This window comes from Talpa europaea, assembly GCF_964194135.1.
Source record: "Talpa europaea genome assembly, chromosome: 5".
Lineage (NCBI taxonomy): Eukaryota > Metazoa > Chordata > Mammalia > Eulipotyphla > Talpidae > Talpa > Talpa europaea.
In genome coordinates this window covers 46,555,100-46,696,111 of record NC_140071.1, presented here as the reverse complement: position 1 = coordinate 46,696,111, position 141,012 = coordinate 46,555,100, and the positions used below count along the sequence as shown (strand labels likewise).

The 141,012-nt window shown below is 36.7% G+C and overlaps 2 protein-coding genes and 2 pseudogenes across 5 annotated transcripts in view; 1 reads left to right on the top strand and 3 right to left on the bottom strand.

Moving 5' to 3' along the window:
- AP3B1 (adaptor related protein complex 3 subunit beta 1) overlaps positions 1-284 on the bottom strand; it is a gene marked incomplete at its 5' end in the record, with an annotated part of 182,438 nt that extends 182,154 nt beyond the window's left edge. Inside the window, one exon of the mRNA XM_084232934.1 lies at positions 99-284. Within this exon, the coding sequence (XP_084089060.1) occupies positions 99-284 (186 nt within the window). The remainder of the gene's footprint in view (positions 1-98) is intronic.
- Positions 285-45,458: 45,174 nt separating this feature from the next.
- On the top strand, positions 45,459-138,674 carry SCAMP1 (secretory carrier membrane protein 1; the record flags this gene model as incomplete). Of its 2 annotated transcripts, XM_084234263.1 has the most annotated exons (9): positions 45,459-45,670; positions 72,520-72,597; positions 101,490-101,588; positions 102,468-102,576; positions 106,589-106,717; positions 111,087-111,246; positions 124,860-124,961; positions 128,534-128,651; positions 138,510-138,674. In XM_084234263.1, 9 exons carry the CDS (start codon positions 45,614-45,616, stop codon positions 138,672-138,674), a joined length of 1,017 nt encoding a protein of 338 aa, XP_084090389.1. The 2 variants fall into 2 exon arrangements, with proteins under 2 accessions (XP_084090389.1, XP_084090390.1); XM_084234264.1 differs by lacking the exon at positions 72,520-72,597 and having other exon boundaries at positions 45,614-45,670.
- Positions 57,857-59,242, bottom strand: LOC311171197 (shootin-1-like; annotated as a pseudogene). The gene has a single exon. The product of its transcript is annotated as a shootin-1-like (transcript).
- On the bottom strand, positions 59,939-60,282 carry LOC311171196 (non-histone chromosomal protein HMG-17-like; annotated as a pseudogene). Its single transcript has one exon. The product of its transcript is annotated as a non-histone chromosomal protein HMG-17-like (transcript).
- Positions 138,675-141,012: the final 2,338 nt, after the last annotated feature.

Below are 141,012 nucleotides of genomic sequence, written 5' to 3'. Positions count from 1 at the left end.
GGGTTCCTGTCCGCAGGACGCGGAACAAAACTAGTTCTCGCGCGGAGGGGCGCGCGCAGGCGCTTCCGGACTCGTCACGCTCCCTAAGCCGACCTGGCGGTCCACCCCCTGCGCATGCCCAGTGTGCACTTTCGCGGGGGCCCACCGCCGGCCCTCCCGGGCCGCCTGGATTTTTCTTCTCCGGGTTTTCCAGGTAGCCGTGAGCCTCGGACCCTGGCTGTGAGACCTGGTTGTGCAAAATCTGGATTCTGATTTCTGAAAGTTTTTTTATCTGTTGAATCCATTTTGATCCCTTAAGGAGCTTCCTGGAGCTCGGACACTTATCTGCTTTGCTCCTGCTGTAAGCCAGTAGCTTTCAGATTTCTCCTAAACCGCCATTAAACACCACCGGAGCAGTTTTGCTCAGCCACCAAAACCGGTTATCTTTTTTTAGGCTGGTTTTTGCTCCTTTTCCTTCAACCAAAGTTGCATTACTTTCATATTGGCCCCCAAACATTCTTTTTTCTTGACCTCTCCACTTCAAGAAAACTTTTTGTTTCTTAGGCGCCTTTAAGGATTCCTCCCAGAAGTGACCATTACGTGGCAAGCTTTCAAAAATCTAGGAAAGCAGTTCCCAGGAACTGAAGCAGAGAGCTTCCTACTGACCTCTGACTACAAACAAATGAAATAAAATAGAGCCACTTCATGTGCCAAGAGTAGCTTATCATCTGAGCATCACCTCTCCTATTTTCCCTGTGACCATTTACTGAAGTCTACTAGGGAGCCAAGGAGGAACATTGTCTGGCGAGGGAGTAGCACCCAAGAAAGTCTATTCCCCTACTAATTTTGTTACAGGGCAAGGTGAGAGGCATCCCAGAAGTCCCAAACCTACCAGTTCTAAATAGGTTCTGTCATCCGTCCCATCAAGACAAAATACACCCCGGTGCCTAAGATTGACAGGAATTTTAATAAAATTAGTATACAGTGCAGAAAAGGGGAAGAATAAAGTTTCCAAATCAAGCACCTGAAGTTGCACATCCCTTGTGGGTAAATGCCCCAACAGGGTGTGCCCAAAGCACTGAGGTCCAGAAGTCTGCCACAAATTTAAGGTACCTTCTGCTGGGGACCCATGGGAAAGGGGCAGAAGAGGCCCAGCACATCTGGGACAAAAAGAACAAGTAACTACCACTGTTAATCTCCCCATGGCTCTCTCACACACATCTGTTTCAACCAGTCCAGGACCAAAAAGCAAGTGCAGTTTCTTAACATATCTCTCTACTCCATGTGCCTCCTCCAGGTCTCCTGAATCTCCATCCTTCCTTCCTTCTACAATCTCCTCTCTAGCTTCTCCCATCCCTGCTCAGCTCCACCCTCTCTTGGGTGGGGCCAGGAACCTGAAACCTCTCCTTTCCCTGGGGACCACCTTGTTGGCAATCTCCGCTTTTAATTTTTATTCCACCAAAGCTATGGTAGTGCAGAGCTCAGGAGATCTCTTTTCCAGGGTTCCAGTGTGTAGAAGAGAAACAACAGCACGTCATCAGGCATTGCCCAGTGTGGCAAAAGTCCTCCATTTCTGGAAAATAGTCAACCAATCCAAGCCAAAAGAAAAAACATCTGGAGGCATTAGCCAAAGCATCAAAATTATAGGGAACAGCTCAACTTATCTAAATTTTTCTGGGGACCACCCTCTTACACTTTCTCCTCTAGGCAAGTGTTGAAACCTAGAGCCCAGAAGCCAGAGAGTATAAAGGGACTAGAGAAACACAACCTGGGAGTCCATGGCCTGTTTAACTCCACTAAAGGCCACTATGAAAACAACAATAAGATACCACCACACATCTGTTAAAATAGCCAATATCCAGAACACTAATAGCACCAAATATTGGTGAGGTTGTCAATCTACAGGACCTTTCTCATTCATTGTTGGTGGCATTGCAAAATGGGACAGCCACTTTGGAATGTAGTTTGGTTTCTTACAAAATTAAGTATATCTTACCATCTGATCTGGAAAGAGTGCTCCTAGGTGTTTACAAAAAAGAGACAAAAACTTAAGTTCCCACAAAAGCTTGTACATTAATGTTTATAGCAGCCTTATTCATAATTGCCGAAACTTGAAAGCTATCTAGATGTCCTTTAGTAAGTAGATGAATAAACTATGATACAGCCACCTATACAATGGAATATTATTCATCTTTTAAAAAAAAAAGCTATGAAATCATGAAAACACATGGAAGAGTCAAAAGCATAGTATGAAATAAGAGAAAATAATCTAAAAAGACTATTTTGATTTCACCTTTATGACATTCTGGAAAAGGCAAAACTATGGAGTTGGTTAAAAAAAAAAAAAAAAAAACAATGGTTGCCAGGGAAGGGGTAGAAGGAATGAATAGGCAGAGAACAGAGGAGGATCTTTATTCTTTTTTTAATAACAGAGGATAGGCAGAGAACAGAGGAGGATCTTTATTCTTTTTTTAATAACAGAGGAGGATTTTTAAAGCAATGAAATATTCTGTATGATGACACAGTAATGATGGATATGTGTCATTATACGTTTCTCCAAACCCATAGAATACATAACACCAAAAGTGAGCATAATGTAAACTGTGGACTTCAGGTGATGATGTATCACTCTAGGTTCATCAGGCATAGCAAATGTACCACTTGGGTAGGGGATGTAGATAACGGGAGAGGCTACACATGTGGGGTGAGCATATATGGGAAATGTCTCCTCCTTATTCTCAATTTTTCTGTGAACTTGAAACTGCTCCAAATAAATTTTTTTTAAAGATTTACTTATTTATGCGTATAGGAACTGGGGTACAGGCGGGGGGGTGAGAGGATTCACCAGAAACAGAGTGGGGAACAGAACAGGCTGATCAACCGAAATACACTGCTGAGGGGAGCAGCAGACAAAACAGGAGAGGTCTGCTGTGCCATGTGGGTAGCTCCCTGGCTGGTCGGGGTCGAACTCCTGCTGCAGAGGCTGCGGATAGCTTCTTAATGCTGTGCTTAACCCCTTGCGCCACCAGGGAGGCCCCAAATAAATTTTTTTAATAAAAACTTTATTAAAAAAAGAACTGTTCCTATGGAAGCAAACATGACTGAGGCTCCAGGAGGGAGAAAAAGAACATTTGTCTTCTGGTCAAAGTTTGTTGGGTTTTATTCAAACATTAGAATACTCCTCTAGAGATGTAATGATGGCATACCTAAAATGTTCCCTTTACCAATATTGAAGATACTGATTGATTTATACAACTTCACCTATACGTGATTATTCTTGATGATGATAATGATGATAATACTTAGTAGATGACTTAACATATACCAGACACATACATGATTTACACATACTAATTCATTTAATAATAAAATTAGACTTTGTATTCCTTTATCTGTAAAATGAGGACTTTGATATATACATATGCTAGAGAATCTCTGAAATGTGTACCTGGGTATAGAATTTCTTAGTTGTATAGCATGTGCACCCTCACTGGACATACTAAGTTGTTACCCAGTAGAATAGCAGTACACCTCCAAAATAGCGTATAAGAGATCTTTCCTCACATTCTCACCAACACTTTATTTTCTAAAATTTTTTTATTGTCATCATTATGGTAGATGTGAATACTATTTTATTGTAATTATCATTGTCATGGTAATAATGAATTTGAGCATCTTTTTATGATTATTGTTCCAACTGAATTCAGAAAATGGGCAAGTATTCCTATTTATACCACTATCATTTAACACTGTTACATAAATCCTAGCTAATACAATAGGATAAGAAAAACAAATAGTGGGAAATAAAAGATTATTATATTTATAGATAACATGATTGTCTTGCTGGAAAATCTGAGAGACAATCATTAGACCTTTAAACTGATTTGGCAGAATGGTCAGATTCAAAATTCAATAACATTCCTGCATAACAATAATTAGAAAATGTAATTCTTAAAAAATGCTTTTCCACAGTAACAATAAATGAAGAAATAGTCTTAAGAATTATGTGGGCCTCAAGGGGCAGCAGCGTTGGAAGCAGCACAGGATGAGGGAAGGATTATTCAAAGTCTGTGTGGATCAATGAAAAGCCGAGAGGGCTACACTGGAAGTAAAGTACAGTGCCTACCCAAAGGAAGTCTCCTATTTATTACATTGAGTACAAAGGTGGGCCAAGTACACAGGAGTGTACATGCATGGGTGATGGGATTAGGGATGTAAACTAGGGTCAAGTGACCAGGGGCTCTTCCTGGGGGGGCTCCATTATTCCTGCCAGTGTAAGCAGGTAATTTCTATTCTAATAGCTGCCTGCTGTTCTCAGCAGAAACACAAAACTGACTTCCCAGTATGTTCCTCATACCAGGACTTTTGCTCTTGGTGAGAGTCTCCCTGCATGATTCTACACCTTGATGACAAGCAGGAACTCTGGGCACCAAGACAATATCCCCTAGAACAAGGGGGGCTGGGGATTCCACAATTATGCAAGAGCTAAGTGAAGAAAAACTATAAAATTTTATAGTTTAAATTATAAAATAAAATTTTATAGTTTAAATTTTATAGTTTGAATATGAATATAGTTTAAACAGTTTAATGCAGTGACAATCAAAATTCACTTTTTTAAAAATAGGTAAATTGAGTTTCAAGTTTACCTGGAAGAGTAAGTATAGCTTAAAGAAAGAAATTTTTAATTTTTTAAGGTACAGCATGATGAATTACTTGCCCAACAATTCATTTCAATGTACTATAAAGGTTATTGTAATTTGAGAGTTTGGTTTTGTGTCAAGTAAAAAGATTGAATTGGTAGACTAGAATAGAAACAGATTCAGCTATATGTGATTATTGACAGTGTATTATTGAATAAACAATTAATTAATTAGTTAACTGTCAAAAAATAGAGTGAGACCTCTGTATTAGTTTCTGATGTGTGCTGTAACATATTGCCACAAATGTATTGGCTTAAAACAACCCACAAATTTATTCTCTTACAGTTATGGAGTCCAAAAGTTCGAAATCAATGTGTACAATCTAAGGCAGTGAAAGGCTACACCTTCCAGAGCTTTGAAAAACTACTTTCTTGTTATTTCTAGCTTCTAGAACTGCAATCCTTGGCTCATAGCCCTTTTCTCCATCTTCAAAGCCAGCAGCATAAGATCTTCAAATCTCTATTCACTCCATTTTCACATAGCCTTCTCCCAACCTGTGTCAAATCTCTCTTTGACTCCTTTCCATAGGATTCTTGTAATCTTTGCATCTCAAATTCCTTAACTTAATCACATCTACCAAGTAACTTTTGCCATGAAAGGTAACATTCACAGTTTCAGGGATTAGGATTCAGATATATTTGGAACCATCAATAAGTCTACAACAATCTAACACAATACCTAAAGATAAATTCCCTATTGATTAAAAATAAGCAACAATAATTAAATGAATTTTAGGAATATATTTTAAAACTGAGATATCTCATGGTTGAGGACTGGGGTGAAAAGTCTCTTAGCATAAACCTAACCTAGAAACAATTAACAACTATTTGTAAAACAGTACATTCTATATCAATAATTTTAGCAATCTCTACATTAGAAAATGACTCTTCTTGGAGACAAGATGGTTTGCAGTGAGTAGGTGTCAAGGCATGAAAATACATTCCTGATTCACCATTGTACTAGCAGCAGTAAAATGAGTGATATCAAAACAGATCTTAAAACATATATTTCCAGGGCCTCCCCAGTGGCGCAGCGGTTGAGCGCTGGGCTGCAAAGCTGCCCACAGCCTCTGCAACGCCGGTTCGATCCCTGGCCACGGACGAGGGTCCCACATGGCATGCAGACCTCTCCTGCCGCCGGCTGCTCCCCTCAGCAGTGTATTTCCTCGGTCTGCCTGTTCTGCTCTCCGCTCTGGCTCTGGTGAATTCTCTCACCCTCCCCCGCTTCTGACTGTACCCCAGTGCTTGTATAAATAAATAAAATAAAATCTTTAAAAAAAAACATTTATTTCCAATTTGGAATGGAACTTTGTTATAAATCTGCATATTCTACACTTCCAGATGACCTTTATTGTAAAGTATTGTAAAGTAATGACATGCTTTGACATCTCACAGTAGCACTAGTATGTTACCACTATAGTGCATCCCTTCTGCAGACATTCCAAATGAGCGCACCAAACTTAACACTTGATCAGGTCCTGTGCATGATAAAGAAGAAACATAAGTTCAAGTGCTAAAAATCAGATTAGAAGAAAAAGGTGAACACTTGGAGCAAGGATTCATGATAGAACAACTTAGCAAAATGTTCTTCACTACTAAGTACTGTTGATATCCTAGTGGACGGTATCATAGACCTTGTAAGAAACTGGACCCTCTAAAAGACAGATAATATCAAAGCTCTCAAGAATCAAAGAACAGAGTTATCCTGTGTCTCATTTGTTATTTGAGTAGATGAAATCTGGTATATTCACCAATGTGTTATCTAGTAAAAAAAAATAATAAAAGTCTTCATATACAAAAAAAGAAAATGAGTTTTCCTATGATTTTTAACAGAAACGAAAATTTACAAGGTTGGCAAAGACACAAGTTTCAAATTCCACAAAAATTTTCTCAGTTTATTTAAATTTATTTTAGGGGAAAAAGCTATTAGTATTTTTTAAATAGTTAAACTTGAGTTATGGAGAAAACAATAATGTGATCTTTAATAACTAAGAGTTTCCACTTATTGAATTTTTAAATTACAAGTTCCAAATAAAGTAATTTGCATGCATTTACCATCGTCCTACTTGTTCTGGCCTTCATTTATATCTCTTGACTTCACTGTGACCCAGTCCTCCTCCTTTACTATACTTCAGACTGTCTGACCTTTATATTCCTTTGTCCACCAAACTTGCTCTGATGAGAGATTTTATTTCCTGAGCTCTTTGCTGGGACATCTTCCAATAGGCTTGCAACAACTGGGTCCTTCATTTTGCTCAGGCATTCAATTCTATTCTATTCAGCTGTTAGTGCAAATATTCAGGGAGTTCTTTCCTGACCACCCAATATAAATAGCTACTCCTCCTGATTTCCATTCCCACAGATTGCAGAATTGATTGGCACAGCTGATGTATTTAGTTAGCTATGTGTTACTTTGATACATAATCCTCTGGAAGCTTTGCATTGCATTGAAGAAGACATTTTTCCTGATAGAGTATGAAGTTTCTCTTACCAAGTTAGCATGAGTTGTCATGCTCTTTTGTTTAAAGAAACCCCATAATTAATTATTTTCAAACATGAGGATCATTCTTTAATTGAATTTATGGAAACCTAATTTATCACACATCTGGGAATTTCTATAATTAAGGTTATCTAAAATGGCACACACCTCCAAACTTATGCAAAAAAAGAAAAATAACATGACTTCATTATTACATTTTACAATGAGATTGCCCTGGAAAAACTGTAATGTGATCAACCAAACATTAGATAATGACTAATGTTTATTTTATTTTATTTTAAGATTTATTTATTCCTTTACACAAGAACCAGGGTACAGTCTAGATGCACGAGAGGTTGAGAGGATTCACCAGAGACAGAGTGGGGAACAGAACAGGCAGACTGACAAAATACTCTGCTGAGGGGAGCAGTGGGTGCGACAGGAGAGGTCTGCAGCGCCATGTAGGACCCTCACCAGTTGGCCGGGATCAAACCGGCGCTGCAGAGGCTGCAGACAGCTTCATAGTGCGGTGCTCCACCACCTGCGCCACCAGGGGAGACCCATAATGTTTATTTTAAATGATGATTTAGTAATGAAAAGAGACTGTCACCAAATATCACCACAGGAGCATCTAAGATAAGTTGTAATTTCTTATTTTAAGAATAGAAAGAGTGTATGAAGACAGGTAAGTTCTTAATATAAGAGTCAAAGTTTCTAAAAATTATTTGTTTTAATCCTCATTTAAAAATAAAACTATTTTTTAATGAAAATGAAGTAACACTTTCAGAACACCGCTTCAGGCAGAAATATACTCCCTAACTTCTATGTTAACAAAATCTCTGAATTTGCCACTAAATGTTGAAATTATAGAACTGGCTCTCTTAAATATCTTTCCAAATCTACTTTCTAAATTTTAAAGTTCTGCAATCAAAATTATATGCAAAAAGAAAGTTGAAAGTTTTATTAATTTGGTCAACAAATAGAGATGGAATTTACCTTGTACATGGCACATGCTGGAAAATTATACAGGGCACACACATGAGCAAAAGCCAGACCTTGTCCTCAAAGTCATTCTAATAACAGAGGAGATAATCCTCTACATTACTATGTATAATACTACAACATAAGACCATAAGGATGAAAATATTTAATGGCACTACACTCAAGAAGATTTAATTTTCATTTTCAATGGCTTACACAATTCAAAAATCACTCATACCCATTTGCTGTAGTTTCATTACTTTATTATGTGTCAGACACTCTTCTAAATATTCTGTGTTGATTAACACATTCCATTCTCAGTAATCATGTGAAGTAGTTTCCATTAGCATTCTTATTTTGGAGGTGAAAAAACTGAGGAACTCGGTTTGAGAAACTCATCCAAGGTAACACAGCTAATAAGTAGCAGAAATGGTGTTTGAAACTAAATCAGACTCCACACAATTCTATTACTCTCCTATATAACTACTTCAAATACATAGTAATATATCTTAGAGATTGTACCTTATCAGTAAATATAATACTTATTTTTAACAGCTGCATACTATTCCATTTCATAACTGTGTCATAACTCACTTAATTTCCCCTTAATAATGAACCTTTGATTTGTTTCTTCATAAATAATTTGATAGTTATGTATTTTGTAGTATATGGCCACCCATGATTCTTTGAAGGGCAAATCCTTTACTACTACTGTAAGACCCTAAATTAGCACCCCCTCCCCATTTTTACATCACCTCTTATGGATCTCATAGATTTACTAGTGCAATGACAGATGAAAACAAAATCGAAATCACATAGAATGGAAAAATACCATTTCAACCAATATAAATTTTAGGTTAATTTATGCAAGTAATTATTAAAGGGTAATTTATGCAAGGTAAATAAAATTATATATAGACTTCAAAGTAATGGAACAACCCAAAGCATTTTTCACACATCTGGATAATAGAGTAAAATATTATATCTTAAGTGAACAGAAAATTCTAAAGGCTTAAAATTAAACAATATTGTTTTTGAGAGTAATAGTTAAAAGAAATCATAAAGCGGGTTGTACAAAAGTCAGAAATAAATCTTCATGATACCATAAAATAATTCCTGAACCACCGACGGAGCATACTAATGCATTCAAATGTGCCCATGCAGCTGGAGCAGATACTGCCACAACAGTTGGTATAATCACAGATGAAATGATTATAATGGAAGTGAAAAGGCAAAAGGGGATAAAGCAAAACCGAATGGCCTTAAATTAGGTGGTAAATCGTTCCATTTTAAATCTTGTAGTTCAGAATTCAAACCAAGAGCCCATGTTTGAGGAAACTAATGGAAAATTTACTAGAAGACATTCAAAAGGCACTGAAAAAGAACACTGTATTTATAATGAAAATATTTCAAATCACTTTAAAGTTTAATGCTAGCAGAAAAGCTGAGGACATCATTGCAATACAACTAGAGGAAATATGAGCCATTAAGTTTTATAAACATGAATATATTTTCTTCATCGGGCTTCTTTTTGTTGTATGTGAAAGAATCCCTTTCAAAGCAACATAACAAAAAATAATTTCAAAAGTGAAAAGGGTGTGGGGGAAGAGACTTACTGACAAGGATTGCCTGGCCTCAGATGTGAATGGATCTTAGGACTCAAATGATAGCACTAGGCATTTTTTTTCCATTTTCCAGCTCTGCTTTCTATGTTGACTTCATTCTCTTAAACTGAAGACATGCTCAGGCTACAGCTATAGGAAACTTCACAGTATCACAGTTTAGCAATCCAAAGAAAGTAGAGCATGTCCTCTAATAAATTCCCAGAAAAAGACTGATTGACCAAACTTGGGTCATGTGCCTATTATGGAAATTAGTCATTGTGGCTCTGGAGATGGACTATTTTGACTAGTCACACCTGAGTCATTTGTGTACATCTTTGTCAGAAGGAAGGACCCTAGAAATAAATAACCAGGGCAAGTAAGACAGACACAATGCCACAGTGGACAAACAGGCGCTCTTACTGAGAGGCGGAGCAGGAATGCCAGATAAACAAAAATAGTGAACTGTATACATCATATAGTAACATGGAAACCTTATTGCAAAATGTTGGCCAAAATCAATATAATTAACACTGTATCTATGCTATGATTACAACTACATAAAATTTTGACTTCATGTTGACCTGAAGTAAAACAAGAACCACTACCAAAACGGGAGGTATTTGGTAGTTCTTATCCCTGGGACATGTGGCAAAGTCAACATTTCTTGGGTTGTCACAAATGGAGGACAACATAATTGGTAGAACCCAGTGACACTGTTAACCATCCTACAAAGTACATTACAGCCCTCCACAACAAAGAACTACCAAAATGTCAAGAGTGCTGTCATTGAGAAACCCTGGCCAAAGTGTAAGAGAAATTAATTTGTTTTTCTTAAAAAATGTCTTCTGTTCAACATGGATGTAGCTGGGAGGGATTACGCTCAGTGAACTAAACCAGAAAGAAAAAGAAAAATATTGGATGGTTTCACCTATAGGAGGAATGTAGGGAACCAAATAAGGGATCAGGGAAAAAAATATAATAAATTAAAAACAAAATTAACAGGCAACTATAAATCAGAGACATTTTGCAGGTATGGGGAGGGAAAGGGATCAATACAAGGGAGGGAAGAGCACAAGGGACTTTGGTGATGGTGCCCTGGGGAACTGGTATTGGGAACTCTATGGGGACTACATCTGAGAGGAGAAAGCCACACTGTACAAAAAGGAAAAATGATGTCATATATATATATATATATATATATATATATATATACACACACACAACATATATAAAGACTTGCTGGCTCAGTAACAGTAAGGAGAAAAAGGAAGGAAAGGGGAATTAATGGAAAAGAAAGGAAATAAAAGGGATGCATAGGAGCACAAAGAAGATGATGAAAAATTAGGGACCCAGGATATTGGAAATCAAGAAAACTTATTTATAACCCCACCTCTACAATTACTTGGCAGTGTGGGCTTGACAAACCACAGACTGTGAGACTCAATTTCCTCACTAGTAATATAAGGAATACAAGAAAATTAACTGCCTCTGAGGTTCTTCCAGCTAAAACTTTTTAAGACATTATCTTGGATAGTTAAGCAGTCTCAGGAAAAAAGGTAATCAAATTTTAACGATCTAGGTTTTCATAGCATTAAATCTTGGCATTCCTTCCTATTATGGAAACACTATAGAATTTCTTCTTCTTGATATTTTTTGTTAAATTTGATTAAAATAATTTTGGTTTACAACACTGTATATGATTTTGAGGTAAGGGTTCACACCTCTAAGAATTTCTCCTTTATATCAACATTTTGGGTATAAAGTGAGTCATGTTGGCAGTCAAAAGAACTTAGACGTAATAATTAGGTTGTTTTTTTTTTTTTTCAGGTACTGGCAACAGAAAAAAATAGAACAAATTGCTCTTTTTCAAAAATTTAATGTTCTGTTATGGAAGAACGCAGACGGGGATTTTGAAAAATTCTGTTTTGAATGTAGAAAGGCAGGGAAACTACTTTAGAATAAAAGAATGAACAGACATAAAAAACAAATGCACTATGGATTTTAAGTAAGCAACAATGTGAGACATATCTTTGAGACAATTAGGGAAATGCGGATGTGGACTGACTTAATGTCATATTTTTATGTGTCATTATGGTACTATGGCTGTGTCAGATAAAGTCCTTATCTTTTATTTTCCTGTTTCATTATTTAAAGTGTTTTTAAAATTAACTTTTTAATATTTATTTTCTTACATTGTTGTTAATTTGGGGGCAGTGTTTGATTTCTCCCCTCAGGTGTAGTCCCCATAGTTCCCCCCTCACCACAACACCCGTGATTAATCACTGCAATCCCTTGTGTTCTTCCCTCCCTGTTTTGACCCCTTTCACATTCCCTCTTCTGCAGAATGCCTCAGATCTATGGTCAGCTTGCAAGTTTTGCCTTTTCCCTGGCTCTTTTTTTGGCTTCTTTATATTCAAGTGAAATAATCCAATGTTTATCTTTTTCCTTCTGAGTGTCCTTATCTTTAGGCAATGCATGCTGAAATATTGTAGGTAAAGATACCATATCTGAAAGTTACTTTCAAGTGGATCAGGAAATAAAAGACCTTTAAAAAGGACATACATATGCATACATATAAAAATATATATATGAGAAAAGATGGTCAAATGTAACTATTTGGTGAATTTAGGTGAAGAGTATACAAGTACTGTTTTCTTTTGATTTTTCTATAGACTTGAAAATTTATTGTGAAAATAAACCAAAAAATCACATGTTTCTAGAACCTAAAGGTTTTAAAGGTTTTTTATAAACTTCTCAAAAATAATTAATTGAGAATAGATGGCTGTGCGAATTGGAAAACCTCAAATGATCTGTTTCACCCAAATAAACTGCTGAGCTATGTGACTGCACTTATGCAGTAAAGGTCATCCACTAATACCATTGATAAAGGAAATGGATTATTAACTTTCAATTAAATGTGATTATAAAGGAAATTTGACAATCATGTAAGGCCTGATTACCAAGCAAACAAAATAAACCAGCAAAATATACTTACAGCATTTTTCCAGGAAATGCACTTACTCAATTATTCCCATTACTTAATTCCATATACCCAAATCAGAAGGGAAAAGTTCTCTCCCCTAACCTTCCCTGAACATGAAAATCAACATGAAACCTCTCATGATATTAAATACCTGTTCATACTAATGTGTGGTGGATATATTGCCTACTGTATTTGAAAATAGGCAATATTGTTCTACATGATGTCTATGTCATGGGAATATCAGGTAAGCTTTCACACATAAGACTGTTTTAGACATACATAAGACCCATGAAACCCATTACAATTTTTGCACTACTTATTGGCCAGGTTAGTTATAAAGGGAGGAAGGTGAAATTTTATGGTTGACTGATGCAAATATGCCATTTTTTTTTAAGATTTGTTTATTTATTTATACAAGCACTGGGTGTAGTCAGAAGCACGGAAGGGTGAGAGAATTCACCAGAGCTAGAGTGGGGAACAGAACAGGCAGACTGACGAAATACACTGCTGAGGGGAGCAGCGGGCACAGCAGGAGAGGTCTGTCGTGCCATGTGGGACCCTCGCCGGCGGCTGGGGATGGATCCGGCACTGCAGAGCCTGTGGGCAGCTTTGCAGCCCAGCACTCAACCGCTGCACCACCAGGGGAGGCCCCAAATATGCCTTCTTATGCAATGATACAGAAGTGTCTCCAAGACATCAAGAGCCTATCTTGTAGCATTGCACCTGGAGCAATAATGTGCTACAATTCATAGTCACATTGACAATTAGTTGAAAGATGGGAATTGAATGACTTTCCCAAGTCACCAAATAAAATGCTCAGAGAATTAGTTTTTATTCTCTAGGGATCAATGAATTTCATTCTCTCTGCAAAAAGGTAATTAATGACATCTGCATTAGCTTTCAAAAACAGATGTGTATCCAATGGAATACTATTCAGCAATCAAAAAAGATAAACTCATGCCATTCACAGTAACATGGATGGAGCTGGAAGGGATTATGCTCAGTGAAATAAGCCAGAAGGAAAAAGAAAAATATTGGATGGTTTCATTTATGGAAGGAATATAGGGGAACCAAATAAAGGACCAGGAAAAGAAATAATTACAATAAATTAAAAAACAAAATAAACAGGCAACTATTAATCAGAGACACTCTGCAGGAGAAGTGGAGGGGGAGGGGTCAAAACGTGAGGGTATGTGTTCTTACACAAGGGACTATGGTGACGGTGCCCGAGTGAATTGGTGGTGGGAATTTTGTGGGGACTACACCTGAGAGGAGAAAGCATGCATTATGTGAAAAGGAAGAATGATGTAAAATACATATTAAATTAAATTAAATTAGATTAAAAACAGATGTGTATCTCTTAACAAAAGTTGTAGAATATATCTTAACATAAATGAGTTCATGTCATTCCCAAATGTGTCCTCACTGAATGATTGTAATACATCATAGAATAAAATAAATTATTTGGGGCCAACTTTAACCAATCTAAATGCTCCATTTAGATGATAAATTTCTCAAGGGCAGGGGCCATAGCTTCCACTTCCTCTAAGGTTCTCTACCTAGCACAGCACCCTACAGATTCAGTAAATACTATTGGTGATCATGTGTGCAGCAACAGTACTGTTGAAAACAACTTTTTTTTCTTGCAATAAAAATGAAGGAAACTGCTAAATCTATCAACTCAGTGCAATTTTGAGCAGATAATAAAGTTCTTTACAATTATTTGGTACTGCTTGAGAAAGAGTCTATTGTTTGATGAGTTTAGCAAAGGTTATAAAATTTAATTAACTCGGAGAGAGTAGAGAATACTTGAGAAGATTTTATTTTCCCTTCATAATTGCAATCGATATGATAAAATTGTCCTCAAGCAGTCATTCTTGTCACATTAGCATATACACTTAGTTTGAAGTCCCAGATGATACAGTCTCGCGTTGTTTCATGTTTCTTGGCTGTGAAGGTTAATAGAAAGGGGCCGCATTCATTAGAATAAAATTGTACTAAAAATATAATCTGACCCAATTAGTAAAAGCAGCTTGTCTTTTAAAAGTGGTAATTCCAGTTGTAGGCAGCAGAGGTAGTTGTTTTCATAGGAAACATGAGATACTAATTGTTCATACTTGAGTTTTTCTCTCAATTATGATTACAAACATTAAAATCTTATAAATTATTGATCTTAAGTACTATAATTCCTTCCCTCTCTCCTTTTGTCCTTTCTTTAGTGAGTATGTTTTGGTATACAGGTCAGCACTATCAATTATTTTTTGTTTATTGAGTTTTTAACTCTCTAATTGGGCCCTCAATTAGTACGACAAGCATAAATGTCCCAGCGTGGAAACTATTATAATTATGCCACTATTATAAAATGGTAATTCTTTATTGCTTCTGTAAGGAGATATTAAATTAAATCTAACAGATATTTATTGAATAATCATGATGTAAAAGTACTGTGGAATGTGGCAGGGGAAAAATAAAGATGAACAAATGTCTACTTCAGCACAAGAGGTTTAAAGCAACAATCTGTGGATAATGACTATAAGACATTCAATTCTAAAAACTATTTAATTCAAATCCTCTCATGTGACTAACTTTAGGCTGTAGAGTCCTGAGATAAGTCTCCAGTGTCAACATTCAAAATGACAGGAACAAATCCTTGTTGACCTATTTGGTCTTTTCCTTCTCCCCACTACTGTTGCTGCTAGAGCAATTAGCTCTGTTTACTGCCTAATCAGTGAGACTCTAGGTGAGTTATTTGACTACTCTCTCCTTTAATGTCTTCAACTGTACAATGAAGATAATCAGGCAAACTTTAGATTGTAGTAGTGACCAAAGGTTATGTGGAATGTGAAAGTATCTCTCTAGTTCCTGGTCTGTTAGTTTTTTTTCTGAGTGTTTCCCAGATGCACATTTACCCAATTGTCATATGTATCATTCTGGATGACAAGGGAATTTGGCAAAAATGAATTTAGTACTAGACTGATGCTAGTGATAATTCTATTACTGTACAGATGCTGACTTCAAATCTTCTAGGAGGGATAACTTTTTTTCTAATTATTTGGGTCCATTCTGCCTGCTCTCCTTATTCCCCAACCCCTACTGCCACTCTGAGAATCCCAGCATCTCAAAGCTCATTTCTCACTGAGTAGCCTACATTCACAAAGCTCAGCTGTTGAAAAGTTGAAGTTACAACACAGCAAAGCACATGAATGTTATAAAGGAATAATCTTGATGGTAACTTGAAAGCAAAGACAGGGAGAATAATACTGGCATTTCAACATATTCCATTTTTCTCATAGGTGGAAAATTGGGCAAGATTTCTCAGCAAGAACAAGAATTTTGTATTACTTTAAATATAGTAAAAATCATTTTAACAAAGTGCCAAAGACTTCAAAGACAGAGATAATGCCCTATTAAACTAGGACATATTTGTTTTTATCATATTCACAATGAACTATAGCAGTTTTACTGCACTGAATTAGACAGGAGCAAGTGTTGTCTTCACATATGAAAGCCCTAGGCAAATCAGTAAGAATAGTCCATTGTTCTCACCCTCTTTAAAGAGAAGGAACAAATAAATAATTCAACTAAAAACTGGTGTCTGTTATGCTGATGATGCATTTGATTAAAAATACATACAGAAAAATCTCTAGAATATAAAATATTGGAACTATATTGAAGAAAACTTTTGCTTTGTCTTGATTAAAAAAGAAATTCTATAAAACTTGAAGCAAGTGCTAACTTGGTAATAGCATTTGGAATACTTTTACCAAAAACATTCTTTCTTGGAGTATTTTTATTAAGTGATTTTTTTGTGTTTATAATATTTTATAGTTAAAATGTATGACCTGATTTTTTTTCTATTGAATACATAAGAATACACTTAAACATCACAATTAGTAGAGTCCAGCAATAAAGCTAAACAGCTGAGGTAGTGTAGAGTCATTATTCATGAAAATGTAATTTTGATGATAATTTAATAATATTTAATAAAGAGCTTAATTTCCTATCTAAAATAATGATTTCTAATTATAAAGTCTTGCTCAAAATAATTTTGTATTTTGTTATGTAGTAGCAAAATTTATTTGAAATGGCTGGAGGCAAAAACTGGAATAACTTTCTGAGCCCAGCAAGTCATAACATTTCAATATAATCTAATGAGTAGAGTGAATCAGTAATGCAGAATCATTGTCGACTATTTTTGCTCTTCTCACTGGCATTACAGGGAAGCATAGAGATTGGAATATTGAGCTTTTCAGGCAAGAGCCAAGGTAATTTAAATGTTTATTGCTACATTTAGTCCTTGGCTTTAAACAAACCAAAAAAGAAGATCCCTCAGAAAAAGTAATTTACTAAATTACGGCACCAATCAAATCATGAACAATCAAAATTGCAGAATTTGGCTTTCCTTGGCTCCTTTTGTGTTGCTCAAACATTAGACAAATCTGACTGATGAGAAATATTTTGCAGGAATGGAGTTCAGAATGCACTCTTGGCAAGACTGATAGTTATAGAGACTGAGGCTATCTCCTTGTTTTGTAACTAAGATGCCTTTGCTGCATTTCCCTCTTGCTTTAATTGCCCTTGGCATAATTAACATTGATTCCAAACTCCCAGTCCACAGGCTAATCAATTTGGTGAGGCTCCAGTAACCTGCTAGGCAGCTTAGGTCAATGACCATCAAAAATTCTATGACTCCTTAGAGGAGACATCTATGAAACAAAATGTTGGTTGTAAGGGTAAAACACACACACTCACACACACATACACACAGAGTGGCTTTTACACATAGCATAATCTCTTTTATTCCAGTTGAACTCTTAAATTTGAATCCTCTTCAATGGGCATCTAAAAGGTCAGAGAAAATAATAAATCTATATTTAGCCAGACTGAGTTCGTTGGCAAGTAGATTCTGAAAAAGGATTTCATGTGCTGAACACTTTGTCAGGGAATGCCTTTGATCAACTCCTATGGAAGGGAGAGGTTGGAGGAATGACTGGGCAGAGGGAGAAGTCATATTACAATACAGAATCGATAACAGACTAGCCAATATCACCACAAGCTTTAGAGCAAAAATGGCCTGAAAATTTTGCCCTGAATTGGGCTGAAATGGCCATGTTTTTATCCCCCCACCAAAGAATGGGTGGAAATAATCATATAAATATAACTTCAAGCATTGGAAGGAGAGCTAGACTATATAATGTTTGAGTCTACTCTGATTTGAGGAATCTAAGATTAATTCTTACCTTAATAAAAATAACCATGATAGTCATCACAATTTCAGAACAGAAAATTAAATCTGGCTTATGATAAGTTAAATCCAATGGAAATACAAAAATTTTGTCATTGCTTTAACATTCACTTTTTATTCTGTCCTCTTTCATTTTCAGAAATGAATTCATATGAAGCAAATCTATAAAGGAGAGCAGTAGAGGTGAAAACATCACAGAAAAGGCAAGTAGTTTGACTAGTAAACTCATTGAGTTGAGACAAGTGTGAAAACTCATTACAACCTAAATTTCTCACACATCTCGGTTTCTCCTTCCTTTTAAACTTCTTAATAGAAAAAGTTGAATTCACATTATCAGCAACTCCACTATTTGCCTCAATTCCATAAATAAATAAATAAATTAGAAATACTTCCTTTTCTGCGTTAAATTTAATCTAGAATGTTGTGATCCCACAGGATTTATTTTATGGCTTCTCAAAAGACCAGATCTTGGAAATTTCATTCTTAATCCCACAGGGACTATGTCTATTTCTACTTTATATGGTCAGGTGAAATGAGAAGGAATTGCGTTTGATTTAGCACCTGTCAAATTCTGTATATTAAAGTTGTTGCTGAAAAGTAAATACTACAATAAAGCTCTATTTTATTTCACATTTGGAAAAGATATTGCTGACAATTATAGTAGTTGTATATTAACATAATTAGAAAAAAAGAAGTTGTAATTTCGTTAGCTTTTATCACTGGGTGTATTTTTCTTTCTGCAGAACAATAGTCTGGCTAACCCCTTAAGGGCAGAAAAAAATCCTTTCTTAAAAAAAAAAATCACTAAATCGGGCCTCCCCGGTGGCGCAGCGGTTGAGCGCTGGACTGTGAGGCTGCCCGCAGCCTCTGCAGTGCCGGTTCAATACCTGGCTGCCAGCGAGGGTCCCACATTGTGCGCAGACCTCTCCTGCCATGCCCGCTGCTCCCCTCAGCAGTGTATTTCAGTCAGTCTACCTGTTCTGTTCCCCACTCTGGCTCTGATGAATTCGCTCACCCTCCTGCGCTTCTGACTATACCCAGTGCTTGTATAAATAAATAAATCTAAAAAAAAAAAAAAAGGAAAAGAAAAGAAAAGAAGTATCTTTACAGGGCCTCCCCGGTGGCGCAGTGGTTGAGCGCTGGGTTGCGAAGCTGCCCGCAGCCTCTGCAGTGCCAGTTCGATCCCGGCTGCTCCCCGGCCACGGGAGGAGGGTCCCACATGGCGCACAGACCTCTTCTGCCGCCCGCTGCTCCCCTCAGCAGTGTACCTCGGTCCTTCTGCCTGCTCTGCTCCCCGCTCTGGCTCTGGTGAATTCTCTCACCCTCCCGTGCTTCTGACTGTACCCAGTGCTTGCATAAATAAATAAATAAAATCTTAAAAAAAAAAAAAAAAAAGCTGGTACTGACCATTTAAAAAATAAATAAATAAATAAAGATTGGAAACTGTTTAAAAAAAAAAAAAAGTACCTTTTTGTCCCAGGAATTTAAACATTCTAGTTTCTGTTTTTAACAAACCACTTTTTATCCACAGATGAGAAATCAGAAGCTTAGGGAGTCTTAGGTATTTCTTTTCCAAGGTCAGATGACTCATAAATTGCAGGACTTAGAAGCAAAGTCTGGCTTCTGTCACCCAGTCCAGGAGACACACCTACTATGCTATGCTCTATATAAAACATGAAGTGACAGGGGCTGTTTTTGCTTACCAAATAAGCACATTGCTCAATTGAGACTTTTCCAGCCACTTTTGGAGCTAAGGATGAGCGTGTAATTAGAAAATATACAGAATGGTAATATGTTAAGGGAGGATTTTATAGAACTTCTCTCTTCCAACCTCACACTTGCTTTGTGAAATGTAGATGTGATATATGGTGATTTAGCAGCTAACTTGAGCCATCAGATGACCTTGAAGATAAACATCCAAGGTGGTGACACAAGAGGATAATCTAATATTCCCTAAGGAAATCATGGAGATGCCATGCCAATTCTGGTATGCCCACGCTTGCATCTCTTTACAGGAGCAAGAAATAAATTTCCATCTTCCTAAAGTCAGATGAATTTACTCCTAGCTGTTAAATATAGTAGAGCATACTCTATCTTTTTATGGACTTAGATTTGATTCCTGCTGCCTGACACTCTCTTGTGCCTCCTCTTTAATCTCATTCCTTTAAAATTTAACTTAAATTCCAACTTGTCTATAAAATCTTCCCCAACCATCATTTTCTCTACGGGGACTTTAAAATACATCATGAGTTATTCATAGCTACGTTCTTTCTTTTTTTAGCTTTTCTTAAAAAAAAAAAAATCCAAATATGTACATAGAATAACATAATGAAGATTGAAGGGGTTTTGTGTTTTTTGTTTTGTTTTGTTTTGCAAAAGGTGTTGCCCTCTTAGTCATAAAGTCTGTTTGACTTCACAGACTGAGCCCCCACCCTCCACCTGCCCCCCACACCCCCGCTTCCATGTGCATCATTCTGCAGTTCTGAGCTCAGATTAGGAGGAGGTCTTTTCCAGATATTTACAAGTATTCAGTTCAAAAATATTTTGGGAGCATTCTATTGTTTTATGCTAAAAATATATGTGTAAATAAATACCAGATAGTTTCTGCTATCTAGTTTAATATAACAAGAAAATTAGATTAGGTAAGACATTATAAAAAATGACCCTAAGAATTTCAATTGGATTTGGACCAATCAGTTTTAAAGTATAAGAGTGATATTTGTAAAATGTTCATGTTGGCAAATAAATCGAGGGAGCATAGTATTATCAAGAGCCTACAGGTGTTGGAGTCAAAGAACTGTTTTCAAGTCTTAATGTGACTGCTTCACTTTCCTGGGCCTTCTTCTCCACACCAATAAGATGAGAGAGGTGTGCTTGGCCATGCTTTATTTAACAATTTTTGCTAGAATTTCTATACTAGGTATTGCCAAACAGAAAGCTTCAGTGATTCCAATTCCACTAATTTAACATTTATAAACTAGTCACTTGATTTTAGTTGTAGAATGGAAGCTGCATTTTAGCTAATTTCTATGTTGCTTTCAAATTTTACATTCTGTGATCCCACCTAAATATGTGCATATTCATATGATTTTATGATTAAAGTCAATCTTTGGCAATCTTCCTTGCCAAAGGACACTATTAGAATCTTAAATAAGTAAGAGATACTTAATACTGCTGTAGATAATTAATGCTTATGAGATGTTTCCTTCCCTTTCTTGCTCTCAGAGTCTAGTGTTCACCATCTTTTGCATTAGTCTAAAACTCAATTAGTTATCAGCACTGGAGTACATCAGTAAAATACTTCTTAGATGCCACTGACAGCAAAGACACTGAGTTTGATGGTTGAGAAATAATACCCAGGCTTGCTTGACCCAACCCTTGTCTTCAAGGAGCTAGGAGTCCTGAATTTTTTCCCGCCTACTTCCTCTCACTGGCAGGCTAACTGCACACATTTTAAAAAGGATGAAAGGCTGGTGGAATTCTTTCATGGAAAAAATTCAGGAGACAATATAACTAATATAAAACATAGTATTCAATATATATAACTACCACTTTTGTGAAATGTCTTTCCGTGTACTTTGTCAGCTAAAGGCTCTCATTTGTGTGTGTTTGTGTGTGTGTGTGTGTGTGTATAAGAATAACCAAGAGATTTTAAAATTCAGAATCTAAGCTCAAGATCTAGAGAGTCTGACCCAGCAGATCTGAAGAGTGCTTGTTTTTAAGAAGTGCTCACAGACACTCTCCTGTGAATGATCCATATTCCAAAACTGTTAAAAACAGCTATTAACCCTTTTTGTGCCACGTTTTTCTTAAGGACTTAACCTTATTATGTAAGCTTATATATGTACGTGTGTGTATATATATACCTTATATATGTATGTGTACATATATTTTATATATATATATATATATATAAAAGATATTTAGCTGCTTCCTTAAAATAGTGTCCTCTCAATGTGGCCTGCTCCCAGATTAGCTATGGCTTGGAGCCACTCCCCCAAATGGCAACTCCTATCACTTGCTCTACCAAAAAAGTTTTAAATTTTATTGTGAATAGATAGCAAATTCACCTGGTGTGAAAAACAAAACACCATTAAAATACATATATTAGAGGACCTCCCTGGTGGCACAGGGCGGTAAACACAGCACTATGAAGCTATCCTCAGCCTCTGCAGCATGAGTTCTATCCCTGGCCAGCCAGGGAGATACCCACATGGCACAGGAGACTTTTCCTGTCTTGCCCGCTGCTCCCCTCAGCAGTGTATTTCAGCAGATCTGCCTGTTCTATTCCCCACTCTGTCTCTGGTGAATCCCCTCACCCCCCGCACCTCTGGCCTGTACCCTAGTTCTTGTATGCATAAATAAATAATTCTTTAATATATATATATATATTAGAAAAAATGTACTTACCTCTTGCCCATTTGTACACAGATTCTCTCAGTTTTTTGTACATCCTTTCAAGGTTCCTTTATGTTTGTCTTACAAAGAACTGAGAGGGTGCAAACTTCTCTGAACCTTAATTTTTCAAGTTAATATATCTTAAAAAGCTTTCCTTATGGGTATATAGAGATTGTTCTCTTGTTTTAAAGGTTGCAAAGCATTCCATTGTGCAGAGGTGACATAGCTTGAGGAATACATTAATTGTTCCAATGTATTTTTGCTATTACAAATAATGTTGCTGCAATAAGCAACCTGTTATTGAAACATAGAGTTCCCCTATGACCTGAAATTCCACTCCTAGGATTATACCCAAGAGAACTGAAAGCATATGTTTATGTGAAAATTTGTACACAAGTATTCACAGCAGCATTATTCATATGGCAAAAAGTAGGAACAACTCAACTGTCTCTCAGCTGATAAGTGGATAAACAAAATGTAGTATATCCATGCAACAAAACATTATTCAGTCAAAGCAATAATTAAGTACTGATATATACTACAACATGCATGAATCTTGAAAACATTTTTAAGTGAAAAGTGAGACATATAATATGATTCCATTTATATGAAATGTCCAGAAGAGGCAAATCCATAGAGACAGAAAGTAGACTAATGGTCGTGGGGAGTGGGAGAGATAGGTAGTGATTGGGCACAGGGTTATTTCACAGGGGAGGACAATGTTCTGGAATTAGATAGTGATGATTTTGTGTAAACATGCAGAAATCAGTTTTCCATTGTAAAGTGGGGGGAATTTATGGCATGTAAATTATATATCAATTAAAAAATAATGTTGGACATATCATTTCATAACATCATAGGTATATTTATAGGATGATACTCAAGAAGTGGTGGCTCAACAGTCACATGTACAATTACAATTTTCACAGATTTTGTTGAATTTTTCTCCTGGTATGTATGCTAGTTTATTTCAACATGCGTGAGACGGCTTTTTTTCCCCATAACCTGGTAAACAGAGTATATTATCAAAATTTCAGAGTCTTATCAATAGGGAAGACTTTAAAAAATGATATCTTGATGTGATTTTATTTGCTGCTCTCCTATATCAGTGAGGATGGGCTGTTGCTGGGTTGTTTTTAGTGGAGTTTTCACTTTTGCCTATTATCTAAAAAACAAATTTAATTCATTGGAAATAGTTGCTTGTACAGCCACACTTTCCTACTTAGAAATCTGTAATTCTTATGGCAGGAAGGCGTTTGCTGTTTCCAACCCTCTCAATCAACCCCAATTTCAGTTCTACCCTACATTTCAGCATATAATTATTCAAATTAGTGATGATTCTCTCTGGCAACAAATTGAACCTCTGCAGAAAATGAACCAACTGTCGCCATAAAAGGAAAATAAAAGCTGAATTTTTAGCCTTTGAATCTGAGGTTTTGAAAACCAAACAAAAGGCTACAGCCTCTCCAAATTACCAATTACACTATAATCTCTGAATCCTGACATCTGATTTTCCCCTAGGGTTAACTCAGTGTTAACCCTTATAGCTCTTTTCTTTTAGCAAGAAAAATAGACCTTATAAACACTGTTCATTTAAGTACATTTATTTGAACTATTTCAATAGTTCCCTCCATCAATAAAGACCTCTCCTCCTTTTGTGTGATAACTGGATAATAAAATGTGACCATTTTCTGGATGGAAAAGGGGTTTTTTATGAGAACTCCCATGTTTAGATCAATGGCAAAGCTGTCTGCCCAAATAACATAGTTACATAAATTTCAGTAGCAATACTTTAGACTGCAAGTTCAAAACAAACATTTTAATATAACTTCTTAAATACCCCAGTTAAATTCATTTCTCATATGTAATTTAAGATTCACTTGCTCTTCACACCAAGTGCTCCTCTAGGCTCCTGCCTAGGTCTAAAGATTTACATCTCTGAATCCAGTCTCAAGGTCTGTGACTCACTTTTTCTTCTGAGTCTTTTAACTCCCTTTTCCCCCATAGCAGCCCAGGTTGATAAGCTGTAGAAACAATGCTCAGAAATGCCCAGGCTGGAGGAAATTAGTAGGAAAAAAAAACCAAAACAATGAGCCAAGAAAATTTCTGGCAGCAGGTTTCTGGGCCTAAAGTCATCAGGTTTTTTAATCTCTTGGTTACTAGTCCATGGCAACAATAAAATTCATGCAAAATTTTTGTCCTTGATTTCTGTCTTGTTCCTGTCTCTGTTCTGGGACTCTTCCTGCTTAAGTTTCATAGTTGTCCCTCAAAATTTCATCTTCCTTCACCACAAAGCTTTCACAATTATAAGAAAGGTAGAAATGTTCTACATTTTCCTCTGCCTTAGCATGCAAATCCTGTACCTGGTTTTTGTTTGTTTGTTTGTTTTGCTTAGTGGCATGCTAAATAAGCTTATGCCATTATGGTGACAACAGCATTTAGAGTCACATAGAGTAACAGAGAGCATAGCAGCCAGTAAAGATCTTTCTGAGGTGGTTTCTGTGAGGCATTAGGGGTTAAAGAATAATCATTTATTTGTTAAAGAGTACATAGAGGTTTCCAGATATAAATCATCGGTGAATTCATCACTAGGACTAATGGAAAATGAATAATGAAACCAACACAAACCCTGTGTCTGGGAGGAAAACTTCAGGACAATAATTACCAACATTATAATGAAAACCCAGTGGTAATTAACTCCATTGGTGAAACTAATTAAGTGAGCAAAAAATACTTTTAGAAAATGAAATTTCAGATGTTTAATATTAAAGCATTTGTACTACAACTTGAATAGCTTTGAGAACATGTAAGTGCAATTTAGAGAATAGTTCTCTACATAATGGAGTGGTGGAAGTAGCAATAAATGATGTAAAAAGCACATTAAAAGCTCTGTAATTCGCAAGTCCATACTTTGTGTTAAGTATGCCAGTGGGTGCTCATAGTTAATGTCATATTTGAATTTTCATTAGATTATTACGCCTTTTGAGTTTCTGTGACTGAACATCAGGAGCTTTTGGTGAGAGTTAGTCCAAAATACTGTTCCTACCCCAATTTTTTTTAAAAAGATTTATTTATTTATGTATACAAGAGCTGGGGTACAGGCCAGAGATGCAGGGGGTGAGAGGATTCACCAGAGACAGAGTGGGGAACAGAACAGGCAGACTGACTGAAATACACTGCTGAGGGGAGCAGCAGGCAAGACAGGAGAGGTCGGCTTCACCATGTGAGTTTCTCTCTGGCCTGCCAGGGCTTGAACTCTTGCTGCAGAAGCTGCGGATTGCTTCATAGTGTGGTGCTTAACCCCTTCCGCCACCAGGGAGCCTCCCTACCCCAATTTTTAAATCTGTAATATTTATCATTACCCAAAATAAAAGAAAAAGGAAGTGTCTTTATACTGGAATTATTTTGTACTTTCACAGCCAGCCTTTTTTGGATGGAGACCCTATATCCATCTATCTATGCTTCCTTCATTTGCTCATTCATCAGACATCTGGATGCCCACTGATTTTTGCTAGCCACTGATAAGGAAGCTAGGGCTACAACAGCAAATAGGATAAAGTCCTGATCTTCAAGTGGTTTACAATCTGATTGGAAGCGAGATTTGTAAACAAATGAGTGCCATTAATTGTTATCGCTTCTGGTTAGTAGTATCATTAGCTTTCGGTGGGGCATGAGGAATGGAGACTAGGGGAGCATATGAGCAGGGGATAAAAAGACTGAGGCGAAAATGCTTGCGCTTTGGCCTTTTGTCTCTTTTTTCATTCTGTTCTCTCTTCCTTGTATGGCTTATATTTTAATATAATTATTTTATTACTGTTGAGTTTAAGTATTGTTTGTGTATTCTAGGTAATTGTACTTTATCAGATGGGGGCTTTTGCAAATATTTTCTCCCAGTCTGTGGCTTGTCTTCCCAGTATTTTGACATTGTTTTTTGCAGAGCAGAAGTTTTAAATTTTAATGAGTCCAGTGCCTCCCCAGTGGCGCAGCGGTTGAGCGCTGGGCTGCGAAGCTGCCCGCAGCCTCTGCAACACCGGTTCGATCCCCGGCCACTGGCGAGGGTCCCACATGGCGCGCAGACCTCTCCTGCCGCCCGCTGCTCCCCTCAGCAGTGTACCTCGGTCCTTCTGCCTGCTCTGCTCCCCGCTCTGGCTCTGGTGAATTCTCTAACCCTCCTGCGCTTCTGACTGTACCCAGTGCTTGTATAAATAAATAAATAAATCTTTAAAAAAAAAATAATCTCCTTTTTAAATTTTAATGAGTCCAGATTATCAATTATTTCATGGATCATGCGTTTGGTATTGTAACTAAAGTGTCATTCCTATACCCAAGTCTTTGGGTTTTCTCCTAACGTCAGCTCAATGAAAATAAGAAAAAGTTTTCATTTTACTTCATTTAGTCCTTGTTCCATGTTCTTCTTTCCTTTTGTAGAACTAAATTTCTGACCTATATTATCTTCATTTTCTCTAAAGAACTTCTACTAATATTTTTTGCAGGCTGGTCTACTGGCAATAAATTCTCTCAATACTTCTTCTCCAAGAATTTTTTCCCTTTATTTTTTGAAAGATAATTTTTAAGGGTATTTTTTTTCCCTCTCAACACTTTAAATGAAGGATTCTGTGTAAAAACATAATGATTTGCTATTACCATCTGCATAAACCTTTCATGGAATAAACAAGTATTAATACCGAAGGAGTGTATAAGAGCAATGTTGGGTATTTCTAACATTTTTGTCCTGTAATCTAATTTTTAGATTTAAAGAACGAGAGCATTACACTCCTCATCCTTCCCTTACCTCCATACATTTAATGTCATTTTATAATTATAATTCTCATGGTTTTCCGCAGGCACAACTAATGTACTGAAGAATACTTTCTATACTGCTCTATTTTTAATGTGTTCCACATGGAAGGACCTGCCTCGGAAAACTCTCTACAGTCAACACCCAACCAAAACCTCCATGTGTCGGCAGCTCTAGATTTCCTTCTGCCCTCCCCCCAACCTCTTACAGCTTGACAACTGGCGTAAGATCTTTGAAACTGTACAAATAGTTGTTCCTAATCAGCTTTCCCTTGCCTTACAGCAACAACTGAGCTTTTAATCTGGGCAAAGTGAAATAAGTGAAAATTCCTAGGCAATGAACAACCCCAGAATGTTACTCAGTTCATGGGGAGAGAGGAAGAAAATATGGACACTCATGCATCCTTCATTTTCATTCTATGACTTTCATTCTATTTTCATTCTGGACTTCTCTGGAATGATAGATATGAATAGTAGAACTCACACGATACAATCCGTTTCTGAGAATTTACTGAGGATGTTGGGAGCAAGAGGTCCAAGGAGAATAGGGTCAAAAGACATGGAGTGATGGGGAGGGCACTTTGCTTCCTGTGCTAGAGAGCCTGTCAGAAGGGTCACAACCCCCATCTCAGAGTAGTTCAACCAGTCTAAACTGGGCTTCATACCAGTTTAAACGGGGGTATAGTTCAGCACTTAGAGTTAAACATCTGGCTTGACAGCAGGGAACATTCAGTTAATGGTAGATCAGAGGGGTTGCTGTGTTTGCAGCTGTTTCTCCTTGATAAAATAATTGTTGTTTCAAATGGGAAATTATTATGTAGAATTGGAATCGAATGAAAGTGTTGTCTTATCGCAGCTTGACTTGGTGGTATATAAATAGGATTCAGGAAGGGAAGGTGTAATATTAAAAGCAAGATCATTAGAGGGCCTCCCCGGTGGCGCAGCGGTTCAGCGCTGGGTTATGAAGCTGCCTGCAGCCTCTGCAGCGCCGGTTCAATCCCTGGCTGCTCCCCGGAGGAGGGTCCCACATGGCACGCAGACCTCTCCTGCTGCCCGCTGCTCCCCTCAGCAGTGTACTTCAGTCCCTCTGCCTGCTCTGCTCCCCGCTCTGGCTCTGGTGAATTCTCTCACCCTCCCGCGCTTCTGACTGTACCCAGTGCTTGTATCAACCAGTCAATCAAGCAATCTTGTATAAATAAATAAATAAATCTTTAAAAAAAAAAAAAGCAAGATCATTAGAAATGGTGGGTAAGCACTTTCCAAAGAGCAAAAGGGAACCATGCCAAGGAAATGTGACATGTGACTGAAGAGCCAGAGGTCACATGTCAAATCAATGACTACACATTTTCTAACCCAATTTCACGGAACTTATAAACACTTAAAACATGTATTTGGCAATCTGCTTTGCCCAGATTAAAACCTCAGTTGTTGCTGGAAGGCAAGGGAAAGCTGGTTAAGAACAATAATTTGTACAATTTCAAAGATCTTGTGTCAGTTGTCAAGCTGTAATTTGTCTACAATAACTGTTAGTTGAAGAAGTAAATTAATAAATGAGTGACATAGCTATTTATTTATTTATTTATTTATTTATTTATTACTAGTAACTACAAAGAATAATCAAGAGATGTAGACTTCATAACCCTAGAGTGAGAAGGGAGCCTGAGAGAACTGAAAAGAACAATTAATTGAATAAAAGAAACCTTTGAGCCTGAGATAGAGATTTCTGAATTTGAAACATATCCTGATTTTTTTTTCTTCTTTTAATAAATACCTGGCCATGGTAAAAAAAACCCTCAAATGGCCATATATTTGTGCTGTAGGAACAAAATAGGATGGATTCGGTAAGTATGGGTTTGCAAAAATTTCAGAATCTCCAGAGCCCAGAAATGGGCACAATTATACTGTAGACTGTTTTCAGGCACTGATATGGCTTTGCTGGCAGGACCAGCCCAATTCTCACTAAGGTTCCTTTATCAGAGCCTTATTGTAACCAGAGAATACCTCACCTTGTGTCTCTGTCTTGGCACATCCGGAAGAGGATCTGAAGGAAGTTACTGGAAGGTCTTGCTCATCCAGTTATGTCTGTTGTTTTAGCTCTTCTCATTTCATTTTGATTTGTGATAAAATTTTTATTATAGTCCGTAAATTTAGTTTTTATCATTATATTCCCAAACCAATCTATTCAGTCTTGGCCTAAAACACCTTTTACATTTCTAGCTAGTCATCAATGTAGACTCAAAATATTATATAACCCTTATTTTGTTTGCTAATAATTCTGTTTTACCCTTTTTTCCCCTTATTGCCTTGGATCTTGAAATTGCCTTTTCCTCCTCAGTGCCAATTAGTGGACTTGGCCTTTAAAAATGGAGGTACATCTCTCTCTCTGACTAAATAGAGAAACAGATAGTATTTTGCATCATAAAGCTGTCCTCTCGCAAAAGTTAGCCATTAAACGAATCATTTTTTGCTTAAAGAAACAGATAGTAAATATTTAAGACTTTGTAGGCTGTGTGATCTCTGTTTAACTACTCAAGTCTGTTGTTGTAACATGAAAGTGGCCAAATAAGTGGGTGTATCTGTGTTACAATAAAACTTTATTTATAAAAACAGAAGGGTGGACTGGGCAGTATTTTGCTCACGCTGATAATTTCCAATTTCTGTTAGACATCCGGATTCCAGAAGTTGTTGCTATGGCCTGAAAAAGCAATCCTTAGTCCTTAAATAATTTAAAACTGATTGTCTTATTTAATAATGTGTTGCCCTAGAAATAAATACTTAAATTGACATCTCTGTTTTCTGAAAAATATAAATATGTATAAATTTTCTTTGTTGAACTAAAGGGGATTATTCGCCTTCTCTCTTCTCCTTTGTACACATAATGATAAAAGAAAATGAATGTCATAGGCTACCTTTCCTAGAGACAAAGACTGAGGCAGAACTTTAGGAACAAGATATTTTGTCAGGATCAACAGTTGTGGTAAGGAGGGAAAGAAGCAGGACCATGCAGAGGGGCATGTGGAATTACTCTTCAGGTTCAAAATTTTTTGTTTGTTTTTAATACTGGTACCTCATTTATTTATTTTTATTTTATTTTATTTTATTTTTTACATCATTGTTCATTTTTAAACAATATTTGCTTCCCCCCACCCCCTCAGGTGTAGTTCCCATAGAATTTCCTTCCCCAATGCACCAGTGCACCTTCACCTTAGTCCCCTGTGCTCCTACGTCCCTCTAATCCCTCTCCCTCCTCCTCCCCTACAGGATGTCTCTGATTTATAATTGTCCGTTTTTGCTTTGTTGTGTTTTGTACTGTTATTATTTTTTTTACACTGATGTCTTATTTGGTTCCCCTATATTCCTGCTGTAAGTGAAACCGTAACAAAGACAGTCAAGGAAAAGATAAGCACCCGGGATTACATCAAACTGAAAAGCTTCTATACAGCAAAAGAGATATTAACCAAAATAGAGAGACACCCCATTGACCGAAAAAAAATATTTGCACTCCAAACAACTGATCAGGTCCAAAAATCTTCATCTGACAGGGAAAGGAACACCAGCAAAATAGTCCCTCAAATGGCCAAGACCTTATAGTCCTACCATCAGCAGTCACAGGATGCAGGATGCCCCAGGATAATGGAAACTTCAGGCAAAGCAGCTCTCTGGGAAAAACTCAAAAGCTGGAGGATATCTCCTAGGGATCAAATCCTTTCTTGAAGAGGGATCTGGCCAGGCAACCTTTATATTTATCATAGAGAGTGAGTTTTTTTTTTTTATTTAAACAAAAAGTCTGAGAGTATGTCTTATATAAGTTAACCCCATGATGAAGTAAAAACAGACATAGGATCATTGGGCATACTAACTGTATCCTTTTTATTGCTTTCACTTTTTATATGGAGAAACATCCATTTTCTTGGAAGGGAGAAAAACCTGGAGGACACAGACATCTTGATAAGGAAATATCTTGGCATCTTTTTTGCTCCTCTGTTTCCTCCCTTGTCATTCTCCTTTCTACCATTCTGCATTTTACCTTCTGGTTTCTCCACCCCTCATTCACTAACTCCTTAAATTCTACACAAGATTGTTGAATATATTCACATATAAAGCTGTATCTAGGGCTTGCAGAGGAGGAAAATTCCACATCATCATTTGCTTATCCTCGATCACTATGTATAATGTGACTTTGAACATCCATGTACAAGTGTTCGTGTGAATGTTTCTAATGATCATGGCTACATACCTATGAGGGGAATTGCTGGAGTATAGAGTAACTCCATGTTTAGTCATTTGGGAAACTACAAAATATTTTCTAAAGAGGCCACCATATTTTATTTTCACCTGCAATATGTGAGTTTTCCGGTTTTCTTTCATCCTTATCACCACTTGTTATTGTCCTTCTCTTTTATTATAGTCATCCTGCTAGGACTAAAGTGATACATCATTGTGGTTTTGATCTATATTTCCCCAGTGACTAGTGATGAAAATTTTTTGCATACCTTTCTCCTTTCACTGTATTTTTTTTTAATTATTTTCTTAGTGGTTGCTCAGCAAATTACAATTAGTAGCTTAACTTACAACAATCAAATTTGGATTATTAGCAACTTAATTTCAGCAATCTATAAAAACATTGCTTTAATTTACCTCCATTCCCATGTTCTTCCTTTGTATAATTATTGTCATAGAGACTACGTATTTATATGTTACAGGTCCATGGACACAATTTTATAATTATTGCTTCATGAAACTGATTTTAAAATCAGATAGAAGAAAAGTTACAAAAATACATTTTAAACAATAATTTATGTTTATGTATGTAGTTACCTTTACCAATGCTCTTTATTTCTTCAGGTGAATGAGTATTTTCTAGTGTCCTTTCATTTCAGCATGGATTCTCTTTAGTATTTCTTGTAGGAAAAGTTTGCTAATGAGAAATTTGATATTTTTATTGGGAATCTATGAATTTCTTCTTACTTTAGCTTTGTTGCATATAGAATTTTTCTTCTTTCAGCTCTGTGAATATGTCATCTCTCTGTCTTCTGGCCTCCATAGTTTCTGATGAGAAGTCACCTGTGAATTTTATTGTGTACCCCATGTACTTGAGAGTCACTTTTCTCTTGCTGATTTCAGGATTCTTTGCCTTTGTTTTTTGACAGTTTGCCTCTGTTATGTATAGGTTTGGATCTTTTTAAATTTATTTTACTTACAATATTTTGTACATCTTGAATATATAGGTTAATTAATAACTCATCAAATTAGGTTAGTCTTGACCATCATTTCTTTCTCTCTGCCTTTTCCTTTACTATCCTGAGACTTTCATTATACATATGATGTCCCAAAAGTCTCTCTCTTCGTTTTTCTCATTCTTTTTTTTCCTATTCCTCAAACTTAATAATCTTGAGTGACTGATTCATTCTTTTCAGTTTACTCGTTCATTCTTAATTCACCTGAATCTTCTGTTTAGTCTACTTAGCCTTCCTGGTGGTGCAAGGAGTTAACAAGCACAGCACTATGAAGCTATCCACAGCCTCTGCAGCACAAGTTCATTCCCAGGCCAGCCAGGGAGCTACCCACATGGTGCAGCAGACCTATCCTTTCTCGTCCTCTGCTCCCCTCAGCAGTGTATTTCAGTCAGTCTGCCTGTTCTGTTCCCTGCTCTGTCTCTGGTGAATGTTCTCACCCTCCCACCTCTGGCCTGTACCCCAGTTCTTGTATGCATAAATAAATAAATAAATCTTTAAAAAGTTTATATAGGTACCATATAAGCAGTGAATTCTCACATTTTCCATATTGCTATGAAATATTTTTTAATGGGTTATATTTTAGGCTTCAAAGGAAATATTGCAAAGGGTATAATTTGTACTGGCTACATCCTCAGATCACGAAATGCAGAAAATTCTAACTCTTTTGAAATGTAAAAAGATACCCTCTTAAATAACTATTAAGTCCGAAATGTAAAATTAAAATGGAAATTACAGATCATTTGGACATTAATTATAATGAGAGTACCACACTTGAAACACATGTAAATGGTTCCTATATTTAGTGGTGAGTTTGTAGATGTAAATGCTTTTATCATTAAAATCATTTTTAAAAATAAACAACTAAAGCATCCATCTCAAAAATGTAGGAAGATAATTTAAAAATAGACTTAAAACATAGAATCAATAAAAATTAAAGCAATTCATGAATTAGAACAAAGAAAAACAATCTATAACTCCCAAAATGTGCTTTTAAAAATGCATATTTTTCTGTATTTGGTTCCAAATTTGTTTCTTTGCAAAGAGTAATAAAATAAGCATGTTTTGATCAAAGACAAACTAGGCAGGCAATCTAGGCAAGGGTCTTATATAGGCTTCATGTAATTGTAGTGTCATTGTTCTCCTAATGTACTAATGCCTAATATTCAATAATGCCTAACATTTAATAGAATTTGTCCTGTGCCAGCCAATAGCTGTGGATGCTAACATCTGTTATTTGAGTAATCTATACAATATTTTCAGCCATCTCTATTACAGAATACATTAAACATTGTCAGGAAAGAAGTACTATTTGAAATAGAAAAGCATAAATGCTTTTTATTTTAACTGGAGTTTCTGAACTTTGAACTCTGTGTAACTAACTGACCTTCTGGACAACTAAGCTACTAGCTAATTAAACTATCCAAGACTTGTGTAATTGGTGCCTGAGGGAAATTATTGAAACTGGAAAACCATTTGCAACAGTTGTGAGCAGTTCCTGCATTTTTGGACTCTGAAACTCGTCCTTGAACTTGGAGCTCCTTTCTCTTTGTTCTTTGTGTGGCTACTTTGGTGACTTTTAAAAATAATTTTGTTGTAAACAGGTACCAGCCACTGTTCTATGGACAACCTGAACCAAATGCACATGTTTCTAAATGAGATATTAAATTTGTTTAGCAATCTGAATTGTATTATGTCTTTCTAGAATGAAACCACCACAAAGTTAGAGGGAAAATCGTTCTAATTATTAAAAAAGAATTGTTTTTGAGAAATAAGTTTTTTTTTTCATTTGGTTAATTCTTCACACAAAATCATTAGACTATGGTCATGCAAAAAAGAGACACGCAGGTCTAATTTCCTCCTTCTGGCATACTGAAAGACAGACTATGACATTAATATGTATTGAATTGTCACAGTCTACCATAGGTACCCTAGTTAATGTCTCACATGTGATGCTATTCATAACTGAGTGAACCAGAGTTTAAGAAACGTACAGTCAACTACTTCTTTTGTTTGTGTAGGTTATGGAGGCCAAATGATTCTTGAGGGTGAGCATGGGGAAATCTCTCCTGAAGAAAATGATAGACCTATTCTCAGTTTCCTAGAGAAATAATAAAAGGTGGCCTTGGATCGGGGGAAAAGAGGACTTCATATTCTATCTTGCTTGGTAGCAATGGAACCTGACTCTGCTTAAGGAAGACATGATAGAAATATATAATTGTGGAAGATAAGATGGCATTGGTTACTGTGACATACTGTGCATAAGGGCTAATGAGCAAAAAGGCTATATGGGAACCTCAGAGCAAGGTAATGGCCAATGAATGCTAGGACCAATATCTAAATTCCCATTTTACTTATTTTATTTTGCGTGTGTGTTCCAATTCTCCATTAATATTCTCAAATCTTCAGTAAAATTGTAAGTGCTGCAGACCAGTATTATCCATGCTGTGGGGAATTAAAATGGGCCTGTTGAAAGAAAAGAGTGAGGGAATGTGAGTTTTCTGCTTCATTGTGCCACGTGCCATTGCACAGGGTAATAAGAGTTAAGGAATTTTCCCTGTTGGCCCAGGTGACCAGGCATAAGTCACTTTTATATTAGCTTTTTGTGAATAAATAAAACTAGTTGATGTAAGAGTCATTTAGATGACAAACTCATATTTTTCCAGCTGCCTCCTCATGAAATAAGGAATGATTGATGAGGTTGGATCAGGGACAAAGACATCCCTGAAGACCCCCTGTGCACTAAACAATACTATATAACTTCACCTCACTATCCCCTCTATGAGACAGTATCTTTGGAAATGCTAGTATCTCTGTCTCCTTTTCTTGTCACAAGGAAATAAATACTTGTCATTTGTGCAGGCCACCTTGGCCGTACCTATTTATTTGACCCAGAAACACTCTAAAAGAATGAACTCATTGAGTACGGTTATACTCTCTCCCCTGATGTCAGGTTGGTGGTAGGTATGAAAAATCAAATGAACATCCTGGCTGAGTAGAACTTGTCCTGTGTAGCCAATATCTATATGCTATTGTCAATGTGAAATAGTTTCTCTACCAGTATTCCAGAGGGATGAAATTGGTTAGAAAATGGAACATATATATATATATGTATATATATATATATATATATATATATATATATGGGGCCATGTAGTCAGTAGATATTTTAGTTATAAAATATTAATCACACAATAAGAGACATACCACCTAGGGTAATTCTGCAATGAAATTATAATAGTTTGTGGTCCTTTATAGCTACCATAGAAAATTCTAATGAAGAAATAAATTATCCATGGTTAATAATTAAATATAAGATAGGGACCTCCCTGGTGGTGCAAGGGGTTAAGCACAACGCTGTGAAGCTATCTGCAGCCTCTGCAGTATGAGTTTGATCCCCGGCCGCCCAAGAAGCTACACACATGGTGTAGCAGACCTCTCCTGACTTGCCCGCTGCTCCCCTCAGCAGTGCATTTCAGTACATCTGCCTGTTCTGTTCCCCACTCTGTCTCTGGTGAATCCTCTTACCCCCTGCACCTCTGATTTGTACCCCAGATCTTGTATGCATAAATAAATAAATCTTTAAAAAAATAAATATAAGATAATGAGATTATTACTTTCTCAAAAATATTTAATATTGAAGAGAACATAAGAACAGAAAATTGAGTTCGTAAACCAAAGAAAATCAGATTTAAAATGAAAATAGCTTTCTTCTCATATGACTTTTTTCTGTAATCCCTTTGACAAGATTGGAGGGGACCTGTTGACCATCAAGACATGTAGACAAAGACATCTTAAAAATAGATGTTGTTTGGTATTTCTTTGTTTAAGGACCAAAGGTACAAATTCATCCTGTTTCCTAGGAAAATTCTAGAGCACTCAAGAGTGTTAATAACCCAGTGTTTTCTGTGATATTTTAGGGGCATGTCAGGATTCCTATTATGTTGCTTAGTAGCCCTAAACACATGCTGAGGAGATGATTTGCTTACTACAATAGCACTGTGGGAAACTTTGATTTACCAAGTATTGTAGTTTTTCAAAGGCACAAACATTTAAAAACTCTAATTGAAGGTGGGCAGCAAAGAGGGAAGTACATACAATAAAAAATATATACTGCTTTTAACAGTATATTTGTCACAAAGATGTTATAGTTCAGTTAGGCCAGTGTATATATAAATTACCTGCAAATTTTGACAATTATAAATTTTATCTTGATTGGTAGACTATGTAACATGATTGGATGCAATTACGCAATTATTTTACATGCCTCACAACAAATTATATGCACACCAATGTTGTGTAGGTATTTTAATGAGGTAGAATAGGGTTGGCAAACCGTGATTTGAGGACAAAGAAAGCCACACCTATTTTTTACACGTTAGTTGCAAGGCTAGATGATAGTAACACAGCAAAATTTAAGGGCAAAATGCCTAAGACTATGCTCACTTCTAATACCAACTCAAATTTGTGAGATTCCCCCAAACACCCATAATTTTGATAATTCATTAGCAGGATTCATAGAATTCACTGGAAGTTATTATATTAATGATTATAATTTATTACAGGGAATGGAACAAATTAAAATCAACTAAACTTATGGCAACATTTGGGAGATTTCCAAATGCAAAACATTTGTTTTTCATGGAGTAATGTACCCACTAACCTCCACTGATGTTTGGCAATTTACATGGAATATTATTAATCGGGGAAGAGCACCTGAGTCTTAGTATTGAGTTTTTATTTGAGCTTCATCCCATAGGCACAATTGATTGATTGTCCATGTGACTGGGCAGTTTCCAGCTTAACTGAATGAATGTGACTCAAGGCCCCTACACTACATAACATGTTTGGCATTTCTGGTGTGGCCAGCTTCCACCCTACTATTGGTTATGATAAAGATCACTCTCCAGAAGTGTTATTGCACCTGGTGATAAAAAATAAATTACAAAATTAAAATATAATTAATGCCATTATCAATGTTCAGTGCTAGTCTTAGTAAACTAAATATTGGTAAGGAAAAGGAAGATATTTAGGTGTCTGCTTGCCACTGGATTTAAATTTCTGAATTTTGGTTTGCATTGAGTGCAATAATTAAGTTTTGAGAAAGAGCACTTAGTGAGGAAATTATTGTACCATCAATCAATTTTTATTGAGGACCTTCTTTCAGAAGGTAACTGCAGGCCCAATACCTCACATATCTGTTCCAGATATAAGGGAGAAGAAATGCACAGAATTGTTTGTTTCTAGACAGTTTATTCAGACTGTGAAGTCAATTTTTTAAATTCTAAGACCTATGAAGATTTTTTTACACATCCTGTAACTCAAAACTAAGCCATGTTTGGGCCTCCCTGGTGGCGCAGCAGTTGAGCGCTGGGTTGCGAAGCTGCCTGCAGCCTCTGCAGTGCTGGTTCAATTCCCGGCTGCTCCCCCAACCCCCTCCTCCCCGCCACCAGAGGAAGGTCCCGCATGGTGCGCAGACCTCTCCTGCCGCCCGCTGCTCCCCTCAGCAGTGTACTTCAGTCCTTCTGCCTGCTCTGCTCCCCGCTCTGGCTCTGGTGGATTCTCTCACCCTCCCGCGCTTCTGACTGTACCCAGTGCTTGTATAAATAAATAAACAAATAAATCTTAAAAAAAAATAAAACAACAAAACAGAGCCACGTTCTTTTTCCTGAGTTTATTTAAAAAAATTTACATGTAGTAGAAAGTAAAGTTGAAGAAAGCAACCCATATTTCGTGTATCTTCTTTTTGAATTTTTGTTTTTTTTAATATGATTGTGCCTTTTAAAAAATTTTTGTATTTTTTTAAAGATATATTTATTTATGCAAACACGGGGGTACAGGCCAGAGGCGTGGGAGGGTGAGAGGATTCACCAGAGACAGAGTGGGGAGCAGAACAGGCAGACAGACTGAAGACACTTCTGAGGGGAGCAGCAGCCTAGACAGGAGAGGTCTGCCACGCCGTGTGGGGATCACCCTGGCTGGCCAGGAATCGAACCTGTGCTGCAGAGGCTGTGGACAGCTTCACAGCACTATGCTCAACCTGCTGCACCACTGAGGAGGCCCTATTTGTTTGTTTTTTTAAAAAGTGGAGTACAGGCCAGACAGGAGAGGTCTGCTGCACCATGTGGGTTGCTCCCCAGCAGGCCAGGGATTGAACTAGCACCGCAAAAGCTGTGGACAGCCTCAGCGCTGCACTCAACGCCCTGTGCCACCATGGAGGCCCCTGACTTTTTGGTTTTAATAATGAGGTTTTACATCTAATCTTTATATATCTTGCCTTTCCTAATCATACTATTACAGGGCAACCCCACTCTAAAATGGTGCCTGACTTTGGGTCCTCACCTGTGCACTTCAAAGGGATTTACACTGCAGGCACACACAAAAGGTTAATAAAAGGTTTATTTACAAGGGAAGGGGAATGAGGAAATGTACAACTCAAGGAGAAAAGAGGGAGATAAAGTCTTAAATGCGTCCTACCCATTCTGCCAACCTGGAATCCCAAATGACCCACTGAGGCCAAACCTGCCTGGCCAAGAGCATGCAGGAGCCAAGTGTCCGAGACTCCACTAACATGGCTGGTTTTTATTTACAAACAGAGAAAATGGTTGCTTACCTCAGCCATTAGTTCCTTGCAACTTCCCTTTGGGAATCATGGGATTTGTAATTTCCAGTGGCTTGATGGAATAGAGGTGGCATCCGCAAAGCCTGTATGGAGTTTGCTCAGGACATCCTTTTCCCCTAACAATTACTAGACTTTTTTTTTTTACTGGTAGTACACATTTAAAAAACTCATTTTAATGGTTCTATAATCCTTACATAGATTTAGCATTGTTGATTTAACCAACTGACTTTATTTTTCTAAATTTTTTCTTAAATAATTTTGGATTTTTGCTTGTTTGGTGGGGAAATGCACCAGAATGTCATACCACAATCTTTTTTTTTTCAAACTGATGCAAGTGATAGGGTAATACAAACTCTTCCTTTCAGCAGATGTTAGTTATTTGGATTATAAAACATATTTACATATAAATGAATTTTAATATTCAAGTCTAATAAGTTTTCTTATTTATAGTTTTTCTTTACTTTGGCAAATACTGAGAAACATCCAACAGTATGTCTCATTTGTATGTTTAACGGCATCAAATTTCCAGAAACTCTGTGCAGGAGGAAGGAACAAAACTCAGTGTTGTTTAGGAAGGATCAGAGCATCCTGTAAATGTGGTTTGAGCTGACATCGACAGTCACATGGTTTGAGCATTAGGAGATGCCCTTTTTGATCCTGTAACCCAGAAGGCATGAAGAATGTTTTCTTTTTTTTAAAGATTTATTTATTTATTCATGCACACGAGAACTGGAGCACAGGCCAGAGGGTTGGGGTGTGTGTGAGAGGATTCACTACAGACAGAGTGGGGAACAGAACTGGCAGATTGACTGAAATACACTGCTGAGGGGAGAAGTGGGCAAGTCAGGAGAGGTCTGCTGCGCCATGTGGGCCACTTCCCTGGCTGGGGATAGAAATCGTCCATCAGTGGCTGCAGATAGCTTTGTAATGCTGCGTCTCGACCCCTTGCGCCAAGAGGGAGGTCCCAAGAATGGTTTTAATCTTAGTTCTGCCTTCTAACTCGTTGTCCAGATGTCTCCACCCTTCTCCACTTGATGTTACCACTTTTCTCTGTGGATTCCATCATAACCACCCTCTTCTTCTATCTACATGTGTGTGATATTTCTCCCCTGCTGCTCAGTGTTCTTTTCACTCTTCCAATATTAGCAAAGTTATTGGTTCTGCAATGAGGTATTTCTTTTCTCGCATGAAGCAGCGCTATCTCTTTTCAGTTCTTTGCTGTGTTACTAGTGATAATAGATCTTTATTTAGCTTCTTCTCTATTACAGCTTTTCTCTCCCTAGGAATTTGGCATGAGTTTCTGAGGGTTGGACCGGAAGGCATTCTTGATGTTTATCATACTGCATCCAGTATTGTCTTCTCTTTCAGACTGCAGCCTCAGTCCACAGAACAAGCCTGGTTTCTCACATCCCCTTCTCTAGGGCAGAACTCTTTCTCTAGCAGGCATGTTGCCTATGAAGGATAAAGGAAGAGTCTTTGTTCTCCAGTGGCTTTAGGGCCTCAGGCCTAGAGGCTGTTTGTGAACATCTCCCAGCCTCTCAGCCAAGATGCTCCTTTGTGCTCTTAAAGTCACACTCCAGTGAGCTGTTTACAGGCTACTTCGACATGTTTAGACCTTCTGAATTCTCAGCATCAGCTAGTGCTCTAAGAACTTCATTTCATTGGTCTATAAATGATTAAAAGTGATTATTTTTGTGTTGACATCATTTAAAAAATCTCACATCACTAAAACTCCATTGAGTTTATTTTTCAAATTCATTTGTATACCAAATGGCAATTTAATCAGGAAACTAGTTTAATACCCTTGCGAAATGTAATTTTTTCAGAACCTTGCCTGATAGAGTAAATATTTTTTCCTCTTATTTTATGATCACTGATCTTCCTGTGCTTTTTATGGTGAAAAATGTTACAATATGGGCAAAGTGAAGATAAAGTTTTAATTTTATTTTTGTACAGATATTTTATTATTTTTAAAAATCTTTTAAGAAACTTCAGCTTTTATTTATGATGAGAAAATATAGCCTATATGTTACAGGATATGGTAAAAACTATTAACAAAGCAAGTAACGAAAGGTTTGCAAAGCTGTTAGGTGAGTGCAAACATGATATGAAAGGAATTTCTTTAACAATGTCCATTCATCTAGCCATCTATCCATCCACTCATTCATCCATGCAGTTTTTCAAGCTTCTGTTGTACTTCATGCCAGAGACTATACTGAGTATTAAGGATGTAAAAATGATGGTGTGTGTGTGAGCCTGAGAGAGATATACAATCTAGAAAAAAACAGGGATATGTCAAGAGATGTGACATATTGTTGGTGTCACATGTTTCATTCCTTTGGCCACCTCTGACTTGAGCTGCAGCTATGGTTGACAGGAAACTCCCCACAGCGGCAGGAAGACACAGGGCAGGATCTCTATGATTTGAGCAGACAGGGTAAAGGAGAGTCCTGGAGCCCTTGGTAGCTTTTTTAGGGTTTTATTGAGTTTACCAGGTACATGGCAGACAGGGGTGCCGGGGTGGTTGGGAGGCTGGCAGGCCTCCCAGTCCCAGCAAATCTTCACTCTTTCTAGGCTTCTCTCATGGCCTTGCTTCTCTCTTCCCACTCTCTTTTACTCTGCTGTTCCGTTCTCTGTTGGAGTCCCTGTGACACCACCCTTATAGGCCTAGTCTTAGCCCAGGTGGATCCCATCTACGCATGCCCACACCCTACTCCAGGTGCCCGCCATCAGGCATGCATTCAGGACCGCAGGGATCCATCATCAGTCCTAATGGCGGGAGGGCGGCAAAGCCTGATACTTTACCTTGCCCTACATTCCCTCACTGAGTACTGTTCATTACTAGCATTCACTGAATTTCAAAGTTTTTTTTTTTTGTCTATTACAGTCACCTGGAGTCCTTTTTGCTGATTTCAGAATTGTTAAAATAGTTCTTGATTTGTAAGGATTAGTTATGGTACACATAAAAATAATATGTAGTGGCATACCGGGATAAGAAACCTTAGATCCTGTCTTTGGCAATGAACATTTCATTGAGAAATTCTGCCATTAGTATTGATACCGGAATTGTCAGGCCTAATCTCCCAGCCAGGAACAGATCGCAGGCTGCAGGGCAGCGCTGAGCCCCAGCCGCTAGACCCCCCACGGGTTGGTGTCTCACGAAGCCGCAGCAGGAACTTCGCAGATGCTCAGGCAAGCAAGCGAGAAGAGGCGGTTTGTTTAGAGAAAGAAAAAGTTTATTGAGGAGAAAAAGAACAGAAATAAAGTGGGACTCCCAGGCCAGGGAACCAGGCCTGGGAGGGGCAAGGAAGCCAAAGTGGAGTCGTGTCTCAGGGAATATATACCTTTTTTCCCTCATTATTCTAAAGCTCCACCAGTCTCTTTGTGATTGGTTAGTTCTCGGCTGTCTCACTTAATTTGCTACTGAGTTGGGGATCTTTACATTCCTTATTTAACAGCTTTTTCTTTCCCCATTTGTTGCATCTTTAAATTTATGGCCCAGTCCTCTGGATGGGCATCCCTGTATTGAAGTTAAACAGCTGCCTTTCTAATGTGTCCATAAATTAAACCACTCTCCATTTCTCCAATCTCCGCCTCCCTTTACCACCTGAAGGAAACCAGGACTAGCATTAACAATGTTGTCCTTGGTCCTGGGATATTTGTTTTTCCTAGTGGAATGGGTTACTTTCCCTTGGTTGTCCTTATCTCTGAAGCCTCCCTAAATTCTTCAGAGGTCTCCTCCTGCACTGTCCTTAAAACTGCATAATTCCTAGCTTGCCCTGTGTCTCATTATCACTGTAGGGTAAGGAAAAATGTCAGGCTTTTCTGCCCTCCCGCCATCAGGATAAATGATGGATCCTTGAGGTCCTGAATGCATGCCTGATGGCGGGCACCTAGAATAGGGTGTGGGCATAGGTAGATGGCATTTGCCTGGGCTAAGACTGGGCTTTTAAGGGCGGTGTCACAGGGATGCTAGCAGAAGCCGAGAAAGAAGCCAGGAGCAGCAGAAGCCAAGAGAAGAAAAGCAGAGAGAACACGAGAGAATGCCAGAGAGCCCAGAGAGAGTGAGGATTTGCTGGGGGCTGGAAGGACTGCCAGCCTCCCAGCCCCCCAGCACCCCTGCCTGCCATATGCCTGGTGAACCCCAATAAAAGACCTGCAAAACCCCTGAGGGCTCCAGAACTCCTCCTTTACCCGGTCTGCATGGGATCCTAGAAAACCTGCTCAGTGGCCATTCCTGGCCTCTTACACCCAGTCTACTGGATCATAGAAAACCTGCACTGTGTCCCTTCCTGTCCTACAATCACTAAGAAAAATAAAACGTGTAATACATTTTTCAAGACAATGCCAAAACTCATGAGTATTATGTATATCTGTATGAATATGTATTGTGTTTGCATATGATTATGTGTTAAATTGAGTGTAGCTATACAATGTTTTAAATTGGAAGAACACAAAAAATTGTTAATGTGGGGAAACAAGAAAAATAATACTTTTTTTAAAAAAGTAAAAGCACCAGTATGTATCCTGTGAATTCATTTATGCACTTATGTAACAGGATGTATATGAAGAATGTATTTTAAAAATGCAGATCCAGGGCCTCTATCTCATTTTGAAGCAAAATTCTAAGGACAGGAGCTTTATGTTGAGAAATATGCCAAGTGATTCTGTAACAATGAAGTCTTTAAAATGTTGCACCAGGTACTATTAATATTAGTTGGAAACAAATGTGGAGACCCAATCCGCTGCAAGATGATAGATTTCAGTTCCTATCCAGCATAGTTGGAAATTTCCACCCTGCAATGCAGAGTCAGCTGATTCTCACTGAGTTGGAACATAGTAGATGCATAATAAATAGCTGCTGATTGACTCATTTGGAGGACAGGCAGAGGGAATAAAGGTTAAGTGGTGACAGAAGCAGATCAGCTGGGTAAGTTTAAGCTCAGGAGAGATGAATAAAGCATATAAGAATCTTATAATCTGGGTCCCCTTACCATTTTCAGACATTCAACCAATACTTGTTAGCCATTAAGCACACGCAGGCCACTTTTCTATTCATTTCATTCCTAAACAACCCTTTACAGACTCAAGGAAGATGGCATAGTACAAATAGTTTCATAACTGGGATTTGAACCCACATGTTGAGTATTAAGTCATGAGAACACCAGGGAACTGCTGAGCATAGAAAGATGAACATGAGAGATTGTTCTTTTTCATATCTAGAATATTGCAGCCTTGCCATGACCGTTTCTGTTGTCAGTTACTAGTTGTCACTCTTAGTGGACCACCTAGAAGCAGCTTCTTTGTTATATATCTCAACCTGGATCCCACAGAGATTCAGCATTTTTTTTTAAATCCGTCATCGCTAGTTCTTGTTTTCACAGTGGAACGTATTATTTCCTAGATGACTTTGCATAGTGGAAGCCCAAAAGGCCAAGGTTCCTTCCTTCTGGTTCCTTCCTTCCAGTCCTGAGGCACCTACCATGTGAAAATAATTCTGGCTCTTTGTAGTTTCATTTAATTCCCCCCCCCCCCCCCCCGCCCTTTACAGCAGAAGGCAAATAAAGTTGGGAAGTTCAGGGATGAGGCAACCAATAGTACAAATTCATTAGACATGGCCTTTTTGGGGGGAGGGGGTATCTCATCTTTGGTGTTGGGGAGTGAACAGGAAAAAATATCAAGAGGTGTATATATTTTGTGCTCCAAAGCTTGAAGGTATAAATAACCAGTAAACAAAAACAGGGCATCTTTATATTCTCCACATGGAAGGCCTTCATCTCTTGAAGTAACTCTTCCCTCCATCCAGTCTCCGAAGTAGCCATTTTGCAGACTCCCGAGGATGGGAGCAAGGGTAGGACCCAGGTGGTGAATCTTCGCTTTTTCAAACCTCCGTGGAGCCTGCCCTTTAGCTGGTCTCCAGGATTTGCCAGCAATTTAATAGTCGCAGAGACCGGAAGACGGGAGGCTGGGATTCCCAGGTGGGCTCAGGGGTGTGCGAAATCCATTAGCGGAAGCCGGGCCCCGCCGGACCTTCTCGCCTGAGACAGGTGCGGCGCCTACTGGGTTCCCGGCCCTCGCGCCGGCGCCGGGGCGCGCTAAATAGCCACGCCCCCCCAGGTGTGCAACCTGCGCCCCGAGTCGCGCCCCCAACCCACCCAGCGGGGTCAATCTTTAAGTAGCACCTCGCCCCCAAGCCGCGCCCAGTCACCAGGCGACGATTTTAAATGGACGCTACTATAACGAAGCCCAGCAGGACGCGGCGTGTCGGCCGAGTCTCCGGGGCGTGGGACGGGTCACCTCCGCTCCCCGAGGCCGGCTCCCTCCGCCCCTGGTCCCGACTCGGCCCTAGCTAAAGCCCGGAGCTTTGGTTCCGGCCCTGGGAGAACGGAACGGGGAGCGGGAGCCGCGCCGCCGGCCGGGAGCCCGGCGCACCGGGCATGCTCAGTGGCGCGGCCGGCTGGGTGGCCCCGCGAGCTGCACCCGGATCTGCTCGGCGGCGGCGGCGGCGACGTGAGCGCGCAGGGGGGCGGCGGCCTCGCCTCGTCTCTCTCTCTGCGCCTGGGTCGGGTGGGTGACACCGAGCGCGAGAGAGATGTCGGATTTCGACAGTAACCCGTTCGCGGACCCGGATCTCAACAATCCCTTCAAGGTGAGCGTCATCCCCATCTTCTCCCTCGGCGCGGCGCGTCGTTGTTGGTGAAAACCGGCAAGTTCCTTCGCGCCCGCGGCGCCCGCCGCTCGGCTCTCAACCGCTTCCACCCGGGCGTGGGGCCGCCGCATCCCTGGAGAGGGTCGCGCCCCGGCCCCCGCGTCACACGTTTGGGGGTGGGAGTGGGACCCCCTGGGCTGCCGGCCCGCCGCCCCTCCCCACAGCCGGGCCGGGGAGAGTCGTGCCCTCCTCCGGGGGTGGGCCCACAGCCGGGAGGGTGCCTGCTCCTCCTCCCGGGAACCGGGGAGAGAGAGAACCCGAGGCAGGTGTTGTCACCTGCTAAGCAAGTGTGGCGGGCCGGGTCGGGGTGGGGGCCCGGAGGCGGCAAGGGGTGCCTCGCCCTCGGGTGGGGTTGTCGTCAGGGGAACCCGAAGCGGCAGCGGGGCTAAGTGCTGCGTGGGGTGATGGCAGAGGTGTGGAGGAGAGGTGAGGGCACCGAGTACGCTGCAATTGTAAGGGGGAGAAAGGTTGTTTTTATTTTTTAAACTTGTGTTGCGCCCACAAACCACCAGCGGCGCTGCCATCCTCAACCCCCTGCCCCCCTCACCCCCCCTTGCTCATTAGGCCTCGGTTGAAGGCACTGGGATCGAATCAGAAGTTAAAAACAAACACACCTGAAAACAATAGTGCACGTGGACGACCCTCTTCCTACCTAAGTGCCCTGAGTCAGGTAAACGGTGGGCTGTTTTCCAGACTCCTAGTGCGTCACCCTGTCTCTGAGCTGCAGGAGGATACCATTTCCCGCAGGAACTTCTTTCCTTCTTGGAGTTGACCTTATCAACCCCAGCTTCAGAAGGGCTTGGCACAGAAACGGACAAAGGCAGGCGACTACGAAGTTCATTTTCTGCCCTTATATTCACGCCGCATTTACACACGTACCTCTTTAAAAGTATTCCGGCTTTGTTAATAGGCACAACTGCTTACACGTGTGATTTGTTTCCAACTCTAGGTTGAAGTTGTTTCTTAATTTCCTCTGGAAATGTGCGGTAGTAACTTTAATTTGTGATCACACAAGTGTTACTCCTGGCTCGTTCAGTTTCCATCTCTTTTTTTTCTTGATTTGCTCTCTTAGTAAGAATCCTGGAGGAGGAAAAACTACCCCTATTCTGATTATTAGCTCGATAATTTCATGGAGGAAATGGTGCTGGTTTCTTCTTTTTTCTAGAACTATAGACTAGAGTTGGTCTCTCTTACATTGCCACTAATGTCACTTAAGAAAACTTTGCAATTGGCCTGGAACTTTCAGGGTTTTATAGATAAGGTTACAGTTTAAGGAGAATCTCCTCCCCCACAAGTTTAGTATTTAGCATTCATCATTTCCTTTGTTGGAAAATGAGATTATTTTTAAATCATAAACATCCTAAAGATTCACTTCATAACTTGTCAAGTGGGTGTTATTTTAAAATATTTTAAAGATAATATTAAAAACCTGTTAACTTTTTCTAATCTTTTTCTAAACATCATCTAATCTGATGATGTTTACTTAATATCTGGCCGTTTGGCTATTTTTCTGTTGGGTCATGCCATTTTGTGGCGCATGTTATATAGCCGTTTCTCTTGTTAGGGCAAGACATTGTAATATTGGCCCAGACTGTTTTATTGTGACATCTTATGTTGCCATGACGTTTTCTCTTGTGCCTTGCAAAAGCCACTTTAGTAAATCCAAGTCCAAATCTGGGGAGGGAAAAATCTTAAAATGTATTAGTTCTTATTCTGTGACTGAAAAAGCAAAGCCCAGAGACACTAACTTGTTCCTTGTCTTACATGCAGGTATAGGTGGTGCACAATTGGCATTAGCTCTCCTAGGTCTCGTCCATTGCTGATGGTAATACATGAACTTCTTGGTTGCTTTTATGACACCAAAATTCTTATTTTGTATTTAGATCTTGGACTTCAGGCTCTATGAAGAAATAGCAAAGGATGGTATTTAAAATTTGGACTTGAGCTGTATTAACTCAAAAACACGTATTTGATCTGACGTTGTCCCTAGTCATGTGTGAGACCTTAGAAAGTTACTTAGCCTTACTCAGCATTCAAAAAAGATAAACACATGCAATTTGCAGCAACATGGATGGAGCTGGAAGGGATCATAATGCTCAGCGAAATAAGCCAGAAAGAAAAAGAAAAATACTGGATGGTCTCACTCATAGCAGGAATCTAGAAAACCTAAATAAGGGACCAGGAAAAAGAATAACTATAAGAAAGAAAAAAATCAAAATCAACAACTATGAACCAGAGACACACTTTGCGGGGCGGGCGGGGAAAGGAGGGGTTGGGGTCAAAATCAGGGGGTTGCAATTGTATGGGGAATATAAACATAAAATAAAATTTAAAAAAAAGAAAGTGCTTCAGTTTATTATTCTGTAAAGTAGGGTAATTATACCTTCTCCTTAAAACTGATAATAGGACTAGGTGAATATACATTTAACATGTAATAATGTCATTGCATGGTGACTTTAATCAGATAACAAGAGGTATTAAACATAATTTAAAAATTGTGTTTAGTTATAATTAACCATATTCTAAGCTAAGCTTATTAATTTGGTGACATTTGTGTTCCTTTTGAATCTTCCTGAGTGTTAGTAGCTGTTTGGTAGGTCATAGTTGAGAAATATAGGCCAAAAATAATTAAGTGGTTTGCCTTAGGTCACCCTGTCAGAGTAGACCCAGGTTTTCTGAATTGTAGTGCTTTGTCACTACCTATGCTTTCTCCCTAATTAAAGAACTCTATTAAAATTGAGACACTGTTCATTTTGTTTTGGCCTCAAAAATTAATTCTGCATTACTTATGTAATCTTTTAAAAAGTGGCCTACCATTCAACATTCTCTTTTATGTTGTCTTTCAAGTCACAGTAATTTAGGTGGTATCTTAAGAGTTCAGTTGAAGTTGAAAATTGAAAGCCGTATTAAAAAGTGACCCTTTATTCAAGGATGTTATCCATTTTGTTTTCTTTTGTAAGTTGATAATGCTCCGCTCTTTAAAATTTAAGTCTGGAATTTGGATAGTTCTAAGGAGGGCTTTTGAGAATTTCTTCTGTGATAATCTAACTGCAAATTCTTCCTAAGTTTAACCTGGAACATAGTGTAGTGGTTCATGGTCTTTGGTATTTTACCTTCATTTCAACTGCATGAGTTTCCATTTTCTTTTCCTCAGGTTGATATTGTTTAAGCCATCACACCTGGGGATTGCTCTACAGCAATCCGAGTGATGCATTTATCACTGAGATATGATAAATAATCGGGCACCTTCATTTACTTAATCAGCAGTGTAATGGCTTAAACAATTATTTGCCCCCTGTTTTGTTATTTGAGCTGGACATAGGTGGACTTGTTTATTCACTTCGGTGTTATTGCTTAGAGTCACTCATGTGGCTTCAATCATCTGGTAGCTTGATTGGCATTGGATGGTTAAAATGATCTGGCTGAAGTATATGATAATTACTTGGAGCCTTTAGTGGGGCAGCAGTTGATTCTTTCACATGGTCTTTCCTAATAGTTGTCTGGGTTTTTACATAGTGGCAGCAGTAGAGCTAAAGCTGCAAAGCTTCTCTAGTCATTTTGCTTCTGCTATTCTGTTAGTCAAAACAAGCCACAAAGCCAGTCAGATTCAAAAAAGGAATGGGGAGGATTCAATTCCACTTCTTGATAGGAGAATTTGTACCCCTCTTGATAACAGATGTAGGAACTGAAAAGATACACCCAGTATAAAATGGTGAGGAGAAGGTACAAGATAACCTCAGTACATTCTCCAGTTCAAATCAGGGCAAGGAATGGGGGGCATGTAGCAGTAGCTGGTTGGTAGCAAATTTGAAATCCAGCCAAGCCTATGTTGTCAGAATCCCCTGCTTTGGGGACAATGAATGTTCCTTGATTAGGTCCAGTGCTACAACCTAGAACTATTTACTTAGTCTGTTTTATTTTGCCTTTGGCTCTACTTTCTGAGAAGTCCTTTTTTCCTGTAATGACACCCGTTTTCAGCACAGTAGCATTTTCAGGCTGCTTCCTACCCATTGAAAGTTGGACGCCCAGAAGACTTCTCATTTTGAAATGACTGTTCTTTTTAGTGTAGGCTGGTAAAACTCTCATAACAACTTCATGTAATTTTATCAGGATTCACATTATCCCTTAAACACGTAATTCTTTTAACACGTAATTCTTTCTGAAACAGTTTTCATTACTTAGAATAGGATGCTATGGATCAGCACTCTTAATATATTTAGGAAACCTCTTGTCTGGATTGAGCATCTCCTATGACTAGTAAAAGCTCTCAGGCAGGTATAATGGCAGACTGCTAGTGTGGGCAGGGTAATTCTCATAAATGTTACATGAAAAAATTAGTATTTAAACACAGTTTTATTTTGGTTTCATGGCTTTAACAATAAACATAATTGAGATTGATATTGTGAAAAAATTTAAAGTTAATTATTCTTTTGCTGCTTAAAAAATGTTGACTAATTAATGTTTAGTAGTGCTGATTACAGATCCAGGAAATTTACTGTAGTTTGTTAATATGAATCAGTGTGTGATAATAGCTCCTGAAAAAAAATTTTTGTTAATCCTACACACACACACACACACACACACAAAATAAGATTAGTGATCAATTCCTAAAAGTGAATCTATAATAATTTGTTCTTGTCTGTTCCACAGATAGTGAGTGACTTCAATCCCAGGTGCATATTTGAAGGATGATTTGAACAAAGTGGGGTGTGCCCAAAGAGGTCAGATTGGTCATGGTTTTGGAACCACATCCTAGAAAGAATAATTTACATTTAAATTACTAAGTGGGTTTAGTTTGCAGAAAGGCTGAAGGGAAATTAGATATTCAAATACTTGAAGAATTCTTATTTCAGTAAACTTGTTATTGCTTCAGGAAGGAGCAAATCTGAGGCTAATGGCAGAGCTTTCATAAAGGTAGATTCTTGTCTTTGGTTAGCTTGACTGTTTTTTTTTGGTATGGAGTTCCCTAGCAATGGAAGGATTTCGAGCAGAATTTGATGACCTATCAGAGATACTAAGTATTGATTTTTGTCTCTCAGGTTTTTTCCTACTTTGAAACTAATTTTTTTTCTATCTGTGGATCATCTTATGAATGTTTGAATGTTTCTATTTGTTAACATATTAGATAATGGGTTTGAATCTTACTTCAGCTAGAGATGAGACTTTATTTCTGGGGACCTTCTGCAAATTCTACTGAGGGAGCAACCCGAAGTAGTTGCTTACACATAGATGATCATGATCTCTATTGGGAGACCCTTGCTACCATGACCTTGCTGACTGATCTTATCAAGGGTACCTGGTCCAAGGAAAGCCAGTCGTTGAGCTGATCAGGAATAGATAGGATTATTTGGTCAAAAAATTTTGCCCTGACAGGAACAATAATAGTTAATTGAGTTATCCTTCTCAGGAAGTGAACTGAAAGCATGGAGAAGTCAGGTAGTTGTAGTGGGAATAACCATAGAAAGACTGGAGGAAAGAGCCATAATACCTTTTTTTTTTTTTAATTTATGCAAGAACCAGGGTACAGGCCAGATGCGTGGGAAGGTGAGAGGATTCACCAGAGACAGAGCAGGGAACAGAACAGGCAGACTGACGAAATACACTGCTGAGGGGAGCAGTGGGCGAGACAGGAGAGGTCTGCTTGCCATGTGGGTTGCTCCGAGGCCGGCGGCGATCGAACTGGCATTGCAGAGGCTTCGGAAAGCTTCACAGCGCTGTGCTCAACCACCTGCGCCACCAGGGAGGCCCAAGAGCCATAATGTCTAAATCAGGAAGCACTGGAGTGTAATTCTCTGATGACAGCTTCTGAGGGTCATTTTCCAGAATTTCTATCTTCTGTTAGATCTCTTGAATTGCAGAGATGTTGCTATGTCTTGAAGAATTCCATTCTTTGAAATTTGGCATCTCTCTGTACCTATCTTTAAAGTACCCTCCATCATTTTCCCATCATTTGAGGTGTGGCGAGTTTGTTTCTTTTTACCAGAGTTGCTAAAAGGTAGTATTTTCTTGCCAAAACCATGGTAGAATTTAACCTATATTAGAATTAATGCAGTTTTAAATGAACACAGGGTGACATGATAGAATTAAACCAGTAGTTTAGTTTGTGGGAAGTGGGGGGTAGAGTAATACAGATCCAGGCTTTGTTAGATGTTTTTAAATCACCAGGGGAAACTTCCCAACTTTCACTACATGTGGGAAATAAAAGTTGACACGGAGGTTGGTTGGATTTGACTTTGTACCAGCTCCCCTTACCACCTTTATTCTGTTTCATTTCATTTGTTCATGCTGAAGCAGCCTGATCTGTCCTACTGCACTCTGATTTCACATTGTTAGACCAGTGTTGAATTCCCCACCCTATGCAAAAACTTTCACAAGAAGTAGTCCTGGTAGACCTATGTACAAAGAGCAATTCAGTAATCTCCTTCTCCTTGACTTTTGACTTTGGGTCCTTTTAAGATTTAGTAATGTCAGTTCATCAGTTGATAGACATTTAGATTGTTTTCATCTTTTGACTACTATGAAGAATGCTACTGTAAACATTTGTGTGCCAGTTGTGCTGAACATCTCTTTTAAATTATCTTGGATGTATATCTAGGAGTAGAATTGCTGGGTCATATAGTTACTATTTTGAATCATTTGAGGAACTACCAGACTGTTTCTGAAAGTGACTGCACCATTTTTTTTTTAATAGAGGCATGTTTTTATTTATATATTTGTTTGTTTTGTTTATACATGCACTGGGTACAGTCAGAAGCGTGGGAGGGTGAGAGAATTCACCAGAGCCAGAGGGGGGGCAGAGTAGGCAGAAGGATCAAAGTACACTGCTGACGGGAGCAGCGGGCTGCAGGAGAGGTCTGCGCGCCATGCGGGACCCTCCTCCAGTGGCCGGGGAGCAGCTGGGGAAGGAACCCGCACCACAGAGGCCGCGGGCAGCTTCGCAACCCAGCGCTCAACCGCTGCGCCACTGGGGAGGCCCCGACTGCACCATTTTATATTACCTCCAGCAGTAAATGAGGATTATACTTTCTCTCATCCTTGACTATACTTACATGTTATTAATTCAAGCCATCCTAGTGGGTTTAAAGTATCTCACTGATTTTGATTTGCATTCCTCTAATAGCTATATGATAATGAACATATTTGTGTTTACTGCTTATTTGTATATCTTTGGAGAAATATCAGATCCTTTGTTTTTAAATTGGGTAATATGTATTTTATGTTATTGAGTTTAAAGAGATTTCTATATATTCTATATATAGGTCCTTTACTCAGGAATAAGATTTATAAATATTCTGTTTAGTTGTCTTTGAAGCACAAAAGTTAAATTTAAGTCCAAATTGTATTTTGTGGTTCTTGTTTTGATATTGTTTCTAAGAATCCCTTGCCAGTCTGAGATAATTAACATGTAACCTTTGTTTTTGTGTAAGAGTTTCATAGTTTTAGCTCTTACGTTTATGCTTAATGATTAATTTTTGAGTCAGTTTTTGTGCATGGTGTAAAAGGCAAACTTCTTTGGCATGTGAATATCAGTTCTAATACCATTTGTTGAACAAACTGTTCTTTCCCTATTGAATGATCTTGACATCCTCATTGAAAATCTCTGTATTCTTGGTGTTTTTTTTTTTTTTACTTTCATTATTTTATTGAGGTAACACTGGTTTACAACAGTGTATGTACTTGAGAGGTAAGATCATACCTCTTTAGATGTATGTTCCCATACCACCATCAAGGCACCCATAGTCTTCCACTATAGTCCATTGACACCGCTCTATGATTTGCTTTCCACCCTTCCCCTACTCCTACTGGTAGCCTCAATTTTATAGTCAGATTTTTCAAGTTTTTGAATTGGCATTGTCTAACACTTTGTTTCCCTAAATTCAACATGAGTGAAGCTATCAGGCTGTTTTTCTCTTGACTTATTTTACTTAGCATTACTACGCCCAGTTCCACCCATGTTATTGCAAATGACAGCAGTTCATCTCTCTACCTAAAGCTTTATATATAAATAGCTGAGCAATACTTCACTGTGCATATATTCCACATCTTCTTAATCCGCTTATGTGTCCTTGGGCACTTAACATTGTTTCCATAACTTGGCTATTGTGAATAGTGCTGCATTGAGCATAAAAGCACATATAACCCTTCAAATTAGTGTTTTTACATTCCATGGGTAGATACCAAGATGTGCTGGACCATATGGTAGATCTATTTTTAATATTTTGAGAAACCGCCATACTGTTCTCTATAGGGGCTGGCCCATTCTGCATTTCCACCAACAGTGTATGAGGGTTCCTTTTTCTTCACATCTTTGCCAACACTGTTGTTTCTGGTCTTTTTGATAAGGATCATTCTCATAGGTATCTTATCATGGTTTTGATTTGGTTTCCTTGATGAGAAGTAATGGTAAGTATTTTCTTCATTTATATGTGTCTGTTGGCCATCTGTGTGTCTTTGTAGAAGTGTCTATTTAGCACATCTGCCCAATTCTTGATTTTTTTTTGTGTGTGTGTGTACGCACATGTGTTTGGTTGTTGAATTGTATGAGTTATTTGTAGACCTTGGATATCAGCCCTGCATATCAGATGTGTGAAGTGCAATTATTTTCTCCCATTTAATAGGGTGTCTTACCATTTTAATGAATTTCTTTTCACTGTGCAAAACCTCTATAATTTGATGTATTCCATTTGTTTGTTCTTGCTTTCGTTTCCCTTGCTATTAGAGTTGAATTCCTAAAGACATCTCTGAAGCCATTGTTGTGGAGTGTTTTCCATGTTTTCTTCTTTGTATTATATGGTCGCAGGTCTTATAGCCAAGCCTTTATCCATTATGAGTTAATTTTTGTGTATGGTGTGAGAGAGTTGTCTAGTTTCATTCTTTTGCATGTGCCTGTCCAATTTTCTCAATCATTTGTTGAAGAGAATTTCCTTTCTCCATTGTATATACTGGGCTCCTTTATCATAGATTAACTGTCCATGTAAGTAAGTTTATTTCTGGACTCTCAATTGTACTCTTTTATTCTATTTTTATTCTCAATTGTACTCTTATTCTATAGCTTTGTAGTATAGTTTTGAAGTCTGTGTTACTACCATTCTTCCTCTTTTTTGTCAGGATTGCTTTGCCTTTTTTTTTAGGGCCTTTAGTGGTTCCATATACATTTCAGTAATGTTGGTTCCCTTTCTTTGAATAACGCCATTGGAATCTTATAAGGATTGCATTGAAGCCATACCTTGCTTTGGGTGTGATGGCTATTTTAACAATGTTAATTCTTCAACTCCATGAGCAAGGTAGTATCTTTTCATTTCTTTGTGTCTTATTTCTTTTAACAATGACTTACAGTTTTCCTCCCCGGTGGCGCAGCGGTTGAGCGCTGGGTTGCGAAGCTGCCTGCGGCCTCTGCGGCGCCGGTTCGATCCCCGGCTGCTCCCCGGCCACTGGAGGAGGGTCCCACATGGCGCGCAGACCTCTCCTGCCGCCCACTGCTCCCCTCAGCAGTGTACTTCGGTCCTTCTGCCTGCTCTGCTCCCCACTCTGGCTCTGGTGAATTCTCTCGCCCTCCCGCGCTTCTGACTGTACCCAGTGCATGTATAAACAAAAACAAACAAACAAACAAATAAATAAATAAGACATGCCTCTATTAAAAAAAAAAAGACTTTAAAAAAAAATGACTTACAGTTTTCATTGTACAGGTGCTTCACCTCCTTGTTGAGTTTACTCCTAGGTTTTAATTCTTTTTGCTGGTAAATGGAATTTTAAAAAATTTAATTCTCATTGTTTGTAAATAGGAGTGTAATTGATTTTTGTAAATTGGTTTTGTAACCTGCTACTTTACTGATAGGTTTTTTGGAGTCTTCAGGGTTTTCTATAAATATTATCATGTCATACACAGATGGTTATAGTTTTATTACTTCTTTCCCAGTTTGCATTCCTTTTTCATTTCTCTTGCCTAATTGCTCTAGCTAGGACTTCCAGTATTATGTTGCATAGTATTGGTGAAGGTGGACATTCCTTGTCTTGTACCTTATCTTAGAGGAAAAGTTTTCAGTTTTTCACCATTGAGTATGATGTTAGCAAAAGGCTTCTCTTGTATGTCCTGTATTATGTAGAGATATGTTCCTTCTATTCCCATTTCTTGAGAGTTTTCATCATAATGGATTTGGAATCTTATCAAATGGTTTTTCTGTGTTCATTGATGTAAGATTTTTATCTTGTTGATACGGTGAATTATTAATACATTGATCAATTTGCAGACATTGGAAAATCCTTGCATCCTTGGACTATATCCCTCTTGGTCATGATATATAAACTTTTTAATGAATTGTTGAATGTGGTTTTCTAATACTAATATTTTGTTTAGCATTTATGCATCTGTGTTCATTAGGGATATTGGTCTTTTTTTTAAGCCCTTGTCTGCTTTCGGTATCGTGGTAATGTTGGCCCCATAAAATGTGTTTGGGAGCATGTCTTCTTCCTCATTTTTTGGAAAGATTGAGAATGATCGGTACTATTACTTTTTGAAGGTTTGGTAGAACTCACTAGTAAAACCATCTGGTCCTGGACTTTTGTTTTTAGGAAACTTGATTACTGTTTCATTTTCATTCTGTATCTGTCCAGGTTTTCTCTTTCTTCCTCATTCAGTCTCAGAAAGTTGTATATTTCTATGAATTTTTCCATTGCTTATAGGTTATTCAGTTTATTGGCATATAGATGTTAATAATACACTTTTAGATCCTCAGTTTTTGAGATGTGTGTTGTAACTTTTTCACTTCTGGTTCTATTTGTTGCAATTTTCTCCCTTTTTTGGTAAGTTAGTTTTTTTCCAAAGAACCAGTTTTTGGCTTTATGGCATTTTTGACTGTTTTTGTGATTTTTTTCATTTATTTTTTTTATCTTTTTTATTTCATTTATTTCTGATATAATTTTTATTTCCTCCTATGGGTGTTTGATTTCATTTGTTCTGTAAGATTTAAGGTTAGGTTACTTGAGCTCGTGTTTTCATGTTAAGTGCCTGTTTTGATACATACTTTCCTCTTAAGTACTGTTTGCACTGTGTACCATAGGTTCTGTAGGTCATATCTTCATTTTCATTTTTTTCCTTGGGTTTCATTTTCCTTCATTTTTCTCCTTTGGTTTCCTCATTAACTATACAGACTTATTCAGTATTATGTTGGTAAGTCTACGTATTAGAGGTTTTTTCTTCTTTTGTGCTTGCCTCCCCCCGCCTCGCTTTATTAAAGAAACTTTTCATAAACAATCATGGTATTCCAGCAGAAAATTAGCAGTATATGACAACTTTTAAACTCTACTCTTAAGTGGACTACCGAAATTAGAAATCTGCTGTATATCTTGATGAAATTTTCATTTGATGCTCTGAATGGGGAAAGTTTAGAGTGAGGGTTGATATTTTACACTTAGCATGTTGTTTAACGACTTTTGGCAAACTCACCCTGACTTTCAGTTAATAAAATGAAAATATCCACAATCTGAAAAAAGGAATCACTGCTTTTTTTTTTTTTCAAAGATTTATTTATTTATACAAGAACCAGGTACAGGCCAGATGCGCGCGAGGGTGAGAGGATTCACCAGAGACAGAGCGGGGAACAGAACAGGCAGACTGACCAAATACACTGCTGAGGGGAGCAGCGGACAAGACAGGGGAGATCTGCCACGCCATGTGGGATTCTCCCAGGTCGGCCGGGATCGAACCCGCGCTGCAGAGGCTATAGACAGCCTCACAGTGTGTGGCATTGAACTGCCAGTGCCACCAGGGAGGCCAGTCACTGCTTTTTGGAGGAATGCCATCTCAAATGGTGACACTGGAAATTCCAAATTTCTTGACACACTGATGAGCTACTTTTTTGGAGCCAGGTCTCTAGAGGTTTCTCTTGGCTTAAGGGAGTCAAGTCTCTGCTGAAGGCAAAGAGGGAGAAGAGGACATATAAACATTTCAGCCTTTTTTTTTATATATATTTTTTAATGTGGTCATCTTCAACAAGATATAGTGCTGGATCACTTAGGATGATGTTAGTGATGATGTAAGATGTTAGCTTTCATATCAAAAGAACGGCACAAGAACTCCTCTTGATGAACTGCCTACATGAGAGCCGGGGGTGGGGAAGTACTTGTATATCAATAATTAAGATTCTGATGGGTGTTGATCCACAGTATTCTTGTGAGTTCATTCACTGCACTTTCAGAGCCTTTTGAAGATTCTGGCTTCGTCTTGGGTCTGGTAGTCTGATTAACCGGTCTGAGGTGAACTCCCTTTTTAATTCTGTCCATCATCTCTTCAACTGCTTGCCTCTTCAGATCTGTGACTTCTTCACTTGCTTCTGGCTGAGCTGCCTTTTCTTTCTTAGGACCACTGCGACAGGGGTGGGACCGCTTCCGGATCATGGACATATGAGGGATCTGATAGGGTTGGGAGGTGGAGGGGGGAGTGGCAGTGGAGGAGGTGGTGGTGGAGGAACTGAATTCTCAGACTGGTTCACTCGTTTCTGGAGTTCATCAACAGAATGCTTTAAATTTCTGGCTTTCTCCTCAGAATTCTGATACTTCGATTCCAATTCTTTTTTATCATCTTCTAGAAGCTCCAGTTGCTGGTTGAGGTTGGTATCTCTTTGTTGAGTGTTTCATTTTCTAGTTGCCCTTCTAATTCTTTGACCTTTTGTTGATGCTGAATTCTCTCTTCTTCAAGGAGCTGGGTGAGTTTTGTGTTTTCATTTAAAGCTTTCAAAAGCTGCTGGTCCGGAGCAGAGCTCTGGAGCAGAAGGTGCCTTTGTCTCTTTAGCTTGTTTTGTTCAATGAACATCTCTTGTGCAAATGACTCTGCCTTCTTCTGAAGGTCCTTCTCCAGCTCCAAGTTTACTTGCATTTCCTCGTACTCTTCTACCACTAACATGGACACTCTTGCATTTTTCTAAGACTTTTCTGTTTGAGAACTCTGAATTTAAAGCAGCTTTTTCTTGTTTAACTTTATTTACCTCTTCATTTACTTCTACCAGTTTGCTCTTGACATTTTCCAGTTCAATGGATAGTTTTTTCTTTTCTTCCTGAGCAGATACGATATGATCTCGAAGTTCTTTGATTTGCTTCTGACAATGGACTGTGAGATACACGTCTCTGCAGCACCCTCGGGGTCCACAGAGGAATTGTCTTGGTCGATGTTTATTTCTAAAGTTATTATATCTGGTCCCAGCTTGGCCATGTATAACATGCTGATTCTTTTCAGTGTTTTATTTTCTTTATTTAACTTTGTTGCCAAAGCTTCAGCGCTTTCTTGACAAGTCTTCTCTATTTCAAGATGGTTCTGCATAAAGTTAACTTCCTCTATGACCATGTGAGAAATTTTATGAAATTCCTCCAATTTTTAACCGCTTCATCTCGTTCTTGCCTGATTTTGTCACACTTCTCCTTTGTTTTCTGGTTCTCTGCTCTAAGGTCTTCATATTCGCCTATTTCTTGCTCCTTCAGGCTGGTGATGAGCTGCAGCTGCTTCTCATCAGAGCTGTTCATTTTAGCAGGTGGAGCCGGGAATGAAAGGAAAGGAGGGAGCGGTGAGGGGTGCAGGGGGGAGGGGGAAGAAGCAGCAAGATGCCGGGGCGTGCGCTGGGCTCCCCGGAAGTGGGGTGTGCACCCGCTCCTGCCCCCATTTCAACTTTTTTTTTTTTTAAATTACTCTTGCTTACATTTTTTTTTTTAAGATTTATTTATTTACTTATACAAGCACTGGGCACAGTCAGAAGCACGGGAGGGTGAGCGAATTCACCAGAGCGGGGAGCAGAGCAGGCAGAAGGACCGAAGTACACTGCTGAGGGGAGCAGTGGGCGGCAGGAGAGGTCTGCGCGCCATGCGGGACCCTCCTCCGGTGGCTGGGAGCAGTCAGGGATCGAACCAGTGCTGCAGAGGCTGCGGGCAGCTTCGCAACCCAGCACTCAACCGCTGCGCCACCGGGGAGGCCCCCATTTCAACTTTTTAATACCACAAGATGTTGGTGCCAGGGTGGCTAGTGTGTGGTTCCCTCCTCTTGGGAACCAAGAGGAAATCTCTCGAAGGAAGACGTTTCCTCCACTCCCCACCAGCAGTTCAGCTTTACAGACATTCTGTTAGTGACATATGCTCATCCCCCAAACAACAATTAATGTTCTAATTGTGTAACTTTAAAAAGTGCTAATTGTGTAACTTTAAAAAGTAAGACAAAATTCTGCACTTTTATAAAACTTGATACAAATAGTATTTCAGATTGTACAGTCCTGTGCAGTACATGGTTATCAAAAATCCACACACTTCACTTGCATTTCTAGCACCTTCAGCTTTTTGTACCTCATCTGTTTTGGCACCGCTATTTTCTGTAGGATTATTTCTTTTTTTGCCAGCATCAGCTTTAACTTTTCCTTTTGGTACCTTTTCTTTCTCCATTGCAGGGCCTTTTTAGGCTTAGCCTCTTTCTTTGGAGGAACAGATTTAGCAGATAACCTTGTGTTTCTTCGCTGTGGTTCATCTTTCACTTTGGCTTTATCTCCTTTAGCACCCCCTTCAGCCTTTCTCTTGGTCATGGTTATGACAGCAGTGTGACAGGTTCTGGACCTGGAGGAACCAGCTGTAAAGAGGCTATTGGTCTAGAGGTTGTTTTTACCCCCTCACACTGTTCCTTGGTGTTGATTTCTTGTTTACACCATTGTCATCAGAGAAGACAGTTGATATGATTTCAATCTTCATGAATTTGTTGACACTTTTTTTTTTGTGTATGTGTGTGTGTATATATGTATATGTATTTGCCTTATATATTTTGATGCTGCTTCACTTGGGGGTGTGTGTGTGTGTGTGTGTGTGTGTCTTCCTGATAAATCAATCCCTTAATATATATTGTCCATCTGCCTTTTATTACCTTTTAGCCTGGAAGTCTATTTTATCTAATATAAGTATCATTGCTCCTGTGGTTTTTTGGCTCCCATTGCTTAAAAGACTGTTTTCAACCATTTATGTTGAGCCTATATTTATCTTTGGAGTTTATATGGGTCTTTGGGAGACAATATAAAGTTGGTTCCAACCAGCCACTCTGTGCCTTTTGATTGGTTTCGTCAGTTTATATTTAGGGTAATTATTGATGGGTGAGAATTTACTGCTTCCAGCTTTCTTTAATTTTATTTTTATTCATTTCCTTATTCTGTGTGTGTGTGTGTGTGTGTGTGTGTGTATTCTCTTTGAATTAGCTAGGAGAGTTACTTTCAACATTCCTTATAAGAGATGTCTAGTGTTTGCAAATTCCTTCAACTTTTGTTTGACTGGGAAGGCCTATATTTCTCCCTCATATCTGAAGGAGAGTCTTGCCTGGGTCTGGCATTCTTAGCTGGAAGTTTTCATGTTTGAGTATTTAAAATACATCATTTCATTCTCTCCTTGCTCATAGGTTTCCTCAGAGAAGTCTGATGAAAGCCTGATGGGAGTACCTTTATTGATTACCTGTTTTTTTTTTTGTTTTTTTTTTTTTTTCTGTAGCCATTTTGTTTTGAACTCTTGATAGTTTCACAACTGTATGTTTGGTGTAGGTCTTATTGCATTTAGATATTCTAGATATTCTCTCTAGTTCATGGACTTACATATTTGGTTCCTCCTGAATGTTTGGTTAAGTTTTCCTCTATTTCTTCAAATATGTTCTCTGATCCCTCTATCTCATCCTTCTGGAATACCCAATATCTTTGTTGCCTCTCCTAATGTTGTTGGGTAGTTCTGAAAGTGTTTCTTCATTTTATCTTTTGTATTTGTCTCTTCCATCTGGGTCCATTGCATTATTATATGGTGGTCACTATTTTGAACCTCCATTTGGTCTTTTATACTTCCATAGCTTTTGTCAGAATTTTGTATCTCCTCTAATGACCTTCTATTTTCTACAACTGTTATTTTTTTTTATTTAAAGTTCCAATTTCTAGTTCTTGTTCATTAATTTTATTTCTCATTACATTCATTTTCTAAATTTTATTAGCCCTCTTTGTTTGCAGAGTTATTTTCTATCTCTTTGACTTGCTTTTCTGCATTTTCTTCCATTTCTTTGAATTCCTTTTTCATGGTAGTTTTGAATTCTTTATTTTCTAGGACAATAAAGTCTTTGGGATTGGATTCTGGAGAATTGTTCATTCTTGTGATGACATATTCCCTTGTTGATTTATGTGCCATATGCTGTATTTTTTGTCTACTCATTTTGTGGCTTAGATGTTCCTGTTTTTTTTGTTTTTTTGTTTTTTTTTTTTAAAGTATATATAGTAGTTACATAGCAATTTGCATTACTTCTACTTTTACAGCAGGCGGTGCTGCGGTTTAGGTTTTTTGTTTTTCTTTTTTGTTTTTGTTTTTTTGGCTTCCCCTCTTCCATTGCTTGGGAGACCTCATCTGGCAGTTGATGCATCAGGGTTTGGGGGTAGAAGGTGGGTTTGGAATGGTCTAGTTATTGTTGGGAATTTCTTAGGATTGCCTAGCTTTTGTGTGTGACATTGTGGATATCCCTCCTTTACGGTTCCAGACATGGGTATCTGCATGCAGTCAGTGTGCTTCCTGAGGTCATTACTAGTCCCCAGGGATGGGGAAGGGGAATTGCAGCCCAATTCACTTACATGTTCTGTTCACTGGGGACCTGGCCTTTTGGGAGTATCCCAGTTGCTCTACCCAAGAATCCCTTTAGTCAAGACTGGGTGGCTCCACATTGCTCAGCTCTCTCCTGCCACTGTCTTAAGTATGCAGCCCTGAAATTTGTGTGGCAGCCTCCTCGTCCCAGAGCATAGCCTACAGGCATTCCTCTTGATCCACATCTTGTTTAATGATGTCTGACTTAACTCTGTGTGTTTTCTAATGCAGCCCATGCTTGACTCCACACCATAGCATCACCCCAAGTCACAGGACCCTGTGGGTTTAGCGGCCTTCTAAATAACATTCATATTATCCTTCTGGGAGTAAAACAGAGAACCCCATCTTGACCCAATCCTTCATAATCTTTCCTAATGTAAGTTCTGATGAAAAAAATGAAATCTTTTATCTAAGAAAATCCTTTATATTTCATACAAATTGGTTTCCAAATACCTGATGAGTGTCCTTAGAAATTATATATTAGCTTGCATAACTTCTAAAATTGCCAGAGCTAGTGTTGTAACTGCCTCTAATTGTGGCTTGATTCAATGTTTTATTTTAAAAGTTGCATAATAATGGGTTTACACTTGTTTTTTTATATATATTTTTAAGATTAATTTTTATTTATTTATTTATTTATTTATTTAGATTTATTTATTTATTTATATAAGCACTGGGTACAGTCAGAAGCGCGGGAGGGTGAGAGAATTCACCAGAGCCAGAGCGGGGAGCAGAGCAGGCAGAAGGACCGAAGTACACTGCTGAGGGGAGCAGCGGGCGGCAGGAGAGGTCTGCGTGCCACGTGGGACCCTCCTCCGATGGCCGGGGAGCAGCCGGGGATCGAACTGGTGCTGCAGAGGCCGCGGGCAGCTTCGCAACCCAGCGCTCAACCGCTGCGCCAGCGGGGAGGCCCTACACTTGTTTTTGATTCTAATTATGAACACATTATCAATACTACCAAATTGATATTTTGCCTTTTTTTTAGAGAAGCTCTCACACTTGTTTTATAGGGTATATATCAATTGCTGAATACATTTTTGCATCTAAGCAAAAATATTGCAAATGTTTAAATTAAGGAAGGGATAAGCATATCATAGGATTGTATATTTTGAGGTATTGGTAAGATCAAGCATTGCGCATTGGTCATATCAAACAAGATGAAGGGATTTGTTCTATAGCATGCAGCTATAAATTGATAGAGAAGAAAAAATAAGTTAGACATTTGAATGCATATGATTTAGTAAATTTAACTATTAAAGGTATTTTTGGTTTCAAACAGTCAAAATAAAGCATATTGTAGAAACATTAAATATTGGAAGTTTCCATTTTTTCCAACAGAAATAAGCAGTGGCAGAGTTGTGTATATATCATTGGCAACTATTTTACCTGTGAGAATTCTCTAGTGGTGGTTAGAAATCTCATATAGTGATTTGGAATATATGAGTGGTCAGAAGTGAAAGTGGTAGGTAACAAAAAAGAGCATCAGGAATATCAGCCAGTCATAACAAGGGGCTGCTATACTATAGTGTGACTTTACCACCATTTGGCAGTTTTCCTAGAACTGTTGATGTTGTTTAGGTTGATTTAATCTGATTTATGGCTTTATTTATGATTTACTATTCCTGATTTTTAGCATCTCAAATTGTCATAAATCTTAGTGAATTGCTTACAAATTAATGGCATATTGTAAAACTGCAAATTAACATATTCTCTCAGCTTTAAAGGTATTATATGCCTTTTCTATTTGATTAAAAAAATTTATGGAAATGTCTGTATTTAAATATCAGGGGAACTTAATGACCATCTAGAGTTTATAAGAAAATGATTAATTATATATAATATATTGCAGAAAAGCATTTGTGTTTTTGCCTAGTGTTAGAGGGATTAGAAAAAGTAATAAATGACATTGGCAGAAGTTTGCTTTCCTCGAGTAGAGGGCATTAAGAGAAAGGGTGATTCTAGAGCCAGATTTCTTGTTCTCCATCTTTTTTCCAAGTAAACCTTGTGCAAATTGTTTGATATATATATTTTTTTAACCTTTAGCATTTGCTTCAGCTGTTGTGTTTTGTATTTTGGAGAACACTTCTTATATTCTAGTTTTTTTGAATTAGCCCAAAGAGGGAATATCTTAAGATAACAGAAAAAGGAAATAACAGTTCAAGATTTTCTTTGGTTGTAGCATGTGATGTTCTCATCCTTCATATTATCCCTAAATTGCCTATATTTTCTAATGCAGACTCTTAATTTTTATTAACTTTTAAACTTTTTGGTATTAACAAAAATAGTAACAAAAACAAAACATACAAATTAGTGGTTGTCTTAACAAGCATAGGAATTTTAAAAGCTATTATATATATATCACAACTTGAACTGAGGATAATAAAGATTATTTTATTATTATGACAATTCACCTTGTGTTGTAGATTTGGTATAAATATTGGATAGTTGTACACTAGTTATTTAATGTTCATGAATTTTGAAAAGAGAATCTAGTGTTCTTTTTATTATTTGAATCTAATAGTTTTTAGTTGTGATTACTTTTTGGACCTCACTGAACACAAACTCTGAACATTTCCTTCCCATGGATATGTTATGGAGAGTGCTTGGATTTGGTGACGCTTTGATTTCAGATTCTAACCTGGGGAGCTTAACCATCATTTGGAATTTGTTTTTTAAGAAAATGTTATGTGAGCTATACATTTACTCTCAAGTGGAAAGACTGCATTAAAAGTTGACCACCATAATTTGACCAAAATACTAAGACCTTCTATAAAATTTATTCACAGGTTTTTGCTTGCCACTTTCAGTGTTAATTGTTCTAGTACTTTAATGACAGAATACCCATTAATCTTGGTGAAGAACCACTAAGTATGTTAAAACATTTTTTTTTGTGCATAGATCTTTTGGAAGTTTATTGGAAAATACTTACGTGAGAGAACCTTGCTGTTCACTCATCTTTAGGATATCAATTCAGTGGCTCATTCATTAGTGGTAAAACATGATAGAATGTGTGCGTCAGTTGAACAGACCTAACAAAATATATTTTCAGTGACCAGCTTTTATTTTTCCTTATTGTCTCTGGATTTTAGTGCATTAATGTTGGGGGACACCTAGCTCAGTTATCTACACAATTTCTCAAATTTTAGAAGAAATTTTGATTTAGTACAATAGGATGATAAAATGAAACAGTTATTCACACTCTGGTGTCAATGTAGTTTAGGACTGCAAATTTCATTACTCCATTCCTCTTTACCTTTCTAATGAACATCTCACTTTATTTAATGAGGTCATACAAACTACATCTTTACTCATTCATTCATCAATGGGCATTTAGGCAGTTTCCACATTATTTTTTGGCATTTAATGTTAACATTGACAAATAGTGCAATTTAAGTTGTGGTTTGTCAAAGTTTCAAGTTGCAGTGTCTTTCATTGCCCTACCTGTGAGATAAATTGACTTGGGTATGATTGTTTCAGTTCCTTATAATTTAGTAAGGACTGATTTGTGTCCATAAAAATTAGTTCGTGAGTCCTTTGAGTAAAACTGTCACAATTCTTGCTATGAATATCAATTTTTCAAAATTGTGATTTATTGCTTCATATAATTGCTAGTAATAAGTAACTTCTTATACTAAGGTATATAAGGTAAATGTAGATTTCAGTGGCTTCTCTTTAGTTCCTTTTTAAATACAAAGTGCTACTACAAGTAAGTGAAATTCTCAGTATTTATCACTAAATTTATATGAAAATGGTAGCTCTAGAAAGCCTGGACTAGGAAATAAATGAACTCTGAAGGTAGGGCCTCTCATTGTCCCTAACCTGGAACTCTTTATAAATCAAGTTATCTAAGTTAGTGTGTAATATTGATTGGATTAAGCACTGTTAGTAAAGAGTGTTTTAATTAGTTTTGTGGAACAGTGAAATATTCAGCCTTTTTTTTTTTTTTGAGAAAATATTGTTTTGAGAAAGTTTGTATTCCTTATTACATTTCCTCCTAAAACAGTCATTGGAGTTAAACTGGGATTTGCATCCTGACCATCTCACTTATTAGCTATAAGACTTCGGGCAAATTAAACATCTGAGCTAGTCTAGTAAAAGAGGGGTATGAGAAGGGGTATAGTATCTAAGTCAGAGAGCCCTTTCAAAAGTAGATGAGATAATTAAATTCTAGTGTTGTACTAGACTGGGTGAATTTTCTCTCCTTGAATCTATTTTGCTTTATTTAGCCTTCTTCAATTTCCTGTAGGCTTCATTGATAGAATTATAAATATGCATTTTCTTCTAAACTTTTGCTTTAAGGTTCATATTGTCTTGTGGTATCTCATGTGAAAAAGTCTGAGGAAAGTGAAAAAATGTAGTGAACATCTCTTACTAAGTTATACAAAATCACTGAATTGGAAAACTTCTGATCAGTTCTCTTGTCTCTTATTATATTGAAAAACTTAGAGGAAATTTACCTTTAAGTCTGAGTTTGTTGGCTTTGCTATTGAATTTTCTCCATTGGATGTAAGTGAAATTACAGTATAGCCCAGCCTTGAATAAATTCAGATTTCTAGATTAGCCCTGTCCAATAGAAATATGATTTGTGCCACATATGTAGTTGAAAATTTTCTAGTAGAGACATGAAAAAAGTAGGTGAATTTTAATAACATGTTTTATTTAACCCCATATACACAAAGTATTTTTAACACACAAAAAATGAGATTTTTACATTGTTTTGTGCTAAGTCTTTGAAATCAGAAGTGTGGTATGTTTTGTATTTTTAGCACATTTCAGTTGGACTACTTACATTTCAAGAGCTATACATGTGGCTAGTTGCCACCATATTGAAAAGCACCAATCTTGATGAATAAGATGTAGTATTTATAGTAGTAGGTGACTTTCGCACAGTTAGCTGTGTGTGATGAAAGACCGTCAATAGTTACTGCTGGTTTGTCCTCATTTCTTCAGTCACTTATGTAGATGGTGCGAATTTAACCATCTTTGCAATCTCTGTCCCATAAATAATTTTCCCAGTTATTCCTGTCCATTATTGAATGTTTGTAAAATTTCAAAGGCCTTAAATGTGCTCTTTGATTACTGACAGCATAAATCAAACTTTCTTTTACCTTACATTAATAAAATTTATATGTGTGACTTGAACAAGGTGTTATTTTGAGTAAAATTCATTCCGTTTCATTGTGAAGATTAGGTTGCAGAAGAAGGGCTGGGTCAGAAGATAGGAGACTGGTAAGAAGGCTAGTACAGTCTACATATAAGAAAATGGGACCATTTGATCTGCCAGGAAAAAGGAGGGGAAGATGGAGAAATGACAGAGAGAGGGAGGAATGGCTAATAGAAGCTTGAGGATGATTGTGGTTGAAGGATTGTTTTTGTTTTTCTTTGCTGTGTGCAATTTAAAGATGAAGACTTGGGCCTCCCCCGTGGCGCAGCGGTTGAGCGCTGGGCTGCAAAGCTGCCCACAGCCTCTGCAGTGCTGGTTCGATCCCCAGCTGCCTTCGAGGGTCCCACATGGCACGCAGACCTCTCCTGGCGCCCACTCCTCCCCTCAGCAGTGTACTTCGGTCCTTCTGCCTGTTCTATTCCCGTTCTGGCTCTGGTGAATTCTTTGACCCTCCCGTGCTTCTGACTGTACCCAGTGCTTGCATAAATAAATAAATCTTTATATGTAGGTTTTTTTTCCTTCCCACATAGGTTTTTGTCAAGTTGGCTTAAACTTTTTGAACTGTAGAGAATATCTAACATTAATAAAAATAAAGGATAAAATATTTCTACTCGCTTTCCTCTTAAATTGAAAGATGAGAAGAAAGAAAGTAAAACTAGGGTTAAATTAAGTGGTGATTTAAAAGCAGTTTTAGATACAAGAATGTGGGAGTCTTTATGTGCACGCACTATGGATCAGTAAATTTTCATAATTAGATAGAATTTGATATGAGAAAGATTTACTGAAAATACTTAATGACCGTAAACTTTCTTACATTAAATTAAAAATCTTTTGAATATCTGACTAATTCCCCCTACCCAATCTACATATTTCATAAGTGATGGAATACTTAGGAGCATTTTATAGAGAAGGGACAAATGATGCTCAACCCATGACAGAAATCCTAGGAACCATGACCGTCTGAACTTTTATTTTTTAAAATAAGATAAAATAGGGCATATTTCAAGCACTTACGAAATGTTAGTATTCTTTAAATTAGGATTCCATTTTTAGAATTACTGATTTTTAAAAAAATGTTATTTCATCTATTAAAATTCTTGAAATAATTATGCGGAAGTCATAGTCATTTAATGGACACAGAAATATAGAGTTTTGGTTCCATTTGTTCTAGTTTTAAGGCTGGAGATGTGCTCAGTTTGCCATAGGTGATGGGGATTTTATTTTAAGGATTCTGAGGAGAGGACCAGGAAATACTACATAGTGTCTGAAATTGTAAAGAAACAGTGTCTGGGAGGTGATGAGGTTGTTCCTTAAGGCATGCTACCTGACTTTCACCTCCCTCCTGCCAAGCTGTGGAAGCCATTTGCATATGAAATCAGTAGTTATATACAGTTAAAAAATGAGATGCGCTGATTCAAGTGAAGTTTAGGAGGCTGATCTCTGCCACCCTCTTTTCCATCTTCTGCCCCTCCCACATGTCTCTATTTTCCTTCACCCTGAGATCCTTTTGAAAATCTACACCAAGTCATTATTGACTAGAATATGCAGTCATTCTGTTGGCTCTGTTTTTTTTTCTTTTTTTTCAGATTTATTTATTTATGCATACAAGAGCTGGGGTACAGGCCAGAGATACAGGGGGCTGAGAGGATTCACCAGACAGAGCGGGAAACATAGCAGACAGACTAACTGAAATACACTGCTGAAGGGAGCATTGGGCAAGACAGGAGCGGTCTGCTGCGCCATGTGGGTTTCTCTCTGGCTGGCCCGTGATGGAACTCGTGTTACAGAGGCTGCAGATTGCTTCACAGTGTGGTGCTTATAACCCTTGCGCCACCAGGGAGGCCCTGTTGGCTCTGTTTTTGCTTTAACTTATTGGCCTTGTTTTGCTTTGGGGACTCTTTAGAAACTAGTAATTGCCATTCCTTTCAGATGATACACCTGTTGCTCTCCATTCCCTTTTCTGGATTCCTTGTGAAAACTTCTTTTGTCTTTCTGCCAGGACTAATGTCTGCTTTTCCTGTTGCTACCAATTAATGATCTTTGTTTCATATTTATGCTGCTCAAGGAAAAAAAAATCTAATTGATTAGTCATCCAATATAGTCACTTCTGTTGGGGTCTGCTAGGCTTCACAGAGGCTAGTTCCTTATTCTTTCATATGTAGGGAAGGTCACATGACACACAGGTTGGCCAAAGAACTGCTTCTGATTGCCTGCCTTAGAAGGTGGATGTGGTGGGGTTTTCTGTTGGATTTTTTGCCTATTCATTACATAAGATGTGCTATTCTTAATAGCTCAGTTAGAGTACTTTTTTTGTTTGATCCATAGCTTCTTGCTAGTATTAATGATAACCAGAACTTCAGCTGCTGTGTATTTTCCATGAGTAGGAACTGTATTAAGCAGTTCATGTGTAATAACTTATGAGCTATGTGATACATTTTCTAATGAAGAAACTGAGTCACAGTAATATGAAATATGGCATTTCATTAGTGGAACTCAGATTTGAATATAGGCAGTTTTCTAAACATTAAAACATACAATATGTAACATAACAGTTTATTTTAGAATTGTATTGTTCATTGAGATAAAATTAGTTTACAATACTGTATATTCAGGGGTATAGGTTCATACCTATTCATACTTGTTCAGATGCATATCGCCATACTACATCCACCACCAAAGCACCATGGTCCATTTTGGTCTCACTCTTTTTAACTGTCTTCATATTTAGCCTCATTTTTTTCAGTAAGTAGTTTTTTTTTTTTTAAAGATCTATTTATTTATGCATACAAAAGCTGGGGTACAGGCCAGAGGTGGGGGTGGTGAGAGGATTCACCAGAGACAGAGTGGGCAGCAGAACAGGCAGACTGAAATACACTGCTGAGGGGAGCAGTGGGTGATTCAAGAGGTCTGCTGTGCCATGTGGGTAGCTCCCTGGCCAGGGATTGAACTCATGCTGCAGTGGCTGCGTATAGCTTCATAGGTTGCATCTTAATCCCTTGCACCACCAGGGAGGCCCCAGTAAGTAGTTCTTGATTATTACTATTGCTACTACCCTGTCTGTCTTTCTTTGGATTTTTTCCCCTTGGGGTAGTAATGATGACTCAAGAAACAAGCTATTACCTGACAAGTATGATAAAATAAAAAAAAAAAAAACATCTATTTACCTAATTCTTGTATTCATAGAAGTCATAATCTTATTTGGGGAAAAAGGACTTGAATGAAGATCACCATAGTCAAGTGAAATAAATGTTAAAGTGGGAAGGCATCCCAAGGATTGCTGGTTAACACATGAGGTAGTCTTGGGATTGAATCATTAAAGAAGAGGAGGAGTTTGATTGACTGATCATGTCTAGAGGAGGACTTCCACTACAGGAACAAATGCTAAGACATATTATGGTGTCTGAGCACTCACAAGTCACCTGATATTTGTAAATGGTGTTGGGGGTGACTGTTGAGACTGCAGCCAGACCATGTGGATTTTATAAATCTCTGCTCTCCCTAAACACACTTCTAAATTAACCACAGTAATGCCAACTTGAATAATTTGATTAAAACATTCACATTTCTGGCTTCTTTACTTTCTTCTGAGGCATAATCCCTTCTCAATAAATTCCTTGCTCCTCAAGTTTCAGATAACATGGGAGGGAAACCCTGGGAAATAGAGTGACATCTTAGCTCCTTCCCATTTTATTGTTAAGCAGCGTAAAACTTTTTTTTTTTTTTTTTTGTCTGTGTCTTTTAATTTATCCTTACTTTTTGCCAACTCTAGGCTCCTCATGTAGTTGTTTGTTTCATTTGTTTAGGGAGAATGATCTGGCAAGTTGAGAGTGGTTATGAGAGTTGGTGAGACAAAGGTAGGCCGGGGCTAGATTACTCAGAAGCCATGTATCACATTTTGAGGAATTTGTATTTTATAATTAGTGGAGAGCTGCTAAAATATCTGAACTAAATGAGGGATGGGGGAGGGGTTAGAGGAAGGGAATTACAAGATTAGTTTTTTATTTTTGAAGAGCCACTTAGACTATGTTAAGGGCTATAACTACAGAAAGTACAGTATAGGCAAGAAAGCATTGATCCTCAGATTAGTAGCAGCATCACCTGAGAACTTGTTAGAAAAAGAGATGCTCAGGGTCTACCCTACACCTAACTTAATCAGAAATTCTGGGGGTAGGTTACAGTGATCGCTTGTTTTGATTCTAATGAGCACCGAAATTTGAGCGTGGGGATACCAAGGCTAATGTGGCTGAAATATCGTTTGCAAATGTGTTTAACGTTGTGTATTGATTTTGATTAGGTGTTCATTATGTTTGAGTTTTGCATCAATGATTAAGAAATAGAATAGCTATGTAGATTTTGTGATTTAGTTACTTATCTGAATGCCTAAAATTAAAAGATGTGAAGAACTAGTACTGTGTGGGTAATCCATTATACTTCGAAAAGGGGAGACAGTTCAGGATCTTGTGGGAAGATAAACCATAGTCAAGAGGAGATACTGAAGTAGAATAAAACAAGTAAGAGGTGATTAATGCTCTAGATGTTGCCAGTGCTTATTTGTAACATGGTGCTTACATCGTCAGTATGGAAAACTGGTTGAAGATATTATTAAAAAAGGGGGGAACACCAGCTGTTTGCGTAGCCCAAAGGAAAAGATGGTGGGTTTCTCCAAGATTTGCTAAGATGTCCTTATACAATTAGTTCCACATAGCTATCAATATTAAGAGGTGGTCTATTTTCATTCTTAATATAATAGCTAAGCAGCAGATTTGCATCTAACCCAGATTTCATGTTTTTCTTTGAGGGTGTGAGGGTTGTGGGCTTAAATTTCACCAGGGTGCGAGTGTTGTGGGTTTGAATTTCACCATTGTTGGAATGGACCTAAGTCTGATAATCTTCCTTTATTTCCCTCTGTTAACTTGCTGGATGACCAGAAGTACAGATAAAGCAAATACAGATAAATCAAAATTGTGTCATAAAGGATAAGTAATCTCCTTGTCTTCAAATTTTGTTCCAGGACCCATCAGTTACACAAGTGACAAGAAATGTTCCACCAGGACTTGATGAATACAATCCATTCTCTGATTCTAGAACAGTAAGACTATTCTTCATTGGATTACTTTTAAATGTTGAAATTAAATAGGGATGGTTCCTGTTTAGTTTGGTTAAACTTTTATGTAGAATTTAGCTAGTTAAATTTTTTTAGTAGGAAGTAATAATTGAAAATTACCTTTAGAGTCTAGTGACATACTGCACATTTTCTTTTTCTACAGATGAAATTGCTAATAATCCCTCTAATTTGTAAATCTTGTAATACTTTAAGTAGAAAAGTGGCTTTTTTGTTAAATATGATGTCTTCATGGTAATGTGGGTAATGCTTTTATTAAAATGAGAGACCTATCTATGGAACTGTGTGCCATGAGTATTTTTGTCATTTTGATTAGGTTATTTTGAATAGCATCACCGTCTGCTCTGGAAGACTAGAACCTTTAGGACTTTATCTAGACTAGGAAAGCATTTTCTTTTCAAAACTTAGTTTTGACTTATAAAATGTAGGGGTATTAAAAAAAAAATCCTTATACCACAGGTTTCTCTATTCTGAAGGCATATTGGAAGTACCTGGAGAGCTTTATTACACTATCTGTTAGGGCCCTAAACTCTTACAATTAGGGCTATTTTGTGTTTTAGCATTTGTGATTTTTTTTTAAAGATTTATTTATTTATTTATTTATACAAGCACTGGGTACAGTCAGAAACGTGGGAGGGTGAGAGAATTCACCAGAGCCAGAGCGGAGAGCAGAACAGGCAGATTGACGAAGTACACTGCTGAGAGGAGCAGCGGGCGGCAGGAGAGGTCTGCGGGCCATGTGGGACCCTTGCCCAGTGGCGGCGGTGGAACCTGTGCTGCAGAGGCTGCGGGCAGCTTCGCAACCCAGCGCTCAACCGCTGCACCACCGGGGAGGCCCATTTTTGATTGTTTTATTGGGAATCGCTTTTGAGAAGTATTGAGAGATTTCTGTAGAGCATTCTGACAAATAACTGTTTTTTACATTTGCATCTTTGACTTAGATAACACATTCAGGAGGTCCCTCATTTTAGACATTGTTGGCTTACTCTTCATCCTCTTAAAGATACTGAAGCTCTTGTATGCTTGGATTTACATATTATTATTACAATATTATTATATAATTCTTGGTCATTTCTTCCTATGTTTTTCATAGTCTAGAAAATAATTCTAAAAGATTATGTTGATTTTTTTACTTAGAAATTTCAAGATGTGTTATATTAACTCTTTAGGTTTAGGAAGAGTGTTGAACTAAGTGAAAAGATTAAAATAAGATTTAGTTTATAATTTTTTTTTAAAGATTTATTTATACACGAACTAGGGTACAGGCCAGATACGCAGGATGGTGAGAGGATTCACTAGAGACAGCGGGGAACAGAACAGGCAGACTGACAAAATGCAGTGCTGTGGGGAGCAGCGGGTGAGACAGGAGAGGTCTGCTCACCATGTGGATTGCTAGGCCAGTGGGGATCAAACTGGCACTGCAGAGGCTGTGGACAGCTTCACAGCGTGGCACTCAACCACCTGCGCCACCAGGGGAACTCCTAGTTCATAATTTTTACTTTATTTCGCAGTCCTCATTTAACAGATTTTGCTTATGTGCAACAATTGCAGTCCAGGCTGGGAATCCTAAAATGTACATTAAGCAAGTAAATTGCAAAATGAATTATGTCATTTTCCTTCCTTATAGGAAATTAGTGCTGTTACTATATGAGTTTGATTTGGTAGTAGTAGAAAGGAAAAAATAATAACTCTGGTATATTTTATTTTATATGTAGTTCTAACATAGATGGGAACAAGATTTATTAAAAGTTTTCTGATAAAGAATAAAAAGATTTTTATGTGATTTTTGGGAAGATTTTTACTAGCAAGAAATAGTTTTAAGCTTTTTTACAGCTTTAGATTACTCTTATCTGTAGTGATAGTATTCCTTATCAAGTGGTCTACTTAGTGTCTGCTCTAAATCTATTATCTTAATTGAATTCTTAAAATAACATTCAAGATGGTATTCTTTATTTTTCTGATCAAAAATATGCATCAAAGGCCATACAAACTAAGTAGGTGGCTAAACTGGTTTACTAACACATCTGTTTTCTATAGTGTTTGCCTTTTCAATTTTGCTAGTGCTGATTTTCGAGATAGATGCTAAGAAATAGAAGATATGTTACAGGGCAACCCCAATGTGAAATGGGTTGCCTCACTGTGGGCCCTTACCCACACACTTAAAAGGGACTTATAATAAGACTCAACTGCAGGCATATACCACAGAAAGGTTAATAAAGGGTTCATGTATAAGAAGAGGGAAAATGAAGAAAGGAATAACTCAAGGAGGAAAAAAAAGAGATAAATTGGTAAACGTGTCCTACTAGTAGTTCCCCTGAGCTGGGACCCCAGAAGCATGCTGAAAACTGGTGAAAAACCAAAACCAACAGCCCTCCTCTACCCCTCCACCCCCTCAAGTCCACATGTCTCTGGTTATATACCAAGCTTGGCTGCTTAACTCCACCCTAAGTCCCAGTGCTCCTCCCTTTGATGGTGATATCATTATGGGGTTTGTAATCCTTGGTGCCTTGCCTTGGATCTCTGTGGTCCATAAAACCTAAATGTGGGGTTTGTTCAGGACATCCTTTCCCCCCAACAGATAACAGTCCTTGTCTTTAAAAAATTTCTTACCTAGTTAGGATTTTAAAAATTATACAAAGAAGATACTGCCTAAGATAAATAAAACAAAAATGTAAGTTGTGGTCCTTAATATTGAAACTTACAATCAAGGCAAGGTTTTCTCAGAGCAGTCTTGAGTAGATAGCTGGGGATTCATGGAATGTTAATTTACAATAAGACACTTTTTTTTTTTTGAAGATTTATTTATTTATGCATACAAGAACTGGAATACAGGCCAGGGATGTTGGGGGTGGGGCGTGGTGAGAAGATTCACCAGAGACAGTGGGGAACAGAACAGGCAGACCAACTGAAGTTTACCATTGAGGGGAGCAGCGGGCCAGTCAGGAGAGGTCAGCTGCGCCATGTGGGGTGCTCCCTGGCCCGCTGGGGATTGAACTCCTGCTGCAGAAGCTGCAGATTGCTTCATAGTGTGGTGCTTAACCCCTTGCGCCACCAGGGAGGCACCTACAATAACACTTTTTTAGATTTGATAAGCAGTGATAATAATGTCAGAAAAATAATTGTTACGAAAGCACTTGTGAATTTTCCACTGACCTTTTTGCATGGAAAGCACAGTTAAAATAATTAAAAAATTCCTTTGTTTTCTATATGGTATTATTTCAGAAATTTGTCCTTTTACAGGGTTTTGATTGTTTTCTAAAACAGACTAGATGTATTCAGATAATCGATTAGGTGATATGTTAGAACTTGGTCTGAATACTATTTTAGTTGGCTGATGTTGTATTTGTTTTTGAAAAATGTTTATGAAAATGAAGCCTCTTGATGGTTGGATAGGAGTATGGTAAATTACTTGAGGTCAAGTCGGAACATCTTGAGCCAAGCGCCAAGCAAGTGTATAACTTGGTAGTTTAGAAAGTTCCAATATTTTACTTTTACTTTTTTTAAAGTTAGTTTTACGTTCATATTTAGCTTTCTGCTTTTTTTTTTCTTCCCCCAAATACTCAATTTTTCTCCCCTGGGCCAAGGCATTTAACAAATCACCACTTGTGTTGGACTGGATCATCTCCTTTGACAAAACTATAAACTACTTCTTGTGTGTCACTGATATGCCCACTTTCTGTTTTGCTAAGAAAGAGGTGTTTAATCGTATAACGATCTTTTTCGCACAACTGCTGCCATAATAACAGTTGCAGACTAGTAACTGGAATAACTTTCTGCTTAAGGTATTAACTAAATAAAGGAGACAACAGATTTCAATAATTGAATGCTTTAAACAATTTACAGTTTAATTCATTCTATAAATTCAGAGAAAGGAGTGGTCACAAGATATCTTACAGTACAAATTAAATCAGTCTGTTGTCAGTATAATGGAGACTGTTGAGCACTTGAAATGTGGTGAATTGTGAATTACGAAGTACTGTAAAAATTCAGAATAGTCTTGAGATATGAAGTAATTTTTTGGTTTGAATTCAGAATGTATTTTCCCCATTGAAATTATGTTGAGCATGGTAGGTATGTTTCCTGGCTTAACCTATAAAGTTGAATGCATACATTACTAGAAGAATTAGTTTATCCATGACAAATGATGGGGAATGTTTTTCCTATAAATTAGGTAACAGTTTAAAATGCCTACTGCAGCTTGATTGTTAATAGTTTCAGTCACTGATGATAGCATTCATCACTTTAGGTACCAGGGTACCTATCCATGTGGGAGGACTGTGGCACCGTTTATTTTTTTAATTATTTTTAAATTATTTTTTATTTTATTAATTTTTAAATTATTTTTATTATTTTATTATTTTTTTATTTGTATTTTTTTTTTTTATTTTAGGCACTGTTGATGCAATTCCTTAAAGGCATTTATCAGTGTCTAGTTTGTTGTCAAATTTTCTTCAGAAATAGGCTGCCTAGTTACTTTTTCACTCTTCTAGTTGTTGCTATATATGACTTCTTTTACATGTAACAGCAAGATATGTCTGTGCTTTCTGTAAGGAAAAAAAAAAAAAACTGAAGAGAAGAAAACTCCAAATACTCCAAGTCTAAGAGGCCATTTTCTGACCATAAGAACATAGATAATTGACTTATGTAAGTCGAATTACCTCTAAGATAATTGAGAATATGAGCTAGACTGAGAGGAATAGACCTGGATTCTACTCTATTAATAGGCCCTTCTAATAATTGGTAATTTTAAGCAAACCATCTGAGCACATTGGGACTTTTTTTCAATGTGTAACAATGGAGGCAGAGAGGAAGATGTAGAGTTAAATGATTTCTAATATTGGTTTCTTTTTAAAAATTGGATAAAATTTTTAACTCCAGGGACTGGCTGGATATATTTGCACATAGTAAATATACTACTACTAAAGCATTGACTACTCCAAAAGCTTTTTATATGCTTTAATACTTGACTTTATTTTCTCTTCCTTTGCATGTCTTTTCTACCCCCCCCCCCCTTTTTAAACTTTTCCTTTCTCCTCTACTTTTCATTGTTGTCTTTCTTGGGTGGCGTGCACTGTTTGTTCCAGAAACAGTTGTCTTTGTTTCTAGTGTCATTTAACGGCAAGTATTCCCTTCTTTCCTCTTAGTGTCTTTGACAAGAGATATCTGAGTCCACTTTGGAACAGCTTCTTTTCCTATAGCTAATCAGTTGTCACATCCTGTCACTTAAACCTCCAGGAGAAATTGTCTTTTTGTTCTTTTTATTCTATTGCTAAACTGTCCTAATTCAGACACACATGTGAAATAATGACTATGTACTTACTGGTCTTAAATTTTTCTTCTTTAAACCATTTTTTTTTGGGTACTGTGATGAGAATTATTTTCCTAAAACAGAGGTCATATTGTCTTTTTTTCTTAGGTGTATAATCAATGTGTACATTTCTATCTAGTAGTGTGGCATGTAGAGCCTTCTAGGATTTGAGTTTAAATTGTTTTTTTTTTTTTTTAATTTTATGGATGTTATTTTTTAGAGTTTTGGGTTTACAGAAAACTTGAGCAGAAAATCCAGGGTGCCTGTGTTATCCTCCTCACGTACTGCCTTTTTAGTCTTCTAATACACCATATGCTCCAACTGAAGTCATGTACTCATTAACCTGCAGCCAGATTGAGAACACCTCCCCTAGGCCTTTTTTGTTCATTAAAGGACTCAAGAGAGACTCCGTGATCATAATCTAACTTACTTGGTTATTCTTGCCTTCTTCAATGGGTCATCAGAAATTATTGTAGGTGTATTAATTTTCTCTTACTCTGAAACAAGTTATCACAAAGTTCACAGTTTGAAACAACACACACTTATTATATGGTTTCTGTGCATAGCTTAATTGGTTCATTTTCTCAGGGTTTCATAAGGCAATGATCAAAGTGCTGTCTGGGTTACATTTTCATCTAGTCTTTATTGGGGAAGCATCTGCTTCCAAGTATATTCATGTTGGCAGAATTAATATCCTTGAGATTGTATGACTGAGGGCTCTGGCTTTTTGCTGTCAGCTGGAGACTACCCTCAGGTTATAGGTACTAGTTACAGTTCCCAGAGATGCATAGTTCTTTCTACATGGATGTCTTCAACTTGAGCACTTATCAGATCTGCAGAGATTTTCATTCACCTAGTCTGCTAGGATGAAGTCTTCTATAATGTAGCCTAATCCAGGAAATGATACCACATCATTTTTACAATATCTTTATTTTGCTCATGAAGTAGAGGGGAGAATCATTGCCGTTCACCTTCAGATCTGTACACCATACTGGGAATAAGATGGCACATTAGGATAAAGACTGTTAATTCTCCATCTCTTCAGGCCCATTTTAAAGGTCAGAGTAGAGTCCAGAACACATATCTCAAACACTTGACTGCCCTAAAGAGAGCAGTATTAATTTCTTTATGCCTTTAGTTCCTTATTTATGTCACTCTCTACAAGAAAACTGACTTCCAGGGTGCTACTCATTTCAGGGGTTTTAATCTTCACGATACTTTGTACATCTGTTGTTTGCTAATTCCTGAAACTTTCCATTGTGCTTTCTGAAAGTCACAGGCTATCTTCGTCAAAACCCTTTATATCTTCCTCTTTTTTTGAAAGTTTTGTCTTTTGCTTTGTGGAATGTGGCCTTTTCTACAAGGGCACTGCATCCCCTGCAACCTTCTCAAAAAACTAGCTGCTTTTGCACTATTTATAATAGCTAAACTTTGGAAACAACCCACATGCCCAAAAATAGATGACTGAATCAAGAAGATGTGGTACATATATCCAATGGAATATTACTCAGCTATCAAAAAAGATAAACTCATGCAATTTGCAGCAACATGGATGGAGCTGGAAGGGATCATGCTCAGAGAAATAAGCCAGAAAGAAAAAGAAAAATACTGATGGTCACTCATAGCAGGAATCTAGAAAACCTAAATAAGGGACCAGGAAAAAGAATAACTATAAGAAAGAAAAAATCAAAATCAACAAACAACTATAAATCAGGAGACACACTATGGGGAGGTGGGGAAAGGAGGGATTAGGGTCAAAATAAGGGGGGGTGCAATTGTAGGGGAATATAAAAATAAAAAAAAATAGCTGCTTTTTCTCTCATAGTTATCAGGCATAAAGGTGTGGTAGACAGATATATTTGTTTCTCATTGCTGCCTCCAGATAGCTTTCTTTCTTCCTGAGTAAAAAAAAAAACATCCCAACCTGAATGAAGACTGGTCTAAATAACCCCTATTAAAAACAGTATGGGTATTTCTGAAAAGATTAAAAATGAAGCTATAAGGGCCTCCCCTGTGGTGCAGCGGTTGAGCACTGGGCTATGAAGCTGCCCGCAGTCTGCAGCGCTGGTTCAATCCCTGGCCACTGGCGAGGGACCCACATGGTCCCTCGCAGACCTGTCCTGCTGTGCCCGCTGCTCCCCTCAGCAGTGTACTTCAATCCCTCTGCCTGTTCTGCACCCCGCTGTGGCTCTGGTGAATTCTCTCACCCTCCCGCGCTTCTGACTGTACCCAGTGCTTGTATAAATAAATGAATAAATAAATCTTTAAAAAAAAAACCTTAAAAAAAAGAAGCCATAAGACTCCGTAATGCCACCTCTAGGTATCTACCCAAAGAATTCAAAAACACTAATTCAAAAGGAAACTTGCACAACTATTTACTAACCAAGATATGGAAGCAACCTAAATACCCCCAAAAACCGATAGTGAAGTGAGAACATGGAGCATATAAACACAGTGGACTATTACTCAGCAATCAAAAAAAGATAAACTCAATGCCATTTGTGGCAGCATGGATGGAGCTGGAAGGGATTATGCTAAGTGAAATAAGTCAGAAGGAAAAAGATAAATATCAAATGGTGTCACATGTGGAGTATAGAGAAACTAAGCAAAGGATCAGATGAAGACAGATTATGAACTAACCCTTGAAAGCTGACTATAGACCTATAGCATCCAGAGGGGAAATGGGTGATAACAAAGTGTGAAGTGAGCACAAAGGACTATGGTGGTAGACTAGGGTGACCAGAAGGTGCACTACAATAACTGTACCTGAAAAAGGGAGCCTGTACTTCCAGAATTCCAATGTAAATCAATACACATAAAAAAAAAATCCCACCAATGGAAACTACCTAAGTGGATCAGGAAGATAGGGTATAATACACAATGGAATACTACTCAGCTATTTAAAAAGACAAACTCTTGCCATTTGTGACAACATGGATGGGGCTGGAGGGGATTATGCTAAACAGAATAAGCCAGGAGAAATACAAAAAAGATAAACACATGCAATTTGCAGCAACATGGATGGCGCTGGAAGGGATCATGCTCAGCGAAATAAGCCAAAAAGAAAAAGAAAAATACCGGATGGTCTCACTCATAGCAGGAATCTAGAAAACTTAAATAAGGGACCAGGAAAATGAATAACTCTAAGAAAGTGAAAATCAAAATCAACAAAAAACTATGAACCAGAGACACTTTTAGGGGGGCGGGGGTGGGAGGGGAGGGATTGGGGTCAGAATGGGGGGGCTGCAATTGTATGGGGAATATAACAATAAAATTTAGAAAAAAAAATACAAATACCAGATGATGTCACTTATATGTGGAATATAGAAAAAACAAAGCATCTGATAAAGCCAAAAGCACTATTAGCAAACCCTAGAAATTGACTGTAAGTGATTAAGGGGGTGGGGGAATGAGATGGGTGAGAACAAAGTTGGGGCCAGAGCATAGTGAACTGTGGTGGTGGACACTGGTTGCTTTGGTGGTGGGTGTGGTGCAGTATCACCACATGGAGGGGGAGAGCCTATACCTCTAAAACAGACGACATTGCAAACTAATGTTACCTCAATTAAAAAAAATCCACCTTTGAATCTCATGTCATAAGGTTATAATTGGGTGCTCCCATTTATTGTGGTTGTCATATATACTAATCCCTAAACTACCCCTTATTTCTCTTTTTTTAATTTAAATTTAGTTCTTGGTTCACCATTGCTCTTTCTAATACTATTTGTATTTTGAATTCTTAATGATGATCTTTCCAACGTTCTGTCTTCCCAGTACTTCGACTTATGTTGTCTTCCATTGATTTTTTTTTTTTTTTTACCTTATGTGTTACCTCATGTTACTTTCATGGTCCTAGCCCAGATCAATTTTTATTCCTTAACTTCTGTAATCTTGACTTCTTGTATCTGTTTAGTCATTTTTCTAGTTCCTCAATTTCAGCACATCTTTCAAGTCCACTAAATTTTGTTGATCTTACTATGTCACTGCCCTTTATTCACCCCTTGTTCTCTCTTATCAGCCTTCAGTTCCATATTCTGACAATATAATCACTCTCTTGCATGCACCCTCATCTCACTTGCCTTGCTTTCTCCCCCTTTGATTTAATCCTTTGGCTGAAACCCACGTCTTGGTTAAAGTAATCTGTCTGTTCTCTGTCCTTAACCTAGCAGCTAACTCTGACTGCCGAAACATACATGACCATATTGAATGATTTCACTTTTAGTTCATGACCAACTCTGTGTTTTACTGAATGGTCTAGTCATTTGTCTGCTTTCTTCATCTCTCTCCTCATCTTTAAAATTGCTTCTCCTATCCTCACTCTGAATGTCCTACCTTTTTATTTCACTGAGAAAATTGAAGCCCTCAGCAGAGAACATCCACATATTCCCACCACCACATCCACCTCCCTACCAGCATTTATACCCCAATATTCTTCTTTCTTGCCTGTTATTTATAGATTAACTGTCTGTACTTTTGTATGAAGCCATTTTCTGTATTTGTGCAATGGATTTCACCTATTTTTACCTTAACTTTGCTAATAAACCCCTCTCCTACAAAATTAGTATTTCCACTTTCTATTGGATCACTCACATCATCATCAAAACATGTATTTTTTTGGGGCCTCCTCGGTGGCGCAGCGGTTGAGCGCTGGGTTGCGAAGCTGCGCGCGGCCTCTGCGGTGCCGGTTCGATCCCCGGCAGCTCCCCGGCCACCGGAGGAGGGTCCCACATGGCGCGCAGACCTCTCCTGCCGCCCGCTGCTCCCCTCAGCAGTGTACTTCGGTCCTTCTGCCTGCTCTGCTCCCCGCTCTGGCTCTGGTGAATTCTCTCACCCTCCCGCACTTCTGACTGTACCCAGTGCATGTATAAACAAAAAACAAAACAAACAAACCAGTAAAACAAGTAAATAAAGCATGCCTCTATTAAAAAAAAAAAAAAAATGTATTTTTTTCCATCTTAGAAAAAAATCAAAAGTTAGTTCATTTATTTAAACAGCTTTATTGAGATATAATTAATGTACCATACGTTAGTTTAAAGTGTATAGTTCAGGGCCTCCCCGGTGGCGCAGCGGTTGAGTGCTGGGTTGCGAAGCTGCCCGCAGCCTCTGCAGCGCTGGTTCAATCCCCGGCTGCTCCCCGGCCACCGGAGGAGGGTCCCGCATGGCGCGCAGACCTCTCCTGCCGCCCGCTGCACCCCTCAGCAGTGTACTTCAGTCCTTCTGCCTGCTCTGCTCCCTGATCTGGCTCTGGTGAATTCTCTCACCCTCCCGTGCTTCTGACTGTGCCCAGTGCTTGTATAAATAAATAAATAAATAAATAAATAAATCTTCAAAAAAAAAAAGTAAGCAAGAGTAATTAAAAAAAATAAATAAAATAAAGCGTATAGTTCAACTTCTCGGTGTAATCAGTTGCATTATTACACATTTTAATGTGTTCCACCCCCTCATAAAATTTTTGTTCTACCCCCTCAAAGTCTTGTTTCCACCCTTTAGCAATTACTTCATTCTTCCCTACCTCTCTGCAGCCCAGGCAACTACTAATTTGCTTTCTGTTTCTATAAATTTTCCCATGTACATTATATATAAGTGATGTCATATAATACGGTTTTTTGTGACTGGTTTCTTTAAATTAGCATAATGCTTTCAGGTTTCACCATGAAAAACACATTTTTCATGTGTTTATTGACCCACTTGTATGTCGTCTTTGGAGAAACATCCTGATATTTTACTATTTTTTAAATGGGGTGTCTTTTTAATATTGAATTGTGAAATTATAATAGTGAATTGTCTTATATTCTGGATACAACTTTCTTATAAAATGTAAATTGAAAATTATTTTCTTCCTTTCTGTGGGATGTCTTTTCACTTTTTTTTTAAATTTTTACATTCCCCATACAATTGCAACCTCCTTATTTTGACCCCAGTCCCTCCTTTCCCCGCTCCCTCACCCCCCATAGTGTGTCTCTGGTTCATAGTTGTTTTTTAATTTTAATTTTATTTTTTCTTTCTTATAGTTATTCTTTTTCCTGGTCCCTTATTTAGGTTTTCTAGATTCCTGCTATGAGTGAGACCATCCGGTATTTTTCTTTTTCTTTTTGGCTAATTTCACTGATCACAAAAATCTACAAAGAGCTGATCAGACTCAACAAAAACAAAGAAAATAATCCAGTCAAAAAATGGGCAGAAAAGCTAAAAAGAAACTTCTCTGAAGAGGAAATAAAAATGGCCAACAGGCATATGAAAAAATGTTCACTTTCTTGATAGTGTTCTCTGATACAGTTTTAATTTTGATGTCAAATTTATATATTTTTTCTTTGGTTACCTGTGTTTTTGGTGTCATTTTAAAGAAACCATTCCTAACGCAAAGTTACAAAGGTTTACTCCTATATTCTCTTCTAAGAGTTGTTGCGCTTTAGTGCTTACATTTAGGTTTATGATCCATTTTTGATGGATTTTAATTTTCATGTTTATGAAATAGGTGTCCAATATAATTTTTTTTTGACTCATGACTATCAGTTGTATCAGCACCATTTGTTGAAAAGACTGTTCTTTAACATTGGATTATCTTGATATTCTTGTTGAAAATTATTGGATGATAATACAAGGTTTATTTTTATTTTATCTTTTTTTGAATTCACCTATGAATTATCACCATATTCTCTTGTGTTCATCTTTCCCCTGTTTTGCCCGTCTCTCCCCCTCCTTTGCTGTATGCTTCAGTTCTATGGATAGCTTGCTAGTTTTACATTTTTCTTGACCTTTTTTTTGGTCTCTCTATATTCCGCATATAAGTGAGACCATTGGTGTTTATCTTTTTCCTTCTGACTATTTTCAGCTAGCATAATCCCTTCCAGTTCCACCCATATTGCTGCAAATGGCATGAGTTTGTCTTTTTTGAGCACTGAGTAATATTTCCATTGTATAAATATATCACTTTTAAAAAAAATCCATTTGCTTATTTTGGAGCATTTGATTGTTTCTGTATCTTGGCTATTGTAAACAGTGCTGCAGTAAATGTAGAAGTGCAGGTTTCCTTTTGAATTAGTGTTTTTGTGTTCTTTGGGTAGATTCATAGGCGTGGAATCGCAGGATCATATACTAGATCCATTTTTAGTGGAATCTCCACACAGCTTTCTATGGTGGCTGAACCAGTTTACTTTCCCACCAATACTGTAATAGGGTTCCTTTATCTCCACATCCTCTCAAACATTTGTTTCCCTTTTTTTTTTTTTTTTTTAAAGTGAGCCATTCTTACTGGAGTGAGGTGGTATATCATTGTGGTTTTGATTTGCGTTTCCCTGATAACTAGTGATGTTGAACATTTTTTTCATATGCCTATTGGCTATTTGCATTCTTCTTTGGAGAAGTGTCTTGTAACTCTTCTAGCCATTTTTCATTGGGTATTTGTTTTTGTTGAGTCCTGTATGTTCTTTGTGGATCTTTGATATCAGTCCCTTACTGTTGTATGATTACAAATATTTTCTCCTATTCAGTAGGATGTCTCTTGTTTTGATTATTGTCTCTTATAGTACAGAAGCCTTTTAGTTTGATGTAGTCAGTCCCAGCTGTTTATCTTCTCCTTGTTTTCCTTGCTTCTGGAGAAGAATCCTCAAAGATGTTTCTGAGGCTTATGTCTTGGAGTGTTTGCCTGTGATTTTTTCTACGTATTTTATGGTGTCAGATCTTACTTTTTTTTTTTTAAAGATTTTTTTATTTTTTTATACAAGCACTGGGTACAGTCAGAAGTGTGAGAGGGTGAGAGAATTCACCAGAGCCAGAATGAGGAACAGAACAGGCAGACTGACAAAATACACTGCTGAGGGGAGCAGCGGGTGGCAGGAGAGGTCTGCGCGCCTTGTGGGACCCTCGCCGGTGGCCGGGGATCGAACTGGCTCTGCTAGAGGCTGTGGGCAGCTTGGCAACCCAGCACTCAACCGCTGCGCCACCGGGGAGGCCCAGGTCTTACATTCTTTTATCCATTTTGAGTTTTTTTTTTTATTTAAATATTTTATTTTATATAATTCTTACATATTTTTTCATCTTTGCACAATGTATGCATTTTCATTTTGGTTATATTCCCCAACAATTGCACCCCCCTCCTTATTTTGACTCTAGTGTTTCCTCCCCCCCCCCCCCCCCCCCCGTGTGTCTCTGGTTTATAGTTGCTTGTTGATTTTGATTTTTACTTTGTATTGGTTTTTATGTATGGCCTAAGATAGTCTAGTTTCTTTTTTTTTACATGTTGCATCTAGTTTTCCCAACTCCATTCATTGAAGAGGCTTCCCTTGTTCCAGTGTGTATTTGCTCCTTTGTTTTAGATTACTTGACAATATATGTGTGGTTTTATTTCAGGGTTTTCAATTCGATTCCATTGGTCAGTGTGTGTGTTTTTGTTCCAGTACCATACTGCTTTTATTCCAATGGCTTTGTAGTATTATTTGAAGTCTGGGAGTGTAATGCCTCTATTCTTCCCCCTTTAGTGAGGAGAGCTTTCACTATTTAGGGTTTTTTGTGGTTCTGTTTGAATTTCATCAGTAGTTGTTCTGTTTCTTTGAAGAATGCCATTGAGATTTTTATTGGAATTGTATTGACTGTAAATTGCTTTTGGTGGGATGGCCATTTTTATAATGTTAATTCTTCTGATCCATGAGCAGGGAATATCTTTCCATTTCTTTGTTTTGTCTGTTTCTTTTAACAATGTTTACTCCTTATATAGGTCTTTCACCTCTTTGTTCAGTTTATTCACAGGTATTTAATTTTGGGGCATAAAATTGTAAATGGGATGGTTTTCTTAATTTCTTCCTCTTGAGATTGATTGTATGCATATAGGAAGGCTACTGATTGTTGTGTATTGATTTTGTAACCTGCTACTTTACTAAACCGGTTTATTGTTTCAGTTTTCTTGTGGATTTTTTAGGATTCACTCTATATATTATCATATCATCTGCATTTAATTATAGGTTCACTTCTTTCCCTATTTGAGTTCCTTTTATGTCTTTCTGTCACCTAATTGTTTTAGCTAGGACTTCCAGTACTATACTGAGAAGTAGTGGTGAGAGTGCACATCCTTGTCTTGTTCCGGATCTTAATGGGAGGGCTTTCAGCTTTTCACCATTGAGAATGATCTTAGCTGTGGCATATGGCTTTTTAATTATGTAAAGGTATGTCCCTTTTATCCTGAGTTTTTCAAGGACCTTAATCATAAATGGATGTTGGACTTTATCAGATGCTTTCTCAGTGTCTGTTGATAGGACCACATGGTCTTTTCCTTTTTGTTGATGTAGTAAATTACATTAGTTGATTTTCAGATGTTGAATCATCTTTGCGTCCTTGGAAAAAATCCCACTTGGTGTGGTGTATAATCCTTTTGATGCATTGTTGGATTTGGTTTGCTAAGGTTTTATTGAGTATTTTTGCAACTGTGTTCATTAGGGGGATTGGTCTGCAGTTTCCTTTTTTTGTGTTGTCTTTGGTATTAGTTAATGTTAGCCTTGTAAAATGTATTTGGTAGTTTTCCTTCTTGATTTTTTGAAAGAGTTTTTGTACAATAGGCATTAGTTCAACTTTGAATGTCTGGTGGAACTTGTTTGTGAAACCATCTGGCCCTGGGCTTTTGTTTTTGGAAGGGTTTTATTACTATTTAAATTTCACTGCTTGTAATTGGTTTAAGTTTTCTATTCTTTGTTCAGATTTGGGTGATTGTATAGTTCTAAGAATTTGTCCATCTTATCTAGATTGTTGAACTTGTTTGCATATAAGTCTTCATAGTAGTCTCTAATTATCCTCTGGATTTCTACTATGTCTGTTGTGATTTCTCCCCTTTCATTTATAGTCCTACTTACTTGGGTTTTCTACCTGTTTTTCTTTGTGAGCCTTGCTAGAGCTTTGTCTATTTTACTTACTTTTTCAAAGAATCAGCTTTTGGCTTCATTGGTTATTTAGATTCTCTTTTGTATTTCTATTTCATTTATTTCTGCTTTAATTTTTATTTCCTTTCTTGTACTGGCTTTTGAATTTCTTTTTTTCTAGTTCCTCAAGATGGGAGATTAGGTTGCTGCTTTGGGTTATTTCTTCTTCATATGGGCCTGTATTGCCCATAGACTGCTTCCCCTCTCAATACTGCTTTTGCTGAGTCCCCATCCATTCTGGAAAGTTATGTCTCAGTGAATTTTTAAAATTTCTTCTTTCATTTCCCTTTATTCTGCTGATGTATGTCAAGCCTTATGCCAGTACCACATTGCCTTGACTACTGTAACTTTGACAAAAGTTAACCTCACTTCCCTTTCAGTCCATTTCTTTCATCGCCATTCCTAAACAGCTTACTCTGCTCCCATTGCTGTGGATTTCCTCGGAATAGCTGTATATTTGTTTTTTTTTCCCTCAGCCCTTTCTCCTAAAAGATAATTAGTAAGATTTTTGCCTCCAATATTGCACGAGAACACACTTGTCAAAGTAGCCAATGATTGCCACATTGCTAAATCCAGTGGTAAATTTTCAGTTTTAACCATACTCCATCTATCATGAGCACTGACAGTTACTCACTTCCTAATTCTTTTTTTTTTTTAAGATTTATTTATTTATTTATTTATACAAGCACTGGGTACAGTCAGAAGCGCGGGAAGGCGAGGGAATTCACCAGAGCGGGGAACAGAACAGGCAGACTGACAAAACATACTGCTGAGGGGAGCAGCGGGCAGCAGGAGAGGTCTGCGTGCCATGTGGGACCCTCACTGGCAGACAGGGATCGAACCGGCGCTGCAGAGGCTGCAGGCAGCTTCGCAGCCCAGCTTTCAACCCCTGCGCCACTAGGGGAGGCCCCATTTCCTAATTCTTAGAAGTTTTTTTTTTTCACAATGGCTTTCGGAACACTTTAGTTTTTCCTTCTCACTTTACTTTGTTGGTTTCTCTCCTACCCCTGCCCTCCTACCCTTATACCCACAGTAGATTTTCTCTGTTCACTCAAATGATGATTTCACCCAGTCTTACTACTTTTAAGTACCAGCTAAATGCAGATGACTCCCAAATATATATCTTCAGCACACAGCCCTTGTTCTGAACACATACATATATTCACTTGCCTATTAGGCATGTCTGCCTGTGCACTATAAATTATAAATTAAACGTACTGGAAACTGAAATGGTCTCCCTCCTCCTAAACCTGCTCACTTTCAGTTTTAATCATCTCTGTCCTACTAGTAGTTTAAGGCCAAAATCGTAGTGGTATTTCATTGTTTCCATTTTCTTATATCTCATTCTGTCAGATAATCCTGTTGTCTCTTTCTTAAAAATATGTCCAGACCTCACCCCTTACTTCTATAGACAATACAACTTGAGCTGCATTATAGAAGTGGTAGTTTTCTGAATAATTCTGTCATTCCACCTTTGCTATATTTAAGTAACCTGAATGGACCCTTTAAAAAGTTATTAACGGCGCGCAGACCTCTCCTGCCGCCCGCTGCTCCCCTCAGCAGTGTACTTCGTCAGTCTGCCTGTTCTGCTCTCTGCTCTGGCTCTGATGAATTCTCTTACCCTCCTGCGCTTCTGACTGTACCCAGTGCTTGCATAAATAAATAAATCTTAAAAAAAAAAAGTTATTAACATTTCGAGACTGCGGGTGCAGCGAAGTGCTCTCCGGACTCGCCATTTTAGAGTAGGGATCTTTCCTTCAACTGAGACTGCTTGGAACTGGGGGAGGGCTGCCCCCACAGCCAGAGGTGAGCTGCAGGCCCCCACACACCAGGCCCTGTCTGGCCACCAGTTGTTGGAGCCCAGAGGGGGATCGGGCTGGCCGCTGGGGCAGACCTCCGGCATAGGGAAGTGCGCTTCTGACTCGCCATTTTAGGATAGGGACCTTTCCTTCAACCAAGACTGCTTGGAACTGGGAGAGGACTGCCCCCGCAGCCAGAGGTGAGCTGAAGGCCCCCACAAGCCAGGCCCTGCCTGGCAGGGAGTTTGAGCCCAGAGGGGGGATCCAGCAATTTGGAGCCCAGCGAGCAATCCAGCCACCCCACGTCCAGTGCAGTCTGTGGGACCTCAAGACATACCTTGGGAGTCAAACAAATATAGCGGAGATATTCTGTGACAGTGACCATTAACATATTCATAGTAGCACTGCCCTACTGGACTTCTGGCAAAACAATATTTGACTCGATTGGACCACCAGTTTCCGACATCCCAGAAAGAGCACACCAAAAAGATGCTGGCCAGTATCAGCGACACAGTGTGCCAACGTGCATAGGACAAATTAGAAAACAAGCAGCAGGGAGAAGGAAAAACTACAAGCAACCAAGCAAGTCCTTGGAAAAGACACACCACAAAATGAAAATCACCCATCAGATTGCAACATCAGTGACTTGGAAGAACTTCTGACCCTTCCAGAAAGAGAATTTAAAATTGCCATGATTAAAAAACTGACAGAAGTCATAAGGGAAAACAATGATAAGGGGAAAATAATCAAGAATCAGAAGCATGAAACTGAGTCCCTGAAGAGGGAAGTGAAAGAAATGCAGGAGATGAGAGGATTAATGGAGGAGCTAAAGAACTCTGGGAAAAGCAGTGATAGCAGAATAGACAAAATGGAAGAATGAATAAGTACTCTCGAAGACACAGAAATAAAAAGAACCAAAACAGAAAAGGAAAGAGAAGTACGAATAAAAAGAATGAAGAAAGACTTCGGGAACTATCTGACTCCATGAGGAGAGGAAATAGAAGAGTTACAGGAATCCCAGAAGGAGAGGAGAGAGACATAGGAATAGAGAAAATATTCAAGGAAATAATTGAAGAGAACTTCCCAAACATGAAGAAGGAGCTGAAAATAGACATACAAGAAGCAAGAACACCAAACTTCCATGATGAAAGGAAAAATACAGAAAGACGTAATAGTAAAGCTCCCAAGAATCTAAGACAAGGGAAAAATAATGAAGCTGACAAGAGGAAGAAACAGATAATATATGAAGGAAAACCAATCAGGCAGACATCACACTTCTCCGAAGAAACACTGCAGGCAAGGAGAGAGTGGAGGGACATAGTCAACAGACTATATGACAACAAATGCCAACCAAGAATACTCTATCCTGCAAAGCTTTTCTTCCTCTACGAAGAAAAAATAGGACCTTCCCAGACAAACAGAAACTCCAGAATTTCATTACAACTAAACCCCCACTCCAAAAAAATACTACAAGGAGTCCTAAAGCCAGAACCAACAGAGGGATGAATAAGAATGAAAAAAGACCAAATAAATAAATAAAAATTATTTAAAAAAAAAACTGAGAAAAGACAGACAAAATGGCAAATACATATGCTAACATATCAATATTAATTCTAAATGTAAATGGACTAAACTCTGCAATAAAAAGACACAGTTGCAGGCTGGATTAAGAAACAAAGCCCACCTTTTGCTGTCTTCAGGAAACTCACTTAGCTACAAAAGATAATAATAGACTGAAAGTAAAAGGATGGAAAACAATCCTACAAGCAAATGGACCAAAAAAGAAGGCAGGAACAACTATACTTATATCAGATAAAACAGATTTCAAACTCAAAAAGGTAAAAAGAGACCCAGATGGTCTCTACATTATGATCAAGGGGACAATACTTCAAGAGGAAGTAACACTCATTAACATATACTCGCCAAATGAAGGAGCACCAAAATATATCAGACAACTATTATCACCTCTGAAAACAGCCATCAGAGAAAACACATTTGTAGTAGGAGACTTCAATACACCACTATCAACAATGGATAGATCAACGAGACAAAAAATAAGTAAGGACACTAAAGCTCTAAATAAGGATCTAGAGCTCATGGGCTTAACAGACAGCTGTAGAACACTAAACCTCAAAAAATCTGAGTACACATTTTTCTCACACGCACATGGATCATTCTCCAGGATCGATCACATACTGGGACGCAAGACAAACATCAACAGATACACCAAGATTGAAATCATACCAACCACCTTCTCCATGATGACCGTGAAAGCATCAAACTAGAAATAAACCATAAAAAGAAGGCAAGGAACTCTCCTACCTCATGGAGATTGAAACCCACACTACTGGAAGACCACTGGACTAATGAGGAGATCAAAGAAGAAGTTAAAAAAATACTTTGAGTTGAATGACAAGGAGGACACCAATTTCCTAAATGTATGGGATATAGCAAAAGCAGCAATAAGAGGAAAATATATAGCAATACAAACTCACATCAAGAAACAAGAAAGAACTCAAACAACCTAATCTTACAGCTCAAAGAACTAGAAAAAGAACAACAAAACCCTAAAACCAGTAGAAGAAAGAATAAAAGTCAAAGCAGAAATAAATGAAATCAAAACTAAAAAAAAAATCCAAAAGATCAATGAAACCAAAAGTTGGTTCTTCGAAAAAGTAAATAAAATAGACAAACCCCTGGCCAGGCTCACAAAGGAAAAAAAACGGGAGCAAGCACAAATAGGATCACAAATGAAAGAGGAGAAATCACAAAGACACAGCAGAAATCAAAAGAATAATCAGACACTACTATGGACAGTTAGTTATATGCAAACAAGCTCAACAATCTAGAAGAGATGGGCAAATTCCTTCAACTCTACAATCACCCAAAGCTACACAAAGAAGACATAGAACACCTAAGCAGACCAATTACAAGTAGTGAAATTGAAATGGTAATCAAAACCCTCCCGAAAACAAAAGCTCAGGACCAGATGGATTTACAAATGAATTCTACCAAACATTCAGAAACGAATTAGTGCCTATCCTTCACAAAATCTTTCTAAAAATTGAGAAGGAAGGAATAATACCAAACACGTTCTATGAAGCCGACATTACACTAATACCAAAACCGAACAAGGACAACACACAAAAAGAAAACTACAGGCCAGTCTCTCAAATGAACACTGATGTAAAAATCCTCAATAAAATTTTAGCTATTAGAATTTAGTATGCATCCATAAGATAATTCACCATGACCAAGTAGGATTTATTCCAGGGACACAAGGATGGTTCAACATCTGAAAATCAATCAGTGTAATCCAATACATCAACAACAAGAAATATAAAAACCATATGATAATATTAATAGATGCTGAGAATGCTTTTGACAAAGTATAACACCCATTTATGGTAAAGGCCCTTGAAATTCTTGGGATACAAGGAACATACCTCAACATCATAAAGGCCATATATGACAAGCCCACAGCCAATATCATTCTCAATGGTGAAAAGCTGACAGCATTTCCATTAAGATTTGGAACAAGACAAGGATGTCTGCTCTCACCACTGCTTTTCAATATAATACTGGAAGTCCTGGCCAGAGCAATAAGGCAGGAGAAAGACATACAAGGAATCCAAATAGGCAAGAAAGAAGTCAAACTATCACTATTTGCAGATGATAATATACAAAGAGAACCCCAAAAACTCCACAGAAAAACTAATTAATCAGTTTAGTAAAGTGGCAGGATACGAAATCAACACACAAAAATCAGTAGCCTTCCTATACACAAACAATCTGAAGAAGAAATCAAGAAAACCATCCCTTTTATTATTGAAACAAAAAAAATCAAATACTGGAAATAAACCTAACAAAAGAGGTGAAGGACCTATACAAAGAAAACTATAAAACACTGTTGAAAGAAATAGAAGAAGACACAAAAAAATAGAAAGACATCCCCTGCTCATGGATTGGAAGAATTAACATTATCAAAATGGCCATCCTACCAAAAGCAATTTACAGTTTCAATGCTATTTCAATAAAAATTTCAATGACATTCTTCAAAGAAATAGAACAAATACTGATGAAATTCATATGGAGCCACCAAAAACCCGAAATAGCCAAAGCTCTCATGGAAAAAAAAAATAGAAGGGAATGGAGGCATCACTCTCACAGACTTCAAACTATACTATAAAGCCATAATAATCAAAACTGCATGGTATTGGAACAAAAACAGACACATGGGCCAATGAAACCGAATAGAAAATCCAGAAATAAACCCACAGCTTTATAGTCAACTAATCTTTGACAAAGGAGCAAAGAATATGCAATGGAGTAAAGAAAGTTTGTTCAATTAATGGTGCTGGGAAAATTGGGTTGCTACATGCAAAAGAATGAAGCTTGACTACTACCTCACACCATGCACAAAAACCAACTCAAAATGCATTAAAGAACTAGACATAAGACCCAAAACCATAAAATATATTGAAGGAAATATAGGCGAAACACTTAATGACATATACCTCAAAAACATCTTTACAGACACATCACCAAAGCAGTAATTGTGAAGGCAAAGATAAACAGCTGGGACAAAAACAAATTAAAGAGCTTCTGCACAGCAAAAGAGACAATAACCAAAACAAAGAGAAACCCCACCAACTGGGAGAAAATTTTTGCACACAACACTAATGATAAAAGGCTGATCACAAAAATCTACAAAGAGCTGATGACACTCAACAAAAGCAAAGAAAATAACACAATCAAAAAATTGGCAGAAGAGCTAAAAAGAAACTTCTCCAAAGAGGAAATGCAAATGGCCAACAGGCATATGAAAAAATGTTCAACATCACTTGTAATTAGGTAAATGCAAATCAAAAGTACAATGAGATACCATCTTACACCAGTGAGAATGGCACATTTAAAAAAAAAAACTAGCGGCAACAAATGTTGGCGAGGATGTGGAGAAAAAGGAACTCTCCTGTGCTGCTAGTGGGAGTGCAAAATGGTCCAACCATTATGGAAAGCTGTATGGAGATTCCTCAACCTAGTATAAATAGAGCTTCTGTATGACCCAGCAATTCCACTCCTAGGTATTTACCCAAAGGATACAGAAACATTAATTCAAACAGGCACCTATACCCCTATGTTTATAGCTGCACTATTTACAATAGCTAAGCTATGGAAACAACCTAAATGCCCAAAAATAGATGACTGGATCAAGAAGATGTGGTATATAGACACAATGGAATATTACTCAGCAATCAAAAAGATATGCAATTTGCAGCAATATGGATGGAGCTGGGAGGGATCATGCTCAGCAAAATAAGCCAGAAGAAAAAAAAATACTGGATGGTCTCTCTAATAGCAGTAATCTAGAAAACCTAAATAAGGGGCCAGGAAAAAGACTAATTATAACAAAGCAAAAATCAAAATCAGCAAGCAACGATAAACCAGAGACACACTATGGGGTGGGGGGCGGTAGGAGAGCTGGGATTAGGGTCAAAATAAGGGGGGTGGAACTGTATGGGGAATATAACCAAAATGAAAATGCATACATTGTGTAAAACTGAAAAATGATGTAAGAATTATAAAATAAAATTATAAAAAATAAAAAGTTACTAACATTTCAGTCTTTGCTTAAATTTACTTTTAATTTTCTTGAGTAAAGCTTAAAGTCATAAAAATAGCCTATAATCTGGTCCCTAATGTCTCTATTCTTTATTTCCTGTATTTTCATCCACATGTATTCACATCCAACACACTGATCTTCCTCATATATGCCATGCATTTCTCCTAAAGGTGCACTGCCTATTGCTTCTGCTGAGATGTTTTTCTCCCAGATCTACAAGGCTTTCCATAAAATCTTTGCTCTGATATTGACTTCCTAAGCACCTTGTAAAATTATTCCCTCTCACTTTTTTTCCCACAACTCCTTTACCCTGTTTTTTTTTTCTTCTTCATAGAATTTATTGCTTCTAAGATACTCCATAATGTAGTTTTAAAAATATGTATGGTTTATCTACCATTGCTAGGAAGTAAGCTCTGTGAGGGATTAGGGATCATTACCTGTTTTGCTTATTAATATATGCTAATTTCTGTAGCTGTGACAAATGGTTGTTGATCAGTGCACCTTTGGGGGTGTATGTGTGTGGAGAGGTCTTGTTTCTGTTCCTTTTTGTGCCTTTCTCTACTTGGAAACTCCCATCCCTTCATCCCTCCTATAATGTACCTCCTTTCCCCTTTTATAAAAATTATTATTTGTCCTGACTGGACATTGTATGTATAATTTTCACTGCTCCTAGTAACAACAGAGTCTGTGTTAAGTATGGCCATAGTTCTTGTCTGCTTAATCAGAGACTGATTAAGTCAGTGAAAGCTACAAAAAGGTTCAGGTTTCTTTTGGCAGTATCTCTTTTAGGTAAAATAATACAGCTGTGCTTTATAGAACCAGTTGCCTTAGAGGGAAGTTCTCAAATTTCAGAGTCTAAGAATCACCCTGGGGAGTGTACTAACAAATATGAGCTTCTTAAAAATGCATATCCCTTATCCTTACCCTTGAGTTTCTGAGTATGTCCATAGTGGGACCCAGAGTCACATTTTTCAATAAGCAACTGCAGTTTCTGATGGAGGAGATCTGTGAATACACTGCTTTGGAACTTGAGAATACTTAGGAATTCTTGATTCACTGATGGAAGAGTAATAGTAAGAAAAAGAGAATTTTTCTTGTATCGGCATTTAGAAAATAGAAGAAAACCAGGAAGGAGAACGTTTGTTTATGTCTGAGAAAGACAGCTTGTGGGCCTCCTATACCTTAAAAAGATCTTGAATAGTCTTTTAATAATGAAACATCTTTGGAATTTCTACTGCAGAGGGCTAATATTATAGAACAGTATACCCACCATTATATTACCATGATTGTAATAATGTTCCTAAGTTTACTGAGCTAAGGTATATTTTCCTTAATTTTTGTTTATTGGTCCATGTTGAGTTTTCCAAAACCAAGCAGAGCCGGCAAATGTAGAGAGGTAATTTGCGTTGGAATATAAAAGAATTATAACTCAACTTCCAGAGAGAGATTTTAAAATAACAGCCTATTCCAAATTTGTTAAATTTTATTGATAATGGGAGAAGGGTATTTAACTTTACTCTGCTAGAGTATGTTTTTGATTCTGTTCCCAAACTTGCTTTCCTACTATCCTCCTGGCTTGTCTCAGATTTTTTCGTCTCTGTCTGCTTTTCTCAGTAGCTTAGGGTTTTCCCAGGTGCTGCCAGATCAGTGTCAGTTTCAGGGTCGTCAGGAGAAGAGCTTATCTTACATTAGTACCTACACTTATAGTTAAGTGTTCTGTTCCTTTTCTTCCCTACAAATAGTTTAACGTTCTTTCTATATCTGGATATTGATGAGTGTAAATGAAGATCATATACCTCAGAAGTGTCTGGATAGATTTCTTGCATTTCAGATTTTCCTTCTGGTAGCATTTTTTCCTAGTCCTAAAAAGGAAGTTCCTTTAGTGAGGGTCTATTCACTATTTCAATATTTATCATTATTTCATCTTGGTTCTCAAAAGCTAATCTCACTTGATATAGAGGTCTAAAGCAAGACGTCTCAATGTAGTCCTCTGTGTCAGTTTGGCATATTCTACTTGGTCTTCCATTGTTCGGAGTCAGCTATTGATTCTATTTTCATTCCTTTGTGCTAGTAGCATGTATTTTTTCCTCTTGCTATTTTTAAGAGCCCTTGTTTTTAGGGTTTACCCTTTTTCTGTGATGTTTCTAGTTATTAATTTTTTTAAAACACTGCTTAGGGTTGGCTTTTTAAATCTAATGTTAGTGTCCTCATGAATTTGTGACATCTTGGATTATTCCTTATAATATTTTTAAGACTATTTATCTGTTATCCTGCTTGAATTTTCCCTCATTCTCTCTGTTCTCTTCCTCTGGAACTCATGTTTGTTAGACCTTCTCACTCTATTGTCATTTCTTTAACCTCTCATATTTTACTGTAACCTCTCATATTTTACTTTAACCTCACTTCTGTCTTAGGTACAGTTTCTTTAGACCCACTTATATTTCCCGAATTACACTTCGTCCTTGTGTAGTCTGCTGTTTATTAAATTTATAATTTCAATTCTTGAGTTTTCATTTCTAGAAATTCCATTTGGATCATTTTAAGATGTTCCACTTGTGTCATTTTAAGACAATGTTTGGTCAATTCTAATAGTCTCTTGTTGCTTAGTCATACTCTTATTACCTCTTTTATTAAAAATAAATATTTTATATTTTGTATTTGATCATTCCAAAAACTCAGGTCTTACTTTGTAGATTATACATGTGTCTCTGGACCTTTCCTGATGGTGGCTTGTTTTCATCTGTGTTTAAATCATGTGCCAAAGTTACCTGGAGCTTTATCTGTGAAAGTTCTTTAAAGCTTGGCTTTAATGTGTGTTCCTCTATTTTTACCAGGTGTTTGAGGTCGCTAACAATCTGAGATCCCATGAAATTAAATTTTCAGCTTTTTTTTTTTGTTGTTCTATGGATAATGTGAATTCTAGTAGACCCAAGTTTGCAAGTTGGTAGATTTATGATCAGACATTCTCAAGGAGAGATTTCTCTTTATTTTTTCCTTTTTTTTTTTTTTTTTTTGTCCAGAGTCCAGGGCAAGACAGGCACATATTACTACTGTTTCTTTTTGTGAAGCTGCTTTTTCCCCCTTAACCAAATAGAAAATACTCCTTTTTAGGGACTTGACTTCATAGAAAGATGATCTCAGCTTGGAAATACGATCTTAGATATGGAGATCTCAGATTGATTTTACTTTGTACCAGGTCCTAAGTTTTGTTTTCCGCTATTATACCCTACTGGCCTTTGGGAATGGTCTGGGATCAAGGATCTTTCTTTACTTGTGTTTACAATTTTCCTACGTTCTGGTCCCCAAGAATATCCTGTCAGCTTAGTCATTTATCTACAATATTGTTTAGATAAAATTTGTTGCAGTATTTTTAGGTAATATGTATGAAGGGGTCTCTGTAGATGTGGTTGCAAAATACAAGTTGTTTTATTTTCTTAAATGTGCAGAAGTGAAAAGTTGAAAAAGAATTAGGAGCCACCATCAGAATGGGTCTTTAATAATTATGTTGAGTAATACTACTCTTGAGATGACTAATAAAGTATGTTGTGCCTGAAGAAAATAGATGGTCCCAGAGTTGGATAAAGATCTAGCTAGGGCCTCTCCTGGTGGCTGGTGGTGCAGCGGTTGAGCGCTGGGCTCTGAAGCTGCCCACAGCCTCTGCAGCGCCAGTTCGATCCCCGGACGCTGGCGAGGGTCCCACATGGTGCGCAGACCTCTCCTGCCGCGCCCGCTGCTCCCCTCAGCAGTGTATTTTGTCGGTCTGCCTGTTCTGTTCCCCGCTCTGGCTCTGGTGAATTCTCTCACCCTCCTGTGCTTCTGACTATACCCAGTGCTTGTATAAATAAATAAATCTTTAAAAAAAGATCTAGCTAATGTCTACAAATTGGAAGATTATCAGGATAATAGTTATCAGATTAATATCAGTGCTGTTAGAAATTTGCACTTCTCCAGCATTTATCATTCCCATTCCACAAGCAACTATAACCTCAGTGTGTCACATTACTAGCTGTAAACTAGCTTAAACATCCTTAATACTTCATTTTTTAAAATTTTAAATTTGTTACATTGTTCATTTTTGGCACAGTAATTGGTTTTTCTCTTCAGGTATAGTCCCTTTAGTTCTCCCACCATTACATTACCCATGAGCCATCACCCTAGTCCCTTGTGTTCTTTCCGCCCCTGTTTTGACCCCTCTCCCTTACTAAATGCCTCAGATCTATGGTCAGTTTGCAAGTTTTGTCTTTCTCTAACCTTTTGTTTCTCTCTATATATTCCACAAATAAGTGAAATCATCTGATATTTATCTTTTTCCTTCTAATTTGTTTTACTTAGGATAATCCCTTTCAGCTCCATCCATGTTGCTGTGAATGGCATGAGTTTATCTTTTTTGATTACTGAGTAGTATTCCATTGTGTATATATACCAAAGCTTTTTGATCCATTCATCTGTTTTGGGGCTCTTAGGTTGTTTCCATATCTTAGCTATTGTAAACAGTGATGCAATAAAAATAGTAGTGTAGGTTTCCTTTTGAATTAGTGTTTTTGTGTCCTTTGGGTTGATACCTAGGATTGGAATTACTGGGTTATATGGCAGATCTATTTCTACACTTTTGAGGATATTTCACACTGCTTTTCATTGGGGCTGGACCAGTTTACATTCCCACTAATGGTATAAAAGGGTTCTTTTTCTCTACATCTTTGGCAACACTTGTTGTTTCTGGTCCTTTTTTAATATGGGCATAGCCTTTATTTTTTTTTTTAAAGATTATTTATTTATTTATACAAGCACTGGGTACAGTCAGAGGTGCGGGAGGGTGAGAGAATTCACCAGAGCGGAGAGTAGAACAGAGAGAGTGAGGAAGTACACTGCTGTGGGGAGCAGTGGGCGGCAGGAGAAGTCTGTGCGTCATGTGGGACCCTCGCCCAGTGACCAGGGAGCAGCCGGGGATCGAACCGGTGCTGCAGAGGCTGCGGGCAGCTTCACAACCCAGCACTCAACTGCTGCGCCACCAGGGAGGCCATTAGCCTTTATTTTTGTTTCATTTCCTTACTGACTCAGTGGTTGTTCAGAGACATGTTATTTAGTTTCCCCTTTTACTTCCTTTAAGGCCATGTGAAAGGGAAATTCAAAAGCATTTTTTTAACTTAAAAAGTAGTATATTGTGGGGAGAAGGCAAATGATAGTGAAATTAATGAAGCACTAAGTACAAATTCCTCTTATATTAGTTTGCTGAATTCTTCCAGATATTTTTTGGGGCATGTACAATTTGTTTTTATAAAGGAAAGGAAAAAATTGGTCATTCTATAGTTTGCTTTATTTCATTTAGTATTTATTTTTAAGATTTATTTATTTATGCATACAAGAGCTGGGGTACAGGCCAGAGGTGTGGGGGGTGAGAGGATTCATCAGAGACAGAGTGGGGAGCAGAAAGGCAGATTGACCGAAGTACACTGCTGAGGGGAGCAGTGGGTGAGTCAGGAGATTTTTGCTGTGTCATGTGGGTAGCTCCCTGGCTGGGGATCGAACTTATGTCGCAGAGGCTGTGGACAGCTTCTTAGGTTGCATCTTAACTGGTTGTGCCATCAGGCCGTATTTCATTTAGTATTTAAAAAGGCATTCTTTTATAGCTCTGCCTCATTCCTTTTGATGGTTGTATTATGATATACAATTATTTAGCCAATTCCCTTTTGATGAACTCCCCCCCCCTTTTTTTTAAGCTTTACAGCTGATTTCAAATACTGCTGATCCTTACTGACAGAGTGGAGGTTATGCAGTTTATTTTCTGTCTACCTAAGCCTTTCCCCTCTTACTCTTTTTAAAGGATATTATTGAGGTTCTTTAAAAAATTCTCCTATTTACCTTTTAGGGCACTGGCATGTAGATTTCTTAAGTGGAAAGAATTGACATCTAAACTTGGTGTACGTTCTTTAGTTTGTTACTTATTTTTCTAAAAATGTTTACAGTTTTTTGTTTGCTTTTTACATTATCTGGGAGGAGAGTGGTGTGTGGTTTGGTGTTAGAGTTAGCATCCACATGGAGAGATGAATGTGTTTGAGAAAGTGGAAATGGAGAGTATAATAGCTCTTTGTGACACATGACTATGAGGAGGTGGGAGAGGAGAGAAGTAGTTCTTAGCATTTTGTTTTTCATTGATTATCCTCTGAAATAAGTTAAAGTTGGATCTCTATGATTAATGTAAGTTATTTTTTTCTTAATCTTCCTAGCCTCCACCTGGCAATGTGAAAATGCCTAATGTACCCAATACACAACCAGCAATAATGAAACCAACAGAGGAACATCCAGCTTATACACAGATTGCAAAGGTTAGTCCATGTCACATGTGTAAATTCATGTTGGAAATTAGAATATCAATAACATTTGCGTTGAGAGCAAAATAATTTTTATACAGTTGCATTCCTGTTGTTTAATTTTTAACTTATTTTTGAGTCTTGTCAGGTAGCTTGTCAACCCTGTATGTACTCATCTAATTTTTTAGCTTACATCATTTTTTACTCCATTATTAGGCATTTCAGAATTCATATATCATCTTGGTATACCATTTGGGTAGTGAAATAGTTATTGTTTTTGGTCTCACTTTTTAATTCACAATACTACAATAATAACCGAATCATACATATTTTATTGGGAGAGCACTATGGCTAAGAAGAGTGGAAAGAAATAGAAATTGGTAAAAAATACGAAATAATTTTAAAAGAGATGAATAGAATGCCTGGAATTACATAAAAAAGTTAAAAATCAAAATTTCTTAGTCATCTCATTTTTTTTCAGCTCATATTTTATAAAATATGAGATATTAATTTTACATTGGGAATCTTATTATCATTTAGCCCAATTCATAAGAACCAACTCAGTTGCCCTTTCCTTTGTCATTTTCCTCATCTGTTCTCTGTTCTCCATTTCCATTATTCAGTCTAGTAGCCACCTTAGTTTCATAAGCTCAATTACCTTAGGACTCTGACTACTCTTACTGACTACTTTCACTACCAAGGAGGGCTTTTGTAACCAAAGGACCAAAATGGGACAGATCTCTCCATAATATTTTTTGAAACTGTAATCTTGAGTGAATTCCTCTGTTTTGCAAGAGAATTTGAATTAGGTTCCTAGCATAATAGAGAAGTAGGAGATAGTATACCAGTGTTACAGTATTTTATACTTCTAACAGTCTCTTGCTTTTCTTTTAGGAACATGCCTTGGCACAAGCTGAACTTCTTAAGCGCCAGGAAGAACTAGAAAGAAAAGCAGCAGAGTTAGATCGTCGAGAACGAGAAATGCAAAACCTCAGTCAGCATGGTAGTATCCAGTGAATTTAGAATTAAAAATAGCTTTTAAACACTTTAAATTAAACCTTCCCTATGTCTAGGTTGTTTGATTTGCAGATAAAACCTTGCCTGTTTTTCTTTCCTAGCGTGAAGATCAGATGCAGCAGATTTTTTTATTTGATACTCTGTAGATCTCTGATCTTGACTGATTTACAGTATGGTCTTATGCTATATTAGGGAGTGTTAGCTCATCACAAAGAAAGTGAATTGTGAATATGATAATTTTGGTTTATGCTAAGGCCAGAAGCCTTTGGTTCTTATTTGGGCCCTCTTTAGGTTTATTGAAGTTTTATGAATTCCTTATATTTGACTTTTTTTTTTAAACTAAGGGGACATTGGTTTACAACATTGTGTATGATTTAGAGGGAGTGGATCACACCCTTCAGGTATATGTCACCACAGCACACCACACTCACCACCAAGGCACTGAATGTTCTCCACCATAGTCCAGTGTGCCCTTCTCCATTTTGCTCCCCCTCCCCCCAACTCCCTTCCTGCTTAATTCTACAATCATAGTTCTAGGGTTTACTGTTGGTTTTGTTTTATCTGTCCCTTTAACTTCTCCAACTGCATTTAACTCTTAACTTCTGGTTTATTCAGACCAGTTTCAAATTACCTGCCTTTGTCCTCATAAAAACATATCTGTCAAATCATGTTACAAAAATATGTCTGTGGTGACTCTAGGAAACTAGGGGTATTTTGACGTTGCCAAAGAAATAAGTACTGAATTTATTATTTGCTCTGAAGTCTATTTAGACTTTGACTACCAAAAGTATGGCTTTGTCATCCTTTGGCAGTTTGATACTTGAAGGAAGTATCTTAGAGAAAGCTATTAGTCTCTGGGTGAGTTCAGATAAAAGAGCTAGACAATTCGTTGTTAAGTCTGGGGTAACTGTGGAATGACAAGGAAAGGACAATATTACCAGACTTTTTCTTCTCACAAAATGGATGAGTCTAAGACCTTGTGGGAACATGTTTATCGTGGCCTATTTTCTTGCTTGCAGCATCAATCAAAGAAGAAACTAATGGTTTAATTGAAATCAATGTTTCTGAAATACCTGTAACTATTTCTTTAGCATTGACTAATATATTTCCATGAGAGATGTTTTTGTAAAATAATAATGTAGAGTGTGAAATTTAAGAGTTAGACTTGTAGTATCTTACACAATTAAGTACTTTTTGTTAACTCATTTAATTCTTACTACAAGTCTGTGAAGGGTAGAATAGTTCTCATTTTATGTAAAAAGTCTTGAGGAGGTTCAGTTGTCCACACCTTTTAGTCAGTAAGGGATTAGGGACTTGTGGTTTTAGAGATTTTTTTTTCTAATTTTATTTATTTATTTATTTATTTATTTATTTATTTATTTATTTATTTATACAAGCACTGGGTACAGACAGAAGCGCGGGAGGGTGAGAGAATTCACCAGAGCCAGAGGGGAGAGAAGAGCAGGCAGACTGAGAAACACACTGCTAAAGGGAGCAGCCGGCGGCAGGAGAGGTCTGCACGCCATGTGGGACCCTCCTCTGGTGGCCAGGGAGCAGCCGGGGATCGAACCGGCGCAGCAGAGGCTGCGGGCAGCTTTGCAGCCCAGCGCTCAACTGCTGTGCCACCAGGGAGGCCCTAGAGATTTTTTCATTCTGTTCTGTTGCCTCTCAAATAGTATGATACTTGCATGAGAAATGTATGAAGAATATGAAATTTGGAAAGACTGATAAACAGTGGAGACACATTGAAGAGCATAAATAAGTTACATTTTTTTTCCTCTGAAAATTTTTGTGGTCTATGAAAAGTATGTAAGACCTAATTTTTAGAAGTTGAGTGATGCATTATCTAAAATGAGAAAATGTTTTTTTTTGATGCTATTTTACCTTTTATTATTATTTTTTAAAGATTTATTTATTTATACAAGCACTGGGTACAGTCAGAAGCGCGGGAGTGTGAGAGAATTCACCAGAGCCAGAGCGGGGAGCAGAACAGGCAGACTGATGAAATACACTTGCTGAGGGGAGCAGCAGGCACAGCAGGAAAGGTCTGCGTGCCATGTGGGACCCTTGCCGACAGCCGGGGATCGAACTGACGCTGCAGACGCTGACGGGCAGCTTTGCAGCCCAGTGCTCAATCGCTGTGCCACCTGGGAGGCCCCTACCTTTTATTTTTAATGTTTGACTACTTTAATTTTAGTTTTTTATTTCCCTCACCATTTCCCAAATCCTTTTTTCAATGTAATATCTTCTCATAGACATATTTTTGCTCCTCATAGTTTGGGTTTGTTCTCCACTAGGTCTTTGATGATATTATAGGTTCTCAGCTTCTTAATCTCATGATTCTTACAGTTTTATGATTTTCTTAGATATGTGTCTTTTGGGTATTATTTTTTTCAGACCCTGAGGGATTTCCAAATTTGATTTTTTGGTTTTGGTCAAGTCCATGCTTCTTCATGGAGTTAACAGTGGAAAACTGAAAAGATTCAGAAGTTGGTCTTTCCGTTCCATATGGATTAGGGATTAAATTTATTTATTTTTTATTTTCAATTTTTTATTGACTTTTTAAAATTACTTTTTATTTTAACATCATTTTTTACATTTTTTTAGACAATATTTGCTTCACCCCACCCCCTCAGCTTGAGTCCTCATAGAATTTCCTTCCCCAAGGCGCGCGCCCATGTACCATCACTACAGTCCCCTGTGCTCCTCCCTCCCTTCCTCTCACCATACTCCCTCCTCCTCCCCTGTAGTATGTCTCTGGTTTATAATTGTCTGTTTTTGCTTTGTTGCGTTTTGTACTGTTACTATGTACTTTTTACACTGATGTCTTATATGGTTCCCCTATATTCCTGTTACAAGTGAAACCATCGGATATTTTTCTTTTTCCTTCTGTCTTATTTTACTGAGCCTAATTCCTTCTAGCTCCATCCATGTTGCTGCGAATGGCATGAGTTTATCTTCTTGATTGCTGAATAATATTCCATTGTGTATATATACCACATCTTCTAGATCCAGTCATCTATTTTTGGGTATTTGGGTTGTTTCCAGGTTTTACCTATTGTAAATAGTGCTGCAATAAACATAGGTGTATGCAACAACAAGTGTTGGCGAGGATGTGGTGAAAAAGGAATCCTCCTAAATTGCTGGTGGGAGTGCAAACTGGTCCAACCACTGTGGAAAGCTGTCTGGAGGTTCCTCAGTGTACTAAAAATGGAGCTACCATACGATCTGGCAATTCCACTACTAGGGATCTACCCATAGGGATTAAATTTAAAGATTTAAGATGTTGAGGAGGAAATTGTACAGATTTAAAAACTATATCATCTTTGGGCTTCCCCTGGTGGCGCAGCAGTTGAGCGCTGGGCTGCGAAGCTACCTGCAGCCTCTGCAGCACTCGTTCAATCCCCGGCCACAAGCGAGGGTCCCACATGGTGCGCAGACCTCTCCCACTGCCCGCTGGTCCCCTCAGCAGTGTATTTCGTCAGTCTTCCTGTTCTGCTCCCTGCTCTGGCTCTGGTGAATTCTCTCACCCTCCTGCGCTTCTGACTGTACCCAGTGCTTCTATAAATGAATAAATAAATTAAAAAAAAAAAAAGGCCAAGGGGAAAAAAAAAATATATCACCTTCACATGAGAGACAGATTCTTGTGACTTTGAAATCAGTATATTTTCAGGACAGTCACAGGATAGGATATTGTTTCTTGGGATTTTTTTTCCTTTCTATTGTACATAAACAGTTCCTGCCTAAACATACTAACACACATACATACATATACATATACATGCATATATATGACACTGGAAAATTATTTTACCATCTAACATCTAGAGTGATAGTCTGGGATAATTTTTTAAAAATGAAACTTGACTTTCAGGTAGGAATATAGAAAGAAATATAATATTATATTTGTAAAACATTAAAAATATACAGTCTCTTAGGGAACCAAAAAGATGAATAGCACATATTTGCCCTAATATAAATAACTTTTTTTTTTGCAGGCAGAAAAAATAATTGGCCACCACTTCCTGACAATTTTCCTGTCGGACCTTGTTTCTATCAGGATTTTTCTGTAGACATTCCTGTAGAATTCCAAAAGACAGTGAAAATTATGTACTACTTATGGATGTGTGAGTATAGAAAAAATTGTATATTCAATTTTGTAGTTTGTTGTCAAAATTTGTCCTTTTTTGAACTCATTTATTAAGGATAGCATAGTAAATTGGTCATTTCCTATAGCTTTTTTTAATTTTCAGAGTGAAAAATATTTAGGTACTTAAAAATAGCACTATATATTATAACCTGAGGAAAACTTTTGTATTGAAAACTGGCATTCTTTTGAGGAAAGGACTTTGTCACAGAATTAAAATTTTGCAACAATCCTTTTTCCTTGAAAAATGTTATGTAGGCAATATTGGCTTTGAAATATTATGCTTACTATTTTTATGCAAATGAAGACCATAAAAATTTCTATTAAAGCATTATAACTATTTTTTTAAATGGGCATATAATATTTTAATATTATAAACTAATTCTCTTATAGCTTTGGGCACAATTTACCATTCATTTATAAGTGATAATGAGTACTTATATTATTTAAAAATATATAATTAATGTAGGATATTTTATTGAGTAGTACAGTATGATATACATTTTAGGCTGTGATGCTTACATTGCTTTGAGTATAATTACAACTCAAAATACTAAAATAAAATGTCAAGCTGTTAACAGTTTGCTGCATGTACACAGAATTTCTACTTAATCTATTTCATTTTTATTTCAAATGGTAGTCTCAGCCTCATTAATATAGCAGTAGGAAAGGTAGCTGCCACAACTTCTCACCTGCCAATTTGCTGATTTATAGATAATTTGTAATATACATTCTTGATGGAGGAACCTTATGTGATTTTACTGTGTAATTAGGGAAATTTTTTTCCCCTCTCTAAATATATGTGATGATTTTCTCAAAATTAACAATTAATATTAAAATTAAATATTAATATTAAAATATAATATACTATAAATATATAAATAATATTAATATTAATTAACATTAATATTAAAATTAATATTAATGAATATTCTTCACATATATGAAGTTGCTTCACATATATGAGAAGTGATTCCTTAGGGAAAGTACATTTTTAACTCTTACTTTTAGTTTTTTTTTAGATTTTGACCTAGTATTTTTTGCTCAAATATTAGTGTCAATAGTACTATATATTTTTAATAGTAAAGCTTTTGAATCCGTATAGGTACATGTTAACCAGTTCATATTATTTAATCAATACATTAATTAGATATGTAATTATATGTCTCTAGATTGTTACGATTAACAGGCAAAAATTAGCCTGGCAAATTAGGTATAAGTCCTTTGTGTTAGTGAAAAACATTTTTAATGACTGAGATGGAGTTTGGAAAAAATTTTAGAACTTCTTACTTTTCTTGTAATAGCCCATGCAAGGGAATGTTTGAAACTACAGAGTAGAGATTATTTGCCATTACCACTACCTTCTCCCCCTGCCCCGCAAAAAGGAGAATTTTGTAAGGAATAGTAAGTAGAGATTGAATGGGGCAGATGATTCATTTTGCCTGTTGGCTAACTGCTTTACCAATCTCGATTATTTCAAAATCTGTTTTGTCTTAGAGAGCTATATGTAACTTTTTGAAGCTCTTAGGAGAAACGATAGCCAACTGTATTATTTCTAACACTCTTTAATTGGCATTTCTGTTTTAACTGTAGTCTAAGAGGGCTCAAGATTCCAGTTAAGGGCTGATTTAAAGAAGCATTACCTGGAACAAAATAGGGTTTAGTACCAGCTCAGTAAAATCTCTAAATTTCATATGAGTTTTTTTAAGTTATTTTCAAGAAGTTTCAACCTGTTTCAGATTTTGGAGCTAATGAATGCTTTCACTATTTAACAATAATTATGAGATAACATTTATTGAGAATTTACTTTGTGTCAAGAGCAGTGCTGATCACTTTTATATACCATTTTGTTTTTAAATTCTAACCACAATGTGAAGTATGTGCACTATGTTATCTAGTTTTATAGATAGGGAAACTAAAGTTTAGAAAATTTCAGCAACTTGTCCAAGATTACACTGCGAGGTTGGAGTTTGATAGCTTGACTCCACAATCTAGATTTCCATGTTTTAAAACCTAGAAAGTACCAAAATGGAACACAATTTACATCTTAAAACCAAATATGATGAAGATAGGACTTCAAAAGAACCTTCATGGAAGCAATTTATTTTATAATCGAACTGAAGCAGTAAGAAATATCACTGTGAAATGAATTTCAACCTCTTTGAGTGTACTCTTGCATTTTAAAAACAAGAGAAAGAGAAAATAAAAGTTTACTTTATTGAAAGACTATTTCATCAGGAAGATAATAAGTGTTATAAAGCTGTTTATGTTAGGCATTTAAATGTAATGCAGACCTTATTAAGAATAATATTATGGTGATAGTTGCAAATTTAGGTCCACTAATACCAGATTTGAGTGCTTTAATAAAGCAAATTGAAATTTTATATTCAACTTGCAAATCATGTAAACATAATTGCCTAATTTTTTTTTTTGAGTGTTCTTACCTATCCTTAGAATCCTCCATGTGGATTGGAATGGGATTGAATTCAGTATCATGCAATCATGCATTTCACATTACTTTGCCTTTCTATATGTTTTATAATCTCTTAAGTGGACTGATTGTTTTGTAAGTAGGCTTAGACAGTTTACTCCTCATTGGGGTACAAATAAATGACTTGATCATAGTTGTTGGTTAATATAAAAACATAGAAAATGTTTTTAATAGATTATATGAAATTGATATTTTTACCTATATTTGGAAGAATTTTTGCGAACTTTAAAATATACATACCCATATATTGTCTTTAAGTGGATTAGAAGATAAATCTTTAAAAGTTATTTTTTTGAAGATTGAAAATTGAGTTAGGATGTTCTCAACATTCAGTGCATTCAGCTATTGGGTTGTTGCAAAAATCATGATGTATTTTTTCTGTTTTTCAAGCAAAAATGTGACATGGCTTTTCCAACACCCCGGTATTTTAGTCTCTTGAATGTCATTTAATGCTAGAAATTATTTTTTACTCAGCTTTTTGAATTCTCTCTTTAAGCCCATTACAGAATGTCTTATTTTGAGGCAAAGGACTTTGAATAAATTTATTAATAAGCTTTCAAGACAGAAATACTAACTGGAATAAAATAGTAAGAGTCTCTCATGTAATAGAATTCAATGAAATTTTAGAACTGGAAGATCTGCATTTCTATAACTGAAAAATTGAAGCACACAAAAGTAGGTTAACTTCAGTATTACATCACTATGAAGGTGTTTTCACTTTTCCTTCTGAACTCTTTCTTCTAGAATTTGGGTGTCTAGTTATTAGATGAGACCAAATTTATAGGCAACCTAGAATGCGTGTTTTTATCTTCTTTCATAAAATTTTATTTGATTAATGATTTAGAGACTAAAGTTTGTTTTTAAAGTTTTTTTGAAAATTTATATATACTAGGCTTTCCATTTGTTATTCAAGCATGTTTGTATATTTTATTGTATTGATACTTTACATTGAACATTATTTTAACTTTCCAAGTATTTAGTTCCTATAATAAATTCAGTTTGCAGATTTTTTTAATCCTTTAAAAAAGTTACTGTTATAGATAAATTAAATTCTATAGGATCATAGTGTAGTTAGAAGTTTTAGTCTGTCAGAGAAAGCATTTATGAACATACACGAAGAATATGCATGATCTGTTTGTATTAACTCAAAAGAAAGATCTGCCAGGGCAGAAATTCCAATAATGTACTTTTTTTTTTTTTTAACATAAATTCAGTCCTCTACCAAAACAACAGCTTTTATCCCAAGACATAAAAATGATGAATTCTATGAATTAACAATCCTTATAGATTGATTATATAGAGTCACTGGAAATTGTTATTTTATCAATATTCTTAGTCCAATGAGTCTAATTTTACTGCTTATAAGATTGCACAGGGTACTTATTTAGTTTTCTCTGTGTAGTCTACTCTGGGAGGTATTTGCAACCACAGTTTAAAAATAAGATTTTTGAATGTAGGATCTTTTTCCTCGCAAGTCCAGGTTCTTTTCCTGACAGGCACTACTTTTCTTCTTGGATCTTGGATCAAGCACACATCACATGTTTCCTTTTCACAGAGGAAACCCTCAAGGTAGTACTTCTCTGATTTAGCTGTTTAATTGCCCATGAGGAGAGAGGGTCAAAAATTTCTGCCCAACAGTGCATGCTGTAATAAGATTCTTTCCCTGTGTATATACTGTTTTCAAATCAAATGTGTAATAAACAGCACTGTTTTTGAAAAATACTGAATGAAAACATGGGATACAATACATTTGCTCTCAGGAAGTATTTTTTCTATATACAATTTTTGTTGAATGAACTCACCAATTGAATGTAAACATTTGTTTTTCTATTTTGTTTTTTTTTTTTTGATTCCACAGTCCACGCTGTAACACTGTTTCTAAATATCTTCGGATGCTTGGCTTGGTTTTGTGTTGATCCTACAAGAGGGGTTGATTTTGGATTGAGTATCCTGTGGTTCTTGCTTTTTACTCCTTGTTCATTTGTCTGTTGGTACAGACCACTTTACGGAGCTTTCAGGTAAAATGTGTGTACTTTAAGATACGCTCTTTAAAACCTGTGAAGTAACGAATTCATATCTTAAGAGAAAACTGACAAATTTTCATTATTTTTTTTCTAACAGCTTCAGAAAGTCCATATGTAACATGCCTTTGTATTCATTAGGTTTGTAAGTCATAAAACCCCATTCTTTTCTCACAGTTGAGAAAAGATAAAACATGAACATGAAGAAAAAATGGGAAAAGTCCTATGTCTTAATATTTGTAAAAGATTATGTCACACGTTATTATACTATAAGGAAAATTGACTCTCCTTTCTCCTTTCAAAAAATATCGTAAGTGGTGATTACAGCCTAATTCTTAATGGACGTATGTAAGGTAAATATTTATGTGATATTTAAAGTGAATTACTTTTATCTAGAAACTTGGTAATTATTTTCTGTGTAAAATCAGTTTTGGGTTTTAAAAACTACTTAGACTATAAAAGTATAGTACTTTGCATGGTATATTTTAATCAGTAGTTTAAACATTTCCACTAAGTATATGTTCTATGGGATATTAATTGGTGTTGTGGAAAAAGGGTTCATTAGCTTAGGTTGGGAACAGCTGGATAATATAAAAGAGTTAAGCAAGTTTCTTTTCAGGATTTCTTAGACTCTTTATGAGCTTAATGTGCTTTGTGATGTGGCCATGAATCTTTTTTTTTTTTTTTTTTTTTTGGTGGAACACCTTGCTAAACTATTTCTTTAAGAAATAAACATTGGAAAATGCTGATTTAGATGATTGTCCTCTATGAGTCCATATATTTAATCATTTTATCAAATCACTTTTATTTAAGTAAACTCATGAATAATGAACATTATCTACTCGAATGAGGGACAGCATTATTAGGCAATTAAAAATGTATTGTGCAGATGATATATTAGGAAATTAGAGGGTCACATTCAGTTTAATTTTCTCCATTTAAATTTAAAATTTCTTTGATTAACTGGACTTTGCATTATCCCTCCTCTACCCCCTGCCCCATCACACACACATCATGGAATTAGAAACCCAGATACGTAACTAGATGGGAAAAAAATACAAGACAATGGGAGAAGATTAAGGAATTTGAGAGAAAATATGCCATTCACTGGAAAATAAATTGGTTAGCAATGAATTGTCGGGAAGAATATAGATGAAGAGAAAGGGAGGAAAGGGCTTTGGATATATGGGAATATGGGAGGTTGGTTATCAGGAAATGGGGAGGGATCCCTGTACGTGTGGATTGGAAAGAAATAAAAAGGACTTGTTGCATGGTCTAGGAAGAGAGTTCCTGCTAATCCTTTCCTTGTTGTCTAAATTAAACTCATAGTGCTTTTCAGTTTTTATTTTTTTGATATCTGGCCTCCTCAGCCTATTTCTGTAACATTGCCATTATCTAATGATGTTGGTGGGTGAGAATGGGGATGTCTTTGAGACTTGACTTTAAAAGTTATCTAATTAACCAGCCACTAAACCTCAGGATGATTTCAAGTGCACATGGAACCCAGAGTAAGAAGAGGGGATTTGTTTAGTTGGTGCAAAAGACAAGGAAAGGATAGGGAGAAAGGAGACAGGTGGGAGAGAACAAGGCAGAGTGAAAGGAAATTAATGTATTTTGAGACATGAACAAAATAAATTTATATGCCAAAAAAGTGACCTGAGACTAGGGTATTTCAGTTTTAACCATTCTGTGTTTAATGTAGCCAAAATAAACTTCTAAAAGCCAGATTTCTGGTACTTATTACTTGAGGTCACTTGGTGCTTTTTATTTCCTTTGCCACTTGACATGAAAATGCTTTGTGGAACAGTTTTACTTCTGACATTATTAATCTTTAGCCCAAGTTCTTAGCTGCATCTTAGCTCTTTTATGGTATATATAAAAAATGCTAATTATCTTGGTTTCACTGTTCAGAGTAGAACTAAGAAATAACTTTTTATAGGGTAAGTTGATTTAAAATGTATTTCAAGTCATTAATATACCTTCTCAGTGTGTTACTCTGGCATTTCCTTCTTCCAGATTACAAAGTATTTCTGTCTGTTAAATCTTTTCTGAGTATCTAGTAAAGTTTGTTAAATATATAACGATGGCAGAAATCTTCCTTAAAGTATGAAAACCTCAAACTAGATATATTAGGCATAATTATATTAAATGTATGGCTTTAAATAGACTTCTTCAGATGAGTGCTTGGGATCTATACTTGAGATCAGTTTTGAGGGAGATTATGGCCTTTAAGTAAGAATGGAGTCAGGCTATGCGGTGTTTCATGTTCTGTTTCAAGATTAAGAAGTGTAACACAAGCCTCTGAACATACTATGTAATTTCGTAGAAAATGGATAACAGACCTTCTAGTCCACATTCACATATTTCTTTATAAGAAGTTTTTATTGAAAGCAGTTAGTCTTTGTTATTCACACCCTGGAGTTAAACTGAAGTTCTTTTTAAAAATTTTCACCTTTTCTTCTATGGCTAATGATATATTTGCCTCCTCAGCCATAAAGTTATTTAAATACCTGCTGTGAATTTTATTTTCTCCACAAGTGAAGAGTAAGCAGTAAGAAAAACTTGCCATGGGTTTATTTTAGAATAAACCAATCATTGCAAACATATAAATTAGGAGGGGACATTAAGTGTTACCAGGTTTTTTTTTCAAATTGCCCAGTGAATTTTTTTCTTCTTCTTTAGATGGGTGGTAATTCCAAGTTTCTGGACTGTTACTTTGTGGTGGAGTGCTTAAAATAACTAGAGGGCATATCAGGAAATCTATTTGTCTAGAATAAAAGGGTACATATATAGTTTGTTTCCTTTTGTGCCCTCCTGTTGACTCAGTCTAAAAGTAAATTTAATACCTCAAATTCCTTTTTAAATGTTAACAGTTAACCTTGTCATCAAGAATTTGTTGTAATTTGCTTAATATGATGAATGTATTTTCTAATATTAACTAATTTGAGAAGAATATAATTGTTTTAACTGAATTATAAAGTACCTTTAGATTGAGTTAAAATATTTTATAATAGCCTTAAAATTTGTTGAGAAATTTTAATCTACATTTAAGTGATTATATTCAATAATTGCATAATAAATCATATTGATAATTACATGTGATAAAGGCGGACTCTTAGGAATAATTTTTTAATTATTAGAAGTTTATTTTCCAATGTCATCTGAGTTTTTGGTATTTCATTTGGACATTTATGATTGAATTCACTTGATTCTTTAAGAAGGTATTGCAAAGCAGTTCTAAAGCATGAAGTACCTTAAGGTTAAATTAATCACTCATTCAATACTGCCAGTAAGCTAGATTGGTCAATAAATGGCAGCTAGAATTAATGTTTTGCCTTTTTGTTTCTGTGTGTTTTACTTTTGTTGATACATATTATATGTTATTTTTGGTTGCTTTTAATTCATTGTCTGCTGGTGCCCCAGTCTGAGGAAACCATAAAAACTATATATGGTTTATATAGAGGTATTGTAAATTTACATAATACTAAGGTGTTTGTTGATCCTTTGTATTGCCAGATAAAAATGAACTTTTAAACAATATGGTTCCATAATCTCATTTTTAAAATAGGTTTTGTCTAGTTATGTTTAGTTAATGATATATTGGGTTGTCGGAAAAGTCAAGATGTATTTTTTCTCTATTTTTCATTTTCATTTATGTATTATATAAAATGTAGTTATATACATTTTTCTTTCTTTGCCTTTCTTTCTTAATTGAGATAGTTTACAACTCTGTAGATTCCAAGATTGCATTTTCTCACCATACTTGATACCAAATGTTCATTTACAATTCACCACCACTGACAGCGGTCCCTTCTAATCACCCATTTCCCCTTCCTCCTCTGGTAACTACCATTCTGTTGTTAGAGTATTAGAGTTTTGTTTTCCTAATATTGCCCAAATGAGTGAAATCATACAATGTTTTAAATGAATTAAAAAATACTTTTAGAGTGAGTTAAAATCTGAAATCTGACTTATTGCACTTCGCACAATCCCCTTACAATGTCTGTTTTTGAAAATGGTGAGATTTTATCTTCTAGATCAATAGTATTCCATGCATATATCTATCACATCTTCTTAATACACTCATCTGTCATTGGGCATTTAGTTGTTTCCAGTGTGTGTATTGTAAAGAGTGCTGCAGCGAAGATAGGAATGTATATATACTCTTCAAGTTAGTGTTTTAATATTTTTCAGCATAATTTCAAAAAGTATGCCTTTCTTGCATCATTTCTCAGGACTGTACTAAAGTAGAATATGCACTGCCAAAATGAGAGTAAACAAGAAAGACCAAAACATGGGATCCAGAAAACATGAGCTCTGACACCAGAGAGGACAGTCCAGATTATTCCCAAGATGATATTGAAGAGAGGTCTCAAGATGACAAGTTAGGTAGTTACCCCAGTAGTCTGTCAGTTCAGATTTGAACAAGTCAGAAGACTAAGAGAAACAGTTTCAGGAAGACAAAATTGATCCCTAGTGGGGCTTTGGTTGTGGAGAGAATATTTTGTTGTTGTGGTTCAGCCTCAGTCTTAGGTAGGCTGTGTCTGTGCCTTTCCCTGCCACTCCTCCCCACAAGTTTCTGTAATAATTTGAACCAGGACATACTCCTGTTCGTCCTCCAGTTTTAGAGTTTTTTTCTTGCCCTTTCCCCAGCTGCCGTGGCTCTTCCCCTGTGCTCTGAAGAAGGTGGTGTGTGCTATCTTTCTTTCCTTTCCACTAATGCTTTTGTTTTGAACGCAACATATTTCTTATAAATGAATGATAATAGTGTTCTCAGACCTAAAAAAAAATGACAAATCATACCAAATAGGAATATACTACTTTGAGAAGATAAGTACCATTTACTATCCCCCTCTTTTTTCTCTCCCCGGACATATTTTTATTTATTTTCATTTTTTAAACTGTACTATTTTTATTGAGGTGCCATTGATATACAGTGCCATGTATGTTTTAAGGGTACAGATTCACACCTCTTCGGATAATATCCCCTTCTTAAGGGAATGCAGAAGGAGATAACAGCTTCAGAGTTTTAAAATCCCTCACACTGTTCCAATATTTGAGAACTGCAGTAAATACAGAAATATCTTTTGATGAGTCAGTTCTAGATTCTCTGTGTGTTCTCTTAGCTGTTTATTTTGCATATGGCTGATGTTAAAAGGAAACAAATAAACTGAGTGGCATTGTGCCTAGTATAGCATGAGTAGGTAGGTATGTAAGAAACATTTATACAATATATGGTCTAACATAGAGTGAGAACAGAGCAGGTGAGATATATTTGCTTTATATATATGTATAGTAATATATATAAAACAGTAATTTGTGGTAAAGTAACTATATTTTGTTAGTGTACATATTTGTCAGTATGCATGTGTATATACAATTTATGACAATAAATATAAATTAAAAAAAATTATTTCATTTATCCATTAGCTATAAGCCAGATAAAAGCAAGTTCTAAGTTTAGTTTTTGAAACAGTTACCAAACAAGAAACTCAATATTTATTGCACATGGAAAAATAATACAAAGAAAGAATTTTCTGTATTTTTTATTTTTAAGTCACGTTCTGAGATAGACAGGAAGTTTATTTCAATCAATATAAATAGAGGTTCATAACCCTTTTAGTGAGAAATTAAAGGTAATTTGATATTGGTGATAAAGTAAAAATTTTCAGTTTATTTAATAAAAGTTACTTGTTTTGGTCAGTATTCCAGGGCATATATGTTTTATCTCATGGCATTTTACTGCAGTAGTAAATGGTGGTACAAATCTATTAACTTTACCTGCAATATAAAGTTAAGATAGTTTTGAATTCAAGAATATATAAACACATAAGGTAAAAATTTGAGGGGAATAAGGTAATTCAAAGTATATATTTAAATATTTGGGGCACTTTTAGTGTAAGAATACTACTACAAAGTAAGAGTATTAATACTGAACTTTTGACAGAAGGTATGCTAAATAGCTTTCTGATGAAATGTATTTTAGATGCGTCAGATATCAAGCTGTAGTATTGCTCAGTATTATGTGTTGAGAGAAGTGTGTTAGAGGCATGTTTGCAGAAAGCATTATTTCTTTAGTTTTCTGCTCATGAGAGCTTAGCTTGTGTATTATGCAAAAGACAGTTTAATTGCAAGCTAGGATCTAAATAAACAGTGTTGACTTTTATTTTCATTTGTTTAGTTTTTGTTCAGTGCCTAACTACTGACTGACTTCAGCTATTTATGTTTTCTAAATTGAATGACAATTCAATTATAAGATTTTACTTTTCTCTCAAGAAAATCTTTGACTAATCAAGTAAAAGTTTTAGTAAATTGCAGTCCTTATTCTCTTACTGGCTGGAGTAATGCAGTTACTTTATTATACCCTCCCTGACTCTTTTTTTAAAAGGGAGTATTGTACAGAATTTATTACAAATGAAAAGAAAATTTATAACCTATAAGAAATACTACTTTGAGCATTGTGGTTAATTTAGGTTAGATAGTGGTATCCTATTGATTGATAATTAGCTTTCTTGAACAAAATAGCGTTGATTTCTATCCTAGAGTTAGTTTGATCACGGTTCAGAACACTAGCTTTACAGCTACACAGACTATTTCTGTTACCAGCTATGTATTTGGATCACTTACCTGTTCTAAATATGTATATTAATCAGCAAATTCACATCATTTTTAGTGCCTACCTTGTGGAGTTATTGCAAAGACAAAATGGATAATGCCTGTGTTTGTCATGGCCCCTGGCATATATTGTTCAACAGATTAGTTAGTTAATTATAGAGGATCCAGAGCTTGAATCAAGGTGGTGGTCTAGTTTTAAAACTGTCCAAAAATTTCATATGCTTTAGTAAAATGTATAGGGAAAGGACAAATTTCAAGGTCTCTTCCATTCCAGCTCTGTGGGTTTTTTTTTTTTTTCATTTAGACTAGTAAGTAGTTCTTAATATTTTTATATAGACTCCATTATCTAAAATTTAAAATTGTTAGGTCAATTCAGTGCAATACTCATCAAAAAAACAATAACATTATTTAAGGAAGTAGAACAAACAATTTTAAAATTTGTATGGAACCACATTAGACACTGAATAGTCAAAGTAATCCTAAGAACAAAAAAGAAGAAAAAATGGGGAGGTATCATGTGCTCTGACTTCAAACTATACTGCAAAATGACAGTAACTAAAAAAGTATGGTATTGTAACAAAAATAGACATTGAGAACCGTGGAATAGAATTGAAAATTCAAACACACATATCTGTGGACTGTTAATTTATGGCCAAGGAACCAAGACCACACAATGGTAAAAGGAAAAACCTCTTCAACAAATGATACTAAGAAACATGGTTAGCCACATGCAAAAAAAGAAATAAAGCTAGATCAGTATCAGTACAAAATTATTAGAGAAAATTTGGGACTGGTTTAGATAATCTTAAATTCCAAAATAACTAAGCCAAGGAAAACAACTTACCTGGTTAGGTTCCTTTTTTATTCTAATGTCTTCACATCATCAAAATTTCATGTATTGGGCCTCCCCGGTGGCGCAGCAGTTGAGTGCTGGGTTGTGAAGCTGCCCGCAGCCTCTGCAGCGCCGGTTTGATCCCCGGCTGTTCCCTGGCCACCGGAGGAGGGTCCCACATGGTGCGCAGACCTCTCCTGCCGCCCGCTGCTCCCCTCAGCAGTGTACTTTGGTCCTTCTGCCTGCTCTGCTCCCTGCTCTGGCTCTGGTGAATTCTCTCACCCTCCTGCGCTTCTGACTGTACCCAGTGCTTGTATAAATAAATAAAAATAAATCTTAAAAAAAAAATTTCATGTATTACTTCGTTCTTGTAGTGGTAATAAAATTACCAATCATGTCCCAGAAAATTTTAGATCTTGTCAGAAGCCAAATGCTACTTCTGAAGCAGAATATTAATTCTGTGAGCAAAACAGTTTCTGTCTAGTATTATACTAGTTAACAGAGGTACCAACAAGTATAATTTAGTGATTACTTATTGTGTGTTTGTACATTTATTAGTTCATATAAGTACATTCCATTGTTCTAATTTTTCAGATACAACTCTCAGATTTATATTTCGTTGGAAATTATACAGCTTCATGTGAGAGAATCTGAAATCAAATCCAAGTCTGTTTCTAAAACTTGATGCTCTTAACCAGTATACCGATTTATCAAGGGTAAACGGTTTAGTATTTTAGTTAATTTGTGTGCCTCTTTACCATGTTTAACTGTAAAATTTGTTACTTCTTTTGAAATCATGAAATAATGTCTTTCCTGCTTTCCCAAACTGTAGTGATTTTTATCTCCAATATTGGTATTTAATGTGAAATTAGCTTTATAAAATAACATGTAACTGTTTTCTGAGTTTTATTATGATAATTTAGGGGAGCACTTTTTACAAATTTAGGTGTGTTGTGACCTTGGCAGTATATTATTTGAAGACATTAAACTAGAAATAACTAATTTATTTTAGATTTAGATTTTCGATTTCAATCTTTCAATCCTGGAAGAATGAGTGAGGATGGTGAGTAGTAGGAAGCTTTCACTATTTTTTAATTTTATTCTGATGAGAAAATAGATTACTTAAATGGATTGATAATGAATAATCACAATACCATAAGTACTTCATTTTAAGCTGAGATAAATTGTAAATTAAAACCATCTAGCTTAAATCAGTGGTAGTTTTTCCTATATTTCTATTCATTCTTCTTTGGCTTAAGATGAGTATGTATAAGCTAGGTTATTTAAATAGTCTGCTTCTTAATCTCTTTATGTACAGCAAACCCACCACCTTTGGTTCTAGATGCCAGTAGAAGTCCTGTATACCCTATGACCTTTTTTTCCCTAAACCTTTTCTGATTCTGGCTTGGGTATAGTACTCCACTAAGGAGACTTCTGTTTGTTTGTTTTGTTTTTTTTTTTTCAGAGCTCCTCAGCATTTCCTGGCTTTTCCCTCAGGCATCTCAAATGAACTTAATTCATTGAATAATTGTATTGTTCCAGTTTGTTAATTTGTACTATTTGGTAATTGGGAAATTATACTTAATATCCTTTTTAGCATTGTGACTAGCTCAATTTTTGCATATAAATTCTTAAGAAATTTTAGGTTTTTGGCAAGGAATTACAGTCCCATTTGGTAAAATTGTTTTCATAGGGAGTGAAATTTACTTTTTAATATTTTTGATATAAAGAACCTTGTTTTCTGTGACTAGTTAAAAACACGTTAATATTTATAGAAATTGAATTTTGCTGATTTTGTGTTTGTAATAATTTGGACAGGTTACAGGGAGATTTGTGTATGCTCTTGGAGGTAGGAATCCAGATATTTAAGTAATTGCTAGTATGTGGAGTGTATATCTCAGAACTTTGAAGTGTTTTAAAATAATACTTTATATTACCTTGGTAATTGTTCAATAAAATAAACTTTACTGTCTCTTTGTCCAGTAGCAGAAAAATTGGTTAATCAAACAAGGTAAAAAATAGTCCATTTAAATATATTTAGCCCTGCTTTAGAGAGTAAAAGACAAAATGGGACTTTGAGGCTTCTTTTGATCAATTCAGAAGTATACTAACTATATATGTACTAACTAAACATATAAAACAAAGTGAACCAATTTTAACATTCTTCCATTTGTATTTGATAGCAATATTTTGTGAATATTTTCTTCTTAGTAGGACTAGTTGATTTTTAAAACATATTCCATGCATTATAATAGGTTTCTTAGCTAGAGATTGTTTCTAGGCAGTTTGAGCTTCTAGTATAAATTTGTGAATTTGGAACTAAATAAAAAGTTCCCCATTAAGGAACAAAAATAACTTTTATGAGGCCATCAGGCATTATTCTATGAATGAACTTTTTTTTCAGGGTATATATTTCATATATAATTTTAAACATTTTTATAATGCTGTTTTCTTGGTACACAAAAAATTAAAAGTTTTACAAGAAAAAGGCTATTAGTCTTCTTTCTTTACCAAACCTATAGCAACATAGGAAGATGTTTTTAGGAAGATATTTTAGGACCTGCTTCAAAACAGCAAAAAAACATAATGATAATTAAAAGTGATGCTTGTTTTCACCAAGTGAGCCTGAAGAGATGAAGCACATGTAAGGCTTCTATTTTGTATTAAAAAAGTAACATTTTGTATTGTGGCCTTCCTTGCTGCTTGTTTGGTTTTTGTTGGTAAATTTCTCAATTTTTATGATCACCAAGTAACACCAACTTTGGTGTAATTTATTAGTAATGGAATTACTAAAAAATGAAAACCATTTAGTTTAAATCTGACTGATTTAGAAAACATTTACAAACCATTAAAATATTTTTTTTTTTTTTTTTTTGCACTTTGGAGAAATGGCCAATTCTAGAGTTGGGGCAGGGCAATACCAAATGAGCTTGGAGTACTATACAAGTAGACTCTGTGAGGTCAAAGTTGAAACAACTTGAGCAACAAAATAATGATAACTTATAGATGAACCTAAAAAATAAAATAAATGTTCACAAAACCATATTAGACTTAGCAACTTTTCTTGAAAGTTGAGAACTTGATTGCTAGGCCAAAAAAAAGGGAACCATTGGGGCATTCTAGGTAGACTATAAATAAAGGCGTTGAGATAGCAAGACATGTTCTTCAGTTTGAGTAGCTGGAATGGAGATTTTATGTATGTATGATGAAGAGATGTATATGCTGTGTTAAATTATTTGGACTTCATTCTATGGTCAGTAGTTTGCAAACAAGATACAAGAATCCCGAGGGAGCTTTCCTGGAAAAACAATTTTGAAATATGACATAGAGGAGGTGGAGTTTGAAATAAGAGACTGAAATATGTCTTAGATCAAAGTAGTAGTGGAAGTAGATAATAGCATAGAAACCAGGGACAAAGAATGTTTAAGGAGTATCTTCAATGCCAAATCCCAGAAAGAAGTAGAGAGACAGTTGAGAAACTTGGAAATTCATAGATTGCCCATGAATACTTTATGCCACATACTGCTTATGAAATAGTACGTGAGGAGAAACCAAGTTACAGTGTATTGAGAAGTGAATGATAAAAGACAGGTAGAGGAAGTTACTGATAGAATACTCCTTATTGATGGAAAAGATTTTTTTTATTGATGGAAAAGAGGAAGATAAAGGCAGTGGAAGTTTAGTGGGGGAGTCAGGGTTAAAGGAGGGTTATTTGAAAATGAGAAAGGTTAGTATTTATACACAAAAGACAAAAGGGAAGAACCTAGACAAAGACTTGTGGCCAAATTAGGGGATAGAATAAGTAATAAATAGAGAGCTCATAGGTGATGGCTGAAGATAATGTTAGTTTTGAAAGGAGTGATAATACCTCCTTACAGATAAGCAGTAAAGGAAGGTTTGTGGTATATATAAATGTGGAAAGTCAATGTAGGGAATAGTAAGCAGAGGAGATTGATTCCTCTGGCTTTTATTTTCCTCTTGTTTTATGCTAAGATTGAGTAATTTGAAATGTTAAGTCTCTTGAAAAATATGTTTTGTGGTTGCAGTAGACACTGCTAAATAGAAAAATAGAGTAAACTTAGCATAGTTAAAAATCTTGTTAAATCTAATAGATGATGTTAAAAGGATACTATGATGATCAAGTGGGTAGTGTTTATTCAAGGAATTCAAAATTGTTTTAACATTAGAACATTAATTAGTTCAATTCACTATATTACAGACTGAAATAGAAAATTAGCATATCATTTTAATTAGTGAAAGCATTTGACAAATCCAACACTCACTTTCATGATAAAAACATAATAAACTAATAAAAGCGATCTCTCAACTTGATGAAGGACATCTTTGAAAACCTGTAGCTAACTACTAAATACTTTATGGTCAAAGAATGAAAGCTTTCTGCCTAGGATCAAGTACCAGATAAGGATATTCATTCTTCCTGCTTCTATTGGAGAAGTTTTGTCCAGTACTAACAGGCAAGAAAAAGAAAAGTATTGGAATTAGAAAGGAAGAAGAAAACTCTTAGTCACAAACTATGTTGTCATCTATGCAGAAAATATAAACAGAAAGATACCTTGTTAAAGGATTGGGAGATTTAGTATTATGAAGAAGCTCAAAATGGATCTATAGATGCAATGCAGTCTGAATCGAAATCCCAGGACTCTTTTATGGAAATTAACAAGGTGTTTCTTAATAGTATATGGAAATGTAAAAGCATAGACTAGCCAAAACAATTTTGAGAAATGACAGCAAAGTTGGAAGACTAATATAATTACCTAATTTGAAGACTTAATAGAAAATTTACAATAGTGTGACATCAGCATAAAGGTAGACTAATGGAACAATGGGACAAAATAGTGTCCAGAAATAAAACCCACATATACATACTGATTTTTGAAAAAACATGCAAAGGTAATGCGGTATAGAAAAGGCAGTCTTTTTAATACATGGTACTGGAGTAATTGAATATTTTATAGGCAAAGGAAAAACCTTAAGCCCTGACTTTCACAAAGGTTTCTTAGATACAACAAAATCAAGATCCATAAAAGAACAAGGAGATAAATTGGAGTTCATAAAAAACGCAAAACCCTTTCAAAGACACTCTTAAGAGAATGTATCTAATAAGGTACTTTTGTAGCCAGAATATATAAAAACTCAAAATTCAGAAACTGGGTGAAAAAAACCTTAAAATGATTTAACACTTTAGTAAGGAAAGTAGATATCAAAAAGCACATAAAAATATGCTCAGCACCATTAGTAGGAAAATGCAGATTAAAACAAAATGAGATGCCACTGTACATCTGTTAAAATGACTGAAATTTAAAATATAGACCTTACCAGTTGTTAGATGTGGAGGAACTCATACCTATATACTGCTACTAGAGATATAAAATATTAGTTTCTTTGGAAAACAGTTTTGCAGTTTCTTGAAAAGGTAAATATATACCAATGATGTGTCTAGCCATTCCACTTGTGGGTAGTTAGCCAAGAGGAATGGAAATGTGTTTATATGAAGACTTACACATGAATATTTATAGCAGCTTTATTTGTGATAGTAAAAAGCTAGAATGACAATGTCAACAAATAATAAACTGTAATTTAGCTATGCAATGGATTATTTGTTAGCAATGAAAAGGAATGAACGTTTGATGAATGCTGAGTGAAGGAAGGCAGACAAGAGTATATACTGTATAATCCCATTTATATAAAATTCTAAAATATGAAAACTGTTGTGACAAAATTCAGTGGCAAGGTGGGAAAGGAGAGATCCAGATGCACTAGGAAACTTTTGGTATATGTTCACTATCTTAATTGGAAAAGGTTCATGTGTATCACATGCAGAGCAAACCAAAAACTGAATTGAGTAGTTTAAATATTTTTGTCTTTTTGTGCATTAAATTCAGTGAAGCTGTTTCATTTTTTAAAAAAGGAAATTTTTTTTCTTTACCAAGATGAATTGATATTTGGAAAAAGGGTTCACATATATTATTACTTAAAATACATATTTTAATACTTTGATGATTCCCTCTGGTACTTAAAATTTTTATTTAGAAATCTTTTAGTTTTTAATGTTTGTGTATCAGCCTTCATGTGAATGTAAAGGTATTATGAAAAATGACATTCTCCTATTTTTTCTTCTCGTTTTGTTTTTTTCCCCCTTTAGGAGTGACAGTTCATTCAGATTCTTTGTATTCTTTTTCGTCTATATTTGTCAGTTTGCTGTACATGTACTCCAGGCTGCAGGATTTCATAACTGGGGCAACTGGTAAGTCATTTACTCCAGCTTTAATTATTCCAGCTTTAATCTTACATAGTATATTTATATAATTTTGGCTTAAAAATAGTTAACATAGCAGGCCTTCCTGGAGACAGCACTATGAAGCTATCAGCAGCCACTGCAGCACCAGTTCCATCCGTGGCCAGGGATGTGACCCATATGGTGCAGCAGACCTCTCTTGACTTGCCCACTGCTCCCCTCAGCAGTGTATTTCAGTCAGTCCGCCTGTTCTGTTCCCTGCTCTGTCTTTGGTGAATCCTCTCACCCCCCACATCGCTGGCCTGTACCCCAGTTCTTGCATGCATAAATAAATCTTAAAAAAAAAAAAGTTAACAGGAAAGCCAGCTTGGCAAAAGTAAACAAAAGTGAAATTAATAGAATATGCAGTTAAAATGTGTCCTCAGGGTAATATTTGGACATATTTTATTTGAAAATCACATTCCCATTAAAAAAAATATATTGCTAGTTTAAATAAAATGTGTGTAGGGGTTAAAGACAGCACTATCAAGATATCGCCAACCACCGCAGAACTGGTTCAGTTCCTGACCTGCCAGGGATTAACCCACATGGAGCAGCAGACCTCTCGTCTCACCCTCTGCTCCCCTCAGCAGTGTATTTCAGTGGCTCTGCCTGTTCTGCTCCCCACTCTCTCTGGTGTATCCTCATCACCCCCCATCACCTCTCTGGCTTACAACCCATTTCTTGTATGCATAAATTTTTTTTAAAAAAAATTGGGGGTCTCCGCTGATGGTGCAGCGGTTGGCCGCTGGGCTGCAAAGCTGCCCGCAGCCTCTGCAGCACCGGTCAGCCACCAGCGAGAGTCCCACATGGTGCGCAGTCACACATGGTGCACCACATGGTGTGCAGACCTCTCCTGCCGCGCCCACTGCTCCCCTCAGCAGTGTACTTCGTCAGTCTTGCCTGTTCTGTTCCCTGTTCTGGCTCTGGTGAATTCTCACCCTCCCGTGCTTCTGACTATACCCAGTGCTTGTATAAATAAATAAACAAACAAACAAACAAACAAACAAATAAATAAATAAATCTTTAAAAAAAATTGGTATGCTACAACTGAAGTGGAGTAATCTGGCTGTCAGACAACTATCAATAGCTTTATGGATCTTCTAGTGAGCATGTCTAGCTTGGAGACGATTTACACTGATATTTTATTTTAAGTCTTTTCAATGAAAAACATTTTATTGTTACTGTGAATAGTGTTTACTGTCACATTTGAAGGAAAAGAAATGTTTAAAAAATACACTGCTGGGCCTCCCCGGTGGCGCAGCGGTTGAGCGCTGGGTTGCGAAGCTGCCCGCGGGCCTCTGCGGTGCCGGTTCGATCCCCAGCTGCTCCCCGGCCACCGGAGGAGGGTCCCACATGGCGCGCAGACCTCTCCTGCCACACGCTGCTCCCCTCAGCAGTGTACTTTGTCACTCTGCCTGCTCTGCTCCCCTCTCTGGCTCTGGTGAATTCTCTCACCCTCCCGTGCTTCTGACTGTACCCAGTGCATGCATAAACAAACAAACAAATAAATAAATAAAACATGCAAAAAATAAATAAATAAATAAATAAAATAAAAAAGACACTGCTTATATTAACAGTGTGCTTTTTAATTATGAAAGTGAAGTAATTTCTTTTGCTTTTTTGTGCAAATTTATAAAAACTGAAAATTGAACACAACAGCATGTAGTGTCTAAAGAATACACAAAAATGTATTAGTGTATACAGGATGGCTTGTTTTAAGATAGACCTGATATAAGTCACAGATGAAAAAATATAAACTTTATTTTGAGATAATTGTGGACTCACCTGCGGTTACAAGAAATGATACAGAGAGATACCAGCTACCCTTTCCCCACTTTCCCCCAGAATAATACCTTGCGAAACTAGTAATTCTCATCAGCATTTGGTTTTATTATTTTTTATTTTAGCCATTCTGACAGATGTGTAGTGATACCTCATAATGGTTTTGCATTTCCCTAGTGACTCATGTTAGATATCTTTTCATACACTTATTTGCCATCTTTGTATCCTCTTGGTGAAATGTCTTTTTATGTCTTTTCCACATTGTCTAGTTGAATTGTTTTGTTAATGTTTTAAGTCTGGTGGTCCACACTTAAGTCGGTGGAATTTGTTTTTGGGCTTGTTTTTTTTTTCTCTTTTTATTATAATTTTCTTATAGTGATGTAGTCCCCATAATTCTCTCGCCACCATATCAACTGTGAAGCATCACCATATTATGTTCTTCCTTCCCCTGTTTTAATCCCCTTTTGTTCCCTTCCTTTGCTGTATGCCTCAGACCTATGGTCAGCTTGCTGGTTTTAACTTTTTCTTGACCTTTTGTTTGATTTCTCTGTATTCCACATACAAGTTAGACCATCAGATATTTTTACTTTCTGGCTTTTAAAAAAATTTTTATATATATTTTTACATCATTTTTCATTTTTGCACAGTGTATGCATTTTCATCTTGGTTATTGTCCCCAGAGAGTTCCCACCCCGCTTATTTTGACCATAATCCCTCCAACTCCCCTCCCCACCCCCCTGCACAGTATGTCTCTGGTTTATAGTTGCTTGTTGATTTTGATTTTTACTTTATTATAATTAGTCTTTTTCCTGGTCCCTTATTCAGGTTTTCTAACTTCCTGCTATGAGTGAGACCATCTGATATTTTTCTTTTTCTTTCTGGCTTATTTCAATGAGCAAGATCCCTTCCAGCTCCATCCATGTTGCTGCAAATTGTATTATTTATCTTTTTTGATTGCTGAATAATATTTTGGCTAGCATAATCCCCTTCCATCTCCATCCAAGTTGCAGCAAATGGCATGAGTTTGTCCTTTTTGATCACTAGTGTTCCCTTATGTAAACATACCACATCTTTTTGATCTCTTTGTCTATTTGGGCGCATTTGGGTTACTTACATATTTTGGCTATTGTAAATAGTGCTACAACAAACTTAGGTGTGCAGGTTTCCTTTCAAATTAGTGTTTTTGTGTCCTTTAGTTATATTCTAGGGATGTAATTGCTGGATCATGACAGAGTTTGAATTTATGTCATTTATGAGCTGAGTGACCTTAGCTAATTTACTGAATCTGTCCAAAATTGGGTTTATAAAGAGCATCTTATTTCATGGGATTTTTTTGAAAATTAAATGAATTAATACATATAAAGAATATGAACCTTTGGCCTCCCTGATGGCGTAGGAGTTAAAGACATATCACTATCAAACTTTTGCCAGCGACCAGAGCATGAGTTCGATTCCCAGCCAGGGAACCAACCCACATGGCACAGCAGACCTCTCCTGTGTCACCCACTGCTCCTGTCAGCAGTGTATTTCAGTAGATCTGCCTGTTCTGCTACCCACTCTGTCTCTGGTGAATCCTCTCACCCCCCGTAACTCTGGCCTACACCCCAGTTCTTGTATGCATAAATAAATCTTCAAAAAAATAAAAAAATAAAGAATTTGAACATTGCTTGACTCATATTGCTGAGTATGTATTGTGTCATTTTTGCAAAAGTATGTGTTAACTTTACTTGCCTAATTATACTTTCATGCCTTCATAGCGGTTGGATTTCATCCCTTACTGGCCTCAACCGAAGTATTCCTGTTGGAATCATGATGATAATCATAGCAGCACTTTTCACAGCATCAGCAGTCATCTCACTAGTTATGTTTAAAAAGGTAAGTAAAATTTTGTCTGTAACTATAGTGAATTTGATGTTTAATTTTCATTTTCTCATGTTGCTCTTAATTCATTGTAATCTCAAGATATTTTTTTGTTCTTGTGCAAGTTGGCTGCCTGAAGGTTACTTTTTATAATTGAAAGTTATGCATAGGTAAATTTTAGAAAATTGCATTGCATTTTAACTTACTATAAAAGGTGTATTTTTTTTTTCTGAAATTCTGTTAACTGGTTTCTATTCTGATTTCTTTTTTGAGTATGAAAGCATATTAATCTGATTTTTTAAACAATTATTTAAAGAAGTACCTTTGGTTTACATCCTTGTTAATATTTTAATAGATAGTATAGGATTTCTCTCCTTAGCTGTGGTCACCGTAACTCCCACCATGAAAGCACCCATAGTTCTCCACCATGGGTGGCAGACTGAATGTCTCAAATCGTGGTCAACTTTCAAGGGTTGGTTTTAAAATTTGTCTTGTGTGACACTTTGGTTTCTCTATATTCCACATATAAATGACACTGTCGTGTACTTGTCTTTGTTCTTCTTGTTTATTTTGCTTAGCAAATCCCTTCCAGCTTCTTCCATGTTGCCACAAATGTCATGAGTTTATCTCTTGATTGATGAGTAGTATTCCATTATGTATTTGTACCTGTTTTGGGGCAATTAGGTTGATGTAGAGAAGTAAAACTATTGTTTGATATATGCATTTTATTTGTATTTACATTTAAACAAACTGAATTGTTTAAGCATATAAAGTTCAGGCTGACTATACTTTGTTAAGTAGGTGCCTGTAACAGTCAGTGTTCAATCAGAGAAATAGAACAGAATGAAGAGATTTATTGAAAGGCATTGACTTATTTGGTGTGGGAACTGGCTAGTTTAATCTGAAATCCATCCAGTAGGCCATCAGGAGTGGTTGGAGAGTCTTGAGTAGAAGCTGAAGCCCTTGTCCAGAGGTGGGATTTCTTCTTCAGAGAAATGTCAGTTCTGTTCTTCAACCCTTTTAGTGATTGGATCATTGGATCAGGCATACCCAGATCATTCATTCAGGATATTTCCCTACAGTCAACTGTTTGTAGATGCTAATCACATTTTCAAAATACCTCACAGCTAACACCTAGATTAGTGTTTGAATAAGTGGGAACTCTAACATAGTCATGTTGACAACATTAACCTGATAGTTAAAATATCATTCTTTGGAGAATATTTTCATTCCAGATGTATCACTGAGAATGCTTTATGACACTATAAATGTAACAAATTTTGAGTATAGTAGGAGGTCTTACTGTATATTGCAAGTTTCACTCATTTGTAAGACACTGTTTAGTAGCATGTGTTATGTGCCAGGCACTGCTCTGTGTGTGTGGTCTGGGACCTCACATTTTGGTGTGGAAGAGAAACAAATGAATGGTACCACAATCCCATGACTTAATGACTATTTATATAAGGCCAAGTTTTGGAGAGCATTTAAAGTATGGAGTTAAAGTATTTCCTCACTGAGAATCCTATTTGATGAATAGGCTTTTTCTAAGTTAAGTAAATAGCAAGAAGTAGGGATGCCACATTCATTTTAGTTACAGGAAATAATAGAGCAAATTCAGGGAAATAAAAGTGGCTCAAAATGGGTGGAGGAAAATTGGTACATGAGTTGGGCAGGGAGAAATGTGGGGTATTGGTTTGGAGGCTTGGGAAGATGAAGCTGAACACATAAATATTATTATATCCCGCAGGATCTTGTAAACTAGGAAATCTGTTAAGAAGTTTGTATCTTCTCCAAAGCATAGTGATGAGCCTTAAAAGAAGTTAAAGAGGAGAGTAACTGAATTGCTTTGACTTGAGCTTTAGAAAGACTATTTGGGGATAGGTTTGGGATTTTAAGGGTAGAGACATCATACTTGGAATAATTAATGGTGGGAGACAAATTAAGAAGCTTGCTAGTAATGATGGTAGACTGAATTAGGAAGTGTTAGTGCAAAGTAACCATAGGCAAAAAAAAAAAAAAAAAAAAGCAGGTAGTCATTGATTAGAATGAGTCTGGAAGTGAGGGACTAGGCAAGACTCATGGATGACACCCATACTTTCAAATGGTTGGTAATGCAGGAAGAATAGATTTGTTCTCCACAAATGTTTTCAACTTTGTGGAGAGTTCAAAATGTTGGTGGAGCATTGAAGTGCACACACTTTGTAGGGTTTTGGATTTTTAAGTTGGTAATGAAGGAAAGAGCATTAGGCTACATTATTAGACTTGGGAGGTATCAATTTCTTGATACCTAGAAAATAGGGCTGAAGAGGCAGGACCTAGAGTAGAACATACTTAAGAATCTGCAGAGAGAAGAATGTGGAGAGATTTTTAACAGAGATGGGAGGTTGGTCGGGGAGAAGGATATGTGGTACAGATGATAGGCTAAGAGTGGAGGAAGTGTTTATTCTGCAGCTGTAACAGTGCTGTGTGCAGCACTCCTAATTCCCTCAGGTATACAATATTCAAGAGCTAACCCATGAAAGGAAAAGTTTGAGAGTTGTGTTCCTTGAAGGTCGGGCATTCAAAAGAAGTATGAGTGCTTCCCAAATAAAATGAAAGTATTGATAAGGAAATTTACTATTTTGGTTGACCTTTTTTTTTTTTTAACACCTTACAGTTAGAGAAATTGCCAGTTATCTCTTTTTATGTGTTCGCTGACTGTTGGTACTATACAAGTACCCAAACTTCTCTGAATCTCATATTCTCTAGCTGTGAAATAAAGAATTTAGATGAAATGATTTTTTTGTATCATTTTATGAGGTATATAATAAGTTGGGGTAATATAAGCTAAAATATAATTTGAGCAAACTTTCATAATAATTGCAAGGATTTCTCAGCCATTATAGAAACTGAGATCCAGTAAAAAAAAAACATGTGATTTTTTCCTGCTTTATCTTGGTCAACAGTGGCTTTTTTATTTAAAAATAAAAAAATCCTTTGTAAAAAAAAAAAAAATCCTTTGGGGAGTTATGTAGCCTCAGTTTATAGCCAGTAGGGGTCAGGCTGTCCAGAAACTGGTAATACCCTCTAAAAATTAACTGTACACAATGTTTTGGCTCTAAAATTTTTTCATTAGATTTTTCTGTGTTTCCAGCCCCAGCTAAATGTACTTTGTGATGTATATTTCATTAGAAATGAATCCAATGTTGAGAATTTTGTTGGTATTCTGAAGTTGCATGATTGGCGTAGGTTAACATTGGTGTAAAAAGCGCCCAGTATGATCATGGTGGTATCTTTGTTTCCTTAATAGTGTCATTTTATAATCCAAATTTCAGATAATTGCCATGCAAGAATATATGCCTGTTGTACCTCTTAATAAATAAGGGACTAGTTAATCCTTATCCTCCAAAAATGGATTTCTTAAATTTTTGCTTAGAGTATTTCTAAATGGTAAGTGAAGGTCTTTCTGTTAAAAACTGTTTAGGCTGGGCCTCCCCTGGTGGCGCAGCGGTTGAGCGCTGGGCTGCAAGGCTGCCCGCAGCCTCTGCGGTGCTGGTTCGTTCCCCGGCCGCCAGCGAGGGTCCCACAAAAAAAAACAAAACAAAACAAAAAACACCAAAAATCTGTTTAGGCTAAGGGAGAGTGGTATTATAAATGGGTCAAGTAACAATAAACAAATGAGTCATAAAAATTTCCACTTTTAATTGATGTAAGAACTAGAATAACTTAATATGAGTCAAACAGATAAGACATAATTTGTATTGCTTGGGAATTTAGTTTGGAACGATTATTCTGTGAAAGTTAAAACTTAATAGACTCATATCCATATTAATAAAATGGTTATTCATAATCTTTTGCATTTCAAGAAGAATTTTAGGAAAAAGCTTTCATTTCTTTATGAAACAAATTTCTTAAAGTGTTTTAGAATAAGAGATTGCCTAAATGTTTGTTCTGAAAATATTTTGTCTGAGAGTATAGAATTTGGGTATATGATCCAGAGTAATGACAATTAAGTCACATTCATTAGTTAAATTAGTGTTTTAGAGTAAACTCTTTGTGAAGATGTCCTTTTAATATATAAAGTAATAGTCTTCTTAAATTAAAAAGTGTCTCATTGTGTTTGAAAACATTATTGTTCACTCCTTATTTTTTGCTTTAATTTGTTTCTGCTCCCAATTTTATTTTATCTGTTTCTGATAGTACTAAGCTACCTACTTAGAAGATCCCAAGCCTGTGTTGATAGAACTAAATTACTGTAAATTTTCTTAACCTAGACATCTTTAAATGATAAATTTGAATTATTTTATATATTTATAATATTGTACATAGTTTCATCTGAATCATCTATATTTTTTTTTTGAGAGTTCAGCGATGATTTCTTAATGTTTAGTTTTCTCATAACACACGAGTTGTATATATTAAATATGTACAGTATTAGCATACAAATCATGCCACAAATAAAGTGGTTTAAAGAAAAGAGAGAACCCCATAAAGACATGTATTGCCTATCATCTCTGCCTGCAACAAGGGTACATGTCATTGGCACTGTTATGGGCAATCTATCAAGACAGTCAAATGACAGTTTACTGGATTATACAGTGATCTATATGGAATGAATACATTCAAACCCATTATGTCATTTGAAAATGAAAGAATAAGAAAGAGAGGACATGTACACTTATCTCTGCAATGTATGAGTGAAGGTAAAAAAAACAAACACTTGTCCAACTTTTCTGAAGATTTGGCCTATTTCTAATTTCAAACTCCTAACAAAGAACCTGACAACTCAGACTTTTAATAAGTGTCAATTAAAATTTGAATAATAGTTAAAATAGGTAAATATATTAATGCATGAGGTGTTTAGTGAATCATATTTTTAATGGCTTTATTGAGTTAGAATCATGTCGTATATTTAAAATATACAGTTCACTGGTTTTTGTATCTTACATTATTAATTTTAAATAAATTTGGCAATATATATAACACAAAATTTGCCATTTAAGTAATTTTTAAGTTTACATTTCAGTGGCATTAATTGCATTCAAGTTGTATAGCCATCACCACTATTTCCCAAACTTTTTCATTATCCCTAACAGAAACTCTGCAGTCATTAAGCAATAACTCTCCCCCTACTTCCATAGCCTGAGATCTATTTTTCACTCAGTGAAATTTTTTATTGTAGATTGTGAAATCATAAATATTTTTCTTTTGTGTCTGGCTTAACTCACCTCACATAATGTTTTCAAGATTCATCCATGTTGTAGCATATGTCAGAATTTCATTCTTCTTTATAACTGAATCATATTCAACTATATGTATATACTACATTGTTATTAATCTGTTGATGGAGGGCCTCCCCGGTGGCGCAGCGGTTGAGCGCTGGGTTGCGAAGCTGCCCGCAGCCTCTGCAGCGCTGGTTCGATCCCCGGCTGCTCCCCGGCACCGGAGCAGGGTCCCACATGGCGCGCAGACCTCTCCTGCCGCCGGCTGCTCCACTCAGCAGTGTACTTCGTCCCTCTGCCTGCTCTGCTCCCCATTCTGGCTCTGGTGAATTCTCTCACCCTCCCATGCTTCTGACTGTACCCAGTGCTTGTATTAATAAATAAATAAATTAATTAATTAAAAAACCAAAAAACTATAATCTGTTAATGGAAAATTGGTTTGTTTTTTTTTTCCACTTTGGATAGTGTGAATAATGCTGCTATAATGTTGGCATATAAAAATCTGTTGTCTCTCTACTATCAATTCTTTTGGGCATATACCTAGGAATATTATTGCTAGGTGATGATATGGTAAGTCTATGTTTAGTTTTTTAAGAACCACCAGTATTTTGCTATCAGCAATATTGTGCCCACTCGCAATGTATGAGGGTTCTAATTTCTTCACACCCTTGCCATCACTGGTTATTTTCCATTTTTCTGATTAGAAACATCCATCCTAGTAGATGTGAAATAGCATGTTCATTTTGAAAACATATATCCTCTGAGGGAATTGTAAACTAAGTATATTACTTTGTAATACAGGTACATTCTAATATGAACAATATTGTACTTATACTTTTTTTTGACAATGAGGATACTTTTGGACCATTTGTTAATCCCTAGCAAATAAAAAATAAGTAATTATTTGGTGGCTTCTACTACAAGTTACTATGCTGTGTCTTTTAGAGGTGTAACAGTGAGTAGAAATTAGCTCTTGCCTTCAAGGGACTAAAAGCATGTGTCTGAGACATGTAGGTAAACCCTACAAAAGCAGCAGCACAATATACATTCCCTAAAAGATATATAAAGTATTGCAGGTGCTCCAAACAGGGGAAAAGATGTTTAGGCAGAAAGATGATAGGGCAGTATTTGATATAGAACTGTAAGGATGAGTGAGATTTTAATAATGTGGAAGTAGAGTGGTAATCAGTGGGTTACAGAGGGTCTCACCCACTTCTGTGGGTTTATAGAGGGCTTCTAGGAATTGTCAATTGAAAAAAATTAAGCTTAGAGACCCATGCTTTTTTTTTTGTTTTGTTTTTTAAATACAAGCACTGGGTACAGTCAGAAGCGTGGAAGGGTGAGAGAATTCACCAGAGCGGGGAGCAGAGCAGGCAGAAGGACCGAAGTACACTGCTGAGGGGAGCAGCGGGTGGCAGGAGAGGTCTGCGTGCCTTGTGGGACCCTCCTCCGGTGGCTGGGGAACAGCTGGGGATTGAACCGGTGCTACAGAGGCTGCGGGCAGCTTCGCAACCCAGTGCTCAACCGCTGCGCCACCGGGGAGGCCTGACCCATGCTTTTTTAAAAGTCAAAGTAATAATAAAAATTTATATTAAACTCATTTGTTTTTACATTCCCAGCTTTTATAAATGGTTAAAGTAACTTTGGTATGATAGGGATCTTATGTTAATGAAAGTATGATTTCTTGAAATATGGTATTCTACAAACTTAAACGGAAACATATGTTTGGATTCTTCATTTAATAAAGTACCATAGTTATTTACTTTCCACAGTATATACTTTTTTGTGTGTCACATACCACCACAGTGTAAACTGAGACATTTTTGAAGATACATGAAGGAAGTAGGAATTCCTTTCTAGAGTTATATCTATATTCTGGCAGTGACACTTCAGGAAATATTTAAAAATTAAAAGTTTTGCTAGTCTAACACATTTACATAATTCTCATTCTATCTGACAGGTAGATAGGACAACACATATTCTTGTTTTATGGGAGATAGCTTTGAGGTTTTAAGTGGGGGTCAGCCAGCTAGAAAGTAGTAGACTCAGTAGATAGCAAATCTAGTGACCTTTATATGGTACTGCTAGAACTAAGTATTTAGGTTAATGCAATCCACATAAGTAGAAGAGGTAGCTAGTATTTTTTTTTTTAAAGTTCTATTATCTTGAAATGAAATCCCATGATTTCATAAGGAATTGACGTTAACCAGGATACTACTCTTGAACATAGAAGGGGAATGATAATAATTTGGAGATGTTGATCCCTGTAATTAACCTGTCATTTTGCTGGTACACCAAAGAAAGAAATTGTACTTTTCATATGTATATAATGGATTTAATACAGTATTTCAGCATTGCCCACTGAATACATTTGTACTCTTTTCCCTCTAGGTGGCTCTCTGGGTCTATATATAGATGCAGACTGTTGAGGAATGTGTGCTGTTTCTACCTTTTTACCTCTTTGCTCTGTGGGGCTATGAATTACATTTTAAGTAATTAGACTAGGAAGCCCATGAGTACATAGCATGAGCAGTCAATTTAATACAAAATTAAAAAAAATAACAGCAAATTAGAACAAATGTAACTTGCTAGAACACATGTAACTTAAAGGGAAGGGGTCAAAAATCCAGACAAGTGAACCTGTGCACACATTGCAATGGGAGTGGATTTCGTATATAAAGAATGTGTGTTAGATTTCTATATTCTTCATTTTTAAGGCTCTAATCATGTGTGCTCATTGTGAGATAAATTTCTTGAAAATAAGAGTAGTGATTTTTCTGTATTTCTAATTTTCTATAGGAAAAAAAACTATTAAAGAATACAATACTTCAGTAGTTTCATAGTGCTATGGAGCGAAGAAAAAAGAATTTTAGGGCTTACTAGTATACGTATTTATCAGTACTCCTTTTCTCCCTAAGCATTTCACACTTGATCCATGGTTATATGACATTTCCTTTCCCTGTCTTGGTATTTTTATCTTTTACCATGGCAGCTCTTTATTCCTTAACAAATTTTATTTCTTTGGCATCTCTGGTTTTTGGATTTTCCTATTTCTCTCCTAGTTATTCCTTGCTTGTGGGTAACTCTTAAGTATTGGTGTCTTAATAGGCTTTGGTCCTTGGCTTTCTACTCTTTCTACTTTGTGTTCTCCAAGGATAGTTTATTTATGTCGGCATATTAGCTCCATTTATCTGCCAGTGGTTTCCAAGTTCATGTCTCTAGCTTATTCTTCTATTGAGCTCTAAGCCAAATATTCATCTGCTTGCCAAGAGTAGAGATTCAGTGAACAATTATAGATGAATGTTTAGATTTTAACTCATTCATTTCCCTTCCTCCTAAACCAATCTATTCTTTCCATCTTTTTGAAATGATTTCCTAGTATCAACGCTTGACTTGAGAATCTGACTCATTCTACTTTTCATTACTCCACAATTACCATTTCCTATCCAGGTTTGAGAAAAGGATTGACTTGTGTGCACTGCTTCTCATCCTCAAGCCACTTTGATTACATTGCAATCAGTATTCTAATTTAGACCTAACCACATTGCAGTGGAATTAAAAGTATGCTTTTCTGTCTCTTCCTCTCTCCTCCTGAGTTTGTAGACATAGAATAAAAATTTGTCCTAATTTGTTATTTTTTTCCTCAAATTTTTATTAAATTGAGTGACTGATGTTATGTATTGATGGCTCCATAGTTTGTGCATCTTAAATTGTAATCTAATAGAAGAGGTTTTTTTGAGTCCTGCTTGTTTAAAAAAAAGTCACAAAATTTGAGTAATTAATTTGTACGGAGAGAAAATCCCATAAGTGTTTCTTCATAAATTCTTTAGGAGTTGACCATACACAAAAAATTAAATGATATGAAGAGTGGATAGCAGAAGTATGTTTAAGGACATAAATAGTGCTTGATATAATAAATGATACCGATTATAATAGGGTCCTTGGCTTATATATAGCAAACATAGATAATAGGGTATTATTCTCTTTGAATTACCTAGGTTAGTAAATTAATGTATTAAAGTCAGATTGTCTGTTTTTAGGTTTATAGCATTCCTTTTATAATGCTGAAATATCCTAATTAACCAGTTAGGTACAGAGGAAAATTTAGCTTTTTGTAGTTGGTTAAGTGATGGTCTTTAAATTATTTTTGGTTTGGGCTTCCCCTGGTGGCACAGCAGTTGAGCACTGGGCTGCAAAGCTGCCCGCAGCCTCTGCAGTGCCGGTTCAATCCCCGGCCACCAGCAAGGGTCCCACATGGCATGACAGACCTCTCCTGCCGTGCTCACTGCTCCCCTTAGCGGTGTGTTTCATTGGTCTGCCTGTTCTATTCCCCGCTCTGGCTCTCGTGAATCCTCTCACCCTCCCGTGCTTCTGACTGTACTCAGCACTTGTATAAATAAATAAATAAATCTTTAAAAAAAATAAATGATTTTTGGTTTGACATAGGTATAATTATGTCTTCTCAACTGGAAATAAAAAGGAAAAACCTGTTTTATAATATTTAAATACAATATTGTGTGCTAGTATGGTGGCTAATGTTCTTGATCTTAGAATTACTAGGAATAGTCCTTTTATTTCAGTAATGTTGGAGTGTTGAGATTAATTGAAGAGCTGCTGGAAATGAATGTATAGATTGCCACTTACCTTCTTCAACTCTCTTATGTCCCCTTAGGTACATGGACTATATCGCACAACAGGTGCTAGTTTTGAGAAGGCCCAACAAGAGTTTGCAACAGGTGTGATGTCAAACAAAACTGTCCAGACTGCAGCTGCAAATGCAGCTTCAACTGCAGCAACTAGTGCAGCTCAGAATGCTTTCAAGGGTAACCAAATTTAGAAAATCTTCAAGTAATACACTGTTACCTTTTGACTATATGTTTCTCTCCAGTTACTGTATTCTATAAATATTTTTATGTTCAAAACACACAATACACACAGCATGTATATTTCCTATTCACTTGTGCATGGGCTAAAACCAGAAAAAATTCCTTGTCTTATTTACCTAACAGTTTCTTAATATTTCAGTGCCCCTTGCAGAAAAAAAATTACATGCTAAATAAATATTCTCCATATTTTTTGGGGGATGATTGTTTATCAGATTATTTCAGTGTTGGTACACTGATATTCATATGGTACTTATGATTAAAAATGCTTTTAGTACTAGCTGCAGTCATTCTTTCAAGAATATTAGACTTAAGGGTTACACGTGGGAGCAGTAACATGATGCTTCATTCCTTTTTCCCTATTTATACTGAAAGAAATAGGCTATCAGAGACTTACAGATTTTTAAATTGGCTCGCTTTTTAGCAGTTCAGTCACCAGTGAAGCCTGTGTGCATTTCGTAGTAGATAATGTAAATTTTATCTTCTTTCTATTTTCTTTTTAGAGTGGTTGATATTTTGATATCAATCTCTGATCTTGCACGTTTCTTAAAATTAGTATTTTGGGTTCTGCACTGCTTATAGCTGTAGTATTGGGGAGTTGTTTATAGAATCCTAGAAATGATTTTCTGTAATAGTTACTTTTAAATAAAATTTTATTGGGTTACAATAGAATGTAATATGCAGTGCATTATCCAAAAGAAAAAGTAGTAAATCAATGGAATAGAATGTAGTGATGATACCTGTTTTTTAATTTTTCAGTATTCACATCATAGTAAAATGTTACTGTATGGAAACTTTGGTATATTCTTGTGGCTACTCTTTTTAATTGAATTTGAGATTGTGTTTGGCAGCTCTTTTATTAGAGTGTATGTAATTTTTAACAGAGGTATTAAAGTTTAGCCTAACTCCTTCTCCAAAAAGAACATACAGTGTTTAAGGGATTTTTCTTTATCTCTCATCTTTAGTGGCATTAAAAATAGACTCTGGCATTTGACATAACTTGAATCCCTAATGCATCTCAGTCTTTCAATTTTTAAGACAGGCTGAATACATTAAAATTTTTCAGCAATAGCAAAATAAAACATTTAACTTGAACCAAACAAGAAAATACAAATAGAGTTGAATGCACTCACCTCATTTTCGTTATACATTGAATTTGTTACTATGTAGCACAGGAATTCATTCTTATAGTGTATTTGGGTTGAAACTTTGAATCATTTTTAATACTAACTAAAATAATGAAAGACTTTTGTAAAGTCATGCTACTGTGTTTTGGGATGTTTATCTAATTTAAGATTGCAGATAGGTAGTGATTTATTCAATTTGATTTTAAAAAGGGATAATCTGTTGCAATACATTATTTGAGACTCAAATCCTTAAAAAAATCAGATGGGCATAAATGGTTAAAATCACTGTCATTCTTCTTAAATCAAGAGTTTAAGTGCTAGGGGTGATATGGTGACTCCTCACTATTTTGAATGAAGCTTTATGTGATACTAGGTAATGTAGATCCATCCTGATGGTGTTTACATTTGATTTATTTGGTACTTTATTGAGGTAAGATATTTGGAAGATATTGAAAGATATTTGGAAGATACTTACTTGGAAGATATTTCTTTTTTTATATTCTGAAGAAAATAGGATCCAGAGTATGAATTTAAAACTTTTTATGACTATTTCTGGTCCATGATAAGATCCACTTACTTCCTCAACCAGTTAAGACAGTTCATGTTTTACAGAGTCTATAATCTTACTGAAAGTCTGTTGATCATTGTGCTTTACTGAGTGTAGATTTTACAGATATTCAGAACATTTACCACAAAGTACAAAAATAATTACATGCCCACCATTAATTTATTTCTTGTCTTTTTTTCTCTAAACTACAAATAAAATACCTATCAGAGACTTAAAAAGTACTGAAATATTTTTCTTTCTAATAAGATCATTTCCTTTTACTTATAAAAAGATAGCATTGTTAAATAGCAAAGAATAATTTCACCAGTGATACCTTCTTTGCATATGTCGATGGGGAAACGTTTTAAAATGCAGTTATTTGGGTTAATACAAGTTTATGAGAGTTTTATTTTCTGGGTATTAACTACAAAATAATGCTTTTTAAAAAACAGATGCATTAAAACAATGGCAGTGCTTACAGTTTGATTATCTTTACTTCTCTAATAACAATAATCAGTAAATAGTCACATTTTTTTTCAGCAAAAAATTGGCATGTTCCTTTTTTTTTTTTTAAATAGTAAAATTACCCAGTATCACAGCCATAAGGTGGTTTTCACA